Genomic DNA, 114,813 nt, shown 5'->3' with positions numbered 1-114,813 from the left:
TCTAATATTTAACACTAATAAACATTAAAGTTCTATTTAGAATGAAGTAAAAAAACAAACACCACCTAAGATTGTTACCATTAAGAGACTAAAAACCAAGGTAGTAAAATGGAACATAAGTAACAAATCGAGGAATGAACGAAAGTATAAAAGAACAAATTTGAATAGAAACTAAGAGAACTTATTGACGATGGCTAAGGCGTGTAATAATAGCTTAGTTTAGGCCAAAAATTGGGTTAAACAAATTGGAGCAAAAATGGCCCAATTCAGGCGCACCAATGAGGCGTTGAGCCTAAGGGGTCCCCTGGTGTCGACGAGTGCCCACTTAAATAGTTCTTGGAACAAATCCTACCAGATGGGCTCGGACCATGCCTGCACATGGGCCCTCCCTTTCTCACCACAAGCACATAAGGATTAGAAAATGGGGATTCAATACGACCCACTTTTTGGCTCCTATCCTTTTCCTACGCGCGGCAAAGGAACTTAAAAGTTAAAACAACCTTCCTACATAAGGTCCTATCTAGATTGAGCCGTGAATTTTTAATTTGTTTTTTAAAATATGTAGCTACTAGAAGCTATTCTCCCCTTTAATTTGGTGGAGCATCCCCTGTGAATTATGAGATATTCCCATATGCACTCCAACACAATGATCTACCTTTGGTGAAGCTGTTTCAACACATGCCTTCACATTCACATTTTCAGGGACTGTTTTTAGGAGACCTCTTCTGACTGTAAGAAAATCTACCCCTTCCCTATTTGCTTACTGTTTCTATACTTTGTGAAACTCTGAATAAGATGAATAAGAGCATGATCCACTGATAAAAGATTATGTAGTGCTAGATCTTTAGGATTATATATACTATAATAGCAGAAAAGCTCGGTATATATATGAACATTTGGTCATATAATATATGTTCCATGCCATGTGTTTTGATCACATGAACATTTCATCATAGTAGTACATGGCCTTACGCAGTGTTTGTCATTCATTTCAACCTCTACCTTATTCAGAATCTTCAGCTCCCTCTTCCTTTCCATGAGGAATATCACACTTGGGAATTCTAATCTCCAAATATATTTCATCCTTCACACTGGCCTCAATCCTCCTCCAATCTGCATTTTCCGGCAGCTCAAGCCTCCGGACATATCCATGTTCCCACCAATGCCCACTTCTCCATTCCTTTGTCTTGGGCTCCTTTTGATGCCTCCATAGTCCACTAATCTCCACAACTTTCCCATTTTCCACATAGACTTGAACACTATTTTTCCCAACTCCTGTTTAAACCACAGATCATGTTGTCAAAGAAAATTTTCGATAAGCTCGACTTAAACCTATGGAGTCTTGGCCTTTATCCCCCAACTCTTCCTGTATTTGCCCCATTAAATGGTAACTGATGGATGAATCTGATCACTTCTAGTTTCTTTGGTACAACCCCATAAAGCAAAAAAAGTTTACATGAGTTGAGGAATAATGCCCCTACTCCTCAGGTTCATGTCCTGTTTTTTCTTTGAATCATGAGAATTATAATCAAAGTATCAGTGAGAAAAATATTTCTGATCAGAGCTCAGATCACTTACCTGGTAGTTCTGCTTTTAGTACATAGTCTTTATCTGTCTGGAGCCAATCGACCGTGGTCTGACCGGAACTCCGAAGATGAGACAGCAAAACATCAGACTCAAACTCCCATAGAGGGAAGGCATCAGAAGGATCAAAGAATTTTCTGAACAAGAAGGGGCTGAACAGTGACCCATCACCAAAAACCTTCCTCACTGTTGGGTTGCCTTGGGAGAGAAATGCTTCAAACTTGTCTTCCCTCAATGAAACGCACCATTTCTGTGGAGTTCGATCTTCTGATTGAACTTCAAGCTGTTTAGAACTTGTCATTGCAGGAAACAAGTTGAATTTTTCTTAGTGTTTAAGCTCCTTATAAATTTAGGAGGTGCCTTTTGGAAAAGCAGAGAACAAATTCCTTTGGAATATTAGAGGACTTAAAGCTGGCGAGAATATTTCTTTTCTAGATTTTTCTCATGGGCTAGAAGCAACAATGGCAAGCAGATTAGGCATTGGTGGACACCATGTGGCATCCCACGACAACTAACCAACCCTGTCTTTAGACTTGGTGGCACAGACCTTGAGTTAACTACACCTCTAATATCATCATGTTGAGTTACTATTTAGTCTAAAATCTTAGACGTTGAGAATTTGAAACCTTAATGTATATTATGCTCTAATAGTGACAATATTCTGGATGCTTAACAGACAAACCCCGGTTCTAATACTAGTCCTCCTCAAGGTTACACTATCGAAAGTAGTATTCATCTCCAAGTCTTTATAGAGTTTCCGATGAGTTAGTGTCACCAAACTATTAGGCCATGGTTGGAACATTAAAATAGAGAATGAGAAATAGATTCCATTCTCATTCATTATCGTCTTTGGATTGATTTTCAAATAGAAGAGAAATATGACTAATAGAAACCAAATCCTCCTTCGCTTAGGATTTTGATTCCTCCCTTTTATTTGGTATTATAATTCACTCTTGTCTCCATCTTATTTTCATTCATATTCTCATCTTCCAAATTCACTTATACTTTCTATTTTATTTTCGTTTTAATTCTTATGTACCGAACATATTCTTAAGATGGAAGTAGAGAGCCTCATACATACCTTAATATTGGGCTCTATTTGAAAAGTGTTTTGAAAAACAGTCTTACTACATTTTTTATGTTTTAAATATATTTTAAAAATAACTTTTATATATAAAACACTTTTAACTGTTCTGCATATTTATATAATTATTTTTTAAAATAATATAACACAACTAAAAAAGTTATTTAAAAATACCTTATTTTATATTTTTAAGAACAGAAAACTGTTTTTAAAAAATATTTACTAAAAAAAGACTTTGATTTCTTGTGTGGGGTTTGGGTAAATGATACCATAGAGCTCTTGGAGTACCAACCCACATCTTGAATTTTCATTATTTTTTTGGGGTAACCCCAGACTTTATGAATGGAAATGCTATGGACCCTTCAAAATGCACTATGGTGTGAAAGGAATAATTTCAAATTGTAAGGTGTGTGTGTTGTCACGAAGCACCTTCCCACATCTTTCTTATTGAACCCTAAAACTTTTGGTAATAATTTTAGACTAGATACATCTGGTATTGGCATCTCCAGAGCTACTTTTCCTCAAAAAGCAAGATGGGTATCAGATTGATGGGAGTTTGAACTTGTAGCCAATTGGAATTCTGTGGCCACTTGTGAAAGTGGGCTTCGGCAGATAGAGTACGTAACCCCATCAATTATTCTTTTGAAAACACTTTTAAATGCTTGAAAACATTTTCTTTCAAAAAATGAGATATTTCACAAATTTTTAAAAAATTACTTCAGGTAAATGTTGGAAAATCACTTAATATATATAATTTTTATAATAAATTACCAAAAATACTATTCTTAAATTATTTAAAACTAATTTTACTTACAAATGATATTTAAAACTAATTTATTTTTAAAACATTATTAAAAATATAAAAAATAAATTAAAAATTATTTTTTTATAACTGATTTTGGAAACAATTACTGGCCAAAGCTCTTTCTAATTCTACCCTTTCTCAAAGTCATGGACCATGGGTGCTTTGATTAACAGCCATAGGATGTACCCACATGCCACAGTTCAAATAAAGTAACTTGGGGTCAATTTTGAGAGTTTTGGGTCAAAATCACCCATTTATTAAAAAATATATAAGATACAATCAATTTTTGAAACTTATGTTCAAATTGGTTTCTTTAGTATCATGTGAGAGTCATATCATTAAAAAAATATTTTTTTAATAATTTTAATTAAAATCTCAATTGACAATCGAGACTTTATTTTTGAACTGAAGCTCTAGTTGTCAATTAAGGCTTCATTTTTAAACTAAAGGTTCTATTGCTAACTGAGATTTCATTTTTGAACTAAACTCGCAGTTGTTAACTGAGACTTTAGTTAATTTTTTTAAAAAATTCAAAATTTAATTAAAAATTATTAAATTACAATTTATGATTGAAATTTAAAAATATACTTAAATAATAAATTATTTATATTTAAACTTAAGAATCTAGTATTATTTCAACAAACATAAATTGATAAATAGAAGATATCATAAATAAATATTTTATTTATTAATAAATTAATAATCTTAAAATAATAAATTTATATAACATATAAATAATATATAAAATTGTATAATTTATTAATTTAAGATATTTAATTTTTTGTTTTTTAAGATATTAATTTATTTGTATTATGAAAAATTTATCTTTATCGAAATAATAGTTTAAATATAAATAATTTATTATTAAAAAAAATAAAGATAAATGTTGGAAAATCACTTAATATATATTTTTTTATAATAAATTACCAAAAATACTATTCTTAAATTATTTAAAACTAATTTTACTTATATATGATATTTAAAACTAATTTGTTTTTAAAACATAGTTAAAAATATAAAAAATAAATTTAAAATTATTTTTTATAACTGTTTTTGGAAACAATTACTGGCCAAAGCTCTTTCTAAGTCTACCCTTTCTCAAAGGCATCACAAGAAGTATTTTCTGCAGTTAATGAGGTGCTTTGATTAACAGTAATGGGATATACCCACATGCCACAGTTCAAATAAAGTAACTTGGGGTCAATTTTGAGGTCATAATTCTCATCATCTTTATCATTACTGAAGTTGAACCCAAACTGGAAAAGAATAAAGGTCACATCTTTTCTTCTTCTCTTTGAAATTCTAATCAATAGGAGGGCCAAGTCCTGAAGTGGGCCGGCTTGTTTTTAAATGGAAAAGACCAAGTCCGGCCCACTGGACCCCAACAATTTTGGCATGTTTTTTTGGGATCAAACCAATAAATGGATTGCAAGTATCAAACATCAAATTAATACAACTACAATTTTTCACATACAACCAATATAATTATCATGTCATGGTGATATGACCCCATTCATGTATAACCAATTTAATTATCATGTCATGTTGATAATATCAATGTTGAGATCGTTGAAATCATTGGTTACATGGTTTGAAGTCCTAAAGTCGGGAAATCATAATCATATCTTATTAGACATGATATTAGTCACATTAGTTGTAGCAACTTTCATTGGATTTGAGCTAGGACCACCAATGGTATTATAAGAATTGTTAAATCGAGTGAAAAATGAATCAGAACAATGATAACATTCTATCACCGATTGATCAAACTTTTCATAAAGTTGGCTTTCAGGTTTAGTTCCACTAACATATTGTCCACGGTCCACTATTGTTTTTCCCTTTTCTTTTATTTTCTACTTATTTCTTTAAGGATGTGTTTGATAAATAAAAATAGAAATGAATTATAATACGATGCAGAGAAAATGAATCAAAATCCTAATAAGTAAGATATGAAATTCATTTATCATTTTCATTCTTCATCTAACATTTCAAACATACCCTACTTGTTTTTAAACTAATTACCCAATTTAGGATTTTTTTTTTTTCCTTTTTATTCCTTGTAGGATTGCCTCTTTAATAAGTTAATCTAGATTAACGAACTTAAATTCTTAGCAACTTATGCATTTCCCCTTTATTAAAATGTAAAAAGGAATTTATGGGGGGAAAGCCCATAATTTGAGTTGGCAAGGAAACTCAAAATAAATAAAATAAAATAAAAATAAATAAATAAAAAATTGGGGGGAAGCCATTGAAATTTGAAGGGCAATTGATGGCCCACCACCATCCTTACATGAATCCAATATTTTGAAATTCATCCAATAAGGGGTTGGAGGATGGTGTCGGTGTGGCGGTGGTGGGCCACACCTCCTCCTATTCTCATTTCTATATTAATAATTTAATATTTCCTTTTCAAACGCTTCCCCAACAATGCTGTCAACAAAAAAATGTTATCTTCAATACAAACATACTGCTAAGAAAAGAATCTTTTATACTTTAAATATTAATTCCAACTTATTATTTTTAATTTTTATTAAAATGTAAATTAAATTTATAAGTCCAAGGGTCCGCCTGATGTCTACTTTTTTCTTTCTTTTCTTTTTTTTTTCTTTTCTGATTTTACATTAAATATTTGAGACATTATAATACACCTTTAACTTTGTTATTAAGTTACCCATATTGTATGATGCATAATCAAAACATATAAGAATTATGATTTTTTTTTTAATAATTTAAAAATAGCCATCATATTGATGTTGAATCCAAAAAAAAAAAAAAAAGTGGTGGATAATTATTTGAAGATAAATGTTTAAGGAAATTCTTTATCTTTTCCTAAGATTTTATTCTTTTTATCATGCAATTAGCATTTGTTCACAAAACATGGTATATCATTCCTTTTCTTTTTCTATATTTTTTTTTCATACTTATATATTTATTTATTTATTTTTAGCTTATAAATAATTAAAAATTTAGTATAGTTGTAATTGAAAGCTTCAATTCGAATGATTTGTAAAACTAATCCTTATTATTTCATAAAATGAAACTTTTAAAAATATATTATAATGTTTTCTAGAAGTGTTTTAAGTGAAAGTATTTTTTTGGAAAGTGTTTTTAGGAGAATTCTTTAGAAAATACTACAAATGATTTTTTTTTTTTTAACAATATAAATGATTTTTCAAAATTTTAAAAATATTTTCTAAATTTTTTTAAATATTTATCGTGTATTTGAAAGTAATTTTATAAAATGTTTTTACCATTTTTAACACTTGAATAATAAAAAATTTCAAGTATTAGAAAGATTATAAACGTTTTATAGAATCATTATCAAATGAGTTCTAGTTTTTTTTTAAAAACACTTTTAACCCTAAAAATACTTTTTATAATCATTGTCAAACAAACTCTTAAAACAAAAAAAACTTAACATAAATATATATATATATATATATATATATATATATATTAAAAGAATGTAAATTAATAATACATATTAAAAAATTAATCAATCGACTATTTTGTATCTTCATTGTCTATTTGTTGCTTAATTAACTCGTGAAAAATCCATTGTTCCTAATGTAGCATATTTTTAAATATTCTTTTTATATTTAAATAAGGTTTAGTTTCATATAAAATGGGTTTTGCCTAAAAATAAAGCTTATGGAAAAATATGCAACTAATGATTAAAAAGATGTTACATCAATAATAAAGGATTTTGTTAAGAAAAGATGTTATATGGTAGGAAAGGGAGGTCTACTAATATTAGAGTCTGTTTGGTAGTGGTTTTAGGAAACGTTTTTAATATTTACAATATTTAAAAATTTTCACCATTTAAGTTTTTAAAATACTAAAAATGTTTCTAAAATAACTCTCAAACGCGCTCTTAAACTAAATGAAAACACTATATTTAAAGCTCTTAAATGATTAAAAACAAAAAGGAGGTTGGTTGATAGACATGGGTGGAAAGATTAGAGGTGAATCAATAGTTAAAAATTAATAAGGGATAAATAATATAAACTCATTTTAAACTTAAAATATCAAAGTGAATATAAAGACCATTTAAAAACAGTTTTTGAAAATAACTTTTAACAATGATTTTTTTTTTTTATTTAGAAATCGCATTGAATTAGGAGGTGTTTTTCTTTTCTTTTTTTTTATTTGATTTTAAATCGGACTTAAAACTAAATAGTATTAAATAATATTAAGTATTGAATTGTTTATTTTTATAATATTTTATTTTTATTAAGTATTAAAAAAAAATCAACATAGTTTTCATTTAGAAAAAGTCAAATCTTTTAATTTTTTTAATTTAATAAAAAATTTAAAATTAATAATAAAAATATAAAAAAATAAATAATTTAAAATTTGAAAACAAATTACTTTCAATAAAAAGTTAAAAAAAAAAAACAAACACTCTTTTTTCCTTAGAATATAAACTAGTCTTAAATTTATTCAAAAAATAATATGTTTCTAGAATAAATTCCAAAAAAGTTGCTTTTACCTTGATGGGGACGATGAATTTTATAGCATGTAGGTCCAAATCTAAGGTCGGAGTCACAAAAATGTCACATTTTATTTTATCAAATTTCCTAGAAATGGGCGTAGGATGATGATATGAGAACCACCACATCCGTGATCCATTCTTCGTAACTCTTCGTCCGTTGCCAAAATTTGAACTTTTCTTCTAGTAACAAACCATCCAAATAAGACCGTTGAAAAAGACATATGGAAAAAGTCCATGTCACACGCTGATTCCAATATACAAATATAAATTTATCACTGGCATACCTCATAATTATTTTAAAATGGATAAAACTCATACAGTTTCCAATTAAAATTAAGATTAATAAATTAAAAATACATTTGAAAGTAATTCTAAAAAATAATTTTAATATTTTTAATTTAAATGATAAAAATTTTAAGTATTAGAAATATCAAAAACGTTTTCTAAAATTATTATCAAATTGATTATAAGATAGTGAATTATTGTATTTATTTTTATTTATCCATTCATATATCACACTATCCTAAACGCATCTGATAAATATTTGTTTCAGATAATTTATTAACGAAAAAAAATTAAAATAAAATTTAATTTTAATAAGATGTAATTTAATTCTTATAAATAAATATTATATTATAAGGTTATTTTTATAGAAATTTTCTAATTAATATAAGACCCATTTATCAAATTACGTCAACCCGCCCGATTCCGAAGGACGGCTCTTTTCCGCGTCATTTTCGCGTGGGGGAAAAAAATCCCAATTTGAATTCAAAGAAAAAGAAAGAAAAGAAAAGAAAATATTTCTCGGCAGCTTTTCCACGGAAACCTTTGTGCAATAAGTGGAGCTTTTCGGCGTTTCATGGTCAACACCTCTATCTGCCTATGTCATAGCCTCATAGGCATACAGCTATTGGTTTTGAGTTCGTCTTGGTGGATCTGGTCTTAAGCAAGGACCCATTTGAGCAGATAACAAAATCGGATTTTCTGGGCTAATATTGTTGGGAAATCAGCTGAAATTTTGATCTGAACGTTGTGAGAGTTCTATATTTTAGCTGTATTTGGTTGATTCTTGGTGGGTTTTGCTTTAAGCTTGATTTGATTCGGTATTTTGGTGGGTTTGGCGAGGGGTGATTCTGGGTTTTGTTCCATTCGTTGTGTTTTGATTGCGGGTTACAATTATTTCGTGTGAAGGGATTGGTGGATAGCGGGAAAAGGTGTTGACGCGGAGGTGATTGGGGAGTTTTGGGGCGTTCTTGAGAGAAAATTAATCGGGTGGGGGGAAAATTGAGGAAAATTTGAGCATTTGGTGTGGTTTTAGGCGACGAAGGTTTTGTAGGGTTTTGGTTGTGTGGGAGGTTTAGGCATTGATGAAATGAAAAGGAAAATATGTGGTTGAAATGTGATTCAAGAACAAATGGGTGTCACAAGAAGTTGTTTAATTGCTTTTGTCCTTTTGATTTGTGTTTGGAGAGCTGCCAGTTCAGGATTCAGGAAGGAGGCCGAGGAAGTGTTTCATGGCGATCAAATTGGCTCGGGTTCTTGGGAGATAGATGAAGACCTGGTAGGAATCTGTTACTCTTTCCTCAGACAAGTGAATTAACCAAAAACTCCTTTTATATGTGCAATTTGGTTGTTTCATTGCAAATGCTTAAATTTGATATGAAATGCATGTTTCCATAACTTTGTTCAGCATTAAAAGTTGTGTGGAGATTGTTTTTATGATGGTAACCTCACAAATCATGTTTATTGAAACTCGATGTGTATATGGTGGAGGCAACATTACACTTTTTGCTTCTCAAAAGTATGTTGATGATTGCTTTCATATCTTTTGATAGTTTTGTAAGAACGGTTCCATGGTCTGCTTCTTAGTTTTTTAAGGGGTCTTCGGAGGATATGCCACGGAAAAAGTATGTGTTTTGAAGTGACTATTTATACTACTTACTGATTTTATTATATGATGTATTCAATTAGGTGGTCAAGGAAACATTTTCAATGTTTTGGCAATAGAAGCTTTCAAAAGTGTTTTTGTAGGTTAAGTTATAGTTGTGACTAGAGGATTAATTTAATGGAAGATGTGTTTGAGGAACAAAAGGACAGAGGAAGAGGATTCATGTGTGTAGCAATACTCTCTTCCATGTACTAGGGTTTCCACCCTTTTGGCATTGTTCAATAGAACATTATTCCCATATTGCAAATATATATACATATATATATATATATATATATATATATTCAATTCCTGCACCAGCCCTTCTTATGAGGACTTGAGAAGGGATCCTTGTGAAGAGAACATCACATTCTTATCTCATTACTTTGAAATGTTTGTTTAAATATCTGTCATTATATGAACTCAAGACTTAGTTTCTAAATTTAAATAGAATCTAGTGTTTACTACTAGTCATTACTACCATACTGCCTTTTCCTTTTGTCTTCTGTGTTTAGAAATTTCACCTGTACCATAGATCTCCTTTGACCACTGTTGTCATAAGCACAATACATATGACACAGACATGTATGCATGTTTGTGAAATCATGGCTTTTCCTTGTATCATATTCCATATTTGTTGTCAAAACATATTAATCAGTACTATATTCTGTATTCTTGTTTTATTTGTATAGTAGTTTCCTTTATTTTTCATTGATCTAATATACTGGGCAAACTAATGTAACATATAGTTTTAGGCTCTTCAGGATTCCAACCTTGTATAAGTTTCACATGTATTTTAAGAGCACTATCTGTGGATTCATTCTTGGTATTCTAGAATGCTTAAGAAGATATTAGAATTTGATGGAATTCTTGGACTGCAGGCACGGCTATTGTGGATCAATTGCAGGCTAGATTTGTTACATGTCAAGGAATCTATTGAAGAATTTGACCTGTATGTCCTGGAGGAGAAGATGAGTAAAATCAATGGGTTCATTTCTGGAAGTCAGTCATTGACAAAAGAAAGCATACAGAAAACTATCAAAATCCTGGATCCACAGATGAAGGAAACTCTATTGGATTGTTTAAGAGAGAAAAATCTTCCGTTCCGTGTCTCTGGAGAAGAGGGTGTCTCTAAGCATTGGTACACCAAGTATCTTGGCTCTCTATTTTCCAGACTTGATGCTCCTAGGAGATATTTGAGTAATGAATTGCTTGTGAGCTATGCAGAAGCATCTGCTCCATCCCCTGTAGGTGGATCGCCTAATTCTCCTGCTCCAGAACCGTCCAGCTCTGGGGTTCCTATTTCTCCGGGTCCTCCTGCGTCTCCAGTTCCACCATTTTTTTCATCAGATTCCCCTGACGCAAGTTCGCAATCTCCAGACAGTGATACCTCTGGTTCAAATGTGACACAAAATAAGTCCAGCAGTAACAATAAATCAGTTGTCATTGCTGTTGTTGTAACTGCATCAGTGACATTTCTTGTTGTTGCACTGCTCTTTTGTTGGTATCGCAAGGCTCACAGGACTGGCTCAGAAGTTCGAAGAAATGATGAGAGGCCCCTTCTCAACTTAAGCATAAGCGAATTCTCTATCGGTATGCATATGGTTCTCTTTTCCATCTTGTTATTTTGAACCTTAATTGCTAGATACAGTTCTGATTTTAGTGCAAACTCTTATCTTTCAGGTTCTTCTCCTAAGGCTTTTGCCTTAGGAAATCCAGTTAACAATGAAAAGCTTGGTAATCAATCAATTGGTACTAACCCTGATCCCAAGAGAGTTTCATCCTTGGATGGCAATTTCTATGTGGAGCCTGACATTCTCCATGTCTCACTAGCTGCAACTCCCTCATTAGAAACTGTTGCAGGTGCTGACATCTCCAGTAAAACTAATGTACAGCCACCGCTTCCTCCTCTCAAGCCTCCTCCTGGAAGGGTGGTTACACCCAGTCCTGGATTTCTTCCACTAAAACGTCCTCCTGGCATGTTAGATTCCCTGCCACCTGAACCACCTGCTCCTCTGAAGCCACCTCCTGGCAAGGCACCTCCTCCTCCTCCACCTGTACCATCTTCCTCTCTGAAACCTTCTTCTGGTAGCAATGGTCCCTCTCCTCCACCACCTAAACCTCCTGGCACAAGGCCTGGTCCTCCCCCACCGCCTCCTCCAAAGAGCGGTCCCCCACCACCTCCTCCAAAGAGCGGTGTCCCACCGCCTCCTCCAAAGAGCGGTGTCCCACCGCCACCTCCAAAGAGCGGTGTCCCACCGCCACCTCCAAAGAGCGGTGTCCCACCGCCACCTCCAAAGAGTGGTGTCCCACCACCGCCTCCAAAGAGTGGTCTCCCAATGCCACCTCGGCCACCCCAACCTATAGGTACAGGTTTAAAGGCATCTCAACCATCAACTTCTGCACCAAATGCTCCTAGTGAAGGAGGTGTCTCAGGGAGTGAAGCTGATGCTCCTAAGACCAAGCTAAAGCCATTCTTCTGGGATAAGGTTCTAGCAAACCCTGATCATTCAATGGTTTGGCATCAAATAAAATCCGGGTCATTCCAGTGAGTATCAATTGTTCTGGTTCTTCTTTGATGTTGCCTATGAACCATTGAATACCAGTAAAAGCCTAATATGCTAACACTGTTTGTACTAATTCTTCAGGTTCAGTGAGGAGATGATTGAAACTTTATTTGGGTATGCTCCTCCAGAAAAAAACAAAACTGTGCGCAAGGAGTCTTCTGCCCAAGATTCTTCTAGCCAGTATATTCAACTTATCGATTCAAAAAAATCACAAAATTTAGCTATTCTTCTACGGGCATTGAATGTGACAACAGAAGAATTTTGTGATGCCATTCAGGAAGGTGAGTTTCAGTCGCTAGGCACTGGTTACAGTGGTGTGAATTTCATTACCCCATTGTTAGTGGCAGAATTTTGGTAGTTCTTAGATAGTTTGAGCACCAGTGGCTAGTCATATTTTAACCCATCTTAGTTCAAGCAGGAAATGAGCTTCCTGTGGAGCTGCTTCAGACGTTATTGAAGATGGCACCCACAGCAGAAGAAGAATTAAAACTTAGGTTATTCAGTGGCAACCTTTCCCAACTTGGGCCTGCAGAGCGGTTCCTCAAAGTCTTGGTCGACATCCCATTTGCCTTTAAACGGCTTGAATCATTACTTTTCATGGGTTCTCTTCAGGAGGACATCTCGATGCTTAAAGAATCCTTTGCAACTCTAGAGGTAAGTCATTGGATCTCCGAATTGCAGTTCTTATTCAATTCTGTCTCACTACTTGCTGCTTGTGTGTGTGTGTGGATAACTAAGTTTGAAATCTTAAAAGAGAATAGTAAATGTAGAAGAAGTTGGTAATCCTGTGTTTGTGGTGCTGTTTTATACTCAAAGCAGTTACTTTTCATGCTTATTCTACTGTGAAGAAAATGGATGCCATGAGTGATTGGTTGACTATATTTCTGACAAGGCTTTTGCAGATAGTACATGGTATATTCTTAGAAATATGGATGTGTTTTCAGATAATTCATAATATATTCTTAAAATCCCATGAATTTTTTTTCCTCTTGGGAAACCACATATTCCTTGCTGAACAAATGGATGCTTCCCTAGCCTTTAATCCCCCAATCTCTCCCTCCTCCATCTCTGGTATGCAGGTTATTCCTTCTTCATTTTCTTGTATGGTGGGATTGTGTGCAATGGCAGAGTGAGGGTTTTGATTAAATAACAAGATCAAGCCATTATTATCTACATCAATGATACTAAACCTAAGCCATTATTATTGTTGCCTATAGTAGCCAAACACTGGAGTATCTCTGTATTAAATTTGACCATTATTACTAGGAAGATAAAAATTTCAAATATTTTTATTAACTGAAATTAGGAATCACCAGGGAAAAAAATGAAAAAGGAAAAGAAAAATCTGTAGCCCCTAAAGGCTGTTCATAATTTCTTTCATTAATATCGCCAAACTCTCCAGGAAAGAAAATGTTATCATCACTGGTGCATTGCAAAAATCAACAATAGTCATAATAAGGGTAAAAACAGCAAGCAGTTAAAGTAATATCCTGATGCTTTTATAATAATTGAAACCGATGGAAAAATGAAATTCAAGAGCAAATTTTATTTTATATGTATGTATTTTTATAGGTAAATTTTTTGTTCCCACTGCGACTTAAACTTGGAACCTCCCTTCCCAACCCTTTACCACTTGAGTTAGGCCTCAAGGGCAAAATTCAAGAGCAAATGTCATCATAAAAAAATGTGCTTTAGATATCTAATGAGCCATATTTTGATTAATCTGAAATTGTTGGGGAAATCCTTATAAACGATAAGCAAAGCCTTCATACTGAAGAGAGAAGAAGACATACCAGTAAAAACTGAAGTATGAGTTCTTAATTTTATGAAACTACCCAGGAGGGAGGAGTGGGCATGGGGCAGGGTGTGGAGGCGTTTAAAAGTTGAATGGGCAGTTCAAAAAAAATTTGAACCTTTTAAATTTTAAAACTTGATTAGTAGATTCTTTAAGGCAATCAACTACCATCACAAGAAAATAAAATATGCAAAACTCATGAGGTTTCAGATATACTTGGAGAATCCCCTCCCAAATATTTCTTGCTGGAACCACTGGCCAGAATGACCATAGGGAAAGTTAACAAAATTATTAGAAGTTATATTATTTTAACTGACACTAGAAACCCATTCCTCATGAGGGACTTGTACTCGGCCCCAGGGTCCCTGATCCACTTCAGAAGGTTCCACTTTGAAGCTTGCTTCAAAACATGTAGCATGCAACATGTAAGCCTTTTTGATACCTCCAGATTTCACCTTTTGAGGGAAAGGAAAAGTTTAAACTTGAACTCGAACTCTCAACACCAGTGTCTCTCACTTGGGGTTTTTTAGATTTTCAGAAGGCTATTTAAAGAGAAACAACCAGAAGAAAAACCAAATTTGCAAACCTTCAAGAATAGCAGCTTGAAGTGGCAAAAAATAACTTGCATTTCCCAAAAATGGAGGGCTGATGGTTTCTGCCTAGCAACTGAGCAATATCAGGACTGATTGATCACACTTTAGGACCAATGGATTTACCATGCTAAGTGCAGTTGATAACTGATTGAACAACCTGCATTTTGATGATATCCTGATTTTTGACTTCTCAATGCTGAAACCTCACATATATACCTTAATCCTCAGCTTCATCGGATGATCTTTCATGGAAAATTGAGCTTCTCGATGTGTAAGTCCTTGGAAGTATGTGTGAGACTAGGGCACAAACTTGGACTAAATTGCCAACACATTCATACACTAGCAATCTCCCCCTTTGACAATTATGTGGTAAAACCAATAAGATTACAATGTAAGCCCCCAAACCTCAAATTACAATGACAAAGTAATCTAATAATTCAATTAACCCTCAAATTATAACTGTTGCTCTTGAATAAAATGAAACCTGTTCTCTACACAAACAATAACACCTAAGAAGCAGTTGCACAAGTGTAAAGAACAATAATAAATAACCTAAATCAATCAGTGATCAATCAAAATATATCCAATAATTGGAATATTAAAAAAAAAATCCAAATCTTATCAACTAAGCAGTCATAATCATCAAACTTGACGTTTACATCCACTTGACCTATTAATGCTATAAATCTGATCTCCTTCACCCCACCCCCCACCCCCCTCTCCATCCCTCCCCCCAGTTTTCTTCATAAATTTGAAAAAAACACATTTCTGACAAACCTTTGATTGATTCAAGTATTATTTTCTACTGAGTTGATTATCCAGTTACAAAATCTCCTTGAATGGGTTGGGTATGCAAAAGTTTCACAAGTGTAAAGAACGATAATAAATAATCAAAATCCATCAATAATCAATCAAAATGTCCAATAATAGGAATAATTGCCCATACACTCATATACTAACAAACACATTCCTGACAAACCTCTGATGGATTCAAGTATATTGTACTGAGCAAATTGTCTAGTCACAAATCTCTATGAGTGGGTTGGGTATGCAAAAGTTCTACCCCACCTTCCCTCCCCTCTTTCTCTTTTTTTTTTTTTTAATAGATTTTATCTTAAATCCATCAAGAAGCAACTAACTGACACACCTTGTTAGATAAAAGTATATGGCAATTCATATGTAGGCTTTCTTGTACATGGATTCCTTGTACTCAATATATGCAGCTATAGGACATATTTCATAAGATCTACACAAGTGTGCCTGTCTTTGTGAAGTTGCAAAACATTTTGTTGTATTTACGCAAATGTATGCAGTGTGTCTCGTCAATAATTCATTATTTGTCCATTGTTTCTGGTTTAGTCTTTGAACTTCTGGATATTAACTCATGGCTTCTCCATTTTATGTGGCAGGCTGCTTGTAAGGAACTCAAAAGCAGTCGGCTGTTCCTCAAACTTCTAGAGGCTGTTTTAAAAACTGGCAATCGCATGAATGATGGAACATTTCGTGGTGGTGCACAAGCATTTAAACTTGACACGCTTCTGAAACTAGCAGATGTAAAGGGAGTAGATGGCAAGACCACCCTATTGCACTTTGTTGTTCTGGAGATAATTCGCTCTGAAGGTGTACGGGCAGTTCGTGCAGCTAGAGAAAGTCGGAGCTTGTCCAGCATCAAATCTGATGATCTCCTGGAGGACCCTTCCCAAGATTCTGAAGAGCACTATCGTAGCCTTGGTCTTCAGGTGGTTTCAGGATTGAGTGATGAGCTTGAAAACGTCAGGAAAGCCTCAGTTTTAGATACTGATGGCTTAAAAGAAACTGTCGCCAAAGTTGGCAATGAACTGCTAAAAACCCGTAATTTCCTGAATTCAGATATGAGGAATATAGACAACAAAAATGGTTTTTGCCAAACACTAGAGAGTTTTGTGCAGCATGCTGAGGTTGACATCACATGGCTACTGGAGGAAGAAAAAAGAATAACAGCTTTGGTGAAGAGCACGATTGATTACTTCCATGGGAATGCAGGGAAGGATGAGGGCTTGAGATTGTTTGTTATAGTTCGGGATTTCCTAATAATGTTAGACAAGGCATGCAAACAGGTGAGAGATGCTCCAAAGAAGCCTAGGCCACAGAAGAAAGAGGTTCCTACAGCGCAACCTTCTTCTGATACCCGGCAGCCAGCTTCTCCTGATATTCGCCAGAAGCTTTTTCCGGCGATAGTGGATCGGCGGATGGATTATTCTAGTTCAGATGAGGAGAGTCCTTAGATTTTTTTGTTGGAAAAGGTATCTGCCCTTCTTCTACTCTTTTTCAAGCAATATTTTCTTTTTCAGATTTCCTCCCTTTTATATGTAGTGATTTACAAAAATCTATCCTACAATAGATTAGCTTAGATGACTATAATCTCTAATACTCATTGTTTATTTGTATCAAAATTTTAATCTAAAGACTGCTTTGCTTGTTTTGGCATCCTTTCAGGTGGCACCAAGGTTCTCATATGAACAAGATAGATGCATATTCCATTTATTTTTAGGTGTCATCTATGGTTGGTGGATACTATTTGACTTGAAGCATCAGCTTGAAAGGGGTTGAGCCAATTTCACCATACTTCTCATCAAGATAAATCTCAGTGAAACAGACACTCGACTCCAGCTGACATCTTGATAGTTTCCAACAGCACCAATTCCATCATATGGAGGCTCAATGTGGAATTGATCCATGGAGTCCATTTTGTGCATGATAGTTAGATTTAACGATACCTTAATTTTTTTTTTTTTTTGCATTATTTTTTGTTTGATATTATTTTGTTCTTGGAACTGAAGGAGAATCCAGTTGGATTGTTTAGAACTCTGGAACTCCTTTTACTTCAGTGTACATCATTTTAAATTGACTTTGATATTTTAGGGTATGTGTGAAGTTAAATCAAATGCAGGAAGAATGGCCCCTATTGACCATTAAAAATATAGAATTGCTCTCTTCTTCCTGGTTCAAATGCCACTTTTGTTGGGGAATATTGACAAAACTTGTGCATGAAACAGGTCGCCTACTGATTAATTTGGGAAAACCGCCTTCGAACACCTATAATACTCGTGCACATATGATGCTCTATTTGTCATATATGTTCACAAGCTCAAAAATCCATTCTTGGAGGGTGTTAGTCTGGATGGGAATTGTTTTCAAAATCAGTTTTCTGTTTTCATTCTCCAAAAACCTTTGGAGGATTTTTTTTTGACAGAAAAGTAGTTTTTTGAGAGCTTGTTTCCAGAAACTGTTTTTTTTATAGTATAATTATTATTTTTTCAATTATTTTTTAAATTAACTATTGGATAATACTTATTTTTAAGAAATATTTAAAAATATAAAAAATATATCTAGAACATCTATTTTCTTAAAATCTATTTTTAAAATTTATTTTAAAAATCTTTCCGAAATCACCCTTAAGACCTATTTGATAACTATTTTAAAAAATAATTCTAAAAAAATAGCTTTTGAAAATTGTGTTATGATTTTTATAAAAAAAAAAGTCTGTTTTGGAACGTAAAATATTTTTAATTTACTTTTAATATTTTAAAAAATAATTTTTATATCTAGTATTTTATTTTTATTCATTCTATATGTTATATAATTATTATTTAAAACATCCCTCCAAAAACAACATAAAATAGGTTACTATATTTTCTATTTTTAAAATAATTTTTTTTGTTATCAAACATGTTTTTGTGTATTTTTTATTCTAAAAAAGAAAAAAACTATTCTAAATAACAGTTCCAAACATTGAAAATTTCTTGAAACCTCACCGAATGATGGTGATCAACTTGGACTTGTAAAATAATATCGAAACTAACCAGAACAAGTGAAAATTTTGGATTCGATTCTGGGTCTATTGGCATATATTTAGATTTGGGTTGTGTTTGTTTGATCAGAATGAAGCCCCTGTTTCCATCAAGTTCGATGCGAGAAAGGGAACACCCAGCACACAAAGGGTTGTTATAAACCTCCATCTCAACTCTCAACTGAAAATCGTTGGATTCTATTAGTTGTGTTCTTGAGAGAGTATTTACAAGAATCCTCTCTCTCTCAGTGTCCTCAGAAAGGGGTCTATTTCTCTGTGAATATGTGCTCGGACAAGGCCAAAGAATTGTCTGCAAGGTAGAAGAACAGCTCGTTATTGACCTTGTTACTATCTGGAAATGGATCCCTCTGCAGCTGCAATAGAACGGGAGCTACTGCCGAGACTCCAAGAAGATTCACCTCCAAGAAACCCCTCCATCCGATATCGTCACTATGCCCATCCTCGAGAATGTGCAAGAACTGTGCCTACTTCAGCCAGAGCTCGGAGAAGAAAGAAACCTAACTCTGCGGAAGCCCTAAAGGCCAGGAAAGAGAAGTCGAAAAGGAAGAGGGAGAAAAACAAGGAAGCAATTTCACTTCTGAGTGGCATTCTCTATTACTTCAAAAAGATGGGCCGATACCCTTTTGAAAATATGGTTACCATGAACCATTTCGTCTGCAATTTGCCTTACATTCATGGTAACCCAACCGAGGTGCGTAGCAAAATCGAGAAGCTGAGAAAGAAGTACAAGAAGCTTTGGAAGAAACATGGCGATAACCTCATGATTATGGACCCCCTCGGTCACGAAGCATTCCAACTGTGGAAGGAAATATGGGGGAAAAAACCAACCGATGATCAGCAGCAGCCGCAGCAGCAGCCAAACATGGATCTGTCTGAGCAGACAAACAACTATCTGTCCATGTATCCTTTCTTGAAGGAATCAATGCAGTCTGATCCGAGCAATCTTTCTTTGAAAGTTTTACCTGAAGCCATTGTGAATGAGGGTCTGGGACGATTGAAGAGCTCCGAAATGGAGCAGTTTGATGGCGAATGGAGGGAACTACAGATGAAGGAAATAGAGCTGTATTTGATGCGGATCTCTACAATCAAGAACCAAACTCAGCGTTTACTGGATATCGTTACCAACTATCAACCTCAGGGTGATGATGAGTCTTTGGATGACCAGGATCTAGATGAGGTGTAATTGTTTCAGGTATTTTCATCAAACAATCTATGGGTTTTCCAAGGCATCCTCTCAAGAATTTTAGAGTTTTCTTTTCTGTAAAAATTCTACTAATTCTCATGTAAAAATGTCAAGTTCTTCCCAAATGTTGTACACTTGTTTTTTCCTTCATTTCTTTTGTTCTTTAGAAATTTGAAGCTTTGGGCCTCATGGTGGTTTGTGGGTTTCTTGTTAATAAACATAAACAGTGGCATACAGTGGTGATATATCATGTATTCAAAAGATGATGTTGCTTCAATAATATTCTAAGAATTCTTGAATAACTTACTGCAAAATTTATATCTATTGTAAAGTATGTGTAATCCAAGAAAAAACCCTTACTATTTATCTTTGTTAAACGTGAATTCTTCTATTTTTTTAAAGGAACAAATGAGGAAGAAAGAAAACCCATATCAAATAATATGCTTTGAAAAACCATTTTAGAATCATTTTGTTAGGCGTGATTACATCTCTACTCCACAAAAATTTTGAAATTTTATTAAGAATCCGTTTGGTAATGATTTTAAGAAGCGTTTATAGTATATTTAACACTTGAATGATAAAATTTTTCAAGTATTAAAAATGCTTCCTAGAATCACTATAACATGGGCTCTAATTTGATTTCATCCTAACTTAAACTTGCTTCAACCACTTGAAGAATGAAATGTTTTCTTAAATTTGACAACAATGAAATGTTTTCTCAAGTTGAAGGTTTTTCCATTTCAACTTCCACACTAGATCTGTTTCATTTTCCAAAATAGGAAAGGAGAATGACAACATCACTAATGCATTATCCCTTACACATCCCAAATTTGTAAGGCAACTAGTGAGTTGATCTGTGCATTATAAAATGAATAGGCTACTCAAGAAAATGCATGATAATTCATTAACACATTGTCATTAACATTCCTGCTTATGACAGGTAGGTCATCCAATCATTCCACTTAACTGAATTGAGAAATCTATGCTTACTCATATATAGATCATTGTATGCATTAACTCCCATGGTAGCTTCATACTAGAATTAGGTAAGCACACCCATCCACAATCTCAATTGTTAGATATTTAAATTTGTGGCCACTTGCTATTCAAACTACTGAAAGAAGGTTAGGAGGGGAGGAGCATAATCTAAACGGAAACTGCACCACATTTATGAGCATGAATGAGTGACAAGTTCCCAATCATTTGTAAGAAGCTAAAAAGTGAGTTGGGTCCGACCCAAATTCTAAAACACATTTTAATACCAAATTTGGAAATTTGGAACGAATCCCACTTGGCATAGATCTTGAATTTTTCCATCAACTTCAGCACATAACACCCAAAGAGGTTAATGGAAGTGAGCAATTACCCATTTGGACAAAATCCATCATGTGATTTCACTTCTTTCACCTGTTTTTTTTTCTCTTTTTTTCAAAAAGATTCATCCCAATTTCGGGTTGATCAGGAACAAGATTTGAAATTGAATCGTAGAACCAAAAACCAGAGAGTATGACTGAAATTAAAATTTTGATAAATATCAAGAAGATGATTCCACAATTGGTCTGTTAGGAAACGAGAAAATAGAAGGATATTCACATTCATGTAACTAGCAAGCCCTAATCCTAAAACCTAGCCCCACCAACTACAAATTTCACCAACAAACACAACCGGGAAAACTCAAATCCTAAATTTGAAGAAGCCACTGAGATCCCGTTAAGAAAATTCTCCATCTCTGATTTAACTATCGTCGTCACCGCCTGAGGCTTTTGACGATCCGCCGGCCTTCTTCGGCAGAAGAAGGTTGTGAATGTTGGGCATCACACCACCGTTTGCGATCGTCACATCTCCGAGCAACTTGCTCAGCTCCTCGTCGTTTCTCACCGCCAATTGGATGTGTCGTGGCACGATCCGAGTCTTTTTGTTGTCCCTTGCGGCGTTTCCGGCCAATTCCAACACCTAAAACATCAAATCAGTCACAAATCAGTCATAACCCTAACCCTAACCCTAACCCTAACCGAACCAAACCCAACCCTAGATGTGGGGCTTCGGTGAACTTTAAGGAGAAGATGGTTTACCTCGGCGGCTAGGTATTCGAGGACAGCGGCCAAGTAGACGGGAGCCCCGGCGCCTACACGCTCGGCGTACTTACCGGCTTTGAGAAAACGAGCGATACGACCCACAGGGAATTGAAGGCCGGCCTTACTACTACGAGATGTAGCCTTCTTGGCGGCGCCAGAACCTAGGGTTTTGCCTCTGCCTGCCATTAATGGACCGTGTTGCAGAGCTTCACAGATTTACGAAATGAGAGAAACCGGGAGCTCGGTAGAAAGAGGGAGAGGCGATGGAGGGTTTGGGTGGAGTTTCGCAGTTTATATAGGGTCTGGGGTTTGAAAACCCACCAATGGGAAGAGAGTACGCGGATTAAGGATGGTAGCCGTCAGATTATGAGAGAATGGACGGTCGGATAATAGCCAGTGACGCTTCCATCAGGGTGGGGTTGGAGAGTGTCACGTGCAACGACGTCGTGTGAAGGGTGGTGTTGAGGCGGCTGTGTAACGAAAGTAATGAGCGAGTCTTATAGAGTAGATTGGAGTGATAATTAGGTGTCCGAAACCATAAACCTAGGATATCATCGAAAAACTAACGTCAAATTTCAAGAGATTTGACAATTTTCTTCAAATTTAGAGTTTTTTTTAATGCAATTCTAACGACATGCTTGGGGATTTTAAAAAATAAATAAATATTCTTTTTAAAAAATATTACAAAAATATTATTAATTAAAAACTAAATATAAAGTTATACTATTTTTTTCCGAAAAAGATATATTTAGGGATTAAAATGGGACAAATTTTTTTAGTTACCTACACCACCCCGTTCCTATTATTTAAAATTTGGGATAAGTCCGACTATTGTCTTGTAAAATATTTTTAATTTCTTTTTCATTAATATATGTTTTTATTAAAATATATTATAAAAATATAATATTTATTTATTTATAATTTATATTTATTCTTTATAAAATTTAAATTTTAAAAAAATGTTCTAAAAATTCTCATACCCTTTTGCCCCCTCTCACTTTTTTTAAATTTTTCTTTAAGGATGGAAAAATAATATGTTTAAATGATTTTGAGGATGGGATAACCCATTCCAAGTTCAATCTATTGTCATTCTTGGATATATTAAAAAATAAGTTTACCCTTTTAATATTAATCTCATTTTTTCAAAAGATGAATTCATTTTTTTAATATTGAATTGCCTTTTCAAAATATGAGTTAACTCTACTCGGATTCAATTTCACACAAATTACAATGATTTTAGAATTATTTTTGGTAGAATAGGTTTTTAATATATAATATGAGTATTTGCATCTTCACAAAGGCATAATTGATTTTCTTTTTAATATTAATACTTTAAAATAAATAATGGCTAATAATATTTAATTTAAAAAAATTTAAGAAAAAGTAAAGATTAATTTTTATAAATATATAAATAAGCCAAAAAATTTCAATGTACACATTTACTACTCAATTATGAATAAAGTATTTCAAACCAATTTTATCCAATCTACCATTAATTGGTCACTTTTTGAATTTTAAATTTTTCTTGAAACTTAATAGATTTATTAAAGAATCTAAAACCCTAAGTCTCATAATTAGTCTCATTTGATTCAAAATCTATTTGCATGGTAAGAAAATATTTAAAAATATAGTTTTGTGAGAATGACAAATAGTAAAGCAATGATTCATTCTATATTTTTTTTTGGTTTATTATTTTCTTGTATTAATTAGTTTTATTTTTTTAGTTCCAAATTAACTTTTAAAATTACTAGATTCCTTATTAAAATTAAAGCATTAAGTCTTCTTTGATTTTGAATCTATCTTATTAGAAAGAAAATTTATAATAACGTAACTATATGTAAAGTAAAATTAACAGACTTGTTAACAAATCCAAGAGTTAAGTCTTTCTTAAATTGTAATTCATTTATATAGCGAGAAAATTCAAATATATATATATATATATATATATATATATATATATATATATATATATATATATATTTCCATGCAGAAGGGAAGCAATAAAGTCATCTTGGACTAGTTTTTATCCCTAAGTTTTCTATATTGATTGAATCACTTTTTAAAATTATCAATAAGGGAAGTAAATTAGGCATCAATTAATTTCTACAAATTGTCAATTAATGAATATTTTTCAACAAAAAAAAAAAATACATTGATAGGGATAAAAAAAATGCAAATGTTATATAATGTGATTTAGTGTTGCTCAATTGCACCTACATTCATGATCCTTAAGTTTCAATCAATTTTAAAGTTGCTCTATCGTTACGAAGAATCCTCCAAATGCAAAGCTCTTTTTAAGTATAATTGGTTTTTAAAGTATCAATCACTCTTTACAATCCCTCATAAATAAAATGAACTCAAAATCTTTTGTTAAGAGAATACATTTGAATCTGAGTAGCAATAAATACAAGGGCTAGCTATTGAACATCAATAATACAATTGAAAGTAGTAAGTCTCCAACAATGTAATCAAGAATGTTATGCAAATTTTGTAACATTTGCACTTAATAGAGTATTTAAGCCTTATAATAATAAATAATAATATCATAAATGAGGTTCAAGAGCATTTTATATTAAATATAAGCCGGAAAGAGATCTAAGCCTTATAACAATGAATAAGAATGTCGTAAATAAGATTCAAGAGCCTTTTATGTTAAGAATAAGTGAGAACTAGCCATTAGATAGTAATTTCTATTCAATTGATTAATTGATCATCAACCACCTAACTAGTCATTAACAATAAATACTTTTTGCAAGTGACAGTTGTTATAAAGGCAAACTAACCGATTGATCAATTTTTAGATCCCCAAACGTTTGTTTTCTAGTCACTACCAAAGGAATATTTTCTTTTTGGAGAATTGCAATAGTACAAATCATTAACCGGTTAACCCATCGTCCAAACTATTATCTTTTAAAATGAGTCTTTTGGAAGTATTAAGCAACTCTAACTTGTATGCCTATATATATATATATATATGCTTTAAGAATATATTTTTTCCCTAAAAAAATCAAAAAAGCAAAACCCTTTGCTAAGGGTGATTTTATAAAGATTGATTTGTTGTACAATGGGTGCTCTTCAATTTTTATTTTATTTTTTTTAAATTATAAGTAATTTGTTTTTGAATTTGAAGACTTGTGTCAACTTAAGGGAAATAATTAAATATTAATTCTTTATTTTGCTATAATTAAAACTTAATTGAGAAACTTGAAAAACATTACACTGACTTTAAATGAAACTTGAAAAACATTACATTAATTGAGTAACTAGTCATTACTTGACAAATTATAGGTAATTTGTAATATGAATTTTATGATTTTAGTGTTTATACTGTTGATTTTAAATGAAGAATCTATGAAAGTTTATGAGGTTTAACTTCATTGAAAATTGAATGAATTATGAAATAAAAACAATTGTTGCAAGTGTAAATTTTGATTCCTATTTTGAAAATTTGTAGATTTATTTTAGATTTACTCATTCTCTAAATTAAGTGATTTTATGTTATTAGTTTCATTTTTAGTAAGAATTTACAAGATAATTTTATATCTAAGTTTTATTTAGATATAAGAGAAAAGACGAAGAAAAAAAACACATTTTGATCATATTTAATTTATAGTGAATTCATTTCTCATTTAAATGGTACAAAATTAGATATAGTTTGATTTATTTTTAAGTTAAGAATAAATTAAAATATTTAAAAATGATTTGATTTTGTTTTAAATGAAAATTTGAGTTCATTGTGTTGTAAAAAAGTTAAAGGTTGAAAGAGAAAAGAGAAAAAACACTAGTTTCATTAAGATAAAAGTGGGAAAAAAAAAAGGAAAAAAAATCACTTTTCCTAATAAGATGGAATTATTCTTCCATGAGTAATTAAAACTCATATTATTCTATAATTTCAAAAAACTAATAATGCCTAAGGTTATAAGTGATTTTGTTATCTTAATCATTTATGTTCTCTTCAGTTTTATAAAATTATAATTTTTTTTCATGCATACAACAATACATTTATTTCTATTAGAGTCTTGTTAAAACATTGAAGTATATATTGTTAGCCCAAAGGTTCTCTTAATTAGGTTTTGATAATAACAAACCATGGTTAAGTTACTAATTAGTTTGAATTGTAAAGAATCTCAGGTATTAATTTGGAAATTCATCAAAGGTTCTAATGGATATAAGATTAAGACGTTTGGAAGACCTTTAATCATAGGAAACAAATGTAAGATGAATGTATGGATGCACTTAGGTTTTACGTATCATTTTATGCATCTTTGGAAAACTCGATTTATTCCTTAAAGTTACAATTTCATTAAAACCCAAGTTTTATCAAATGTACATTAGACAAAACATTTCAAAATTGGCATATTAATTTACCTAAAGACCTTGCCTAAGTGTTAGAAGAGAAAAAAATAGAAAAAGATTGGTTTTCATGGCCAAAATGTTGAACCGATCTAGGCATTGGGCCAATCGGCCAAGGTACCGGTTGACCGGTTCCCTGGTACCGGTTGATCGGTTCCCTTTGCCCGGTCGAGGAGTGCAAAAACACTTTCTATCTTCCAGTAGCCTTCCTTTCCCGGTCGATCTCCAGTCGAGGTTTGGTCGAAGCAATGGTAACCTGCCAAAGCATTAAATACTCCAACGACTAGTGAACCGGTTGACTCCGAGTTTGACCGGTTGACTCCGAGTTTGACCGGTTGAGACTGCTTTTTGTTTTTCTTAGCTCTAGAGGTTAGAAACCTATAAATAGAGAGCTTCACTTCATTTATGAAATATAAAACACTTACATTTATTTGTCTACCCACTTGTTCTTGCCTTAAAAGCTCTAATTTCTTTCTTGGTGCATTGAATTTTCACTTACATATCCTTTTGTGCACTTTTTGTGATTTATCCTAGCTTTGATTTGTATTTGAGCTATCTTTGAGTTAGGTTGAGGGATTCATTCTTGTAAAATTGAGTGTTAAAGCCTTCAAGTGAGTTAAATCTTGAAGAGATTGTGTAAGAACCTATTGGAGCCGGAATCCAAGTGTAAAGGAGATTAGAAGCTTGGTTGAAGTTTCAAGTTAGTGGAACCCTCACTCAGCTAGGAGCTTGAGGAGAGTGGACGTAGGCAAGGAAGTGTCGAACCATTATAAAATCTGAGTTTGATTTCTCTAATTCTATCTCTTTATATTTGCTTCTATCGTGCTTAAATTTGTTGTGTTCAAAAAGAATTTTAAAAATCCAATTCAACCCCCCCTCTCTTGGGTGTTTTTCTCATTTAAGATTAACCTTTATTTTCTCATATATTATTGGGTAATTATCAAAAAGACATTACAAATCAAATGATACCAGATGTGCAACTCAAGTCCTATTATTTTGAACCTTGGTTTCATTCCCTTGTACCACATGTAGAGTCTCATTACTTTGTACTTTTATTTGCTCGTACTTTGATTTTATTCATTTATACATTGATTTTATTTATTTTTATTTTAATCTTATTACATTTCATTGAACAGTCTATCACCATATAATGTCAAGAGTCTAAATTTTAATTTTAATAGGAATTAATGCCCTATTTTATCATTTTCCATTATTTCTTACGAGACAGAAAAAAGAAAAAAGTATGAAAGTGATTCAGAAAAGTATTCGACAACTTTGCCTTTTCTTTGAATTTGTTTTTAACAATAATTTTTTGAAACCGATAAATTTGATATCTTGGATATGACAATCGAACATGAGAAAAAAAAAATTCTTAATTTTTTTTCTTTTTTAGTATGTTTTGGAAACCATAGCTTTAGAGTCTTTCAATTTATCATTCTTGAATAAATAATATTGTTAAATTACTTGTGGTTTGAATACAATTTTTATTTTTATTTTTGGAAACAAAAAATATAAATATTTAAATTAAGTTCTAAAATTTTATAAATATTAAATATATTTGATAATTTTAATTTGGTTTCTTATTTTTAAAAATAAAAAAGACAAAAAATGATTAATAATACTATCAGCCAATTTTTCTAATGATCATGTATGGGTCACTGGGGTTAGTTTTTCTATTTAAAAATTGTTTTAAATTTTAATAAAATTAAAAAAAAAATTGTCTTTACTTTTAAAATTTTTGTTACCAAAAATTGAAAACAAAGTATAAACTGATTGCAAAATTTCCAAAATTTTTAATAAATTATTTTAATTTCATATCATAAATTAAGGCCATGTATCACCTTAATCAAATCTTTATATGATGGAGCTTCTTACACTATTAGTCATAATCATCATCATTTGTATTGCTTGAATGGATTATAACTAGATCGAGTTTTGCACATTACTAATTAAAATCATTATTCCTTCCTCAAATTAATCACCCTTAATAATTATTATCCTTTTTTTTTTCTCGATTGAGTTAAGGTTATGATTAAGAAATCGTTTGGAACTAACTTTGAGAGAGATTAGAAATACTTAGAGAGCACTTTCTTACAGAGATCGGGTGTTTGACAAAGTTTTAAAAAACATAGAAAGTCATTTTTTAAAAATTACAGAATCATTTGAAGTAATTCTTAGACAATATAAGTAATTTTTCAAAAAATTATATATATATATATATATATATATATATACACACGCCAAAGATACTCTTTCAAAACACTTTTTTTTTCTTTTTTTTTCTAAATTTAAAATTGCTTTCAATAAAAGCACTATTAACAAAAACATTTTAATGATAAAATGAGCCCTAATTAATTTGAACTCTATTTACCTTTCATCCAAATAACTAAACCTAAAAATGTGTGGAAAAAACCAGTAGAAACATGCTATCAAGAGAAATATGATATGTCAAATTGCTTAAAGAATTGTGTCAAAAACACCCTAGGTGTCGTTTGGGAAAAATATATATATAAAAACATGTTGTCAACCAAAAAATAAATAACAATTTTATGTTCTTAAAAATAGAAAATATTGTGTTTTCAGATAATATTTGTTGGAAATCAAGCCAGCATCCTCTGTTTACTTGCCTAATTAGTGTAATGTACAGTCTTTATTATAATTGATTTAGGAGTAATTCTAGCAAAGTAGTTTATTCACTTTCCATGTAAGAGTAGTTTATTCACTTTCCATGTAAGAGTAGTTTATTCACTTCCCATGTAAGAGTTTATTCACTTTCCATGTAAGGGAAATTCCATTCCGGAATTGTCTCATATCTGTAGGCTATTTATTTATGCTTTCATTCATTGTAAAAAAAAAAAAAAAAAAAATCATAGAATGAATTGAGGTGTTCTTCCATAGTTTGTCTTCAAATTCTTCATATTTTTCTTCAAATTCTTCATGGTATCAGAGCAGGTTTAATCTTGTCTCATCGTCTTCATCTTTAGTCAGTTTTTTTTTACTCAATTCTATTCTTCTAATTTATGCCTAAATACGCCACAACCTAAAGCTAGCCCTTTTAATAAGGAGCAAATGGAGATGCTTTAGAAACTACTGTCTCCTCTTTTGTCAGTACAATCACAAACTGGCTCATCTTCCAACCAGGTCATTGGTTCCGGAACCTTGGCTCACAAAGGTAATTTTTTGAGTGCCTTCACTGCTGGTAAGAAACGTAAAAAACCTTGGATAGTGGACTCAGGAGCATCTGATCATATGACGGGAGATGCGACAATTTTTGATACATATAGCTCATGTCCAAATAATTTAACAGTCCGAATAGCAGATGGTTCACTATCAAAGGTTGCCGGAACAGGTTCAGTCGTGCTATCAAGGGATCTTACTCTCAACTCTGTTCTCCTTGTTCCTAACTTGGACTGTAATATATTGTCAATTAGTAAACTCACTAAGGAAAAGAGGTGTGTTACTAATTTTTCCTCCACTCATTGTGAATTTCAGGATTTGGATTCGGGGAAGACGATTGGCAATGCTGAGGAATGCTCTGGACTCTACATCCTTAAGGAGCGCCACGATCCACAAGAACAACCTCAAATGACAGTTAGTAGTAATTCTTTTTCGGTATCATGTCAAAATAACGATAGTGCAATTAAGTTGTGGCACTATCGCTTAGGTCATCCAAATGTTATGTATCTCAAGCATTTATTTCCTTCATTATTTAATAAAAATCCAAAATCCTTTGAGTGTGAAATCTGTCAATTATCAAAGCAAGTCCGGTCTCATTTTCCCATTCAACCCTATAAAGAGTCTAGTCCATTCTCAATGATTCATAGCGATATCTGGGGTCCGTCAAGAATAAAAAATGTAACTGGTACTAGGTGGTTTGTCTCATTCATAGATGATCACACTAGATTAACTTGGGTATTCCTCATGAAAGAAAAATCTGAAACGATTCAAATTTTCAAAAAATTTTAAAAATATGATTCAGACCCAATTCCAGTCAAAAATACAAATTCTAAAGTCTGATAATGCTAGGGATTATTTCAACTCCATTCTAGGAGAATTTCTAGCACAAGAAGGGATAGTTCACTTAAGTTCATGTGTTGATACCCCACAACAAAACGGAATCGCTGAAAGGAAAAATAGGCATTTGTTAGAGGTGGCTAGATCACTAATGTTCTCCATGAATGTTCCAAAATTATTCTGGGGGCAAGCTGTCCTTACGGCAGCCTACCTCATCAATAGGATGCCGTCTAGGGTACTAAAATTCCAAACACCTTGTCAAACACTCCTAAAATCCTTTCCGACTACTCGTCTCATCTCCACCGTCCCACCCAAAATTTTCGGGTGCTCTGTCTTTGTTCATATCAATCAACAACATAGAAGTAAACTTGATCCTAGGTCACTCAAGTGCATCTTTCTTGGGTATTCTTCAAATCAAAAAGGGTATAAGTGTTACTCTCCGGTCACAAGAAAATTCTACAATTCAATGGATGTCACCTTTTTTGAAACCCAGCCTTACTATCCCAAAAACGATATTCAGGGGGAGAATTCAACTCAAGAATATCAATTTTGGGATCTTGAGTCATTCAGTGAGTCACCCATCACCACTGAAAATCACATCCCTCCAGAGTCATTTAATCAACCCGAGTCCATTGTTGACTTGTGGGATAAGGAGCACATCCAAGAGGAAACGGAGGAAAGAGCACTTTCTCAACAAACCCATGAGGCAGAACCGGGTCCTAATCCAAGCAAACTTCCAGGTAACAACGCTCCTGATGGTACTGTTGATTCCGAGTTAGAAAATGATATTCTTAATATGCCCATAGCTTGGAGGAAAGGAGTTAGATCATGCACTCAGCATCCCATTGGAAATTTTATTTCTTATGATAAGCTATCACCTACGTTTCGTGCATTCACTTCTAGCATCACAGATATACAAGTTCCTTAGAATATTCAGGAAGCTTTCAAGTATCCTAAGTGGAAGGCGGCAGTCGATGAGGAAGTTCGGGCGCTGGAAAAGAATGGTATGTGGGAAATTACTGACCTCCCAAGAGGTAAGAAACCAGTTGGGTGTAAGTGGATTTTCACAGTAAAGTACAAGGCAGATGGTAATGTGGACAGGTATAAGGCTCGGTTGGTCGCCAAAGGATTCACCCAATCCTATGGCATTGACTATCAAGAAACTTTTGTTCCAGTTGCCAAGCTCAATACTGTTCGTGTACTTTTATCCTTAGCAGCTAATCTCGATTGGTCGCTTCACCAACTTGATGTGAAGAATGCCTTTCTCAATGGTGACTTAGAGGAAGAAGTTTACATGGACATTCCTGCTGGACTTGAGACAACATCAAATTTCAACAAGGTTTGCAGACTCCGAAAATCCTTGTATGGTCTCAAACAATCTCCCAGGGCCTGGTTTGAACGGTTCACTAAGGTAGTGAAAGGGTACGGATTCGTTCAATGTCAATCCGATCACACATTATTTGTGAAACACTTCCCAGAAGGGAAACTGGCAATTATCATTGTATATGTGGACGGCATAATTTTGACAGGTGATCATGAAGAGAAAATTGACTTACTTAAAAAATTACTGACAAAGGAATTTGAGATCAAGGATCTTGGAAACCTCAAGTACTTTCTCGGAATGGAGATTGTTAGGTCAAAGAAAGGTATAGCAGTCTCACAACGCAAATACGTTTTGGACTTATTGAATGAAACAGGAATGCTAGGATGCAAGCCAGCAGAAACACCTATGGATACAACTATCAAACTGGAAAAAAGTGATGGAAGTGCGCCAGTTGATAAAGGAAGATATCAACGTCTTGTGGGGAAACTCATCTATCTTTCTCATACAAGGCCAGACATCGGCTTCTCCGTTAGTGTGGTAAGTCAATTCATGAATAATCCAACCGAAAAACACATGACTGTTGTGATCAGAATATTGAGATACCTCAAGATGACACCGGGAAAGGGTCTCTTCTTTCAAAGAACAACAAAGAAAGAGATTGAGATTTTTTCAGATGCAGATTGGGCAGGTTCAGTGACTGATCGGAGATCAACTTCAGGCTATTGTTCATTTGTCTGGGGGAACTTGGTTACATGGCGAAGCAAGAAACAGTCAGTGGTAGCCCGTAGCAGTGCTGAGGCAGAATTTCGTGCTATGGCACAAGGTATCTGCGAGGGAATCTGGTTGAACAGGCTGTTAGAAGAATTACGGGTTCCATTGAAGCATCCCATGGTGTTATACTGCGACAATCAAGCTGCCATCAGTATCGCTAAGAATCTGGTTCATCATGATCGAACTAAGCACGTGGAGATAGATCGACACTTTATCAAGGAAAAGATTGAAGAAGGAATTTTCAAAGTCAGCTACACTCCGACAAACTGTCAAACGGCTGACATTCTCACAAAAGCTCTTGCTCGAGTTAACTTCGAAGATCTGACAGAAAAACTTGGAATGATCAACATCTACAACGCGGCTTGAGGGGGAGTGTTGGAAATCAAGCCATCATCCTCTGTTTACTTGCCTAATTAGTGTAATGTACAACCTTTATTATAATTGATTTAGGAGTAATTCTAGCAAGGTAGTTTATTCACTTTCCATGTAAGAGTAGTTTATTCACTTTCCATATAAGAGTAGTTTATTCACTTCTCATGTAAGAGTTTATTCACTTTCCATGTAAGGGAAATTCCATTCCAGAATTGTCTCATATCTGTAGGCTATTTATTTATGCTTTCATTCATTATAAAAAAAATAAAATAAAAAATCATAGAATGAATTGAGGTGTTCTTCCATAGTTTGTCTTCAAATTCTTCATATTTTTCTTCAAATTCTTCAATATTTTTGTAGTTATTTTCAATTGTTTTCATTTATTTGTTGAAGGGTTGTTTTAAAAAATAATTATACACTTATAAAAGATGATTAAGAATAAAACATTATAGATAAAAGTTATTTTTAAAATATATTTAAAATCAAAGAAAATAAAGTAAAAAATATTTCAAATTCTTAAATAGACTTTTATTTTACAAAATATCATACAACTTTTAAAAACTATCCTCAAAAACTATTTTTAAAACTATTTTTGAAAACATTCTCCAAATAGAACCCTATTTACCTGGATGACAATACTATAACAAAATATGCTAGAGCACTTAGGCTATATTCGGTTTTTGAAAATTTTGAAGTAAAATAGAAGGGAAATAAAATAGAAAGAAATCTAAAAGAAAAAAAAATTAAAATAAAAAATAGATTTAAAATTAATAAATCATTTTTATATATTACTTCAATCTTATTTCACTTATTTTCCACTATGATACAAAATATAAGAAAATCCCATTTTTCTTAGTGTTTTTTCTTTCCTTAATAATTTTCGGGAATCAAACATAGCGTAAAGTGTTGAATCAAACAGGAATAATCTAGGCCAAGCTTTTGTTAAATGCAAAGCCAAGGTTAGGGTAAAAACTCCAAAATCTTCAAATATGGAATATAACTCATATAGTTAATTAACTCAGCACAAATAAAATTGGACTACAAAAAAAAATTTACAATGCATGGGATGTTCATATGCCACTTCAAACGATCACCACCTTTGTAATCTCATCAACTCCCTGTTTTACTTCAAACCAAAAAATTTATATGGGAATGGGATATCATGCTGCATTTCACACTAAGGTCTGTTTGTATCATCCGGAAAGAAAGAAAGAAAGAAAGAAACCGGGAAGAAAATATCATCATCAACCTTGCTTCACTAGTAAGAAAATCCATGAAAAAGCATTAAAGATCCAGGCCTTTCTGATCGCTTGCATCAATCTTCCCTTTTCCAGGTGCAGTGATGACTGAAATATAAAAGCCGAGGCAGAAGAGGCTGTGAATGAAACATAATATCCCGCCGGTGGATAGGAAAGGATGGTGTAAAATGGCGCATGAACTTGTTGTTTTGTAGTTCTCTAACATCCCTATGATCAATGTGGGGAACCCGATCGCCATTGTAATCCTGAGCAGTGAACATGGAGCTTTTTCTTGTCAGTATTCATGCTATCAATTTCCATAATTTGTATCAGAACTCTAGTATAGACAGAAAGAATGAAGACGATTGTGATGGGCTATATAGGATGAGGGTGGTCCAAATGGCAGCCGCTGGGCTTTATATTTTTTATTAAAGGCCGGAGTTTTTTGGGCCGACCTTGGGCCTGGGTTTTGGGTTTATTAAATCTCATTACAAGGTCCACCCACGGTGTGAGACTCGGTAAGGAGAAAAATGACCCAAAGAAATAATGGAAGGCCGTTGATGGAATGCGCAAATGTACCAAACATTAAGGCCATCTTTTGGTTCCAGAAATTACTAAGAAAAGAAAAAAAAATGGTAAAGAAAATAATTTTCTTATATTTACTTTCATTATAAAAAATAAAAAAGAAAATAAAATATAATTAAAATTAATTAGAAATTTATATTTTTTAAGTTATTTAATTTTATATAGAAAAAGAAAAATAGGTGAAACAAATTTAAAATAGTATATAAAAATAATTTATTAATTTTAAATTATTTTTTTATTTTTCTTTACTTTTTCTTTTCCTCTCTTTTCATTCTTTTGTATTTTTCTTCAAACTTTTTGGAACCAAACATAACTTAAGAGTATATTTGGTTGTGGGAAAATGAAAGGAAAAGAAAATATAAAGGAAAAAGTAGAAGGAAATAAGAACTGAAAAAAAAATAGTAAATTTAAATTCAATAAATTACTTTTATATGTTATTTCAAATTCATTTTACTTATTTTAACTCAAAAATTAAATAATTTAAAAATATATAAATTTTTAATTAATTTTAATTATATTTGATTTTTTTATTATTTTTCATAAGATCATTTTTTTTAACAATTTTTTTCTTTTTTTTACTATTTTTCCAAACATATTCTAAACAAATTAGTTTTTCAGGTAAATTATTTGAAATATTTAATAATTATTTCTATTAAGATTTTCTGTCAAACAAACACGTGTACATTACAGCATGAGTTTTGTTTGTGCCTACAACCACATCAACTTTCTGTTTAGTCCCACCTGAGAATCCTAGGTGAATAGATTATTAGACATTTGGATATTCTCTGTAATAAAAAATTAGTTTCTAAAATTTTGAAATTTGAGGCAATAATTTTTTTTGGGATAATAGATTAAAATGGATGAAATCTTTGACACTTTAAAAAATTAGGGTGTTTGTTTTTTGGTTGAATAGAAAAAGTCAAAATATTTGACCTATTCAGCAAAAAGTACCTTGTTGATATTAACCAACATAATTAAAATAAACTTGTTATAAATAAGTTTAGTTTAATTATATTGATTTGTGTCAATGAATTACTTTTAGTTGAATAAAAAAAGTCAAATATTTTTAGTTTTTTCTATTAAGCTAAATATTTTGATTTTTTCTATTCAACCAAAAAACAAACACCACCCCTTCAACTTTTTTCAACCTAAAGAATATTAATTTTTGACAAAAATGCCTTTATTTTTTCCTGTAAAAGCAATATTTTCTTTTAAAACACACATATAAATAATGAAAATATTAAAGGGTATTTATGTCAAAAATATATTATTCTTCAAGTTCAAATACAGAGAAGCTAGGTTTACAAATTTGGAATGTTTTTATCATTTTTAATCTATTAATTTTATTTTATTTTAATATTTTAACATTTTAATAAAAAATTTATATATTATATAAAAATTATCATAGCTAAAAATAGAGAATAATAAGAAGTGTACGGACTGGCACTAAAAGATCACTTTTGAACGTGGGAGAGATGTTGTATTTGTATACAATTATGCAACCACAATAATTCTTAAGCCAATTATTAGATATGGTTAAATTAATTTGGCAGTCTTGTCTTGAAGCTCGCATCTTTATGAGATTATCTTCTACTTGGATTAATAAATGTGACATTATTGGCATATCCCAATGTTCCAAACATGTCTTTTATATATTTATAATCAATAATTAAAAATCTATTTAATATTAATTTTAAAAAACGCTTTTAATATTTTTAATATTTAAATGATAAAAAATTTTAGGTGTTATAAAAGTTAAAAACCCTTTCTAAAAGCATCATCAATCGGGCTCTAATCAACCTAAGATTAATGAAATTAAAAATAGATATAGAAGAATACATACCATGAGAAAATGAGGAAAGCAAATGATAAATGCCTATTAGTTCTTGATTTGTCTAGCTGATCTGCCAAGAAAATGCACATGCAGCCACCGAGCACGTTGGCTACAAGGTGGGCTAGAGCCAGCAGCACAGACGCAAGCAATCCAAGCTTGAAAGCTTCATAGCTCCCTTTGCACTCATATACCCACATCCTCCTATGTTTCACCTGTTCATACAAACCAACCCCAAAAAAAAAACAAAAACAAAATCAAATCTATGAATCCTGCAACATATCGTGCTTGAAACCCTAGCAAGGTTTCAAATGAAAAGTTAGACAGAAGCCATTTTTTTTGGGGGGGGAAGAGGTGGAGGATGGAAATGAAAACATGCCTTGTTTAGGGCAAGTTGTGCTTCAATGCCTAGAATCCCAGCAGCAGCATCCATTACTAGGACCGAAAAACATACAAAGGCGCATATTTTTGCCATTTTTTCACAACTGTAGGGCTGCGGAACAGCATATAATATAGAGAAGAAGATGAAAATGAAAGAAAGTAAACATCACTGATGGGGAGTTGGCTCACTATAATATACTAGTGAAATGAATGGGTTGGAAAATAAGTACTTGCAGAAACAACAAATAATTGTCATGCGATGAATGGAAAATTCTACGATGGTACTCATCTCTATTTTTTCTCTGAAGTACTTACACTTCTTGGACAGATCAATAAGGAAAGTATACATGTAAAGTTATGATTCATCATTGCTTTTTTTATTGGATGGCTGAGATTAACTCCTTCGTACCTAACCTATCTATGTCTACTTCACTTGAGATTCTATCAAAAGCAGTTCTCATAAAGGCAGAACCCTATATTTCAGCACATTTTGCTAGTGTATGAGAGAGTGATTTGATGAAGGAAGTTCAGCTTTCTTTGTCAATACAATCACGCATGATTTTTGATCTCCCTCTCTCTCTCTCTCCAGCCTCTTCATTAGCTAAATGCTATATTTGGTAGTATTACTCTCTCTCTCTCTCTCTCTCTCTCTCTCTCTCTCCAGCCTTTTCATTAGCTAAATGCTAGATTTGGTTGTATCACATTTGTTTCTTATATCTTTTTCTTCAGTCTCTTTATTAGGTGAAGATTCTTTCCCGGTTGGTGTGGTCTGATTATTAAACTAAATCTATCAATTCCCCTTTTTTTGGAATTTTTCACAATATATGGTAACTTAATTAATTTGAACATGAAGCACATGAATCATGGGATGAGTCCAAAATGGGTATGAGGTTAATTAGCTTTTTAGCAGCACGGTCACTAGGAAATTAATGTGGCTCATGATTTTAGATCTTTATCATGTAGGGAGGGATTTGGAGCCTGAGGTGACTGGAAGTTGGACTGTTCTCCAAAGTTTCAGTCCTATACTCTGTAAGACTTGGTTTTGTCAAGGTGTTTGTTCATGGTTTCTGAATCTAGTTGTTGTGTATTGGATAGTTTTTAAGTTTGTAGGTGGGGCTGATCCACATTGATGGTCTAAATTAAGATGTTGGTTAGGTTGGATACATATATAGGACAAGTTATCCACCTTCTAGGAAATGGGTGCCCAAGTTTCGAGGGAGGAAGCGAGACAAGTGATTAATGTTGGGTACGTGATCATGCTCATAGACATCGTCTTATATGATACATAGGGAGACATGCTCATCCAAGGAGAATCTTGAGAATCTAGAGGTGATTTTCATAATTATTAGATGCCTTGGCTAAGAGAGAGGAAGGAAATTAATTTTAGAGTGTTTTCTTATATATATTTTTGTTAGAATTATTCTTTATTATATAAAATTTCAAAATTACCAAAATACACTCAACTTTACACTTCGGTAATAAAGACGAGTCGTTTTTTCTTTTAAATGCATATGACTTCCATATAAATATGATTTTATGTGAAAGAAAGTCTTTTAATAGTCACTGTCTTATTAAGAGTTCCTAACATTAAAAATTGATTTACGTTGATTTTTATAGTCATTTTAAAAAGTGTTTTTAATTTTTTTAACTGTTAAAATTTTTTAATTTTTAAATATTAGAAATGTTAAAAATACTTTACAAATTCACTATTAAATACATTCTTAGATTGAAACACTCTTAATCAATATGCATTGCTTTTAATTATTAATAATGCTTCCGTTTGAATAATTGAAAATGATTCAAGTTAAGGTGCTTTTAGTTTATAAAGCCTTCTTAATAATTATTTGATTTGAAATATGTTGAATAACAATTATTTGGTATTTGAATATAATTAAACAAAAGGAATAATTTGATGGCATTCTTAGTGCTAAAATGAATAAACCGTTTTCCGGTTGTACCTCGAATCATCCCTCATTGTCCTGTGTGTCACATGAACAAGGATGGAGGGCAGAGAGTGCTCTTGGGTGGTAGGATCGAGTTCCTTCTCGAGTTTTTTATTATTATTTTATAGAATCCTAGGCTCCTATCTAGTTATTAATTAATTAATTAATTAATTAATTTAATTTAATGGGACAAAATAAAAATTTGGCCACATCTGCAACATATTTGACTTTGCACCCCTCGTTAGCCCATATGGGGTTCTGTGTATATTGTTTTGGCTACAAGAATTCCCACCGGGCTTATCCAAATTTTGTTGTTTCTTTGGGAAGGTTTCCAAACAACATTAATTCATGGAAACTGTATGAGAAGGACGTGGCACCAACATTCCTCCGCCTTGCCAAACATTTTTTTTTTTAATTTTGTTTTAATTTATTTCATCCCTAGGAAGTAAGATTGGTAAGAAGACAAATTCCTCTCCATCCCATCAGTTTATTTAAAATAATTTTCATTTCAGTCTCATTAAAAATATTAAATGAGGTGATGCAGGATGAGACGGGTATTTGAATTTTTCATATTCGTCATGTTTAACTTTTTTTAATAAAAATTATTTTTTAAAAACATTATTTTAAAACGTGTTTAATTATATTTTATAAATAATTAAAATATTATAATTTTTTATAATTTGTTTTATTAAAACTGTTCCGTTTATTTAAAATAATTTTTATTTCCGTATCATTAAAAATATTAAATGAGGTGATGCAGGTTGAGACGGGTATTTGAATTTGTTATATTTGTCATGTTTGCCATGTTTAACTTTTTTCAATAAAAATTAATTTTTAAAAACATTATTTTAAAACGTGTTTAATTATATTAAAATAATTATATTTTATAAATAATTAAAATATTATAATTTTTTATAACTTGTTTTAGTGAAATTTTTTTATTATTAATTTATTTTATCTCTCTATATATATATATTAAAAATAAGAAAATAAAATTTAAATTAATTTAATTTTATATATAATTAGGAATGGCGTAAGTTCTCTCTAGCCTCTCTCTTATTTTTAAAGAGAGGAGGGAAATAAATTTAAAAAAAAAACCACCAACGATGACAAAGTGGCCTCTTAAAAAATGAAGCCCGTTGGCGTAGTTGCAGCCCAAAATTTGCAACGCAGTCAGATTGGGCCATGACCTAGCCTGGACCCAAAGCCCATTGTCGACTCAAACGAGGCCCCACATTTTCATCTGGCCCCTGCTTTTCACTATCCCACCGCCACCGACTCAGAATAAAGGCATTGTGTTAAGAAAAAACCATTTAATTTATTTTTTATTAGCTTTTTAAAATTATTCAATATACTTTCATAAAGAATAAATAGAGAAAATCATATTTTATTTTTAACTTTTCAAAACATTTTGTTTGAGAAATAATTAAAAACTATTTTTCAAAATTATTTAAAAAATATATATATATTTTTAAATTAAGTTTGAAAATGTTGCAAATCAAACTTAATCTTTGGTTTGTTTTACCAAGGAGGATCCATAAAATTAATTAATAAAAAAATAAAAAAAAATGGAAAACCACCCACTTGTAAATGCATATGAGTCCATTTGGGTAAATGTGAAGTGGCAACAAAATTGAAAGCTAAAAGGATCATGTGCTTGCATTTATGGCCTAATCTACATACAACCTCCCTTCCTCCTTCCATGGCTTTTGCTCCCCACATTTTCCTTGGATTTTAGAAACCCAAGAATTGTAATCAAATTCCTTTCACATCACTTTTTCATGGACTTGCCCCCATCTCCACTTCACCCTTTTAAGGTTCATTCTAATTCTAAATTCCAATATGTAACAAATTTATACATCAATAATCACCCCAAATGATAAAAAAAGTGCTTTTGGCATTTCTCTTTTTCACCACTTTTTTCTCCTTTTCAAAATTGAATAGAAAAGTGGACATAGAGACTAGTGTTCAAAGCTAATAATATCCTCTCCTTTTTCGAAAATACCACTTGTCTTTGAAGTTTGGATTCCATTATTGCTTTTGCCCTCTCACCTTCCATTTAAGGGCACATGGATTATGGGCACATCCAAACACTTTGAAAGAATTTGGGTCCACACATCCAATTTTACTTTACTTTGGATAGGGGATTCAATTGATATAGTGTAGTATCCACTAGTCTAGATTTTCATATGCTCGGAGTTCTCTTCTTCACTTCTTCCCTTCTTCCCTTGAAAGCCACCTTTTGTACTAAAGGAGAATGTGTGAAAGCTCCATCTCTGTTTTTACTTACTTTTCTCATATATGATGGATAGTTTTGTAGCATTTGATCTCAAGGCTCGCAAATACTTCAATATCATGGTGTATATACTCATTTTACTTGTGGACTAGATAAATATGATGGATAATTTTGTATCATTTGATCTCAAGGCTCACAAATACTTCAATATCATAGTGTATACACACACTTTATTCATAGACTCTATCGAAGACATGATCAGTATTCTTTGTATTTAATGAGTCCACAATCAATATTCTAAATATAACTTTTATATCAACCATAGAAAATAAAAAACAATTTTTTTTGTTATTATTCTCGTAAGATTATCTTCTTTTTGTTGTATAAAATATAGGTCTTGTTTTAAACTATAACATAATTTATCTATCATTTCTGAAACAAACCAAGAAGTGGTACAAGGATAATGAAAGAAAGGAAATCAATTAGGTACTCATCATTCTTAATTTCAATAAAATTATGAAATATGATCTTTAAATGCAAATCCTTAGGTTGAGTTGTTAATTTAAGTTAACAAATTTGTTCCACTTATCATAATTTAATATTTTTTAAATTAATTATATTTTATCTTTTATTAAATATTTAAGTTTGTTATATGATCAACCTAAAATACCATAGGTAAGTATAGAGAAGTAAGGAAAAGATTAAGAGGGTGTTTATTTTTTTTAAATTTTTTGTTGAAAGTAATTTGCTTTTAAACTTTCGGTTATTTGTTTTTTTACTTTTTTATAATTTATTATAAACTTTTTGCTGAATAGAAAAAGTCAATACTCAATGGAAAAAACAATATGTTGATTTTTTTTTAACTTTTTAATGCTTAATAAAATATTACAAAAATAAACAACTTAATACTTAATACTATTAAACATTAAAATTTTATTTAGAGTTGAAGTAAAAAAACCAAACATCACCTAAGTTGAAAATACCATAAGGTGCTCAAGACATAATGCTCTAAAATTCTGTACATAATTCTTTTCATATTTTTAAGAAAATTCTAAATTTCGTTCATTAGGTTTTTTATCCTATAAATACTATGCCATAAGGGTTGTTTTTTTTTTGTTTTTTCCTTTTATGCAAATTTTGAAAAAAAAAAAATGGATTATGTCTTATGCAATTAATTTCTCTTCTCCTACTCTAATTATTAAAGATGACCTAATAATAAAAACTTTAGGCCAAAAGGAGTTACTACCCCTGTTGGTACTTCAGAATCAAAATTTGCAAACTTTAAAGCTCAATTATTTAGAACAATAAGCTTTTATTTCAATTGCTAAGAAGATAAAAAAAATTAAATTAAATTAAATTTAATAGAAATCTTTCCACTTGTTTGACAAATAGTTTGGAAAAAATATGACTTAAAAAATTAAAAATAGAAGTTATGAAAATATCACTTCTAGTAGAAGTTTTATTTTAGGCTGCATAAAAAATTGTTTCATATTTAAAAAAAAATTATGTCAATATTATCTTAAGATTATGACTTTAACTTCAAATATATATATATTTAGAATTATGACATAGCAATTTTTAACTTCTAAAAAAATAATAAACAAATAAAATACTCCAAAGCTCGACTATTTTAAATTTTACTTCTACTATTACAACAAAAAAGTTGAAAAACAACTATCCCACACATAAACTCTAGTTTTGAATGATATTTTTTCTAAATTTTCTTACAAAAGCAACATAACCTTTAAACTAAAATTTCAACATTATAGATGTTTGACAAGCTTTTAACAAAAAAAAAAAAAAATTCTTAAAATTTTACTCTAAAAATATTATTTTTTAAAACAAACTTGAGGTATTATCAATTGTGTTTTTAGAAAATATTTTTAAAATATTTATATTATACATAAATGTGTGTAATACCTCTATTAAAATAAGTATAAAAAATTAAAAGTCTGTTTAACCATGTGATTTAGAAATAGTTTTTTCTTTCTAAAAAATAAAAAACTGTTTTTAAAAATTTATAACATTGTTTGATCATTGTTATTTGAAAATAATTTTTAAAAATAAAGTGAAATAAAGAATAAGTAAAAATTGTTTTCATTAAATTTAAAAAAAAAAAAAACATAGACCCATTTAATCATGTTTTCTTAAATTTGTTTTTTAAAATTATTTTTTTATTCCTTTAACTTAAAAACAGTTTTGAAAACAAAGTTTCAGAGAATATGATCCAATGAGACCCTAAAATTTAAAAAATTTGGTTTTTGAAAACGTTACCAAAAAATAGGTTACATTGTTGCACAAGCTGAAAAACATAATATTTGGACACATCACATGTGCACCAAGGCACCATTGAGTTAAAAGTAACGCACCCATTTTGTACTTGTAGGGACAACATTTTGAAAGTTTCTCCTTTATTTCACAGCATTAATATTGAAATTCATTATTTCTTTAATAATTATAAAATAGAATTCAACAGCTGAAAACTTTCTAAAAGCACATTATCTACCAAGAAAAAGTTGGCATGGTCTTGGGACCAACCAGTCCCACAGAAAAAGTTATAAAACTGAACCATTAGAAATTAGTAAATAATTTTTCCATATTCCAACTTAGATATTTACCCTCTGTTTGGCAGTAGTCCCAAATTATCTTTTTCCTTTTTAGAAATATTTTTATTTTTTAAAAGATAAAAATAATAAACTTGGTTGTGCATCTTCTTCTACTATTAAAATGCAGAAAATAATATTTTTTTATTTAAAATGGCACATTTTTTAATAATATTTTCAAACAAGTAAATAATTTTTATTCCATTAAGGCTATGTTTGGTTACCAAAAGTTTGCAGGAAAATGTAAGAAAAAAAAAAACAATAAAGAGGAAAATGAGAAGGAAAATAAAAAATAAATTTAAAATTAATAAATTATTTTTATATATCCCTTCAAACTTTTTTTTCACTTATTTAACTCTTTTATATAAAGATTAAATAATTTTAAAATATATAAATCTTTTAATAATTTTAATTATATTTAATTTTCTTTTATATTTTTAATAGTAAAACCAAATATGAGAAACTCATTTTTCTTCATATTTTTTTTTTCTTACTATTTTTTGACAATCAAACATAACATTTATTTTCTTTCGAGAATTTAGTATGCCAAACAAGATAGTAGATCTTAAAAATTAAGAAAAGGAAAAGGAAAGTAACTTAATAATAGAGGTTATCAAAATGGTCTACAATGCTTTTTAACTCTCCAGTTATTGGATAATTTTGACTTTTCAAATCTAAGTTTGTATGACTTGTTGACTCTGTGATTTTTAAAATTATTAAATAACTAATTTTGAATAGTCTCCAAATTTGAGTTAAAATGATAAAATAATAATAATAATAATAATAATAATAATAATAATAATTTGTACATTTGATAATTAGTTTTCATAACCAATAATATTTTATTTGACAGATTGAGGATGACTGTAATTTATTAGACCAAAAAAGTTGTTGAGTTAATCATGGGTCTGATTGCATGGCATGACCCTATCAATCAACATCTTAAAATAAGTCTGAGTTATAATACTCTTTTCTTCAGCTTATAGGACAAAATTAATTGATATAAGAGCTAAGCAAGGTTAAAATTAATTGATATAAGAGCTAAGCAAGGTTTCTTTTGTTGCTTTTTGAAAACTTTTTGACATATATATATATATATATATGTGTGTGTGTGTGTGGCATAAGCTTGAGTTTTTTTTTTTTTTTTTTGGGTTATAATAAATTTAGCAGATATTATTAGTTGTATGGGTTATGAAGAAAGATTCTTGAGACCTGGGGATGGAGTAAATGAGCTGTGATTCAAATGAAAATTTCAATTCAAATTGAGAAATGACAGATGAGGGAGGCAATAAAAACCAAAATCAGTGTCCCTTTCTGGTTGTTTTACAGTGTGCCTTAAACTCAGTTACTGTTATTTATTGGTGCTGCAGAACAAGGTTTTTCAGGATCCCTGTCATGTTCCCCAAGCCCCAAAGAAAGATTCTCATTTTCTTGAATTTATGTATTTTGTTTTTCTCTCTTCTTAATGGGCTTCCTTGGTTTCTGGTTTTGAGGATACCCGTTTCACAAAACCCTCCAAAAATGCTTTTTGGTGAGGCTCTGTACATTGTGGTTTTGAGAAGAAAAGTTTGAACTTTTTTTTCTGAGTGTTTGATGTAAAGTTCTGATTTGGTTTGTTCATAAATATTGGTTTAGCGGAGTTGTTGCATCACTGGTAGGTTCAAGAAGTGGAAAGGAAATTGCAGGGGAAGAGTCTGTTTCTTTAGTATTTGGCTCTCTTTTTCAGCTTTAATGGTGGAAAAAGAAGGAAAATGGCAAGGGAAAGTGATGTGCTTTTGGGAGTGAACAGTAGAAAAAAGTTGCAGAGAAGTGCTGTGAAACTCTGAAGATTGAGAAAAGAAAAGAGAAGAAACGCTGGAGGAAAAAAAGAAAGAAAATAAGGGGAAAAATATGCCAACAGTTTGGCTTTCCCTGAGGAGATCTCTGCATTGCAAATCAGAGCCATCAGATGTCCATGATCCAAAGGCCAGGAGACAACTGAGCACAATCTTGACTAAAAAACCATGCAGGTCTGGTTGTTCAAGGTCTATAGCAAATCTGAAAGATGTCATCCATGGAAGTAAGAGACACATGGAGAAGCCACCAAGTTGCAGCCCAAGATCTATTGGGAGCAGTGAATTTCTAAACCCAATAACCCATGAAGTGATTCTCAGCAATTCAAGGTGTGAGCTTAAAATCACTGGTTTTGGTGGTTTCCAAGAAGGCGGTGGTGGTGGTGGTGGTGGGGGTGTTGGGACTGGTGGTGGCTCAACCTTTGTGGGTACTTTAAGACCTGGTACACCTGGCCCTGGAGGCCACCCTACAATGCACTATTTCAAGAGCCCATCAACTCCTCCAAGAAAGTCCCCTTTTCTTTTATCAGATAGAGAAGGGTCTGGATTTGGGGGTTCTACCATTTTTGGGGGTGGAAGTGGAGCTATTCATTCAAACAATAGGGCTTCCCTTGACACAGATTCTAATGGGACTTCAGCAGTCACATGCCATAAGTGTGGTGAGCAGTTTAGCAAGTGGGAAGCTGTTGAAACTCATCATCTCTCTAAGCATGCAGGTAAAAAACCTTTATTTTCATTTTCATTGTCATGTTTTTTTGGCCATTTTCATTCATGACCGTGCTTGGTTTCTAATTTTTTTTTTCCAAGTCACAGATTCGTTTTTTCTATTCTAATTTGCACCCATTGTTCTGTTTTCCCCCTGTTTGAATCCTTTGATCTCTTATCCTCTGATTTGCAAATCACATACATCCTTCTGACCACTAAATGCAGCATACTATAACCATGTATGCACATTTCTATAAACTCCACATCGTAATTTGCCATATTGGGTTGATTTATGTCCTGTTAATTTGAAACCGTAGTCTTGATTCCTTAGCAACTTTCCCATTCTTCAAGAACTTTTTCTTTTTCTCCTCTCTCCTTTCTGAAATACCGGCACCTTTCAATCTTTTTTGAGACACCCATCTCCCTTTTTCTGCAGATTTGCAGACAAAACTTCCAAAATTTACTATTCCAATCTATCCATAGAATCAATAGTTTAGTCTCCTCTTGTGCTTCTGGTATCTTATTACCTGCCTAAAATGTATGACGACCATACCTTTCAATTGAAATTTTTAGAATTCAATTAGTTCTTATTTTTAAGATTTTGGAGTAGTTTTGAATTTCAGCAGCTCACCATCTATTCTCTGTGGTAGTTACTGAACTTGTGGAAGGCGACTCATCAAGGAAAATCGTTGAAATAATATGCCGTACAAGTTGGTTGAAATCTGAGAATCATTGTGGCAGAATTGAGAGGGTGTTGAAGGTTCACAACATGCAGAAGACTCTTGGTCGATTTGAAGAATATAGGGAAATGGTGAAGACAAAAGCCAGCAAACTCCCCAAGAAACATCCACGCTGCCTAGCCGATGGGAATGAGCTCCTGAGGTTCTATGGCACAACCATGACTTGTGCGCTTGGGGTTAATGGTTCCTCCAATCTCTGCATATCAGATAAATGCTGTGTTTGTAGAATTATAAGACATGGGTTCTCTGCTAAGAAGGAGCTCAAGGGTGGGATAGGGGTTTTCACCACTTCCACAAGTGGGAGAGCTTTTGAATCTATAGAAGTCTATGACGAAGATCCATCTATAAGGAAGGCATTGATAGTTTGCAGAGTGATTGCTGGAAGGGTTCATAGGCCCCTGGAGAACATTCAAGACATGGCTGGCCAATCCGGGTTTGATTCATTGGCTGGAAAAGTGGGTCTATATTCAAATATTGAGGAGCTCTATTTGCTGAATCCTAGAGCTCTCCTTCCTTGCTTTGTGGTAATCTGCAAACCTTGAAGAAAAAAAGAAAGAAAAACACATGCTTAAGTTGATATTATGGAGGTCATGGGAATCCTTTTTTTAGTTTTTGGTAGAGGTTTTTTGTTTTTTTTTTTCCCTTTTGAAGGAATTTTGATTCTTCTCAAACTTGTTGTCATTTGCCCATAGATCAAAATTTGTGATTCTCTATGTCAACTGTATCTGCCATCTCCGAATATTCTCATATGTCATGGTATTGTACTTCTCTTTATTCATTAATGGCTTGTATTTGTTGATGCAAACACTTATAAAATCTGTATATTTCCTTCACCATACTGAGAGCTACATACCACATATAACAAACTTCATTGCAGCTAGTTGCAGAATTCAGCATTCAGAAATAAACCCAGAAAACATCATCAGAAGGTCAGAAGGTAGTGCATGAAAGTATGCAACTATCTTAGGAAGGTGAGTTCTCTCCAGAATCAATCTTAGGTTGAACTTGCACCTCAGTATTAATGGTGTCCTTGGAGGTGCTAACCATAATTATCACCGACGCACCTCCAAGTATTAATATAATTTGAAACCTTTTCACAGGTAGAGCCATTATGATACCTCAAAATTAATGGCGCGCACCGTCATATAGTGACATAATTTGAAACCTCAAAACCTTGAACACACAGTCACCTTAAATTTTACAGGAAAGACAGCAGAACCAGTTTGTATAAGCTAGTTTTTTGAGTTCTATGGTCCTTGAAGAGGTAGTAGGAAGAGAATAATCCTATTAGTTAAATAAATCGAGCTTAGGTTCCATGTGATTTACACATTGGTGGATTGTGATTAGGGGAACATTACTGCTACGTATGGTTTCTATATTACTTTGCTATCAGTAGTTCTGAGCTAATGAATATAACTTGTGACTAGTATTATTGGGTTGGAAAAGGGAATGTGGTCCTTGCTTGATGGGTATGTTACAAAACAGAGGGTAGTCCAAAAATGAGGTAGGATTGAACAGCATATGCTCTCTGTCCAGGATGATTTTTTGTCTCTTCCTTGCCTGTCCTTGCATAAAATATTTTGTTTTTTGATTTTGTGCTGTAAATGTTGTTCTCACTCTTTGATTGTCAGGTTTGCTCTCGGGCTTGTTCATCCTCTTGATGTGGGAGTAGCTAACATTGAAGATAAGGTCAGGGACCCATCTCTCCTCCTCTTTTTATCTCCTCGTCTGCATTTCAAAATGGTAGACTTTATTGGAGACTTTCCAAAGGGTCCTTAACAGCATGTAGCTGGGTGTGCTTTAATCATTTTCTTGCTGCAATATCTGGAGAGCTTTTAAGGCTCTCTGGCACATGGACTTGTTAAATGCATCTAACCCCTCATAACTGCTTGTATGCAAATTTTTTTGGATCCAGAAAATTGAATGGAATTCAGTTGTTGGTCATAAATACAGGAATAGGGGGTAGTTTGGGAGCAGATGAACACAAATGAAGATATTTAGTGCAGTTGGCATCACTCACTTGATTTAGACTGGTATCCATCTGACGGCCTGCCCTCTTGCAGTGCCATACTCAATATTATTTCCATCTTCTGACTGATTATGAACCACTAGGGACTTCTCATCTGAAAAAATTGAATGCAAACAGCATCTTATTCAAGAAAGGAAAATGAAAACGGGTAGGGAATTTTAGAGGGTGCAAAAGACATGCGAACAACAACAACACAAACAACAAACACGAAAAGAAAAAAAAAAGAAAAAAAAGGACGAAGAAGACATGAGAAGCCTTTGGTTTAGGACCAGGTGAAATCCAAGCAATTGCTACCAGAATGAGTTTTACCCTAACCCAAAAGGAAAAGAAAAACGAAAATGTGGAAGTTCTGCATACTAGGATGTTATCTGGGGTTGTGTAGAGGGTCACAAAACTGTGTTCCCAAATCATTCTCTTTGTTGTTGAATTGGTCATGTTGGCTTGGCCTCAACAAACCAGTCTCCGCATTTAATAATGTGGCCCAGCTCTAGAACTAAAGATGAAGTCACCACATAGACCTACCTTTGGTCATACAATATCCCTTTACCCTTCACTTGTCTAAGAAACACATTAAATAAGTTTAACAGTCAGATGACTAAAGTGTTTTGAAAATGACCGGTGCCTTCTAGTTCATTGAGTTAAGCTAGACATCAAGTTGTAGATCAGTTTGGTTCCAGAATCAATGCCTTTGAATAATCCTGTTTCCGCCGATCACGCATCCATTTTGCTAGAATTATAATGACTATGAATTTAAACAATAGAGATACTGATAAAACAATTCATAACTAAAACGTCATCAATGACTTAGATCATTTGAAAAAAAATTCTGCATTTACTACTGCTGACAATTGTATTCTGGCTCCATCTATTAAAGCTGGCTTAATATTGTCAAAGCCAGCTGCAAAAATTACCTTCTAATCTGAGGTAGAAATCCATGATCTAAACAACAATTAATTGTCTGTTGGATAATGTCTTCTAAGCCGTACTTGTAGTTGAAGCCCAAATCATTTAACTTCTTAGAGCAAATTTCAGAAGGCGCTGAACCACATTCTTCCTCCACCAACCTGGGAAAATATAAAACAATCAATATCAGAAATTGTGAAAACTTCCCATACGAATTTATCCTTATATTTTGAAAGAAGGAAGTACCTTTGAATATTTGAGCAAGGGTACACTTTAGCCAGATGATTGATCAATTCAGACATTTGATAACTTTGAACACCGCATATGTATCGACCTTCTGCTTTAGCCTGCTCCATCAAGAATATATGGGCATTGCATATATCCTCTATGTGAACTAAAGCCAATGACCCCATTCTGGAATTCACAGCAGATAATATGGAAAAAAACTCGGGTTCACCTATAGAAATGGTCAAATCCTCATTGTTAATATCCTATACTTAGTCTCCTGGTGGGCTGTGAAAAATGTTAGCATACATTAAATATGTACTTCATTTTGGTATATCTTTGAATGTGACATATCTTGGTTAGATTATTCGACATGGAGCATATTCTATGGAAAATTCAGAAAAAAAAAAAGGTTGTATTGGCAGAACTCAGATTGAATTTCAGGGATCATACAATAGCTATTGAATATAGTCGAGCTTTAGCTACCGTGATGATGCTAACTCTTTGGAGTTGTGACAAAGATTGTGAGTTGAATTATATGTCATAATCACCTGTTATTGGCGACAAGAGAACTCGAATGCTTGATGGAACAGAGGAAGTGATAAATGGACCACCAACAGTAGTTGTTATTACCGACACAAGATCAATGCCATTCTCCTTTGCAAACTGGAATGCAGCTTCCTCTGTCAGAAGCTTTGAGAGCACATAAACCTGTGAAAGCAACTCTTTTTACTTGAAACAAGTTTAACAACTTTATGTGCAACAATGCAGGTGAGTGAGAAGAATGAAGCATTACCCAACCACCCACTCTCGTCTTCCAGACGTGATCAATGGGGGTCTGGCATGATTCATCAACTACAGCTCTCCATCTTCCTAAGCTGTCCTTGGCTGTGATGGTGCTGATAGAAGATGTGAACACAACCCTCTCTACAGTTTTTGATTTCAGGCAGGCTTTGAGAAGATTCAATGTTCCTTTGATTGCAGGGTCGATGATATTTGATTGAACGTAAGCCTCTTCAAGTTCAAACAAAGAAGAATCATCAAAAACTTTCATTTCTGCACCGGACTTCATGCCTATACTTGTTATTGAGAAGTAGTTCAAAGGAGCATTACCGATATTCTCTGTGGCCATGACGTTGAATTCCATTGAAGCTGCAACATGATATACACCATTGCAGCCCTTTACGGCCTCATCAAAGCTCCCTTCATTCAGCAAATCAGCTTTGAACAATCTCAATCGGTCACAGCTGCTCCATGAGGGTAAAAGATGTGCAGCCTTCTCTGAGAATTTTAGCATAAGGTGACATTTTATCAAACTTAACATATACATGTAAGTATGGAGAGGTAATGTAGTGATGAATCTCTGATTCGACACCGGATTTTGGATTTCAAGTTGGTGACAAATTGATTCAAGTTTTACCTTGATTGAGCCATTGAAATTTTGAAAATAGCCAGAAGGTCTTCCTAGTGAAAATGAAAGTAATTTTTTTTTTCCTGTTCACTAAAATAGAAAAAATAAAAATAAATTTTGCTAAGATATTAGATATGTAAATTACTTGTGGTGTAAAAATTTGTACTCGTGATGATTGGCGGTGATCCAAGAAAAATGATGACTTAATTGTTTTTCTTCAATGTTTTAAAGTTTAAATCTTCTTATGCCCAAGGTTGGCTTGATATGAACTAGACTTCAAAAATGGGCCTGGACCAAATCTGCCAGAGGTAATGTCAAGATTGGACCCAGGCCCTATTTTGTGGGCTTGTAAAGTTGGACTAGGCCAAAACCATTTCTTGTAAGGCCCAAGCAAATTCTTCTACCATGTTTGGTTCTAGAAGAGAAAATATGAGAAATGGAAAATAAAAAGAAAAAAAATAGATTTAAAATCAATAAATTATGTTTATATCTACTTTAAACTTATTGCTTTTATTTTAATTCCTCTATATAAAAATCAAATAATTTAAAAGTGCATAAATTTTTAACTAATTTAGTCATATTTGATTTTCTTTTTCATATTTTTTTTTATCATAAAACCAAATATAAAAAATTCCCTTAGCATTTATTTATTTAATTTTTTAGTATTTTGTTGAAACTGAACCTCTCTCTAATGGTTGTCATTGTATCTAAACACTTAATATCTATGAGTAGGGAGGTATTTGGTAAAATTTAATACTCATTACTTAATGACTTAAGTTGATTTTAAGTTTAATTATATTTAAATTATTGATTTAAAATTTATTACTTAATTTTTACTTTAATTATTAAGATTATTTAATAAAATTAACTTAAAATTTATTCTAAATCTTGATTATATTTATCCTCATAAATTATAATTAGGGTAAATGAGATTGAGTAACATGGAAGTGTAACACCCCAAAATTAACTCTAGGGGCAAAATAGTAAATCATAAAATAATTAATTAATTAATTAAACTCATTAAAGGAGAAAGAGTCATTTTACAATTGATAATCCTAGGTATAAATTAGATTTTCCTCTTGCCTTCTTTATTCAGAAAACCCTATCAACCATAATTAGAGAATTGGAGATCGTAGGGCTGAAGGTTTAGAAGTTTAGAGTTTGAAGTTAAGATTTTTTCAGGTAAGATTCTAACCCTAAATTAATATATTATATTCATTAGTTAGTTCTAAACACACTATATATTCTTTGAAAAAAAAAATTAGATTAGGGTTAGTTTATTTAATTCTTTTTAATATCAAAATATTGGAAATTTAAGATTATGGGTTGATTTATTATTGGAAATTGGGAAATTTTAAGTTTTTAGATGAAAAAAAAAAAAAAATCTTTGGAAGATTTTGATTTAGACTAGGGTTAATCTATTTAAAAATTTTAGGTCAAAATATTGAAATTATGAATATAGGTTGTTCCATTAATAAAAAAAGATAAATTCAATTTTTTTTAAATGAATAGATCTAAGCAATAAAATTTCAAAAATTAAATGAGTAAATAAATATATTATTATATGTGACTTAAGGTATTGGAAAATATTAAAAAAAAATAAAAAAAATAAATAAATATATAATATGTAGGCTTGGGTGTTGAGTGTATGGAAAAGAATGAGTATGATGGGAAAAATAAGAATAATAAAATAATATTAATAATAAAGGAAAATATGTATGGAGTTGTTTGGTGGTTAATATTTCAAGATTTGGTTAATCTCAGTTTTGATGATAACAAAACAATGTTTGAAACTAATATTATATTTCAAGTGTGATTAAACAAGAAGAATTCCAAAGTGACAATCACACGAACAAAATAAGCCAAAGAGAAATTAATAAGAAGAAGAAGACTTCAAAAAGAAGTTCTTTTCAAGACCCAAACTTCATAAAATCTCTTTGTAAGGTTGTTGGTGCACTCGAATTTTCATGCATTACATTCTTTACTTATGCATAAAAATTATCCAAGAGTTTTTTCTTTTTAAATCCTTTAAAATAGGATGATTTCATGTTTTCAATTAAAACCTTGTGTCAAATGTTTTCCAAACTTGTTTAAAAGGTTTTTAAGTTGAAAATTTTGGTTGTTGAACCAAAAACGGCTCAACTGGTTGAACCGGTCGAGGAGCAAGTCGACCCTTAACTCAACCAGTCTAGGAGTAGGTCGACCGCAGCTCAACCGGTCGAGGGGTGCAAAAAACTTTTTCTCTTTTCCAGAACGGTTGATCAACCGGATGAGGAGCCGGTCGACCCCCACCTCAACTGGTCGAGGTCCGATTAAGGGGCGATCAAGGTCTAACGGTTATCTACCAAACATTAAATGCTAACGGTTAGTCAACCGATCGACCCCCAGCTTGACCGGTCAAACCCCCAACAACTAGTTTAGTTGTTTTCTTCTATAAAAAAGCTTCAATCTTCATTGTTTCATGAGTTTAACCTTCCTAAATCTTTCTTTAATATATTTGAGCATTTGGAGAGTATTTTTTAGTGCACCTTTGTTCTAAAACTTGCATATTATTAGTGCACCATTCAATCCTAGTTTACTTATATCATTTGAGCCTAAAGTTTTGTACTATGAGTTTGTAAAAGTATTTGTATATCTTTGAGAGGAAGAATCTAAGTGTGAAGTATCACTTAGGGATTCTCAAGTGTGGAGTATCACTTGAGAGGTTGTTCAAGAGCGGTGTATCTCTTGAGAAGTGTAAAAGGTGCTTGGAGCCAAAAATCCAAGAGGTGGATTGAAACCATAATCCAATTGTATTGCTTGAAGACTTGGTTTGGAAGCCTTGAATTAGTGGAACCTCAAGTTTGAGATTGAAGCTAGAGAATAGTGAATGTAGGTCGGATTGTGCTGAACCACTATAAAAATCTTGTGTTTTCATTCTCTTTCCCCTACTCCTTTACTTTATATGCAATTGCTTTAATATTGTTTTATTATATACTTGCATATATTTGTCTCTTACATTCACATAGTTTAAATTGCAAAAATGGACCATCACCCTATTCATCCTCCCTTTAAGATGATTACCATAGGTTTGGATTAACCTAATTTTTCTAATAATTAGTTAATCTAAACACGTTAGATATTCTTTGAAAAAAAAATAGATTAGGGTTAGTTTATTTAATTCTTTTTAATATCAAAATATTGGAAATTTAAGATTATGAGTTGATTTATTATTGAAAATTGGGAAATCTTAAGTTTTTAGATGAAAAAAAAAAATTTTCTTTGGAAAATTTCGATTTAGGTTGGGGTTAATTTATTTAAAAATTTTAGGTCAAAATATTGAAATTATGAATATAGTTTGTCCCATTGATGAAAATATGGAAATTCAAAATTTTCTTAAATGAATAGATCTAAATAATGAAATTTCAAAAATTAAATAAGTAAATAAATATATTATTATATGTGCATTAAGGTATTGGAAAATATTAATATATATATGCAGGCTTGGGTGTTGAGCCAGTGGAAAAGAATAAGTATGATGGGAAAAATAAGAATAATAAAAATAATATTAATAATAAAGGAAGATATGTATGGAACTGTTTGGTGGTTAATATATATATATATATATATATATATATTATTCTATTAACAATGGTAGAATAATAACGGTGAAGAGTTGTTGTGCATTGGTTATGTGTAATTTAAAAAAAAAAACTGATAGTGAGATAATAGAATTTATAAATAAAAGGAAGTAAAATAAAGTTTTTGGCATTATAATTATACTAATGATGGGTGCAAGTTAATAAATAGCATAAAATTTAATTAGTGAAATAAATTGTAATTTAATTAAATTAGGTTGTGTCCTAATAAATAAATTGAAAATAAAATTTAAATTTTATATGAATTAGAAATTTATTAATTTTTCTAAAATAGGAATAAATTTTTCTAAAATAGGAATAGATTAAATTATCTTTCATAATTAAAAACATTAATTTGAATACCTAAAATTTTAGGATTGTTAAACCTATAATTTTAGATAAATGTAATAGTTATTTCTCTTATACTTTGTTAGGTAAATAATAGATTTTCCATAATTATTTTTCTCCAAAGTTTTTTAGGAGTTCTTATGAGATAAGGGAAATTAATATAGATTTTGCAAAAGAAAATAATTATATATATATATATATTGTTTGAAATGTGTAATTGTTAATTTTGCTTTTAAGCATGGATCAAATATATTTTTGTATGAAAAAATGTGTTTTAACATTTATTTTGTTTATATTGAAACACTTGGGGATTTTTTGCTTTTGTAAGTTGGAATATATAAAATAAAGAATTTGACTTTAGTTTGTTTGATCTTTGTCAACATGATATAATAGTTGACCTTTACATTTTCGTGGTGGGAAATGTAATTGATTTGAACCCCAACCTCTAAGGGTTTAATTAGAGGTTACTAGTACTAGTAAAATTAAATTAATTAAATTAAAAAGAACATTTGAGGTTAACCACCTATTTGTAAAGTTTCACTTAAATGGGCACTATTTGTTATTTGATAACCAATATGAAATGATTTATATATATATATATGAAAATGTTTGTTGAACTGTTTAAATGTATTAACATGCTTAATTCAAACGTTTTATAAATAGAGCATATGTTATATCTCATATTTGTAAGTATAATTGAAGATATTTGATCCATAAAACTGTGTTAATATTTCATATTGGGCTTTGAGTTCATCCTTTTTTGTTGATAATTTTTTCAAGTACTCACAATTCGGGCAAGGAGTGACGGTTAAGAGGGAAAATATGTAAAATTAAAAATAAGTTAATTATTCTTACTTATTACTTAAAATTATTTTTTACTTTAAGTCATACCATTAAATTATTTTACAAAAAATGCTTAATTTACCTAATAACTTAAATTAAGTTATAAATTGGCTTATCAAATAAGTATAAATCGAAAAATGAAACTAAGTATATAAATGGAATTCATAACCAAAATATAAAAATAAATAAATAAATAATTGGATCTATTTAGGCAATATATTTATTTTTTAGTACCATCAGTGATTTTTTTAGTAATAATAAAGTTAAAAAAAAACATAGCAAAATTCGTGAAGTAGGCATGTAGGGATATTAGGCTGAGGTGGAGATAATATTGGGGATCGGGCCTGGGAAAAAATCCAAAGCACTTAAAGAGGGAGCAGGCTTTTTACACTAAAATAAAGTTGATGGATTGGACTTGTCGCTGGATGCCAGCTTTTGCACTGAATCAAGTACACGTAACTCGGGAGTTTTGAGATAAATAATTCATTTAAAAAAATAATCATAAATTAAGTTGATTAACAAAATAATTTCAAATTCACTCTCAATCACGTGACTATCCACTTGACAAAATCATAATTAATAATTATGATTTAATTTTTTTTAAATAATCAAAATTATAGTTGTAATTTTTATATAAAATTAAAAATATCAAAAATTGTGAAAATAATAAGAAAAAATAACTTATAGAGAGACTAAAAGATTCAAAAATACACTTAAAAAAATATTATATGATATATAATTAATTATTTAATTTCATATATTCACTTTTTTAAAATAATCACATAATTTTATTAATTACTTACATATTAATAAAAAATAATATAATAAATTTATGATATTAAATTAATTTTTAAAAAACTAAACTAAAATATTTGAAATAAAATAATAAAATTATAAGTTTAATTTATAATTAATAAACCATTATAACTTTAAATTTAAGTTTAAAATAAAAAATAATATTTAAAATCATAACCATCAATTATAATTTCAAGTTTAACTTAAAATCGTAGTTAATGATTACAAATTTAAAAATTTTAAAAGAAAAATTAAAAAACATAGTTATCAAACTTTTATTTTTTGTAACATGGATGGTCCCGTGACTAAAAGAGACTAGATTTAGAATTATTTTGCAAATTTTGGCCCATTTAAAATCATATTATAAAAATGTGATTTTGGCCAATTTAAAATATTTATGATCATGCTACCATGGGAGATTTTTTTTTTTTTGTTGGTAGGCATCAAAAAGACTCCTATGTGTCATCATAATAATAGAACTTTATGGCTATAATTTTATATTCTATTTTATTTATTTATATCATTATATTTTCATCGATTTTATTTATATCCCATGTTTTACAAAAACATTTAACAATCAAAATCTTATATTTTGATATCATTTATTTGTATCATATTTCTAGATTTTATCATGGACATTTAACATCTGAGGAGGAGTTTGAGAAAATTCGAAGTTAGAAATGCTTAAAGAAGATGAAGTAATAAAAACAAAAAATGATTAGAAAAACCTCTTGTGACTCTTCTTTTGTAGTTGGGGATTTGGATTCTTTGAATATTTTTTATTTTATTGATTAAAAAAAAAGTATGAAATTAATAATAAGATTGATATAGAAGATAAATACAAAAAAAAAAAAAGTTTCAGGGTGGAAATAAGGAAATGTCTATAATATCTGGGTTTAATAAGATCCAATTTCGATGCACGATATTTTTTAATATTTATTTTAAAATATATTATCTAAAATACAATTTTAGATGCTAAAAATTTAAAAATAAAATCACATGATACTTATAGAATCATCATATGCCCAAATTCTAAGTATTGAATTGAAATATGAAGGATTTTTTATTTTCCAAACATTTTGCAACCCAAAAAATTAGATTGAAATAAATAAACAAAAGAATAATAAAAAAGAGAGACAAACCAGGATCACGGAGAGTGGCATGAACCATGTAGCCTCTTTGAAGGAGAGTGTTGACAAGCCAAGATCCAATATACCCGGTTGCACCAGTCACACAAAACCTCATTTTCTCCTCTCTTTTCCCCTCCACCTTCCTCTCTGGACCATTTTCCATTCCTTTATTTTCCTGCAAAATCCCAGCTACCAAAAAAACCAACCTCCAAAAGGGAAAGTTGAATCTGATGAAGAAGGCAGAAGGTGGAAGAAGAAAGGCACCGAGTGGATTTCTCCGCCTTGTGACGGCAGCTGGCCTATACATATATTATAATGAGGACCGGGAGGTATTTTAATTAATATACAGAAATAGACACTAGTATATATAAAGAATGCAAATTATCAGCTGTGGTGTCGCCGACGCATGTGCGTGACAAATGTTTTTATTCTTTTTTTGATAGGTTTGTCAGACTTATCTAGAGTCTTCCTGGGGTCCATATATCTCTTCTAGGATGGCAATGGTTCGCCCGATTATATATAAAATTAATTTAATTTAATTTAAATTTAAATTTTACTATTTTTAATATAGATAATAAAAAAATATTTTTCATAAAATAAGTTATTAAAATATAATAATTTAATTATTTATAAAATATATTTATTTTAATATAATTAAAAATTTTAAATGTAATTTTTTTTAAAAAAATTAAACGGAGCGGGACGAGACCAGTATAGAAATTTATCATACCCGCCTGTCCTGTTTACTTTTTAAAATGAGACAAGAATGAGAATTGTTTTGAATAAATGGGGTGGGGTTGGGATGGGGGTGATCCGTCCCGAACTCACCCAGTTATCATTCCTAATCTCTTCCACATGATGTCATGTGTTTCGTTACTTGTATCAATTATATTACAATACCGTACCATAGATAATGTTTAGCTCAATTTGGTTAAAGGTATGTTTGCTTGTGAAAGAGTATAAAGAAAAAAATGGGTAAAGTGAATTTGAATTAACATATAAAAATAATTTACTAATTTTAATTTTTTTTTCATTTTTTCCTTTTATCTTACTTTTTCTCTTTATTTTATTTCCCTCATATTGTCGAGAACCAATGTTTTTGTTTTGAAAGCAATTTTGAAAACAAGATTGGGATTGTTTTTCAAAATGAAACTTTAATACCAAATTAAAATCTGTATTTCCAAAAATCAGTTTTAACCTAATTTTTAAAAGAAAAAATTATGTGAGTCTTAGTAACATCAAGGCACTAATTTGATCATAAGTTTGAGAAAGCTACTTGTCGCAAACTCTAATAATGATTCTACCTTCTTTTTTCTTTTTCTTTTTCTTTTTTAAAAAAGGGGGAAATTTAATTCCATAAATTTGATTTTTTTTTTTTTAACTTATTCGGTGGATATTGTATAAATATATTGATATTTTTTTGTCAAACTTTCTAAAGAAGAAAATTTGTTAAATATATTAAGTTATTTAAAGTATAAAATTGAAATAATCATGTAAAGATTTCATATATGGAAATGGGAGTAAATTTAAGAAAATTAATTGAAATAGGGCTCAAATTAAGCATGTGGATGTTAGGAGCGTGGTTGATTGATTTTGTCATCAATGTAAGGAGTTTGTGATAAGGTTGTACTCTGAGCGGATTGGTGGGATTGGTCTATCATAAGTCTAAATCAAATTAAAAAACAATCAATCGATTTCAATCTAATCTTTAATTCGAGATAGTCAACTCAAATAAACCTAATCTCATTTCTCTAAATTTGAATTGATTAGTAAACTTGAGTTAATCGTGATTGCATAATTGAAAATCCATTTATAATATTTAATATAGATATATATATATATATATATATATATAAACAACAAATAAAATAAAATTTTAAGATAACAATAAAAAAAAAATTTATATATCTTTCTAAAAAAATAGTATATGATATAATATTATTTGATATTTAAAAAAATTAAAAGAAAATAAATATTATTATATAAAATAATATAATTTATAAATATTATAAAAACATCAAAACGAGTTATGGTTAAGTTTAAGGACATTAGCCTGGGCCTAATCCAAATGGAACAGATTAAAAAAAATCTAATTTTAGAAAACGCTTAAGCTTTATAACATTTAAAAAACTGTTATAACTTTCTTAAAATTAAATCACCAAGGAACCAGTTGGAGTCACTTTGAAAATGAGAATCTTTTACATTTGAGTTCAGTTCCAAGACGATAATAAGGAAAAATATGTAAAAGAAAATAATTTTTTATTATTGATTATACGACAGAGCATAAAATGATTAAAAATAACTCTCTCTCTTTTTTATAATATTTTATTTTTAATCATTTTTTATATTTATATATTATTTTTTAAAACAATCTTGAAAACAAGTTAAAACTATGAGTTTGTTTGAGTATGATTAAAAAATAGTTTTTTGTTTTTAAAAATTCATAAAAGTGTTTGGTCATTATTATTTAAGAACGATTTTTAAAAATAAAGTGAAATAGAAAACAATTTTTAAAAAACAAGTAAAGTTGTTTTTTCACCGATTTTAAAAAACAAAAGGATAACGTAGATTTTCTTTTTTAAAAAAATATATAAAAGTAAATAAAAGTGAATATGATATTATTCTTTCTCTCTCTTCACCATCTAATACCAATACCAAAAATCGTTTTTCTAAATTTTTTTTTCTCTAAAATTCTTCATTAAACTAATAAATTATAAATCAAATTGTATTTGATACATAAAAATCATTTTTTAAAATAGCTTATTCAAACAATTTTTTTGTTTTTTTAAAAACAATTGCCAAATACCTTCATTTTTATAAAACACTCAAAAACAGGTTTTTATTTTCGAACTTAAAAATAGTTTTTTTAAAACCAAAGTTAGAAAATATGGCCAAACGAAATATATTTTTAGAGAATATCTTTTCTTAAAAAATGTTTTCTATAAAAAATTATCAAATATATTTTCGAAACAAGCTTTTAGGACCTATTTGGGAATATTTTCAAAAACAATTACCTTCATATTTTCTAAAACAAAAGTCTATTTAAAAACTTGGAAAGTTCTTAATGTATTTTCAATATTCTTAAAAATAATTGTCTATAATAATTTTGTGTTTTCAAATTTTTCTTAAAAATAATTTTTATCTATAATACTTTATTTTCAATATTCTTTATATTTGTATAATTATTTTTCAAAACAACTCATAAAATATAAATAAAAACAACTTAAAAAGCTCAAATATGATACAAAAAACATCATGCTTTCAAAACAAATTTTCAAAAAACTGTTTCTGTCAAATTCGAGTCTCGAAAATGGTTGTATTTTTTAAGACTGCTTTTAAAAACAGTTGAGACTTTTCAACTTTCGAAGCAGCTACCTCCTCAGTTTAAGCTATTCAATAGTTTTGTCTTTGCATGTCCTTACAAATTATAATGAAAATGAACTTATTCCAAGAAATCACTCCATACTCAAGTCTTAAGACATCTAAATCAAACATTTGATATACCTGATCCTCTCTGTAAGTTTGTAACAAACTTGCATCAGCCACGAGATGAAAACAAACAAACAAACAGTAACTCAAATGCTTCACCTACCATAAAACCAACACAGGATCAACAAAACTTTCTTTATCATGTGAAATGTGATTCAACAAAGTTGTCATAACAAAAATACTTCAAACCAGTAAAGAATGTGAGAGAATGAGAGAAACAAAATCTAAAAGAGCTTTGGAAATTACATTAATTGATGATGCTGGAGTAGTAAGCTGGGATCTCAAGAAGCAGCAGCAGCTACTTCAGTCTTCTCTTTGTCTTTGACCACTCTCTCCCAATTCTCTGCACTGTCAATTATTTCCCCAGTTTTTATGAGGTAGCGAACGCGTTTTCCATTCTCTAGGATTTTATGACCTACCCGGCTAGCCACATTCTGTTCTTTGGAGTAGAGCATCACATTTGAGCTGTGGATAGGCGCTTCAATCTGTAAATCATTATTTAAATACTCATTAATGACTTAATCACAGAAGAAACAAGAACCCACATAACTTAAAGAGGAAGCACATGTTTCCATGTTTAGGATCGTTTGATGACTGTTTATTCACATTCATGGCATGTGAACCTACCCAGCTGGTGTTTTAGAGTTGGTGAGAAAATATATATAGAATAGTAAAGCGGTGAAAACAACCTTGATTATCTGTCCAGGCTCGTCCTCTCCTCTGCCCTTCACATGTTTTGTCTTCAAGTTTATGTCTTTCACCACCACAGTGCTGTTATGCCTAAATATCTTACTGATCTCCCCAGTTCTACCCTTTTCCCTACCAGATATTATTTTCACTGTATCTCCCACCTTAACATGCATTTTATGTAGCACCGGAAGGCTGTTGGGTTTGCATTCCTTCCGCTCCCATCGCTTAAGCTGCATGAGGTAAAGACAAAGTAAAACCACTTGGTATTTTTAAGAGAAGCCATGTTCATGATCATCAAGTAACTCATGGATTTTTGCGTTGCTCAGACAGAGCTTACTTGTGAAGCAGCCAGTCTTATTACCATTTTGGGAGGCTGAAAATAATAAGATAGCAGCAAATTTTTTCTTAGTTAAGCCTTGGTTTAGCCTCAACATAATTTTATACATAGGTAGCAGCAAAATGCTCTCCTTGTAACAATTCCAATGGCAGATGGTTTGAATGGGACAGTAGTGGTTGTAATCAGCATGGAAATATAATACAGATTGGAATTTAGACACTTTTGCATGTCGTCTACAACTCACACACTCTGCCCTCTTGGTGGGTCATCTTTTGTTCCTTTTCCTGTTTACTCTCATGTCATACATATCTCAAAATTAGTCTGTTCAGTGGTCGAAAAATAATTGACATGAACCGTACAGGTTGACAAATGAGATAAGGGCCCAAAATACTAACCCTCATTACAATAGGACATGGCTTCTCTGTTGACTTGGCCTGCATGTAAAACATGTCAAGAGATTATCATCAAGATATTACTCATTAGTTTTTAGTAAATTGGATTGAATCAAACCCTATACAAGATTAAAGACATGCTCAATTGATACAAGATCAACTCAGATGAGTTTTCTTTTTTCTTTTTATAGGAAGATGAGTTTTCTCTCATAAGGTAAATTTATAAAAGTAAATACAGCATAAGTTTGCTACTTTAGTAGGTATCAATTTTTTCTTGCCTCTCAAAATAACAAGAATTTCAGAATGGTAAAAAAGTAATATATGAAACATGTCATATTTCAATCTCTTTGAGAATTTCACTTGTAGAACTTGTAACATCCTTTCTCAAACTGAGAGCTAAGCCAGAACTAATAAACAAGGTGAACACAGGTCAAATAGTTACAAAATCTGCCAGTTATACCATGTACAGAAAAACAATCAAACTGTTCGGGTGTGACAATATGAAAGAAGTCTTTTATACAATTATGTTTGGTAATTTACCCACTTAAAAATTTCCAACATCATCACCAACACCAATACATCTCACTCCACCCCACTTAAAAAAAAAGGCTCAAAAAAGAAAGGCACAGAAAAGGAGGAAAAAGAATAGAGGCTGATTAAAAAGAGAACCAAAAAATAAAAAAGGTGCTGCAGTTTAAGCTTGAGATCTACCTAGTAAAAAACATAATTTCATCACTTGGTAATTATCCTAAAACCAAGGTCCTCTGTACCAAGAACATAATTTTAAAAACTATCCTGTTGAAGGGCATAACTCAAAGGTATCATGTGGGTAACAGACTATCATATCCTTGCTCTCCTCAAGACCCATAATGTGTTAGTGTATCTATGCCATGTTGTGTCCGTGATACATAGGGGAAGAGGTCATTTGCATATTACATGGAACATAAATGAAGAGAGTATCACCTATAAAAAAAAAGTAATAATAAATGGAGGATCCATTCATTTCAATAATCTTGATGTTCCTTAAATGCAAAAGTCGGTAAATGCAGCTTGCTTCACAGTGACCTTTGCATATTATCTTCTTCCCTCATGATATTTCTTCTGTACTGTCAGTTTTCTCCCCATCATACCCCTCAATTCTTCAAACTTCCCTCAATAGTAACACTTGCAAATGACACCATTCTACTCAGGTTAATTAAAGTTGAAAGACTTAGGATCCATTTCTATTGCAGATTGAGCCTTTACAATTTTCTATTGACAGGAATGAAAATTATCACCACTACTCCTTTTAATCTATTGAAAGCATCAGCACAATCAAGGGGATAAGTGAGGTTGAGGAAGAACTGAAGCTGTGAAATGAACCAGTGATCTTTCCTAGATGTATATTTTCAGAATAACTATCAGCCAGCCACATTGTGAATGAAAAGGAACCTAAAAAAATCAGCATCACACTACAAGCTGACGCCCAAGCTACAATTAAACCCTAAAGGCAGATTTTAGTAGCAAGGATACATAGACCTAACCAAGCACAGGGACAAAAATGCAGACACCGGAGAATCTGCATTTGTTCCCCCACACTACCAAACAGTAAAGTGCCACCAAGGTGATAAAGGCCCTAAAACATCACTCTAACTTGGACTTGTTTTCCTCAAGCATGTCAAAATTCAAATCCATGGTCACCAATTGGAGACAAACATTTGATATCCATTCACTAAACCAAGACTAATTCCCCAAATCTGCGCAAGACCCATTTCAAACTCATCAACAAATACTGAAAATTCTCTATAAGCTACACTATCACTACAAATGGGTTTTCATTAATATACCCAATTTCTGCCACACCCGCTTAAAATCACACTTCGAGCAAAAATTTCTCAGAAATCACCATAAAATCATATAGAGCTTCAAATATGATAAATTAAAAGCCACAAATTATAATAAAAGATAAATAAGAAGAGGAAGACGACATACCAGAGAAGGATAAAGAAGGGGAGAGAAGGGTTGGCCTAAGAAAGAGTTGGAGGAGAGAGAAAGCGAAGTGAATGAGCTCTGCAGAGCAGCCATGGCTGCCATTTTTGTTGTTTCAACCCCTCTGAGTTTTGCTGTTGCAGTTTAAGAGTAAGGATTATCTATTCAAAGATAGGACTGGTGGGGACTGTGGAGAGAGGATGAGGAGTATTGCGCACCTGGGGTGTATGGTAGAGGCGGCACCAAGCATTGAGGATAAAGTGCGCCTCTTGGAATGCAGGAGACTGGGTTAGTTCAAGACTTCAAGTTGAGGCGTTAAAATTTGGACCAGGGCCCATGTGCAAAATCACTAGATTGGGCTACGTGACTGGACCTTGGGTTAGCCTAGCCCAATGTTCAGCCCCATATTTTACCCCTCCCCAAATATACATACATGATACATGTCATCTAGAAAAAATAAAATAAAATGATTTAGTTGGTGTCATTGCATATACTTCTTGTTTTTTATTTTTTAAAATAGAAAATAGTAATAACTTTTTATATAAAATATAATAACTCTTCAACAAAAAATATGAACTTATTTTATTCTTGAGAAATTATTTTTTAAATTTTTTAAATTTGGGGTAGTAAAAATATTTTAATACCTCAATTTTTTTAAAAAAATAATTTTTAAAAGTTAGTATATTTTAAAAAATATGTCATGTTATTTCACACAAAATTAAAAATATTTATTCAGTGGAGGCAGGCATTCTTGGAAGCAAATAAAAGACTGACAAGAGTTAGGAGTGAATATTATGAGTATGAAGGGAAGGTTGGCATCTCTCTTATGCCAAATCATGGCCAAAACTCAATCTTTGGAAAGCAGGGCTGACCCCATTTGAAGGGATACATGTGATGATATCCCCCCATTCCCCACCTGCAGATGCAGTAGTTTCACATGGAATCCCATGTTATTTTGATGAGGGACACACAAGAAGTTGCCAAACTACATTATAAGTGTTGACAAAGACTTTGATTGAAATGGAATATTTTTGGGATCCATCACTGCTAAACATGTAGATGGAGGAAAAAGGGTACAGAAAGAAAGAAAGGCTATTTTTCCTTCATTTCCATTTCTCTAGTATTAATATACAAGAATTTGGGATCTGTCAATCTAGCAAAAGGGAGAGAAAGAGAATGTATTATGTTACAAGAGATGGTTACAAGGGAAACTGAACTGAATTCTCACTCACTCAAGCAGAACTCCAAGCTACAGCAGCTATGCTACCCTTCTGTCACAAAGCAAACAAAACTGAAAAACAAGGAAAGAAAAAATGAAAAAATGAAAGAAACTGTCACTTAAACTTCAAAGGTGTCAGCAGTGCTGTCCATGGACTCCTCCCTCTTGTGTTCACTGACTGGAGTGTGACTGTCTGGTTGATCAACATCAATGGCAATGTCATTGGCTGTGCTAGACAAGGATTGCGTATGATGCTTCCTGCTATGCCTCATTTTTGGGATCCTTGACAAAACTTGCACTATATCCCTCATGGACGGTCGCTTTTTTGGAACACGGTTGATACATTTGTATGCAAGAGCTGCCATGTCATTGAGTTCTTGCGTATCAAATTTACCATCAAGACGGGAATCCACAATTTCCTCCCATCCAACTTTCCCCTCAGTATTCATTGCTGCCTGTTAATCACCATCACATAAGACAAAATCAGAAAGCAGGTAGCTTATGTGCTACTGGTACCAATTAAGCAATACAAGCCAATATGTGATCATAGGTTCTTTGATTTTCAATTTTGTTCGTTTCTCAAAGAAAATAAACATTATGATGACTCAATATTGGTTCTGTTCACTCATGCTGGCATAATAACAGCCATTAACATTCCATACTTTTTTCACTTCCTCTGATATGCTTATTTGTGTGTGCATGCACGCATAGGTGTGTGTGTGAGAGAGAGCGAAAGAGATCTTACAAGCTCAACATATTCCATGAGCCCCTGTTGAGGATTCCGGCCAGCAATAAGTTCAAAAAGCAATACCCCAAAACTGTAAACATCACTCTTCTTAGTGAAGGCCCTTGTTGATACATACTCAGGATCAAGATATCCAAAAGTTCCTCGTATATTAGATGCATGTTTGCTAACCATCTCTTCCCTCGAAAGCCCAAAATCAGCAACCTGTTTTAAACATCCAACAAGATTGTAAGAGCCTAGGTGCTTAATACGAAAAAACACAATTAAGACCTCTATTTTCAGTCCACATCAGATAATTTTATTTACTCAATCCAAAATGACGAGGACATACTGAGATGTTCAAGAAAGGATAAAGTCTAACAGTCCACTTGGCATGGACAAATATGGTGTAAATCATTTTTTTTTTCTTATGCTTATCATGTCTTTCTTTCTAAGAAATAAAAAACAAATAAAAATAAAAATTGAGGCATACCCTTGCTCTCATGGACTGGTCCAATAGAATATTGGATGATTTGATGTCCCGGTGTATGACAGGAGGAACAGCCTGGAGTAAGATAAAATAATCAACATAAGCACAACATGAAAGCATGTTTTTACGCACAAACACACAATAGATCCATGTTTTAGTGCATATTAGATGAAAGCTTACCCCATCATGAAGATACTCCAAGCCCCTTGCCACATCTAAAGCTATGTAAATCCTCAAATCCCAACTCAATGGCTCATACTTCTCATCTGCATGTTCAAAAATTGAAGTTACATGTTATTGTCCATGAGATTATTATATGCTGGTGGAAAAAGGAAAATACACAGAATACATTGTCTCCAAGTCAACTGTTCTTGAAAGTATAAAAGGTCAACATGCCATACAAAGTTGATTTGATTATGGCAACTTGAATATGTGGCAAACACTGAGGAGATTTAGCACACCAAAAAGACAGACAACAGAGAAATTGTGGACAGCCAATACATAAACCTTATTCCCAACTTCTATTTTATTTTATTTTTTTTCAATGCAATAGTAAGTGTCAAACTACCAATTTAGAATGGAAACTTAAGCAGTTAGTTGATGAGCCAGAAATGTATATCTAGCTTATTAACAATAGGCTAGCAGTGTTAACACTAGAGAACCATAAAATGCTGAGTCCTGTCCAAATGAAGATGCCACAGAGACACATTTATGCATTTTCTGGACAGGCTTACAGTTTACAAGTAGGTAGGTGCATTGGATGTTTTATGCAGAGATGAAAGGCTGCAAGAATAGTGTTCACTCCATTTGATTAGATGTTTTCCAACCAGAGGGAATATGGACATGCCTCAGAAAACAGCATTCTTTTTTGTGTACAAAGTCTATGCCCTTTTACTACTGAATCCTTAGTAATGCCAGAAGTCTAAAAATTATGCATTCAGACACACGCTAATCCTGTTAAGGAGTCAGGTGTCAACCAATTTACAACTTGTCACTTGCATAGAGAATAAAATAGAGAGAGTTGATTGCCAGCTTACCATACAAATGAGAAGCCAAACTGCCTTTACTCATGTAGACATATATAAGCATATGCTGGCCCTTTTCGGCACAATACCCAACCAAATTCACGAGGTTTCTATGATGTAACCTTCCCAGTAAGTGAACCTGAGAACAAATAAAAATAGGGTAATGTAATAACAAGCAAAGCTACCATAAGGGGAAAAGTGTTTATTACATTTTGCAGTAAGAGGCAGGAACATTCATGCCATGCATAGGAGGCAGAACCAGGACATATCCACTTTGGGCAAAATAAATTTCTTAAACATGATTTCTAGTTTAACCTTTCCAATTGAAAAACCCTTTTTCCTAATCCAAATTGGTATGTGCGGGCTGGCAAAACTGGTATCAGTGTTGCTCAGTGTCTGAGCCATTAGGTCCCCATATCTTAGGACAAGCAGGCAAACTGAATTATTGGAGGAAGCATTCAACTTTCTCTACTATACATTTGTGAATACCCATTTACAAACATCCTTGCAAATGGAAGCAACTTATGAAGGTTTTCTCTTCCTTTGTCAAAGACGCATCTTGGTAGTATGAAAACTAGACTTGGCAGAGTAATAGTTTCATTCTTGTCTTACTCTTCTCTTCATTGATGTTGCATGGACTTGGGTATGCATGTTGTTTGTGGTTTTTCCTAGTGCTGGATCAGTCTAAACTCCAACCTTATGGATAGTTGAACAACAGGAATGTCCAACTTTATGGTGTTAGTGTGGGAAACATAGCATCCAGCAAGGATAATTCACTTACATTGAGATATCAATGTAATAGGGACAGATTAAGACAGTACCTAGGGTTCTTACAGTGAACAAAAAACCTCTCTTGTTGTTGGCAAATCTGTTAGGTGCATCTATACTCTTCAACAGGGTACTCATACATTTGGAGGGCCTATGTATCATAGGTTCTCATGTTGTAGATGCAACAACAATAAACATATATCTCTACTCTATTGAGCATTGTCAGAAACTAGCATGTCATAGCTTCTCATGCTGCAAATGCAACTATAAGAATTTATGAGACATTTGTTTCCAACAAGGCGTCAGCAATATTTCTATTCTATTAAGTACTGTAAGATATTTTTTTTACCAAATCCACGGCCCCAAAAAATCGCCACCTGTTAAAAGTAATCAAAAATTTATTAAAACAACCAAATAATGTTCATGCCCAAGGTACACATATGTCTATGTGTGTTGGAACTTATTCAGGAAGAATACTTGTATCTAACATGGCCTAAAAATTAATTATTACCTCTGTTTGGAACTCCTTCTCCCCTTGCTTAGAGTCAGTTGCAAGCACTTTAACAGCAACCGTCTCACCGGTTGACATCTGAGCTTTATAAACAGGACCAAATGCACCTTGTCCTATCAATGTTGTAAAATTATATGTCGCTTTTTGCAGATCCCTGCATCAATATCACCAAAAGCACAGTAAATATAAAAGAAAATCAAGAAATTTATAAATTGACAGGAACCAAAAGTGAGAGCAAACATACTAAAAGGGAAAGCACTTGGTGTGTGAGATAGATGTTTTTCACAATAAATCAAACATAATTGTGAATTTTATTGATAGGCAGAAGTAGCATTATCTGCTTTCAGTAACAAAATGTATGGATCAAGAAAGAATCCCGTGTTCAAGCCTTGACAGCAGGAAACACACTTGAATATCAGAGGTCTGTGTATACCCATAACTGTAAGTAATCTTTTTCTGCCCCTTCCAAATCATTCAAACCATTCTGCCACATTTAAGAGAACTATCATCTTTGTCTCTTCTTTCAGTTTACATGCTAAGGATTTAGCTAGTACCAGATGGTTAGCGGCAGTGCAAAGTCAATTCAGCATGGTCTCCCTTTTCCCAAGCTATATATTTTAAACCCATTTAAGAGTGATTTTGGTTAAAGTGCTTTTAGTTTGTAGTACTTTTGTTAGTAGTACTTCCATTAGAAACACTTTAGAGGAAAATTACTAAAATTTTTGGATATAAATTTTAATAATAATATATAAAGAAAAAAAAAAGTGATTGAGAGCCCGTGGAGTAATTTTGAAAATGGTTAAAAGTGTTTCCTCATACTTGGAACTTTCTCACAAAAATTAAATGTTTGACAAATTTTTTAAATTCACTTTCAAAAACATAGAAAATGACTTGAAGTGATTCATAGATAACCTAAAACTCACTTTTTATATAACATATTACCAAAAACACTACAAAAGCACCCCTTTTTTTAGTTTGTATCCAAACACCAAGGCTATGTTTGGTTTCCAGAAAGTTTTAAGGAAAATGTGAAGGAAAGAAAATAGAGAAGAAAAGTATTAAGAAAAAAAAAACAGTGAAGGAATATAAAAAATAGATTTTAAGTTAATAAATTATTTTTGTATACTTTTTCCACAGATTTAACTATTTTATATAAAGATTAAATAATTTAAAGATATCAAAATTTCATAATAATTTTAATTATATTTTACTATCTTTTAACATTTTCGTAGCAAAACCAAAGAGAAAATCATTTTCCTAAGCATTTTTTTTCTTTGCACTTTCCAAAAACCAAACATAGCCTAATGAAAGGCCTACTGATAAAAGCCCCTTATCTAGAATCATTCCGCTCTTCCGCATGCTCAGGGGTGAAAGAAAAAACTAAAGTCCCAGTTTCATGATTCAACAGTCTAAATATGGAAAATCTACCATCAAGCAATATTCCAAGCTTCACGCAACATCAAGAAAATAATTCCTAGAAGAGAAGGGTGAGTACAAATATCAATAAATAAATGAAGAAATAAATGCATGAATCCAAAAATATTTAAGAAAATTCTTACTTGTAAGAGTACTCGGGTATCCCAGAAACAGAAACCACGTTACTCCTCTTAAATCCTTCTAGCCAAAAGGACATGCCATTCCGTCCAGATGCTTTGGGTGAATCCGGACCGATGGTGGAGTCCGATAATATAGTACAAGAATCAGCTCCATTTGATCGGATAGGGATGGTTGCAGCCCTCCTGGAACTGCTATTCCCTATCTGTGATCGCTTCCTATGGTATCTAAAGCAGAACAAGGCCAATATAGCCAAAAGCACTCCAATTACCAACCCTATGGAAATCCCGATTATCAGTCCCGATGACTCGCCTTTCATCTCTCCTTTTGGGCTTCGCTGCACTCGCTATTCAAGCATCAAGGCCATTGGCAGACCTGCAAAAATGGCAAATCAATATCTGAAAAGAAAAAAACCGGTCAAAGTGTATTATTGGTTTCCTATTCTGAAGTATAGTTGATTAATCCAACTTGATAACCGGCTGGTCAATATAGAGAGCTCAGACGCTATTCAAAGCATGAAAAAGTCAATTGGAGATCAGGGCAACAGATCCACAATGACACAAAGGACCATTTCGCATTACGAAGAATAGTCACATAGTGGGAAACCCGTTCGAGGACTGGAACGTTCTCTGTTTCCCAGTAATTTCATTTCTTTCCCTGAATTTTCTCAGAAACCAAACATACGTAAAGGAAAAAAAATATAGAAAGACTCAGCAACGACAGTTCGGATATGATTCAAAGCCCATCTCAGCTTGAACTGGCAAACAAACATTTTTTGATCTGATTTCTCTTCGTCAATTGATACCAATTCAAATCACATCAAAACCTCCACCTGCAGATTAAACACCACCACCAACACAACCGCCTATGGCTGGTTGCTGAGAAAAAGGTAGGAAAACGACTACAGCCACCCTTAAGCTGATGAGAGTCTCTAACTTTTCTTGGCAACCAGAAAACCCCACATCACAAAATTCAACACTTCCTTTCCTCCCTTTTCTTTTCTCAGCAAGCAAACACCAAAACTCAAGCGAAGGAAACAAACACAGATCAAGATATCACAGAAAGGAAAACATGTCCTGAAAACAGCAACAATAAAGCATTTTGACAGAATTGGTAAGAGTTCGGAGGCTGTTACCTGCAAAAGCGAGGGACACCACTTGAAACAGTTACATGATATATATATATATATATTTTTTTTCAAAAAACAACAATGAAAGTATTTTAAAGAATTTGGAAACAAAAGATGGGTTCCAAGAAAAAAGAGTTGAAGGATGAGAACAAAGAAAGGAATCAGGAGTGGAGAGTTTGAGTTTGGAGCGGAAGAGATTCGAATTCGATCTGTTCTGGAGTGAAAGTGCTTTCAGAAAACAGAGCCAACACAAAAAAGTATTTTCAAAAGTAAAAAAAATAAACTAGTGTGGGCTGTTTTTGAAATACCGTGAGTCGCCGTTTGTGTAATAAACCGCGCCTCGGGGACGGGGATTTTTGTGTTATTCCCAAAGTACCCTTACCAAGGAAAAGACCGATTTGCCTTCGTGGTGGGAAAGGATAGAGAGCTTCTCGGACCACTCTCTTGTTTGAGCAACTGGCACGTGTAGGCTTCGTTAGTGGAGTTTGAGATTGAGATTGCTGATTATGGACCATCCGATTGGATTACTTCCATTCATTAATAAATAGATTTTGGGTTTGAAATTAACCCCGGTTGGGTTAATCATAGATTTAAGGCCATGATTTGTAGCTTCATATGCATATTTAAACAAAAGATAGTAAGTGTAATGGTAAGATCATTAATGTAACATAGGAAATATGAAATGATTTAATTTAAGGTTGCGTTTATGTTTTTATTGAGTAACTCATTAATGATCATCATCATTTGTAAACATTATTGCACCACAATAATCTTTCTTCCAACTGAGGTTCTCATGACTTGAGATTCAAGACTACTACTCTTATACCAAATTTTTGATCGAGTTTTCACAATTTTATACTAAAATTAATTGGCTTATAGTCAAAATGAGTTAAATCTTTTATAATATTCATATCATTTGAGTCACCAGTCTCCAAAATTTAAAGTGATATTATTACACCTGAACAGAAATCAAACCTTGTTTTCATTAGGATTTTGATTTTTTTTTCTACTTGTAATTCAACTTTATTTTCATCTTATTTTCATTCTCTTTCAATATGTCAAAAACGTCATAACATAAAAATATAAATACAGAAACGACAAAAAGTCCGTTGAAATTGAAATTAAAATGGAGTTAGAAAAATTGGACTAATGCCATCTTATAACAAAAAAAAAAATGGTGATTAGGTGTCATGTATGACATATGAGCAGTTAGATGGTAGAATTTCTTATAATTTAGAAAATGGAAATGGTAGTTGATGTGTGGGCAGTTAATAGGTGAGAAAAAGAAAGAAGGATGCTAGTAACTCCCAACCTAACACACCTAAATTGTCTACGATATAATCAATCAAACTACAAAAAGAAGAAGAAATTTTGGGAGAGAGCAAGTGAAACCCACACTTTGAAAATGACTCCAAACCCTAAACATTGTATCAAGATTAGGACACTTGGAGAAAAAAATTGTCCCATATGAAGGCGACTTCAATCCTATTGAAGATAACACCTTAAATTGGAACCCATGATATTAATACATGTGTATCATACCAAGATATTATGTAATCTTTAATGTCTATTCTAATTATTTGACTTTGAATGCCATTTAAAAACACCTCATGTCAACATGAGTATTGAGTCCAAGTTTGTATAAACACTTCTTGTTTAATTGAAAATATCATATCATCTCATTTTAAACCCTACAATCAACTTTTTATTGGATTATAGGATAATTGAAAATCACGAGAGATTTTTGACCAATAAAAGATCGAGAAAGTGTTAATATCTGTTATTGAATTTTATATTTGAATATAACATGAATCTAATGCTTTTTCAAAATGTGGATCAATCATACTCAAAACTATAAAATTTAGTTAAGAGTTTTATGTCCATATTTTTAAAATTTGATTTTAAATTTAAATAATACTTTTTTTGGTAAAAGATCGAGAAAGTGTTAATATCTGCTATTGAATTTTATATTTGAATATAACATGAATCTAATGCTTTTTCAAAATGTGGATTAATCATACTCAAAACTATAAATTTTAGTTAAGAGTTTTATGTCCATATTTTTAAAATTTGATTTTAAATTTAAATAATACTTTTTATTTTTTTAGAAACTCTTTACAAATAGGCTTTAAAATTTTCTAATCCTCGTAAAGCATGGAAATTTCAGGGGTATTGATTTTTTATTGAATATAAGATTTGAATTATTGAAAGTGTATCTTATGAAAAAATAAGATCACGATACAAAGTAATGAGATCGGTTACACAACAATTTTTTATTGATCTTGCTTTTCAATATAAAACATTTGCGTAAATTTCAAAAAGTTTATTTATATTTTTGCTATTTGAGAAACCCTAAACCACTTAATACCAAATATATGAGGTTATTTTGGTAATTCCAACCAAACAATAAGGTGTAGAGGAATGTTTTTGACTAGGTACCCTTGATGCTTCCAAGAAAAAGGACAAGGAAGCGCGAAATGTGCATCTGCCCTCGAAAGAAAGGAAAATGAAATAATATAATAAAAGTGAAACTAGAAAGTGGCAAAGCAGTGTTTGGCCGCCATGATTTTGAGGAAGGAAAATTGGATCACACTTCACTTTCAATCTTCCATAAGGTTAAGGGAATGTGGCCAATTTAATTATTAACAAAACGGTCAATTGAGGCCAAAAATAAAAATAAATAAATAAATAAATAAAAGCTAGAAAGTTGCCTTTGGGAATGGGAAACGGCATTGTCTCTTTGTCTAAATTCCCAAGCCGAAAGTATGCCAAACGGGCCTGTTTGGGTGACATTTTAATCATTAATTCCTTTGGTTTTATTATGAGTTTAAACTTTAGATGTGGATCAATAATCGGAAATTATTATTATTATTATTATTTTCCTTTTCCTTTTTAAGGGTTGGTGGGTGGGATTTTTGTTTCTTTCTATTTTTAGAAAAATTTTGGTTTAATAAAGTGGAGCAAATTTTTGGATGATTTGATGCTAAACTTGGGCTCTAATGGTGGTTCTTGGTCTGATTCTTAAGGTGCAAGATATACTAGTTATGCTTTATTTATTTTTTTAAAATAAATAAATAAAATTGGAGAGGAAATTTTCAAAAAAAAAACCTAAGGTAAAATATGAGTTTAAGATACATAAATTTAAAAATAGTATAATATTGTTTGTAGTTTTAATATATTTTCATTTATATTTTTATTTGAGTAAAATAGGAAAAAATTAATTAATTCCTTTATATTCCTTTCCAAAATTTAAAAATATTAGCAAATAAAAAGTAAGGTTATGTTTGAGGAGAAAAACTGAAGGAAAATTTTTTTTTTCTATATTGGGTTTTACTAAGGAAAATTAGAAAGCAAATTAAATATAATTAAAATTAATTAAAAATTCATATATTTTTAAATCATTTAATTTATATCTAAAAAAGAGGGCAAAAAAACTATATAAAAACATTCATATCTTCAAATTTAATTTTTATTCTCTTTCAATTTTATTTTCCTCTATTTATTATTATTATTATTATTTTGCTATTTTTTCCTTTACATTTTTCCTTAAATATTTCCAAAAAGTAAATATAGTCAAAGAAAAATTACTTTTTCTATATATATATGGAAGAAGTCACTTTTCAATCCCACATTAAAAAATAATCTTAAATAAAAAATTTAAAAAATTGTCATCTAATCAAAATAAAGGGCATATATATATATATATATATGTATGTATGTATGTATGAAATATCAAATGAGCATCACAAATTTTCATAAGTGAAAATGGGGCAAATATTCTTTTTATTAGGTGACCATAACACCATGACACACCTAAATTCTTGACATATTCACATTCTAATTTATGATCAAAATTTCTTTTCACCCCCAACAACCTCAATATGCACCAAAATTCCACGGTGTTGACTTTACACAACCAATCCCTTGATGTAATAAAGCTTGACATGAGTCAATAAGACCTTTTAATTTAAACTATATGACGTACAACTTCAATTTGGCCATCCATATGGACCTCTAATTTTTTAAATAATTTCTTAATGCATAAAAAAGAGTTCAATCCAACATCATAGATTAGATTAATGTACTTCCAACCCTTATTTATTTTACATAAATCATTATTGAATGACTTATAATAGTTGTCTTAAAAATTTTAAAATAGAATTTTATATATGATTTAAGTATTTTAATTTTAAAAATATTGGTGATATGACCATTTATTTTTATTATATTATTGGATGATAGATGATGATATGGATAAAAATTTTCATTTAATAAATGGGAATAGTTTTTTGAATATCAAATAATTTTTATATAATTAAGCATTCAAAGTGATAGCCCGTTTGACATTATTTTTAGTGGAGGTGTTTTCTTTTATAATATTTATATAAAAAACGCTTTTATGAAAATCTAAAAAGTGATTGTAATAGTGTTTTTGATAATATATTGTATAAGGATAAAAACATTTTTAATAATAATAAATTATTAAAAAGTATATGTATTACAAAAACAAAATATTATAAATAAACCAAAACTTTTATTATAAAAAAATATAAATATTTATATTGTTAAAAAAATATTTTTATGAAAGGAAAGTGAAAGAGGAAAATGAGAGATTGAAGAAAGTAGAGAGTGAAAGGAAGGATAGCGGGAAAATGGTATTTTAGAAATTATGAAAATTTTGAAAGTATTTGAAAAAAAAAAAAACACCTCCCAAATACTTCGAAACACTTCAAATGTTTTTCTAATTTTTTAAAATTATTTTTTCAAAATATTGTCAAACATCTATTTTTTACCTTAAAATCGTTTTTAAAAAGCACTATCAAACGGGCTTGAAGCATGTTACTACTATCTTTTATTTTTTTTTAAAGAGTAAAAATATTATTTCTTATTAGAGCTATTTTGTAATTAAGTTTTTTAATTAAAAAATTAATAATATCTTGGAGTGTAACAAAGTTACTCTTAAACCCAAAAATGGGTCACCCAAATGATGCACATAGAACAACTTGTAAGATATGATATTAAATGTTATAAAAGGTTTAATCTATTTTTATTGAACATCAATTGTTTTTTAGATAAGACAATCAAAATCTTATCCAAAAATTGGTATAAGAGTCAAAGATCACGGATTCAAATCACGAGAGTCTCATATTCCAGAAGGTATCGTTAAAAAAGGTATTACCCAAATGACAAGTTCACCCTACCCTCGCTAAATACCATTTAATTTCAGATTATAGAAGACGGGAGTGAAAGTTTATTTGTAGTTGGAGGTGACTTTTGACCCAAGACAAAATATTTGACGAAAACTTAGAAGATTTAGACATTGAAAATATGGGAAGAGTAGGTGAAATAAATAATAGATGGTATGTCAATATTAAATTAAAAAACCCTCACTCTCTATCACGTTAGCGTCCCGGCAAAAGAAGTGGAAAGGGGCATACAACCATGAACATCCAACTTAGGCTTCAACGGAGGAAGAATTATTTTCTGGTGTGTGCGCTGTCACGTAGGATTAACGTGGAGGACAAGGTGGCCTGTTAACTTTCAAGGGAAGCCACATCACTATTCACTCTTCCCTCTTTCTCCTTCATCACGACAGCACACCTGTATCCCATGTGCCATTCTTCTGTCTCTCCCTCTCAATGCTCCCATCCTCTCTCAACATGTACATGGAGGACTCTCATATGGAGATATGATTACGGTGTCCCAATCCAACTCATCTTCACTTCCACTCTTCTATTTTCTTTTTTTATTTCTTGTCTTTAGTCTTTCCCCTCCTCATGAAGGGAAGACAATGGCTGAATTTTTCTCCATTCTCTCCAATAATTAATAGATTTTTTGGAGCATCCGTTTTATTTCTAATGGACAAATTTGTCACTTTTCTTGTAAGACAAATTTAAGACAGATATACGGATTAATAATGAATTTGAGATTTTATTTTAAAAAACTCGAGTTGAACTTAAATATTGCTTCATCTATTTATTAGATTATGTATATATAATTTTCAAAAAAATTAAATAGTGTACGAGATGAGAATTTTTTATATCTATCTCACCTATCTCGATTATTTTTTAATTTTTAATTTTTTTTTTATGGAAATGGAAATAAAATTTTAGGACAAGAATGGGTAAACCAAATCCACTCTATTACATCCCTATCTTCGACTATGAATTATGATTTCAGTATTTTTTGGAAAAAATTTAACTCCATCAATTTTGGTTGACTTTTTCTCTTGGGCATTCCCATTTTTCCATGTCTTCAATTTCTTGCTCCCACGTTCCAAATATATTCTCACTAATTTTATCAATAAAAAAATTAAGTAGTATCACATGGGAGTCACATGATTAGTTGGAGGGACTTGGTAGATATGAACCCTCAAAAACAAAGATTGCAGTACGGGCCCAGTTATTGGCCCGGCTCAGGCCCAGCAAACATTCTTTTTTTTCTTTTCATAATATCAAATCTAATTTTCTTTTCCTAACTTTTTTCAACCAAATATCTAAAAATTAAAAATTAAAAAAATAGAGGGTTCTTACGAACAACTATTTGTTTTTAAGAACAAAAAACTATTTTTTTTTTTTTAGGAAATAGTTTTTCAAGAATTTGTTTTAAAAATATGTTGTTTTTTTAGAATACTTTTGAGGTGTTTTTAGTTGTTTTTTTTAGAGTTTGTGAACTAAAATTGAAAAAATAGAGAATATTTTGAAAACTTTTGTATTGCATATTATATAATACAACAAATAAGTCAAAAAGTTTTTTTTTTCTTTAATTATTATTGGAGTTTGTTTGGTAACTAACCCAGGAGAGAGTTGGTTTCCTTTCACGTTGAAGGGAGCTATTTGATACATATATATAGGCTTTTGTATCGGGAGAGGTGGTCTTGTTTGACATGTTTGTACTCCCTTCATGAGATCAATGCTTAGGAGAGGTTAGGGATGATAATAAGGTGAGTTCACCAAATGTCGCTCTCATTTCAATTCTGTCCCGTTTATTTCAAATAATTTTTATTTCAATCCCATTAAACAAATTAAACGAGATGAGGCAAGTATGCGAATTTCCTATACTCACCTTTGTTAGCTTTTTTTCCTATAATGTGTGGCCATATATAATTATATGAATATTATTTAAGGGTATCAATTGATAGGTAGGTGAATCAATTGATTGGGCATCCAAGAGTCTTATGAATGGAAGACTCAAATTACAAATGGGGAGTTAGAAAATTTAACTCATATGAATGTGGTGTTACAATTTTTGTAACTCCATCTTTATGAAATTTATTTGTACATTATGTTTATGAGTAATAGAGGAAAATGGAAAGATATAACCTATACAATTATATGGATGCATTCAAGTTCATAACCCACCATTACCCAATAATTTGTACATAATGGGTGTAAATAATGAGTATAACTCCCATATAATCTTTGATGGGAAGACTAAGAGATGTACAACTTATTATAAATTGAGGTCCCAAGCCACACTCTCATTCTTACGTCTTTTTCTTTCTTGTTGTTTATTTTTAACAACATACACCACACAAGTGACCCATCCACTATATGAGAGTAGTGAGTTGAAGGCTTTGACAATACAATTCACAAGGTGACTCAATCTCACTTCATGGATCAAGGTAAGAATATGATCATTATTTTAGTACTTCCATTTATTTGTTTTATGTATCCAAATTGTTTTAAAAAATAATTATTTCCGCATAAAGTTTATGAAAGTTTGGTTAACAATTGGTATCAGAGCCAACCACTTTTGGATCATAAACAATTAGTTATGTGTGTGTTGTTCAACTTATGAAACAAGTGTTGATCAACCCAACAGAGGATCATCACCATGTTTAATTATATGACAAGAGTTTAATAATAAAAGGTTGATGAAGTTTTTACCCAACGGTATTAAACTTCTTTACGTTTTAATACTTTTATTTTAATAATTATGTCATATCTATATGATTTATAAATTATTATAATCCAACCCAACGAAGGGATTATAATAATATACTTTTGGATTATGTGATTGTAGTTTGGTCCAACAAAAGAACTATGATATGATCTCTTATGTTTATGATTAATGTGATATCTAACTTAATTTTTGTTGTAGTTAGATTATTGTAAAGTGTGGTGTTAAATATTGTCATGATATAAAATAATTTTCCTTTTGAATTAAATTTTATTTTGCAGCAGTGAATCCTATTGCTATTATAGGCTATTTGTCTAGTATTGAACAATTAAGTGGGGCAAATTTTAAAAAATGAAAGGAACAAATTGGAATTGTTATTGGTTGCATGGATTTGGACTATGCCTTAAGAGAGCCTACACCCACAAAGCCTACTTCTGAAAGTACTAATGAACAAAAGGCTTTATATGAAAAATGGGAGTGCTCTAATCGCATGAGTCTAATGATTATGAAAGGTTCAATCACTCCTGCAATTCGTAGAGCAATCCCGGATTCAGATAATGCAATGACCTATATTAAATCAGTTGAAGAACAATTCTTAGGAACTTCCAAGTCCTTGGCAAGTACTTAGGGATGGCAACGGGGCGAGTTTTTTCAGGTACCCGCCCCGCCTCGTCCCTAATGGGACGGGGTTGAAATTTAATAAACGGGTTTTTAACGGGTATGAGATTTTTTTTTTAAACCCGGGGCGGGTTCGGGTATTGCCCCATCCCGCCCCCGCCCCGCCCCGTTTACATATAAAATCAATTTTAAAATTTAATTTAATTTAAAATTTAAAATTAATTTTATTTTACTATTTTTAATATATAGATAATAATAAAAAATTAATAAAATAAGTTATAAAAAATATAATAATTTTATTATTTATAAATATATTTATTTTAATGTAATTAAAAATTTTAAAAGCAAATTTAAATTTTTTTTTTTTTTTTAAAAGGAGGCTAAACGGGACGGGGATGTGAATTATTTTTAATAAACGGGGCGGGGTTGGGATGGGGGCGACCCGTCGCGAACCCGCCCCGTTGCCATTCCTACAAGTACTCTTATGATCAAAATGATAACAATGAAATATGATGGTCATAGTGGTGTACGTGAGCACATCATGAAGATGAGTGACATGGCTTATCAATTGAAAGGAATGGACATGGCAATTTCTGAAGGTTTTCTTGTTCACTTCATAATGACTTCCCTTCCTTCACAATTTGGTCATTTCAAAATTAATTATAATACTCAGAAGGATAAGTGGAAAATGAGTGAACTAATTGCCATGTGTGTTCAAGAAGAAAAGAGGCTTAAAGTGGAAAAGCCCGATATGGCTCACCTCACCATTGGTCCAAATAAAAAATCCTTCAAGAAAGGTAAAGGTAAGAAAAATAAGCAAGGTAATGATGTATCTCACAATGGGCAAAAGGACGAAAATAAGATACAATGTCATTTTTGCCACAAGAAAGGTCACAAAAGAAGAGATTGTTCTGGCTTTAAGGCTTGGTTGGAAAAGAAAGGTAAAACTCAATGCTTAATGTCTTATGAATCTTATTTAGTTGATATACCACCAAACTCTTCGTGGATTGACACTGGTGCAAGCATTCACATAACGAATTCATTGCAGGGATACCTTACAAGCAAGAGACTAAGTAAAAGAGAGCGAACCATTACTTTGGGAAATGAAACAGAAGTGGAAATTGAGGCTATTGGCACTCTTCGTTTAATTTTGGATACTGGTTTCATTATGGATTTAGTAGATACAGTTTATGTTCCTATTTTTACTAAAAACCTAATTTCAGTTCCAAGACTTGATTCTTATGGTTATGAATTAAAGTTTGGAAATAAAGGAGTTTCCTTGTTCTATAATTCTTGTTTGGTTGGCTCTGGTACTTTACGTGGTAATCTTTATTCATTGAATTTAGATTGCAAATATTCACAGTCTCTTTTATCTTATCATGTGTATGAATTCTCTAAAAAATGAAATCGAGTGAATGAAAATTCATCCATATTATGGCATAAGCAATTGGGTCACATTTCAAGAGAAATGATGGAACGTCTTATTAAAGATGAAATTTTGACTTCACTTGATTTTTTTGATTTTACTAGTTGTGTTGAATGCATAAAGGGAAAATACACTAAGGTTAAGAAAAAGGGTGCCTCAAGGGCTACTGAATTGTTAGAATGTATTCATTTTGACATTTGGGGACCTTATTCAATTCCAACTATCAATGGACATAAGTACTTTATTAGTTTTATTGATGACTTTTCAAGGTATTCTTACGTGTATCATATTCATGAAAAATCTGAAGCATTAGATGTTTTTGAGATTTATAAAGCTGAGGTTGAAAATCAACTTAATCGACGAATTAAAAGTGTAAGATCTAATAGAGGTGGTGAATATTATGGTAGGTTCGCCGAATCAAGTCAACATCTTAGTGTTTTTGCCTTATTTTTAAGAGAGCATGGTATCATTGCAAACTACACAATGCTTGGAACACCGGAGCAAAATGGTGTAGCAGAACGACGAAATCGTACTCTAATTGACATGGTGAGAAGTATGATGAGTAACTCAACCTTGCCTGAATTTTTTTGGGGTGAAGCATTGAAAATTGTTGTTCACATTCTCAATCGTGTTCCTAGTAAGGCTGTACCCAAAACTCCTTATGAGTTATGGGTAGGTAGGAAACCGACTTTGAATTATTTACATGTATGGGGATGTCCAGTTGAAGCTAAAATTTTTAACCCACAAATAAAGAAATTGGATTCTAAAACCATAAGTTGTAATTTCATTAGCTATCCTGAAAGATCAAAAGGTTTTAGATTTTATTGTCATGGTCAGGGTCCTAAAATTGTTGAAACTAGACATGCTGTGTTTTTGGAAAATGAATATTTTAGTGGGAGAACTGAGCTTAAAAAGTTAACCTCTAATGAAGTATCAACACCAATGATGGAATATGGTATGACTCAAGAGGTTTCTTGTAATGAAAATGAGAATGTCCTAACTACAGAAGTATCTTTACGTAGATCACAAAGAGAGAAAAGACATGCTATATCAAATGACTATGAAGTTTATCTTAATGAGTGTGATTATGATGTTGGCTTGGAAAGTGATCCTACTTCTTATGATCAAGCCATCAATAGTGAAAATTCAACTCTATGGCTTTATGCTATGGAAGAAGAGTTGAAATCAATGAAAGATAATGAAGTTTGGGATCTTGTAGAATTGCCTAAAGGAATTAAAACTATTGGTTGCAAATGGATTTTTAAAACCAAACATGATTCTAAGGGCAATGTCGAAAGATACAAGGCCAGGTTAGTTGCAAAAGGATACACTCAAAAAGAGGGAATCGACGATAAGGAAACATTTTCTCCTGTTTCCAAGAAAGATTCCTTAAGAATAGTTATGACTTTAGTAGTTCCTTTTGACTTAGAGTTGCATCAAATGGATGTTAAAACTGCCTTTTTGAATGGTGACTTGCATGAAGAGGTTTATATGGATCAACCTGAGGGTTTTCAGGATAAAGGCAAGGCACATATGGTATGTAAACTTAAAAAGTCCATATATGGTCTAAAGTAGACTTTTAGATAATGGTATCTTAAGTTCCATGAAATTCTCATCACTTTTGGTTTCAAAGAGAATCTAGTGGATCAATGTATATACCTTAAGATCAGTGGGAACAAAATTTGTATTATTGTATTGTATGTTGATGATATGTTGCTTGCTAGCAACAATATGGGAATGATTTTGGAGACCAAACAATTTTTATCCAAGAATTTTGATATGAAAGATCTTGGTGAAGCATCCTATGTGATAGGAATTGAAATTCATCGAGATAGATCACGTAGATTATTAGGATTATCCCAAAAGAACTATATTGAAAAAGTTCTTAAAAGATTCAACATGCAAAATTGTTCTAGTAGTGTTGCTCCTGTTGTGAAAGGGGACATATTTTGTGAACTTCAATGTCCCAAAAATGATCTTGAAAAGAAACAAATGAACAAAATTCCTTATGCTTCTGCAGTAGGGAGTATCATGTATGCTCAAGTCTGCACTCGACCAGACATAGCTTATGTGGTAGGCATGCTTGGTCGATACCAAAGTAATCCAGGTATTGATCATTGGAAAGCTGTTAAGAAAGTATTGCGTTATTTGCAAGGGACTAAGGACTACATGCTTACATACAGAAGAACAGATAATCTAAAGATTATTGGTTATTCTGATTCTGATTATGTTGGCTGTAAGGATACCAGAAAGTCTACATCTGGGTATATTTTTATGTTATCAAATGGACCTATTTCATGGAAGAGTCATAAGCAATCGTTGATAGCTTCTTCTACAATGGAGGCAGAATATGTAGCATGTTATGAAGCCACATGTCATGCAATATGGTTGAGAAACTTTGTCTCAAGGCTTCATGTTATTGATTCGATAATGAGACCATTGAGAATATATTGTGATAATAGTGCTGCTGTGCGATTCTCTAAAAATAATAAGACTACAGGAGGATCGAAGCACATTGATATTAAGTACTTGGTTGTAAGGGAGAAAGTTCAAAATGGAGTTGTCTCTATTGAGCATATTAAAAATACACTCATGTTGGCAGATCCATTGATAAAAGGTTTTCCACCCAAGCTTTTTATGGATTATGTTGCGCGCATGGGCTTGGTGGCAAGTTTGTTAATTTTAGATTGATTGAGAGTGTAATGTATGTGATCACATTATAATGAGAATAAAGTTCTTGATTATGATATATTGATGATTATTATGTTACTTTTATACATCATTTTTGTGCACAATCTAGATGTTTAAAAGTTGATGGGACCATTATGTGAATGAATTAGCATTATCACCTTAATGTTGCTAATGTCATAAAAGTCATTTATTCATGTTAATGGAGGTGCTAGTACTATAATCCTTGAAGAATATTGGACCGTTGTGTGATCCAATCATTTCAATGATTTGGTGTTAGTGGTTCCATGAAACATAATCTTAAAGTAAAGGATGCCTATTTTGAGAAATTGTTATAGTCATATTATGTTTTAATCTATTACAAATATAATTATGTAGGCCAAGTGGGAGATTGTTAGCTTTTTTTCCTATAATGTATGGTCATATATAATTATATGAATATTATTTAAGGGTATCAATTGATAGGTAGGTGAATCAATTGATTGGGCATCCAAGAGTCTTATAAATGGAAGACTCAAATTACAAATGGGGAGTTAGAAAATTTAACTCATATGAATGTGGTGTTACAATTTTTGTAACTCCATCTTTATGAAATTTATTTGTACATTATGTTTATGAGTAATGGAGGAAAATGGAAAGGTATAACCTATGCAATTATATGGATGCATTCAAGTTCATAACCCACCATTACCCATTAATTTGTACATAATGGGCGTAAATAATGAGTATAACTCCCATATAATCTTTGATGGGAAGACTAAAAGATGACAACTTATTATAAATTGAGGTCCCAAACCACACTCTCATTCTTATGTCTTTTTCTTTCTTGTTGTTTATTTTTAACAACATACACCACACAAGTGACCCATCCACTATATGAGAGTAGTGAGTTGAAGGCCTTGACAATACAATTCACAAGGTGACTCAATCTCACTTCATGGATCAAGGTAATAATATGATCATTATTTTAGTACTTCCATTTATTTGTTTTATGTATCCAAATTGTTTTAAAAAATAATTATTTTCGCATAAAGTTTATGAAAGTTTGGTTAACAACCCTATCTCGTTTAATTTTTAAAAAAATTAAAAATTTTAAATTATTTTAATTACATCAAAATGAATATATTTTATAACTAATTAAAAAATTATTTTTTTATAACCTATGTTATTGAAAAGTATTTATTATTATTATTATTATTATTATTATTCTTATAGAAAAATAAAAATTAAATTAAAATAATTTTATATATAATTGGCAAGGTGGGGCAGGACAAAACAATACTTGAATCCAAGTCATACCTTTTTCAGGTTTTTAAAAAAATTTCAAATATACCCTCAACTCATTTATTTAAATTTCAAACTCGTCCTTTTAGGAGTATGATGGAAAGAAAAAGGCAATAATGAGATCCACCCCAAACCCATTTAAGGTTTTTTTAAAAATCCAAAACTCGTCCCTAACTTTTTTTTTTTTAAATTTCAACCCTATCCCATTGGAAGTGGGGTGAGACAACTACCCAAAAAAACTCATCTCATGGCCACCTTTAAGAGATGTGGTATTCCCTTCACGAATTCTCGTTATACATGTTATTTATATATTACATGTAAAACATGTTGGATTGTTAAGTCTAAATCAATCATAATGTGCTTTGTGATAAGCTCACGGGGATTAGACATTTGATTTATTTTGTTAAATGATGAGCTTATCTTTATTGTATTTTAAAGCCCAATGTTGTTTTTAGACCAAGGAAAAAAAAAATCGAAATATGGCTACAATTAAGAAAAGAGGAAGAGTCTTCACTATTAGAACTTTTTTTTGTCTAAATAATGGATTCTTAGGTATGAATTATGGCTCTATTATATTGATTGTATAGGAAAACTTCAGATTACCTTTTTAAAATGTCCAATATAAATAATAATAATAATAATTGTTTCACCGTACAATTTTTCATCTCAAGTTGTGAATGAAACCATAATAAAATCGATAACTACTTCATTTCACAGTATAAAAACCTTTTATTTTTTTTGTAGAAAACTTTTCTTCCCAAGTTCTCTTTGTCTTTTTTTTTTCCCCATAAAAAAATAAAAATGATAGAGAAAGAGTTTTTTATTTATTTATTTAATTTTTAAGTAGTTTCAACTTTAAACTCCCAAAAACTACTCCCCATACCTCTTATTTGGTTGGATCAAGTTGACTGAACCCAACATGGCACCCACCCGACTCCAACATCTTTTCAAATCACGGTTTCTTTATTAATTCCATTTGTTTATAATTGATTTAACAAAACAAACTCTATTAGAAGCTCACTCTATCATTTACCAGGCATGTATAATTATAAGACAAAGTTGGCAGAAAGCTTCCCAAACTGGTTGGATGTGAGAGAGCAAAATTATGGTTGGCACCATCCATTGTCATGGAATCCATTATTTGACATCATTTTGAAATATAAAAGTTATATTGAAATAACAAAAAAGTTGAAGATGGAAATATTAATTACTCTAAAATGATTGTGGGGAGATGCATGCAGAAATCATATGGAGCAATAGTTTATGTTTGGTTTCAATTTGAAGGAAAATGCATGAACGCACGCTTCTTGTTCCAATAGATTAGTTCATTGTTCTAATATTTTTTTTTTTAGGTTATTTAATTGAAATATATCTCTTTTACATGTACTTTCACTATTTCTTTTAACCTTTATATTTATTTTTTTATTTTTTATTCATTTTAGAGTCAATGAATAAGGATGTCAACAGAGCGAGTCTAACAAGAATCCCTCTCTTAACGGTATTTCATATTAAAAAATTTATGAAACTCATTTTATCCCATTAATTTTTTTAAATAATTTTAATTATATTAAAATAAATATAGTTTATATAAATAAATTAAAAATCATATTTTGTTCTCATGTAAAGTAACCGGGTTGCCCTAAACCCGATATGGGGCTTTTAAAAAATATCTAACCCTAACTTGTTTCACCACTCCCAAGCCTGTCCTATGAGAAAGAAAAAGCGTGGGGCCAAAGCCCTTTTGCCATCCCAATCAACAAATGATGCATTTTTTTCTTTCTTTTTTAAGAGAAAAGAAAAAGGTACGTTGGTGCGTTGGGCCCTAAGGGCCCATGCCAACTATTGCATCCCTTGGCCAGCCCATATTTGATGATCTTTTTACCTCTAGTGCAACGAAAGCTTTTGCCCCTATTGCTTTTTAAACGAGGGCTCCGATGATCGTGGATGTAGGCCCACATGGGCCTAGTCAAGGTACATTCAATTGAAATTACAGAATGGCTGGGCTTGGGCTTAAAATGGGTGATCTAACTTTGGCCTGATTCAGCGGTGGTGGACATGAGACCCCTTCTGGCCCATTCATTTAGCTTTATGGGCCTAGGCCCACAGAGAGTGGTCCTAGTTTTCTTGTTGTTGCATTGAAAGTGGCCCCAAATTAGTTAGGCCCGTCCCAACCCCCCACGTTTAAATAAATCGACCTGATCCCACGTTCATGTAACTATAGAACTATACAACACCATTAATTCTCATTAACATCGTTTTTCACATGGACGTAAATTACGATAATACCTGATTTCATATTGTTTAATCAACGGGTCATTTTCATGCCACTATTCTTAATTTTCGTATGCTACCTCCGTTGACGATATTTCTATTTTCATTACTCTTCACCACTATGCGTTGTTTTTTCTTTATATATTAATCTTTTTAAGTCGTCCTCGTCAAAGATGACACGCTTATGTGACTAGGGTTCATGAATTCATTTTCAATAATTAATATATTTAAATATGTGCTTTATTGTAGTTTGACTTTGAGATAACTTTTTTGCATCTTGATTTGAAAAATGAAGCAAATGTCATTATCTCATAGTGAAAAAGAACATTCAGATTTGGATGATCGAATTGTGTTGACAATTGATAAACGGGAATTTGTCCATGCTTGTGTCATTAGGGTTTACAGATTCATTTTCCATAATTAATATAAATAAATATACTTAATTGTAGTATTGACTTTAGGATACCTTAATTTGAAAAATGGTTCGAATGTTACTTTGTTGCAGAAAAGAATATCACGATCTAAAAGATTGGATTGCATTGACTACTAATAAATAAAAATCTATCCACAATTACACAGTTCAAATCATGATTAGAGATTTGGTAATCTTTCATAATCAATTGATTACGTTGATTACTAATAAACTAGAATTTGTCCACAATTACATGGATGCTCATGTTATAAAGGTTTATCGATTTAAGTTTGGAGTAACTTTTATTCACCTTGATTTGAAAAGTGGGTGAGATGTTATTTCATTGTAGAAAAAAATATCAAAACTTTGAAGATTGAATTACGTTGATCATTAATAAACGAGAATTTGTCCACATTACATAATTCAAATAACAGTTAGGGATTCGATAATCTTTCATAATCAATGAAAATTATGAAAGAAAAGTAAGATATTTTTTAGTCAAAGTAAAAGTTTTTGAAGATATGGCTTTGATAAGGTATAATAAAATTGTAACATAGGTTATCATTAGTTTCAATAAGTTTGAAGGAAAATGCGAGAAAAATAATAAATTATTTTTATATTCTACTTCAAACTCATTTAATTTATTTATTAAATAATTTAAATATATATATAAATTTATCATTAATTTTAATTATATTTGATTTTGTTCTTTTTTTTTATTTATAGTAAAATGAATATATGAGAAAAATATTTTTTTTTATTACTTTTTGAGAGTGAAATATAAACTTAGAATAAAAGAAATTTATTTAATGAAAGAAGTTACCAAAGATTTTCGAGAAGAGACTTGACAATATTGGTGGACTACTTAATTTGATTAAGTCTTAAGACGTCCCATTCAAATCATCATTTCACTTTCAATAGAAAACTCCCTACACGAGAAAATTGAACGAAAAAAAGGGCCAAAGCAATCAAATCAAGCCCACTTTTTTCCTGGTTCTTTTCTGTACGCTTAATCTGCCCAACAAGTCCTCCAATTGAATCCTTTTGCTTTGTCCGCAAGAGTGAATTCATCAAGCCTGACAATCCCATAAACAAACAAAAACCACAAAAAAAAAAAAAAAAAAAAAAATCAAAACAGAAAAAGGAAGTTGAAAATGGGGTCAGAAAGCAAAATGGGAAATTGAATTTGGGAGTGTTGTTGTTGCTACAACCTTTTCAGAGTAAGTTTTACCAGAAAACACCTTTGGGCTGGGAAATTGAAATCCAGACAAAAACTTTTAGGGTTTCAGACTTTGAAAATTTGAGTACAACAAGAAGCCATAACCAGTGGGCTTGGTGTCAAATGTTCAAATACCAAAGCTGCAGGCAGTGTTTTCTAGTGAAGTAGTCAACATTTTCCTGGGTTTTAATTTTCCAGGATTCAGTTGAGTGAGTTCAGTATCACACGTAACAATGGAAATAAGATACAGAGCTGCAGCCCTGTTTACTTTTTCCTCTTTCATTTTTCAAATGGCTTTGTATCACTTTCAATTTGACTTCAAATCAGATTTTTCTTTTTTTATTTAAAAGCTTTACCTACATTGTAGAAATTTAATTATTTCTTAACCCTTCTGGTGGACTTTCTTGCTTGATGGCTACATAAGTTGGGTCTATAAACAATAGTTGACATAAGAAAAAAAAAATTGAAAAATCAGAATAGAGGAAGAAATTACATATTTAGTTTTATTGCGGGATTCTATTTTATTCATAAAATTAATATCGTAAACTAAATTCAAGTCATTAAATAATAAATTTTATCAAACACTGTATGATGATGTAGGTCATGATTGTAAACGAGACTCTTTCTAAATAGATAAAAGAAACTTAAAATTCTTAATTATTTTAATTTAATATTTCAGATTATTTTTGGTTATGATGTTAAATTATTTTATCAAATATAATTAATTTGGTAAAACTTAATACTTATTATTTTATTATTTAAGTTGATTTTAAACAAAATTATTTCAAGTGAGTATTTGGTGAAACTTAATAATTATTATTTAATTTCTTAAGTTAATTTTGAGTTACATTATTTTTAAATTGTTGAGTTAAAACTTATTATTATTTTTTACCTTGTACAATTAACTTATAATTTGCTTTACATTATTAAATAGATATATTTATTCCTATTAGTTGTAATTAATGTTTATTATTAAAAAATTTAACTAATATTTAGTTTTATAAAAAATGAATCATGAATGTAGAGTTATGATTATTAAATATATTCTCAGTAGATGTGGGCAAATAAGACAAAAAAAATTGGGATTAAGAATAAATTAACTATTTTCACTTAACACTTAAAAACATTTTTAACTTTAAATTATGATACTAATTTGTTTTACAAAAAATATTTAATTTAATTGATAACTTAAATCAAGTTGTTAAATCACTTTAACTAAACAACCTCTAAGAAGATGTTTGTTAAATTTAAGTTATTAAATCATTTAGTTGATTTACCAAATATCTTTTTAATCCTTTAATTTCAATTGTTTATTTTCACTTCAAATAAAAATTCATAACCATGAACTTTTTTGTTTAAAGGATATATTTGGTTCCAGAGAGTACCAATGAAAAGGTTAAAAATAAATAAATAAATAAATAAAAGAAGGAAAATAAGTTATAACTAAAATTGTTTTCTTATATTTGATTTATCATGAAAACCTCAATTTGGGTTGAAGTTGGCCAAGGTTTAAGCAATCCAAGCCTAACCCAAACCTAACTTAATATTTTTATAATATTAATAATTTATATTATCTCATTTTTTTTTAGTTTTTTTTAAATCTCAAATTATAATATATTATATACTTTTTCATTATATATATATATATATATATTTTGCTATTTTTTTATCTTAAAATTTTGTCTTATTTACTATTTAAATTTTTATATAAATATATAAAAAAATAAAAAATTTATAGATGAATTTTGAATTATAACCCAATAAGTGTAATCCGACAAATCCGAATTTAATACGAGTTTAACTCAATCAACTTAAATTCAAAGTTGAATTGAGTCTATATTATTTATTTTTAATATGGGTTGAATTCCAATCATCTATCAAACCAATCCCAATCCCCAAGTTGCAATCCGAATCATACCCAAAGGTAGTAGACAACCCACATGTGTATTGCGGCACCAAGGGGGGAGTTTTTCAATGAAAGGAATATTATTTTGAAAAAAAAAAAATATTAAAAAAAAGCTGTTTGAAAAATAAATACAAATTTATAATATTTTATCATCTATTTTATTTTTAAATAAATTTACTTCTTATATTAAACTCATCTTTGTAAAGAAATGAATTATTTTTTACATTGAGCTTTGCCTTTCATTATATTGAACTCAGTGTTCTAACATGAAAAGTTACACGTGGAAATTTAATTTAAAATTTATTTTTGATAAAAGGATTTTTAAATATATTTTTCATAAAATTATTGTACTCGTTGATAAAACCCCCTGGTGACCTGTAAAAGTTGAAGGGTACCGATTAATGAAGATCACCAAACCCTCCTAAATTACTAAAAGAAACACCTAAAAATCCGAAAGCATGTCCGAATTTATGAAAACAAAAAATAGTCAACAATATCAACGTGTGTGGTGCATCTTCGACAATGTGTCAGGACCAGAGGCCCTGAGTTGACCGTAGACTTCTCTCTCTGCATGAAAGCAGGTGGGACCCAACTTTCTGAATTTGTGATTCATGTGGACCGCTGGATTGGACGCACGTGGTGGTTTTTTAAAGGTGAGAAGTGAGAACGCTCCCTCTCTCGCGTTTTCCACGTGACAGCGGAGAAAAGCTTTTTCTCGTCGGCCAAAGGCCATGTGAGCTTTTCTTTGAGATTTTATTTTATATGTATATATTCTATTTTTTTGTTCGTCCTCACCGACCCTGCAATCGGAATCGAATTCCCCAGAATGATCATGGAATTTCTATTTTGTGAGACACGTGGATGATTTTAATATTCCCAATTGAAGAGACGACCAAGTCCTTAAATGATGGCGCACAAAACACGTAAATGTCTTCATGGGGTCTTAATGAGTTGAATTCCTCTCAAAAATTATATATGAAACTTTATTTGACAGTAAATACATTTTTTTAAATATTAAAAAAAATAAAAAATAAAAAATATTTCTTAGAATCACAAGATTTTTTTGGTATTCCAAATATAAATTGAATCAATTTATATTTTGAGTTTTTAGATTTACGATTTGAAATGATCATCGTACCTTTTAAATATGTTTTGAGATAAAATAGTATCAGAATCGATCTTTTGATACGGGGATTTATTTGATCTAGTAAAGATGTTTGTTTATTTAATCCCTTAATTATATGAAACATAATAAATAGATTGTATCTGTATAAAAGGTATTTGTATTATCCCATAATTTAAAGAAAATTTCGTGATATTATATAAATATAAAATCTTCTTAATCGATTAATAAATATCCGTTTTACCTAATTTGATGTGAATGATTACAGATCAAATTCAAAATGTATTCACCTTAAAAAAAAACGGATAAGTGTTTCCATCAATGGGCACCATAGGAATTTGATAGTCACCATCGAGACCTTGAAAATAATACTCGTCAATTTAATTTTGTTGGTCCAAAATTATAAGTGAATTCACAATTATCGAAAAAGGTAGCTGAATGCGCATTTATATCTCATTCAAAGAGTTTGGGTCAAACGGACATCTTTCGTTGGGTGGTGACACCCCCATAACCGACTTGTACGTGGGAGCCTCTTCATCCTAACTTTTCCCCTTTTTTATTTATTAATTATTTTTTATTTTTTGTGGTGTCCACAACTTCGAAATTTGGGTAACAAAACTTTGTGATTATTTGTTGGCTCATAAGTAAATCCAAATATTAAGATGATAAAAAGGAGAATAACACAAGCCCAATAAAATAATTTGTGAACCTTTTTTTAAATAAAAAAAATTTACCATCCCAACTTTTGTATTTTTTTGGACAAGTCATTTGTTGATTTATTTTGTCAAAATTTTAATTCAAATTGATATATATTATTAGTTTATTATTATTTAACAATTAAAAATTAAAAATTGGATTAATGAATTAAGGTGATATGGTATTTTTCTTTTTGTGTAATTTCAAATAATAATAATAATAATAATAATAATAAAGAAATTAATTCTTTGAATAATTTTGATATAACAAACTTAATATTTAGGGAAATTTTAAGAAATTAAATCTCTAAATAAGAGCATTATGTTTATTTGATTATTTTTTTTCAAAAAAAAATTCTTTATTAAAAGTTTAATATAAAACTTAAGAAAAATATTACTTCTTATAAAAGTTATCTTTTAACCCGTGTTAGAAATTATTTATGTTTGATAAAAATTTTAAAATATTTAATTTTTATTTTTTTCTTAATTTTAAATAGAACCCAAAATGAAATAGTACTTAATAATATTAAATATTATTATTTCTATTAAATATTAAAAGAATCAATATATTATAATAAGTTATGAAAAAGTATAAAAAAATATCTTAAAGTCTAAAAATAAATTATTTTTGACAAAAAGTTAAAAAAATAATATCTTTTAGAGTTTATATTATTTTATTTTATTTTTAAATTAATTTTAAAATTATGATTTTGATTTCAAATTGAATTAAAGAAAATCTCAAAAAAAAAAAAAAAACACAAAAGACTATGATTATGGGCATAGAAATGAAATCATCATCATTGTAGGTGGAAAAAAAAAATCATCATTGTATGTGAAAAAAATAGTATGGATTCATTTTCAAAGTTGAAACAAATGTGGAAAGTTCACATATTACAACATGAATGGTTACTTTCCGGCTAAGCAATTCTCAGTGCTTGTGTCTGTGACGTAAAACCAGGGCCCAAACTATTTCAAAAAGGAAAAGGGAAAAAGAATTTGGTCTTAATTTTCCTTCTAGATGCATGGTTTTATAAGACACAAGAAGCACTCCATGCTCTGCTTTTCTTACCTACTGTCCACTTTTTTCTTGTCTTTTTAATTAATCATTAAACAAAAGCATACAAATAAAGCAAGATTAGGATTCATTACACTTTATCATCACTTTTTTAAGGTTCCCAAAAGACTCATTTATGCTTATCTTCTCTAGTTCAAATCAATGTCAACTTCCTATTTATATTGAAATATCTTTTTTTTTTTGGGAAAAAGTATGATTTCATACACCCATATGAAAAAATTATAAAAAAGAAACTAAATTTATAAAATACAAATTTTAAATTATTATTTAAAAATAATTAATATTTTATAAATTTTTTAAATAAACGATACTATTTTTGATTAGTGAATATATAAAATTTAAATTATTTTTAAAAGGTTTTTATTTTATAATTATTTTTATATGAGTTTGTGAAAACATATATTTTTTTTTGTTTTTACATTTTTTTTAATTTAAAAAATCACTTAAAATGATTCTTAAATACAATTTTTTTTTCTTATAAAAAATACTATTAAAATATTTTTTAAATTCATATTCAAAGAGTAATCAATTTAATTTTAATTTTAGTGCTGTTAATAATTAATTAGAACCACTAAAAAAAAATTGTAAATATATTTTATATTATATCTTATTAAAAAAAAATTATTTTAAGAATCTGGTTGAAAAATTTAGTGGGATGAGGTTCCTCCTGTCACTATTGTTGTGGAGTTACCACTGACAATGCCGAGGATGATGGGAGATAGAAGAAATCATAATTGAAATTGTGTCGTTGTGTGTCATGGTCGCAAATCTCTATCATTATGATTTTCTAATATATTAAATTTCGTCCATACATGCATATTTAGTATTTATTTATAAAGAACAGTCCACGTGGCTGAGTGTATTTAATTTTTTTAATTGGTAATATCAATTTTTTATTTATTTTTATTATGTTGTTGAAAAAAGTCTATGGGAAGGATAAAGAATATTAAATAATGAGTAGTGGAGTACAGTTAATGGATGACAGGAGCAAAATTAGACAGCGAGTATGCAAACAAAACCGTAGTACACGCGTGCCACGTCAGGTCAAATAGGTTGTAAAAGCGAGTCACTGGCCCACGTGGCAGCACGCACGCTTTGATTGGTCAGCGTCTGTCGTGGCATCTCGCTGGCATTTGTTTCTCTGGTTTGGTCCCCACCGAGTCTCCTCCTCTATCAACTTCTTGCCTCGCGTCACGCTTCGCTCACGTGATCGTCTTCAGTCAAACACGCTCGGCTTCTTCTACGCGCTCCGCGCCTCCTTGGTTGTTTACTACCAAGAAAGCTTCTTCACCCACTTTCGTGCGCAGCGCGTGGGTCTTTCTGTATTGGGAAACTGCCACTCAAATTTTCTCTTTTTATGACGTGTTGAATGAGGCAATATAAGACTTTTGTTTCCTTACAAAATATGGGTAAAATTGGCAAATTTTCTTGATTGATGTAAAATTAAAAAATATTTAAATTTTTTATTTATAGTAAAGTGGATGAAGATTATTACTTATTACTTAACTTAAATAGAATTTAACCAATTTATATATTGCCATAAATTCATTGACATTGTAAAAAATAAAAATTATTAAAATGAAAAGGAAGAATACTGTTTTTTATTTTATATTCACATTCAATTCAATTACTTTCTCTTATGATCTTATCTTCACCATTCTTCATATTACCAATCAAAATGGTGTGCTTGTGGAACCGACTTACCTTCATTCAGTGCCACGTAGTCGACCAGGGCTATGTGCTTCAAAAGAAGCGCGTGAGCGAACTGTTTCTTAAACACAAGATAGAAGGAGCAAGGAATGTTCGACTTGTATGTGAAGAGTATGGTCGGCGGAGCGGCCGTTAAATACCGATGGCGGGCTCCGTTAAAGAAACCCCAATAATTCCCAACGACTCTGCGTTTCCGTTAATTTCCCTGCAAGATTCCGTCAACTCTCGCCTCCTATTTAGATATATAGAACGCAGACCCGAGCTCATCATCGTTTGGCAAGATTCTGAAGCTCAGCAAAACAAAGAAGCCCTAAATCGAAACGGAATTCATCGAAGCTGACCGGAGTGATTGACCGCATAATAGAAGACCCCAAACGGAAAATTGGAAGTTTTGGTTCCTTCTATTGAAACTTTCAGGTGATTTTCCAGAAATAAGTGCTTCTGTTTCTGTGTATTTCCTTTCTGTCTCCTCTGATTTTAGTTTATTCTCGTTTCAATGGTGTTTGGTTGCGGAGAAAGTTGGGGAGAAGAAAGTTGGCTTTTGTGGTTGTGGTTTCTGTTGTTTGGGTTTGGGGTGGTAGCTCAGGTCAGAGTTTTGGTTTCGTTGATTGATCTTCTGTTATCCTCATGCACTTTCTCTGCAACCAAACAGACCTAAAGGGCCTTGGATTAGTTGAAAAACATTATTAGTGTGGATTTTGTCCATTTATTTGATTGTGTGTGTATTTGAATTGAATGATTTAGCTTGGAATTGAAATTTTCGTTTACAGAATCTTAGCTCAGCTTTGAAGCTTAGACGCTCTTTGCTTGCTTGTTTGTTTTGTTTTGTATTTTTACAGTCTTTTTTCCATATTTAAAATTTTGATTTGATAAATAAGAGAAATTTTTATCAATTTTCTTTGATATCAATGAAAGAAAATGAAACTTGTTTCTCTTTGCAAATTTAGTTGTTTGTCTGCTTTTTAGTTTGTTCGCAAGTTCTTATTTGTTAAATGATGTTGAATCATGTTATTGTTTGGGTTGCTTGTACCCTATTGGGTACCTTAGATCTTCTTTCATTAATTTTGGGAGATTTTTGGAAGCAAATTCATGGAAAACAGCATGTAGAAGCTAAAGATTTCAGAGCTTGTAAACTTGTATTTCAGTTTGGTTTCCAGAATATGAAAGAACTTATTCAACTAAGAATAGTGCTTTTAGTTTTCTGGGATCCCAAACATCTAACTTTGTAAATATTGTCCAGTTTTATGGTAGGATGCACTTGGTTTGGCCCAGTAGCTATTAATCATAAATTTTTTGGAAATCCCCTTTGAAGACTTGGTTTGTGCAGATACATCCTCCAAAAAAAATAACATGAAAAATGATGGGTGTTGTGTTCTGTGCAAGAGCTATTCTTTCCTTTTTGCTTGCTTTTCTTCTTCTTCTTTTCCTTGGAAATGATGTATTTTTGGGAGGTGATATGTTTGACATGGGAGAGGTGCTAGGCAATGTAATTGTGTCTGGGTTCTCTTTATCTCTCTCTGCATGCTCTTTGGCCTTAGTTCTTGCAGTTTTTAATTGTGTTGTCTGAATGGTAGAGTACTTTTTATCAAGTTCTAATCACAATTGTTACTTCTGTTATTTGCTTGTAGATATGGGCATGAGAAATAACTTAACAGTTCATATGTATCAACTTTGCAGGTCGATTTGTTATTTGAAGGGTAGGCAAGTGTTGGTTCAAAGCAGAGGATTGTAAAGCTGCTGGAAGTTGGTCCCTGAGAACTACGGCTGATCTTTTTCTGAACTACAAACAGTACCGTCTCTTAAGAATTCTTTTCACATAGAACAGCTCATGCTAACCCCATAGCATGGACTCGCGCCAGATTTTTGGATACAGTGTGACTGGTGCGGATCTATCCTTCACATCTTCCCATCCTACAGTCCCTTCGATACCTAATCGCCTATTTGGGTCCTTGAAATTTGATCTTGGGAACTCACCGAACTCTCCTTTTTCAAATCTGTTTGACTGTGACACTCTTACTACATTTAGCGATAGCCAGGAGCAGCACAGCTCCACGGAGAATCTTTCAGAACTCAGTGCTTCTTGTTCTTCAGTTGAAACCAACAGTTATTTTAACCATTTAAGTCCTTCTGTGGGCTGTCGGAGAGATAGTCTACAGGGCTATTCTAGTGGAACTTCACTTTTACAGAATGCAAGTCCTTGCCACAACATAAAACACGCTCTGCTGGAATTAGAATCTGCTCTTATGGCGCCTGATGCAGATGAAGTGACCACGCCAAGTCCTTCTCTTGGGGAAGATAGGGGACCACAGATACAGGTTCCAACACCAAGGGCATGGAGCCAAGAGGCCCAGGGGTCACTTGTGCTCCAACCTCAGCCATCCTTTTCTTCTAGTTATAGGAAGTTCAGTGATGGAGTTCACATTGAGAAACGCCAGAAGGCAATGGAAGAAGGATCTTTGCAGTCTAATCCACCAGGAAATCTTAAGGAATTGCTTATTGAATGTGCTAGAGCTCTGTCCGAGAATAGATTAGATGATTTTAAGAAGTTGGTTGAAAAGGCCAGGGGTGCTGTGTCTATTAGTGGTGAGCCAATCCAGCGTCTTGGTGCTTACTTGGTAGAAGGGCTAGTAGCAAGGACAGAGGCATCAGGCAACAACATTTACCATGCCCTCAGGTGTAGAGAGCCTGAAAGCAAGGACTTGCTTTCTTACATGCAGATCCTGTACGAAATCTGCCCTTACTTAAAGTTTGGATACATGGCAGCTAATGGGGCCATTGCTGAAGCCTGCAGAAATGAGGACCGCATCCACATCATAGACTTCCAAATTGCTCAAGGGACCCAATGGGTTACACTCTTACAAGCACTTGCAGCAAGACCAAGTGGGGCACCTCGTGTGCGGATCACAGGGATTGATGACCCTGTTAATAAGTATGCTCGTGGTGCTGGATTGGATGCAGTTGGGAAACGGCTAGCAGCAATTTCTGAGAAATTCAAAATTCCTGTAGAGTTCCATCCAGTGCCTGTTTTTGCTCCTGATATAACACAGGAAATGCTGGATGTGAGACCAGGTGAGGCTCTGGCTGTGAACTTTCCCCTCCAGCTCCACCACACCCCTGATGAGAGTGTTGATGTGAACAACCCAAGGGATGAGCTTCTGAGAATGGTGAAGTCACTTTCTCCTAAAGTGACCACTTTGGTGGAGCAAGAATCAAACACAAACACAACCCCTTTTTTCACTAGGTTCATAGAAACTCTAGACTACTACTCAGCAATGTTCGAGTCAATTGATGTGGCCTTGCCCAGGGAGAGAAAGGAGCGTATCAATGTAGAGCAGCACTGTTTAGCAAGGGATATTGTTAACATTATTGCTTGTGAGGGCAAGGAAAGGGTGGAGCGTCATGAGCTCTTCGGAAAGTGGAAATCCAGGTTGACAATGGCGGGTTTCCGGCAATACCCACTGAGCACTTACGTTAACTCAGTGATAAGGACCTTGCTTAGGTGCTATTCAGAGCATTATACCTTGGTGGAAAGGGATGGGGCAATGCTGTTGGGGTGGAAGGACAGGAACTTGGTATCAGCTTCGGCCTGGTATTGACAGTCAGAATAGGGGATGTTATGACAGGTATAGAGGTAGCAATAGAGATAAGCCAGTTTCTATTTTTTCATAGATGGACAGTGATGACAGTCTATGGTATGGGAGTATGATAACACAACGGCCATTGGACGATGATATCCAACTTCCTTCTTGCTGAACCCCAATGGCCGACATCTATGTTTATATGATGTCCCCTGCGCTACGATGATGATCATCATTGTCCTTTCATAGGCATCTTCATTTTTTTTTCCCTTATGTCTAGTTTGTATGTGCATGTGATGCAGGGTTTCCAATCCCCCGGAGTGATACATTTCATCTGTTTTGTAATACATAATGTAAAATTCATGTTTAACCTTTGTAAACTCCTGCATCCATATGTTGAAGTATGGTGCTCTGTCCATACTGAATAAATCTCTTTTTTTATTTTGTTACGTTTAACCAAAATCAGAATGGTGGGTGGGTTTGATGGGTTCATTTTAGCATATATGAAAGTTGAGAAGGAAAGCTAAAAATGGTTTATACTCTAGAGTAAGGCTTTTTCTTTTGCTTTTGGGTCTACTTATTTATGATTCTGCAGTGGTCCTGCTGGAGTTAATTTACATCAAAGGCTTTGAAATGTGGAGAAGAGTCTCCTCCATTTACATTTACATTTACATTATCCATCCAAACACGGCCTAAGAAGGCATGAGTTAGACAAATTTAATAGACTAAACAAACAATTAAATATAAGGAACTTAAATAATAATGGATCTAGTACTTCATAATACTAAAAAATATGAAGTTTGAAGTCACTGCCCTGTGGGCAAAGACCCTGTAGGAATTGTGATGTAAATCATGATACCCAGTTGAATTTGGATGGAAGAATGGGACCGATGGAATGATGAATCCGCGTCAGTATGAAAATGGAAACTGTTATTTCAATGCTGCCACAGCCAAGGTACGAGTGAGACAGAGAAAGGTCAAGGAAAATAATGTTAAATGTTGACCTAATGACCAAAATCCCCAAGAAATAAAAGGAAAAAGCCAACGGAATGCATGCAGTGGAGGTTATCATCTTTTTGTATGATGAGGTCCAAAATAAATGCCAGAGCTGTACCAGGCAAATTGTTGGGCCAACCCCAGATTTTTTACTAAAATTCCTGTACGTTACTCTTGAATTCTGAATTTATCAATGCTATTGCCATTGAAAATGGTTTATTACTTCATGGCTCCTGATGATGAGTGATTATTCCTGTTACTTTTCTTAATTTGTAATCCTGAATTCTGAACACTTATCTCATGCTATCCCAGTAATTTGGTTTTGCAATGAAGACTTGGTGCAAAACCTTCTCCTTCGTAACAATTAATGTCTAGTTATATTTGGGATAAAATTCTGGCACAGGCCCTTGAACAGTGAAATCATGGTATTATAGGTCCTCTAATTAACTGTAAATTAATCCTCCTTTAACTTCCTGGATTGTGGCATTCATTTGCATTGGACTTGGTTAGTCTTGGAAACATGTTGTTCAATCCATGTGGGTAAGTTGAAAAAGCAAAAAAATTGGCTTTAGAGGGATTGAGAAACTTGGTCCTTGACCTGGAAGTTAGGTGGTTATCCTTTGGTGTCCTGAGACAGATGGCATTTTGGCCATGATTATTGGAGCTATGCTGCCTGGCCCACATAGATGCTCGGCTATGGCTGGCCGAGTCCCACAGTGATTCGTCCGGCCCAGTTATATGATGATTGAGCCAGCCTGGTCTGACTCATTAAGATGGGCTTTCTAAAGTATGCCCAGAGTGGTGGATGGCCTAACCAACAATTTGAGGGCTCACCCCATTATGAAGAGCTATTATTGCCTTGTTGACTGTGAGGGTGACAATTTGTACGGTGGATTGTGTTTGTATCATGTTAAAAGTTTAGGCATTCTATTAAATACATCAGCCTAAATATGCCACGATGATAATTGAGTTAAAAGTATAAACCCGCATACGACTTAATTATTAGATAAGTAATATGTTGTGTAACTTATTTAATAATTAACTCCTCATATTTAATAATTAGGTTAAATTAGGTTTTGTATAAGTTTATATGATTAGCATCTCAATTAAATAATGATTAAATAGTTTAGAATTATAATTAAGTTAATTAAGAATATTATTAAATGGGTTTTCAAATTTGTATTATAACCTAAAAATTACTTATTTATTAAACGAGATATGCAGGTTGATATGAATTTGATGTAAACCCTATTATACTCAATATTAACTCGCAAAAAACGTGTTGGGTTTGAGGCATGTTGATGAATGGTATTAAACTTTGCCATCCCTAAATTAGGCACTTTGTGAAAGCTTACTCTTAATCAACCATCGTTCATGATCAGGTGGCCAACACTTGAGATAAGAAATTCTCAAGCAAAGTTGCTAGTACCAGGTGAATTCCCACATGAGATTCTAGTTCTTATATCATGAATCTCACATTGATTGTGCATAAGAAAAATGATACCCTTAAATTGTTTACTCCCACATTGATTGTGCATAAAGGAAAAAAGATTGTATAGAATATTTCCTAAGTTATATGTTATTATAGTATTGATTTTCTTGTAAAATAAGGAAAATTATTCAAAATATCTTTTTATATATTCTAGATTATGATGGGAAAAAAGCCAAGAGATGGAAATGATGATGTAAAGATTATACAAGGTGGATAGAGATGTGAGGGAGAATAGGACACACTTCCTAGAGAATAGGGCTTGTGGTTTAGGGTGTAGACACATGGAGTGGGGAAAACATAAGATGTTTCAGGGTTTTGTACTCTATAGTATCCTTTATCGTATGGTAAAATGATTCTCTCTTATCCATGGATGTAGGTATGATTGATCAAACCACATTAAAACCTTGTGTATTGGATTGTCTTATCTTTGTATTCTTGAACTAACATTTTTTGCATTAAAGCTTGAGAATGTTTTTTTATATGATGTTCTATATATGCATCTACTAGCTATATACCTCTTGTTCACAATATGGATGCATGTATCTATGTACATGTGACATACATACCTACATATGTGGCATACATACTTACATACATACATATTTGAACAAGAGGTACATAGATATTGTAGACAAGAGGCATATAACTAATAGATGCATACATACATACGAGGCATACATACATGTTTCCATGTATCATGCATACATACATACATGCATCCATACATGTATGTATCCATCCATACATGTATGTATCCATCCATACATGCATGCGTCCATGCATGCATGCATACATGCATACATATTGTGAAAAAGAGGCATATAGCTAGTAGATGCATATATAGAAACATCATATAAAAAGAACATTCTCAAGCTCTAGGGCAATGGTTCAAACACACTAATTTATCAAACACATCAAATTTTAACCAAAACTTTACAAATTAATTTCCTTGGAAGGAAAACACAAAAAACTGATAGCAACTCAATTTCTTGACTTAATGGTTGCCCACAGGAAACAACATATATAATTTTCTTACACTATAATTTCTAATATCTTAGAGCTATGTATCCTAGATGGTCAAGTCCTAATATCGCTAAGCTATGTATTCTAGAAGGCCTAAAAATCTAAACAAAAGTGAATCATCAACATTTCAAATATTCTACGCATGCTATCTCAATTATACAAACTAAATTAAAGACTGAAAACTAACAAAATAAATGATTCATCCAATAGCAGAAAATTATCCACTAATTAATGAAAGAAAACTGTCTCTAAAAAATTGAAGGAAATAAAAATAAAATCCTTATTTTTAGGTTTATCATGTAACCAATGCATTAAATTTTGAAAAAAAGAATTACAATTATTTCTTAAAACTTGATTCTATCACATGCATGCATGCATACATACATACATACACACACATACATGCATGCATTCATACATACATATACATGCATGTATCCATACAAACATATACATGCATGCATACATACATACATACATACATACATACATACATAAATGCATGCATACATACATACATACGCATGCACACATACATTGATATGCATACGCGGCATACATACATACATATGCATATGTGGCATACATACATACATACATACACATGCATTCATACATGCATACATACATGCATACATACATACATACATACATACATACATACATACATGTATGTATGCATGCATACATGCACATACATTCATAAATGCATACGTGCATGCATCCATACAAACATATACATGCATGCATGCATGCATACATACATATACATGCATGCATCCATACATACATATATATGCATGCATACATACATGCATGAATGCATATATACATACATACATACATGCATGCATGCATGCATATATACATCCATACATACATACATACATACATACATCCATGCATACATTCATACATACATACATACATACATACATACATACATACATATGAATGCATGCATACATACATATATACGCATGTATACAAACATCCATATGCATACATGACATACATACATATGCATACATGGCATGCATACGTACATACAAGTGCATACATACATACATACATACATACATACATACATACATATATACGCATGCATACAAACATCCATATGCATACATACGCATACATGACATGCATACATACATACATACATGCATGCATAAATATGAGGCATACATACCTACATACATACATACAAACATACATACATACATACATACATACATACACACTTGCATACATGGCATACATACATACATACATACGTGGCATATATACATACATCCACTAATGTATGTATGTATGTTGGTTTTTGTAGGTAGTGCTTGGGCTTGTTCAAAAATATAATTTTGAGGATTTTTTGCATCCTTGTTTGATATCTTTGTAGCCTATTTGTTTGGTAAATTATAAACGTAAATGACATCACACAAAAGTAAGGTTTGCACATATGCATATCATGTACTTCATGGAGTGTTATTGTTTGCAATTAAGGGCTGGGGTCAAAAGACCTAGAATTGTCCTATTTCAAAGTGTTTTTTTCCTTCTTATGATGTATTAACATATTTTTGTTTCAATACTTTTTGGCTTAATTCTTATCCCATAGGAGCTTTTGATCCCTACCTAAGGATCTTTGTCACAAGTTATTTGGGGTTGTTTTGCTGATACCCAAACTTATTGTGGTTAATAATGAATTTTTGTATCCAATTTAGGTTTTTCACCTTTTCTCAATAGCTATTGATTCACGGTTAGAGGTTATTGTTGAAACTTATATTCTTCAGTGATCTTGAATGTGATTTTTCAGGACATATAGGTTGTGTTATATATGAATATAAAATTTTAAATGGGGATTTTAAGTTGTTGATTTCCTAATTCTTGATCTTCTTGGATATAGGTACTTATTTTCATTTGGTAAGATATTTTTTTTGTTTTTCTGATTTGGTTATTGTCTCTTGAGTTATATTGCTACTATTTTTATTTGGTTTTTATGCATCTAAAGAGTATTTTCTTATTGAGTTAAAGTTGTCAAGTGTGAGGGGGAATGGAGAGGATGATAGTGTAATGACATTACATACGTTACCAGGCTCCAACCTTAGGAGTGGGGAGGACAGTATTGCAACCACAGTACTTTATCAAGCTCCAAAATTAGAAGTAGGAGATTACAGTCAATCCCTTGTTCTTCTTACTTTGAGTATACACTTACTTTTTTGCTTCACTTCCCTTTTATTTATCGTCACAAAATCAACTTTCTAGTACTAAGTAGCCAACACTTCCACAAATCCAAAAAAAAAAAAAAAAAAAAAAGAATATCGTTGTGCTATTGATAAATTACAAAGAAAAAATAACATAGAACATAGAAAAAAAGTCAAGGCCTTAGAACAATCATATTTTTTCTTAGTCCTCCCATCTACACTCTAAACCTATGTTCTAAATCATAACTTGTTTTCTCATTCCTTTAGTATCTTATATCTTTCTCACATCTCTAATTCCTAGCATATATAGAGTTTACATGCCTATCTTTGTCTAGTAATTTTTTTTCCTTTTTCTTTTCTTGTGTTTTACAATATTCATATAGATATTTCTAATATCCTTATTTAATGAGAAAAACAATTTTCTCAAAGAAGCACCAAACAAAGTAAATATTTTATGTGATATACTTTATCAAAAGGAATTTCATGAAATTAATAATTAATTAAACTAAATGGAAATTTAAGTAACCTTGTAATAATCTCAACTTTTACTTCGATTTCATCAAGTATTTTGTAACACACTTGATGCAAACAAAACAAAACAAATGTAGGGAATAATAAAGCTTGCAAGTCACTCAAATAGAGGCAAGAAGCTCACTTAATGTTGCTAGTCATGGAATCTTTCAATGTGACCGAGAACACTTGACAAGAATGGAGGAACCACGCTACTCCAAAAACTATCAATGGACCTCCATAATATTTTCTTTTGAAAGAAAAGATATTTATGAAATTATTGACTATTAAATTTTCCATTTACTTAGATATCTATTTCTTAAATATAAATAATTCCCTAATACTAAGCATCTACTTCCTAAAATCAAGAATATAACTTCATGATAAAGTAGCCTACCTAATGAAAGCAATCTTCCAAATCCTTTTAATAATTTATAAGCTAATTTTCTAAATCAACACACGTCTGTCATACACATTTTTGTTAGTGCATATTACACCTCCAATAAGTAGGGATGACAATGGGACGAGTCATCCCCATCCTAACCCCATCATGTTTATTTAAAATAATTCCCATTCCCACCCTAATGAAAAAATTAAACAGGATGAGATGGGATGAGTTGGATATGCGAATTTCTCATATTTGTCCCATTCTACCCGTTTAATTTTTTTTTTTGATTTTTTAAAAATGTTTATTTTTTAATTATATTAAAATAAATATGTTTTATAAATAATTAAAGTATTAAAACTTTTTATAACTTATTTTATTGAAAAATATTTTTTTATTATTTTATACACGTTTATTAAAAATAGGAAAGATAAAAATTAAATGAAATTAATTATTAAAGTTAATTTTATATATAATAAGGTGGGGCGAGACAAGAAAATACCTAAACCTGTCCCAAATCCATTTTGGATTTAAAAAAAAATAATCCAAACTTGTCCCTAATTTATTTAAATTTTAAACTCCTCTCATTAGTTGCAGGTACCGGAAAAAAAACACGGTCAATTGCCATCCTACGAATAAACCATTATTGAGTGATCGATTGATATGCTTTACCTTGAGACTTGTTTTAACTACATTTACCAGAAATGGAAATGTTTTAGTGAAGGAATACCAAATGAGTATCCATTGTCTCCAACCCTAGATCCTCAACTTCTGAATCCTTACTATATGCCATAAATCCCTCACATCCTATATACAATTCCTGTTTTATTTTTGGTAAATCTCCATGGATTCAATTGTTCAAACACTTCATAGTTTTCTTAAGAAATAAAAAAGCCCTTTTCCACTTGCTTGAATTCTATGCCAAGATAGTATAACATAAGACCAATGTCAGTCATCTCAAACTCTTGATTCAATAATATATCACTTTTTATTTTTAATTTTTTTTTAATCTTGAAAATATTTTTTAATTCTATTATTCCATTTTGTTGGTGCTTGTTTTAGTCTATCTAACGCTCTTTTCAAATTCAAAGTTATGTTCTCACTCCTTTTTACCATAGAACTCAATGATTGTTCCACATAATATTTGTTTCTTCATGATACTCTTCAGAAAGGCAGATTTTGCATGAATTTGCAAAATTTTCCAATCATTTTAAGTTTCTAGAGGGATTATTAATCTTATAGATCAACACTTTTTAATGTGATTTAGGCTCCATGGATAGAAGGAAAAGAAGTCACCATAACATAGATAAATTATAAAGAAAAGAGAATATAGAAAAAAAGTCGAGTCTCCTACCATCTACTCCCTTAGCCTATGCTCTAAATTTAACCCCAACCTTGAATTTAATTTTAGGAAATATTTCATTTATTTACAATTAACACACTTGATGGAGATAAAGTAGCAACCAACTAGAGCCAATGGATTCATTCAACGTTGGTAATTGTGGAATCATTCAACATGACCAAGCAAAATGCTTGAAAAGAATGGAAGAACCCTACATAATTTTTTACTTTTTCCAAAGCAAATATATTTACAAAAGTATTGACTATCAAACTTAATTTTCATTTACTTAACTTCCTAAAATCATGAATATAACTTCATACTACTCTAAATAACACACATTTTATCATATTTAAATATATAATAAAGTAGTTCACCTGATGAAAGCAATCTTCAAAATCCTTTCCACCCATAATAAGCTAATTTTCTACATTATTCTCCTTTTCCTAAAAGCGTTTGACTTGGCCCTTGAAAACACTAGGCCACAACACTTCATCTAACTTGACTTTGCTTCACCAATCCATGTTGGGTGAGATTCAAGTTTGTTCTTCCATTGAACTAGATACCTTGTGGAGTTGTTATCTTTGTTAGCATATTAACTAATTTCTGACACATTTTAATCTTCTCAACAACTAAAACTTCATATTCCAAAATTGATCGTATGTAATGATATCAAATTTGTATATGTTTTATCCTAGCATAATACACTAAATTCTTTGCTAAGTAAATATTACTTTGATTGTCACAATACACAATGTTCTTCCCATGTTTCTACTTAACTCTTCCAAGAAACTTTTTAACCATACCAATTCCATTTTAGCCTGTCACTACAACATATTCTGGCTAAGTAACAGAGAGCCTAACAATCTTTTGTACCTTTTAAACCCAACTAACTATTGTGCCACCTACTTTCACTATCACTAACCATATTAGCATTAACATAGCCTTATAGACCTAAGCTAATTCCTTGAACTATAGGGGCATAGTACCTCGTAAATACATGGGATCCATTTTATATATATATATATCTTAGATCCGATATGCCTAGCTTCCAATGACTGTTATGGGAGTATATATGGGTTCACCTCTACAATTATATTTTTTTTGATATTTTGAATCACTATTTTTTAACTCACTCATTAGGAAATCTTTTAACTGAACTATTTATGACCCTTTAACTTCAGGCCATGCAATTTTAGATTTTAGGCCTAAACTATCCTTGTACATCACTTGTTCATTGAAAATAACATTTATGCTCCTAATAATCTTATAATTGTGGCCATCCTAGAAGAAATAACCAAACTCAATATCAACATAGCCATAAAAAAATATACTTCTTAGACTTTGTATCAGATTTACATCTCACAATAAAGTCAATATGAACATAAAAAACATAACCAAACACTTTAAAAGAAAGTAAAGATTACCTCTTTATCACTTCCAACCCCTTTTAGGATTCTATAATTCAATTGTACTAAGGGTCCCTTATTAATCAAATAGGTTGTAATGCCAACTTCTTCAACCTAGAACGTCCTCAACTAGTTTTGTATGTAATCTCATGCTTTTAGCACGCTCATTTATGGTCCTATTCATCCATTTTATCACACCATTAAGTTTAGGTTTTCCTTATCTTGATCATGTTATCAACACAAAACTGGTTGAATTCTTCATCAATTGAAAAAACTCTAGGTGATTTTGGATCAATTTTCTTCTGTCCCTTTTATTTTCATCAGTTGCAAATATATATACACAGAGATATACACAGAGAAGAGATACATCAAGACTCCTAAATAAGGAAAACTCCTAAACAAGGAAGAAAATATGTACAACTTATAAACACAATATTTGCCTACCATGCCAATCAAGGCTTACCAAAAACATGCCAATCAAGGCTTACCATAATCGCTAATACCCTTCCTCAAGTTGGTGTATGAGGATTCCAAATGCCCAACTTGCGAAGAAGAAAGTCAAACTGTCGTTTTCCCAAAGCTTTCGTAAAAATTTTTGTGAGCTGCATGGAAGTATGAACATACTTAGTGTGAATGGCACCATTTTGTATCTCATCACGTACAAAGTGGCAATCAACTTCAATATGCTTTGTTCGTTCGTGAAAAATGGGATTAGCTGCTATGTGTAAAGCCGCTTGACTATCACAGTACAAATGCGTAGGGTCAGAATGCATCACACCAAGGGTAGACAACAATCCTTTCAACCATTTCAATTCACAAGTTGTGGTTGCCATGGACCTATATTCCGCTTCAACTGAAGAGCGATACACCGTATGTTGCTTCTTGATCTTCCAAGAGATTGGCGAATTACCCAAAATAATAAAATAACCAGTCAAAGATTGTCGTGTTAAAGGACAACTGGCCCAATCTGAGTCACAATAAGCATACAATTTCAGGTCGCAATCAGAACGCAAAAGGATACCTTGTCCCGGATTGCCTTTCAAATATCGAACAACTCTCAAAGCTGCTTCCCGATGTTCATCCTTCAGTTGCTGTATGAACTGAGCAAGCATATGCACACAATAAGACAGTTTTGGCCGGGTAATCGTTGGGTAGATGAGCCGACCCACTAGGCGTCTGTATTGTCCAGGATCACGTAAATCAGAATTCGTAGCAAGTGCTAATTTATGGTTTTGTTCAAGAGGAGTCCCAGTCGGCTTGGCTCCTAATAGCCCAGCCTCAGAGATGATGTCCAGTGCATACTTGCATTGACATAAGAAGATACCATCTGAGTTCCTCGCAACTTCAATCCCCAAAAAATATTTTAATTTTCCTAGATCCTTCATATGAAAACACCGACTCAAATAATCTTTGAACTGTTGCACAACCGTTCCATCATTTCCAGATATAATTAGATCATTAACATAGACAAGAACATGGAGTTGAGTGTGTTGAGCTTCATAAATAAATAATGAGTAATCAGAATACGACTGCTTAAATCCATAACCTGTCAACGCCGTTGCTAACTTGGCAAACCATCACTTGGGTGCCTGTCGCAGACTATATAATGACTTTCTAAGTCTACAGACTTTACTTGGTGTTGGAGACGCAAAACTAGACGACATCTGCATATATACCTCTTCATCTAACTCACTGTGCAGGAAGGCATTATGTACATCCATTTGATGTAGTTCCCAACCCTTCGCAGCTACAACGGCAAGAAACGTTCACACTATGACCATCTCTGCTGTCGGGGCAAAAGTCTCATTGTAATCTATGCCTTCGACTTGTTTGTTTCCAAGAATCACTAAGCGTACCTTGCATCTCTCGATGCTTCCATCAGAATTATATTTAATCTTGTAGACCCATTTGCTCCCGATTGCTTTATTTCCGGGAGGCAAGTCTTCTACTGTCCATGTTTCATGGTCTTCAAGAGCTTGTATCTCCTTTCTCATCGCCTTTCTCCAACATTCATCTTTTATTGCCTCAGCATAAGTGCTTGGTTCACACCCTATGGTAACAGCTGCTAGAAAGAATCGATGTTGTGTAGAAAATTTATCACAATTCACATAATGTGCTAAATGATAGGGTGTACCTGAGGATTTTGATTGGAACGATGAACTCGCTAAGAGGCTTACTCGAATGGTATTACATACTCTTTCAATCAAACAGAAGGTTGCTTAACCCTTTTTCCCTTGCCAAACTGATCCTCAGACACCATAGGTTTTAACACGTCGGTGTCCCCCCTGTCTCCTACTTCAGTATTCCCATCAGTAGCCATCACCATATTATTACCCATTTCAACATCAATCTCGTGCTCTACATCCGAGACAGAAGCCTGTTTTTCCTCCATGTCATTCTGCATATACGGGTCCTCATCATCTGTAGAGAAATCCACGACTCTATTCTCGGTCAAGGAAGAGTTAATAACATTGTTGAAGTACGAAAATTCTACTTCAACAAAGATTACATCACTTGAAACAAAATATTCGCCGCTTTCCAAGTCATATAACCGCCAACCTTTCTTTCCAAACGGATACCCAACAAAAATACATTTTCGACTTCGACTAGCAAATTTTTTTTTATCCCAATTTTGGTCATGGACATAGCACAAACACCCAAAAGTTTGAATATGCTTATAGGAGGGGGCTTGTCCGTATAAGATCTCATATGGTGTCTTACCATCCAATAAAACAGATGGTGTCCTGTTAATCAAATATCCAGCTGTAAGAACACATTCACCCCAAAACTCAATAGGTAAATGTGCTTGAAATCGCAGGGCTCTCGTTATATTGAGAATATGACGATGCTTTCTTTCTACACTCCCATTTTGTTGTGGCGTCCCGACACACGAAGTTTGATGTAAAATTCCATGTTCAACAAAATATTTTGTCAAACACATAAACTCAATACCATTATCATTCCTAACAATTTTCACATTTTTTTTCAAATTGTCATCTCACCATTACGATGAAAATTTTAAGAACACAAGCAACCTCAGCTTTTCTATTCAACAAATATATCCACATTGCATGTGAATAGTCATCAACGATTGTTAAGAAATAAATACCTCCATAAGAAGCAGGAGCCTTATAAGGTCCTCATAAATCACAATGAATCACGTCAAAACATTCTTTAGCTTTATTATCACTAGAAAGAACACTTCTCTGGTTTGTTGAGCTCTAAAACAAATATCACAAAACTTATTCTTCACACCATCATTTCTGCCAACACTATCAACTTCATAAATTAAATTTACTACCCTAGAAGAGGGATGACCCATTTTTCTATGCCAGAGCTCATAAGACGCAATACTAGTTGTCTTGTAAGCACGAATAGGAGCCAATCCCTTGAGAAAATAAAGCCCCTCGTGTTGTTCACCCGCTCCAATCAACATCCTCGAATTGCGGTTCTGTATAACACAACTTTTATTAATGAATTGAACAACAAGATTGGAATCATCAAGAAGCTGCAACACAGAAATCAAATTGCATTTCAATTTAGGTACAAAAAAAACATGTCGTAGTTTCAATTTTTCTCCAAGAGTCATAGTTCCTTAGCTTTGGTCTCTGCTCCATTTGGCAACCCAACCGGACAAGGCATAATATCACACAAGTCATTCAAACATTCATATGTGCCGGTCATGTGATGCGAAACCCCTGTGTTAATAATCCAAGGCAAAATATTTTGCTTACTTGTCAACTTCTCATTAGCACCACATTTGTGTGAGTTCAACATGGTAAGAAGTGTGGCCCATTGTTCGTCACTCAACCCACTAATTCCTGTTCTATCATAATCAGTCACAACACTTCTCCCACCATCAGTTCCTGACGTTTGAACTGCATTAGCTCTAGCAGTCCCTCCACGTCCTCATCCTCCACCTGTATCCTACTGAACACCACGTCCACGCCCACCACTACGCCCACTTGTGGTGGTGCGTGGCCTGTCACTCTACCATTCTGGATAACCAATTCATTGAAAGCAACTATTAGTTTCATGTCCCTTCCGCTTGGAATTTGAGCAAATCATGGTCTTGTCTTTTCCATTCCTCTCTGGGTTTCGACCACCAGCCTGCACTGCAAAACTCATGGGACTGCCTCTTTCTTCCTTTGTCCGAGTCATGGTCCGTACTCATTCTTGTTGTACGATCATAGCATAAACTCAATCTAGATTCGGCAAAGGTTCGATGCTCAGGATATTGGAACGTACTGTCCCATATCCATCTTCATCTAATCCCATCAAGAATTGATGAACTCTTTCTTCTTCCCGCTTCTTCTCCAACTGAGTGGTAATGTTACATTTACACCCAATACAAGTACATACTGGAATTGAGTCATAATTGTTCAGTTCGTCCCAAAGAGACTTGAGTTAACCATAATAGACAACTATGCCTTGCCTTTCCTGCTTGCAATTCACAAGATCTGATTTCAATTGTTGTACACATGGACCATTCCCAATAGAAAATCGCTGCTTGATTTCTTCCCAAAGTTCCTTTACGTTTTCCATGTAAGATATGGTTGATCGAAGTGTGGGTTCAATGGTGTTAAACACCCATGAGACAAGCATTGAATTGATAGTCCACCAATCTTCAAGTTCTGGTGAATCGTTGTCTGGTTGTTTGATGGATCCATCCACGAATCCATTTTTCTTTTTGGCTTGCAAAGCAGTACGCACAACACACGCCCATTCATCATAGTTCTCATCTTTCAGTTGAACTTAGGTAATTATATTACCTGGATTATCGTTGGAAGTCAATGCATAGGGGGTCGGTATTTTTCTGTCAGAGTTGGACTCGCCATCATCTCATTTCTTTCCATCACCAGCCATGATGATGTATGTTTAGCTCACAATGGCTCTGATACCATGAAAAAACTCTAGGTGACTTTGGATCAATTTTCTTATGTCCCTTTTATTCTCATCAGTTGCAAATATATATACACAGAGAAGAGATACATCAAGACTCCTAAACAAGGTAAAACTAAACAGGGAAGAAAATATGTACAACTTACAAACACAATATTTGCTTACC

General features: G+C 31.9%; 10 protein-coding genes and 1 long non-coding RNA gene across 18 annotated transcripts; 5 read left to right on the top strand and 6 right to left on the bottom strand.

Moving 5' to 3' along the window:
• Positions 1-865: 865 nt before the first annotated feature.
• On the bottom strand, positions 866-2,093 carry LOC100243502 (21.7 kDa class VI heat shock protein). Its single transcript, XM_002282727.4, has 2 exons — positions 1,579-2,093; positions 866-1,275 (listed from the first exon to the last, which is right to left on the bottom strand). The coding sequence occupies exons 1-2, from the start codon at positions 1,883-1,885 to the stop codon at positions 1,004-1,006; spliced, it is 579 nt and encodes a 192-aa protein (XP_002282763.1). The 5' UTR covers positions 1,886-2,093; the 3' UTR covers positions 866-1,003.
• Positions 2,094-8,714: 6,621 nt separating this feature from the next.
• On the top strand, positions 8,715-17,808 carry LOC100260550 (formin-like protein 5). 2 transcript variants are annotated; one of them, XM_019217424.2, is made up of 7 exons: positions 8,715-9,529; positions 10,777-11,488; positions 11,579-12,443; positions 12,544-12,743; positions 12,872-13,116; positions 16,260-17,132; positions 17,326-17,808. In XM_019217424.2, exons 1-6 carry the CDS (start codon positions 9,383-9,385, stop codon positions 17,112-17,114), a joined length of 3,024 nt encoding a protein of 1,007 aa, XP_019072969.1. In that variant the 5' UTR covers positions 8,715-9,382; the 3' UTR covers positions 17,115-17,132; positions 17,326-17,808. The 2 variants fall into 2 exon arrangements, with proteins under 2 accessions (XP_019072969.1, XP_002280117.1); XM_002280081.4 differs by having other exon boundaries at positions 8,717-9,529; positions 12,881-13,116.
• Positions 17,809-19,037: 1,229 nt separating this feature from the next.
• LOC104877576 (uncharacterized) lies at positions 19,038-19,883 on the top strand. Its single transcript, XM_010646096.1, has one exon. It carries the CDS (start codon positions 19,038-19,040, stop codon positions 19,881-19,883), a length of 846 nt encoding a protein of 281 aa, XP_010644398.1.
• A 1,507-nt stretch (positions 19,884-21,390) lies between these two features.
• Positions 21,391-22,419, bottom strand: LOC100265822 (probable histone H2A.2). Its single transcript, XM_002282759.5, has 2 exons — positions 21,956-22,419; positions 21,391-21,836 (listed from the first exon to the last, which is right to left on the bottom strand). The coding sequence occupies exons 1-2, from the start codon at positions 22,142-22,144 to the stop codon at positions 21,618-21,620; spliced, it is 408 nt and encodes a 135-aa protein (XP_002282795.1). The 5' UTR covers positions 22,145-22,419; the 3' UTR covers positions 21,391-21,617.
• An 11,355-nt stretch (positions 22,420-33,774) lies between these two features.
• On the bottom strand, positions 33,775-36,991 carry LOC100250297 (protein DESIGUAL 2). Its single transcript, XM_002280105.4, has 3 exons — positions 36,826-36,991; positions 36,459-36,661; positions 33,775-34,296 (listed from the first exon to the last, which is right to left on the bottom strand). Exons 1-3 carry the CDS (start codon positions 36,919-36,921, stop codon positions 34,077-34,079), a joined length of 519 nt encoding a protein of 172 aa, XP_002280141.1. The 5' UTR covers positions 36,922-36,991; the 3' UTR covers positions 33,775-34,076.
• A 7,821-nt stretch (positions 36,992-44,812) lies between these two features.
• On the top strand, positions 44,813-47,719 carry LOC100260605 (uncharacterized). Its single transcript, XM_010646019.3, has 2 exons — positions 44,813-46,157; positions 46,797-47,719. The coding sequence occupies exons 1-2, from the start codon at positions 45,500-45,502 to the stop codon at positions 47,426-47,428; spliced, it is 1,290 nt and encodes a 429-aa protein (XP_010644321.1). The 5' UTR covers positions 44,813-45,499; the 3' UTR covers positions 47,429-47,719.
• Positions 47,720-48,293: 574 nt separating this feature from the next.
• On the bottom strand, positions 48,294-58,580 carry LOC100255535 (putative anthocyanidin reductase). Of its 3 annotated transcripts, none has more exons than XR_784608.3 (8): positions 58,200-58,531; positions 51,157-51,324; positions 50,840-51,057; positions 50,595-50,754; positions 50,065-50,275; positions 49,827-49,979; positions 48,907-49,009; positions 48,294-48,614 (listed from the first exon to the last, which is right to left on the bottom strand). XR_784608.3 is itself a non-coding variant. In XM_002282806.4 (7 exons), the coding sequence occupies exons 1-7, from the start codon at positions 58,492-58,494 to the stop codon at positions 49,006-49,008; spliced, it is 1,209 nt and encodes a 402-aa protein (XP_002282842.2). In that variant the 5' UTR covers positions 58,495-58,580; the 3' UTR covers positions 48,745-49,005. The 3 variants fall into 3 exon arrangements, 1 of the variants encoding a protein (XP_002282842.2); XR_002029121.2 differs by lacking the exon at positions 48,294-48,614 and adding an exon at positions 48,745-48,771; XM_002282806.4 differs by lacking the exon at positions 48,294-48,614 and having other exon boundaries at positions 48,745-49,009; positions 58,200-58,580.
• On the top strand, positions 48,486-51,464 carry LOC132253408 (uncharacterized). Its single transcript, XR_009465251.1, has 2 exons — positions 48,486-48,575; positions 50,815-51,464. It is a non-coding gene; the product is annotated as an uncharacterized LOC132253408 (long non-coding RNA).
• Positions 58,581-61,547: 2,967 nt separating the features above from the next.
• LOC100250357 (50S ribosomal protein L24, chloroplastic-like) lies at positions 61,548-65,349 on the bottom strand. Of its 4 annotated transcripts, XM_019217500.2 has the most exons (6): positions 65,282-65,349; positions 65,067-65,197; positions 63,099-63,137; positions 62,366-62,596; positions 61,923-62,161; positions 61,548-61,775 (listed from the first exon to the last, which is right to left on the bottom strand). In XM_019217500.2, the coding sequence occupies exons 2-5, from the start codon at positions 65,166-65,168 to the stop codon at positions 61,958-61,960; spliced, it is 576 nt and encodes a 191-aa protein (XP_019073045.1). In that variant the 5' UTR covers positions 65,169-65,197; positions 65,282-65,349; the 3' UTR covers positions 61,548-61,775; positions 61,923-61,957. The 4 variants fall into 4 exon arrangements, with proteins under 4 accessions (XP_019073045.1, XP_059591357.1, XP_019073046.1 ...); XM_059735374.1 differs by having other exon boundaries at positions 65,067-65,329; XM_019217501.2 differs by having other exon boundaries at positions 61,548-61,769; positions 65,067-65,329.
• Positions 65,350-66,137: 788 nt separating this feature from the next.
• Positions 66,138-72,783, bottom strand: LOC100245235 (calcium/calmodulin-regulated receptor-like kinase 1). 2 transcript variants are annotated; one of them, XM_002282880.4, is made up of 8 exons: positions 72,490-72,783; positions 71,360-71,729; positions 69,801-69,954; positions 68,534-68,660; positions 67,677-67,762; positions 67,500-67,571; positions 67,028-67,231; positions 66,138-66,737 (listed from the first exon to the last, which is right to left on the bottom strand). In XM_002282880.4, exons 2-8 carry the CDS (start codon positions 71,671-71,673, stop codon positions 66,402-66,404), a joined length of 1,293 nt encoding a protein of 430 aa, XP_002282916.1. In that variant the 5' UTR covers positions 71,674-71,729; positions 72,490-72,783; the 3' UTR covers positions 66,138-66,401. The 2 variants fall into 2 exon arrangements, with proteins under 2 accessions (XP_002282916.1, XP_010644318.1); XM_010646016.3 differs by lacking the exon at positions 72,490-72,783 and adding an exon at positions 72,266-72,482.
• A 24,095-nt stretch (positions 72,784-96,878) lies between these two features.
• LOC100267541 (chitin-inducible gibberellin-responsive protein 1) lies at positions 96,879-100,839 on the top strand. Its single transcript, XM_002282906.4, has 2 exons — positions 96,879-97,229; positions 98,490-100,839. Exon 2 carries the CDS (start codon positions 98,657-98,659, stop codon positions 100,406-100,408), a length of 1,752 nt encoding a protein of 583 aa, XP_002282942.1. The 5' UTR covers positions 96,879-97,229; positions 98,490-98,656; the 3' UTR covers positions 100,409-100,839.
• The last annotated feature ends 13,974 nt before the right edge of the window (positions 100,840-114,813 follow it).

This window comes from Vitis vinifera, chromosome 19, assembly GCF_030704535.1.
Source record: "Vitis vinifera cultivar Pinot Noir 40024 chromosome 19, ASM3070453v1".
In the NCBI taxonomy this organism is placed as follows: Eukaryota; Viridiplantae; Streptophyta; class Magnoliopsida; order Vitales; family Vitaceae; genus Vitis; species Vitis vinifera.
The sequence above is the reverse complement of the archived record's forward strand: the minus strand, read 5'-3'. Positions and strand labels throughout refer to the sequence as shown.

Coding starts and splice junctions, on each gene's coding strand:
- LOC100243502 (XM_002282727.4), bottom strand. CDS start 1,885: ATGACAAGTTCTAAACAGCTTGAAGTTCAATCAGAAGATCGAACTCCA. Junction 1,276..1,578: donor ACTAAAAGCAGAACTACCAG/GTAAGTGATCTG, acceptor TGGTTTAAACAG/GAGTTGGGAAAAATAGTGTT.
- LOC100260550 (XM_019217424.2), top strand. CDS start 9,383: ATGGGTGTCACAAGAAGTTGTTTAATTGCTTTTGTCCTTTTGATTTGT. Junction 9,530..10,776: donor GGGAGATAGATGAAGACCTG/GTAGGAATCTGT, acceptor CTTGGACTGCAG/GCACGGCTATTGTGGATCAA. Junction 13,117..16,259: donor AATCCTTTGCAACTCTAGAG/GTAAGTCATTGG, acceptor TTTATGTGGCAG/GCTGCTTGTAAGGAACTCAA.
- LOC104877576 (XM_010646096.1), top strand. CDS start 19,038: ATGGATCCCTCTGCAGCTGCAATAGAACGGGAGCTACTGCCGAGACTC.
- LOC100265822 (XM_002282759.5), bottom strand. CDS start 22,144: ATGGCAGGCAGAGGCAAAACCCTAGGTTCTGGCGCCGCCAAGAAGGCT. Junction 21,837..21,955: donor TCGAATACCTAGCCGCCGAG/GTAAACCATCTT, acceptor TTGATGTTTTAG/GTGTTGGAATTGGCCGGAAA.
- LOC100250297 (XM_002280105.4), bottom strand. CDS start 36,921: ATGGCAAAAATATGCGCCTTTGTATGTTTTTCGGTCCTAGTAATGGAT. Junction 36,662..36,825: donor CACAACTTGCCCTAAACAAG/GCATGTTTTCAT, acceptor TTGTATGAACAG/GTGAAACATAGGAGGATGTG. Junction 34,297..36,458: donor GCTTTCCTCATTTTCTCATG/GTATGTATTCTT, acceptor TTCACTGCTCAG/GATTACAATGGCGATCGGGT.
- LOC100260605 (XM_010646019.3), top strand. CDS start 45,500: ATGCCAACAGTTTGGCTTTCCCTGAGGAGATCTCTGCATTGCAAATCA. Junction 46,158..46,796: donor TCATCTCTCTAAGCATGCAG/GTAAAAAACCTT, acceptor TCTCTGTGGTAG/TTACTGAACTTGTGGAAGGC.
- LOC100255535 (XM_002282806.4), bottom strand. CDS start 58,494: ATGTATAGGCCAGCTGCCGTCACAAGGCGGAGAAATCCACTCGGTGCC. Junction 51,325..58,199: donor TGCCACTCTCCGTGATCCTG/GTTTGTCTCTCT, acceptor TAAAATTCTCAG/AGAAGGCTGCACATCTTTTA. Junction 51,058..51,156: donor CATGGCCACAGAGAATATCG/GTAATGCTCCTT, acceptor TTGAACTTGAAG/AGGCTTACGTTCAATCAAAT.
- LOC100250357 (XM_019217500.2), bottom strand. CDS start 65,168: ATGGCAGCCATGGCTGCTCTGCAGAGCTCATTCACTTCGCTTTCTCTC. Junction 63,138..65,066: donor CCCTTCTTTATCCTTCTCTG/GTATGTCGTCTT, acceptor TTTTACATGCAG/GCCAAGTCAACAGAGAAGCC. Junction 62,597..63,098: donor CATGTCCTATTGTAATGAGG/GTTAGTATTTTG, acceptor TACCTCATGCAG/CTTAAGCGATGGGAGCGGAA.
- LOC100245235 (XM_002282880.4), bottom strand. CDS start 71,673: ATGAAAGGCGAGTCATCGGGACTGATAATCGGGATTTCCATAGGGTTG. Junction 69,955..71,359: donor ATACCCGAGTACTCTTACAA/GTAAGAATTTTC, acceptor ATATTGATGCAG/GGATCTGCAAAAAGCGACAT. Junction 67,763..68,533: donor TTTGGCTTCTCATTTGTATG/GTAAGCTGGCAA, acceptor TTGAACATGCAG/ATGAGAAGTATGAGCCATTG.
- LOC100267541 (XM_002282906.4), top strand. CDS start 98,657: ATGGACTCGCGCCAGATTTTTGGATACAGTGTGACTGGTGCGGATCTA.